This window comes from Carcharhinus amblyrhynchos, chromosome 23, assembly GCF_965287045.1.
Source record: "Carcharhinus amblyrhynchos chromosome 23, sCarAmb.v2.hapA, whole genome shotgun sequence".
In the NCBI taxonomy this organism is placed as follows: Eukaryota; Metazoa; Chordata; class Chondrichthyes; order Carcharhiniformes; family Carcharhinidae; genus Carcharhinus; species Carcharhinus amblyrhynchos.
This window is the reverse complement of record NC_137346.1, coordinates 6,835,856-6,937,705: the sequence shown is the minus strand read 5'-3', so window position 1 is coordinate 6,937,705 and position 101,850 is coordinate 6,835,856. Positions and strand designations below refer to the sequence as shown.

At 47.3% G+C, this 101,850-nt stretch overlaps 1 protein-coding gene across 1 annotated transcript; it reads left to right on the top strand.

Moving 5' to 3' along the window:
• Window positions 1-42,842: 42,842 nt before the first annotated feature.
• Window positions 42,843-88,208, top strand: ypel2a (yippee-like 2a). The gene is made up of 4 exons (XM_080210736.1): window positions 42,843-43,190; window positions 80,230-80,273; window positions 84,220-84,328; window positions 87,629-88,208. The coding sequence occupies exons 1-4, from the start codon at window positions 43,074-43,076 to the stop codon at window positions 87,716-87,718; spliced, it is 360 nt and encodes a 119-aa protein (XP_080066862.1). The 5' UTR covers window positions 42,843-43,073; the 3' UTR covers window positions 87,719-88,208.
• The last annotated feature ends 13,642 nt before the right edge of the window (window positions 88,209-101,850 follow it).

Genomic DNA, 101,850 nt, shown 5'->3' with positions numbered 1-101,850 from the left:
CCACCATCTTAAACACACAATCCCTTCCACCACTGGCACACATGGGCAGCAATGTGTACCTCAACAACTCAACTCCATAAACCAAAAGAGAAAACGCTGGAAAATCTCAGCAGGTCTGGCAGCATCTGTAAGGAGAGAAAAGAGCTGACGTTTCGAGTCCAGATGATACTTTGTCAAAGGTAAAAGGCACGGAGAGTGTGAGATATTTGTACTGCAGGGGGAGGGAATGAAAGATGAGTCATTGCCGCAGAAACCAGGGAAAAGGCTGCTAATGGCAGCCCACAGAGAGAATAAAGGATGTGAATGGCCAAACGGCAGAGTAGCTGTAAACTATGACAGATGAACATAAGAACATAAGAAATAGGAGCAGGAGTAGGCCATCTAGCCCTTCAAGCCCACCCCGCCATTCAATAAGATCATGGCTGATCTGAAGTGGATCAGTTCCACTTTCCTGCTTTCTCACCATAACCCTTAATTCCCCTGTCTATGAGAAACTTATCTACCTGTGTCTTAAATATATTTAGCGAGGCAGCCTCCACCACTTCAACGGGCACCGAATTCCAGAGATTCACCACCCTTTGAGTGAAGAAGTTCCTCCTCAACTCCGTTCTAAACTGACCCCCCCTTTATCCCCTTGAAGATTTGGGGGAGGGAGGGGAAATGGGACAGAGGTAGAATGTCGGAAGGGTAAGCGGTGCGGGGGGGGAGAAAAGGTAAGGGAAGGAGGATAAAGTCAGGGGAAGGAAAGAGTGGGGGGAATAAAAAATGAAAAAAGACAATAAAGAAATAAGAGGTAGAGAACGGTAAATTAATTTTTTAAGGACTAGAATAGCAGATACATGGGGGAACATCACCACCTCGAAGTTCCCTCCAAGCCACTCACCACCCTGACTTGGAAATATATCGCTGAGAGACCCACAGTATCTTTCAGTGTCACTGGGTCAAAAGAAAAAATTTTATTCATTTGTGGGACATGGGCCTCTCTAGCCAGCATTTATTACCCATCCCTAGTTGCCCTTGGAGGGTATTTGAGTGTCAACTACATTGCTGTAACATGAAGGCCAGGCAAGCAGATTTCCTTCCCTAAAGGGAGATTAGTGAACCAGATGGACTTTTCTTACAATCGACAATGATTTCATGGTTATCAGTAGGTTCTTAATTCCAGATTTTTTTTATTGAATTCAAATTCCACCATCTGCCCTGGCAGGATTTGAACCCAGGTCCCCAGAACAGAGTTTCTGGATTAAGTTTAGCGATAATATCACTAGGCCATCGCCTCTCCTGATGTGGAGATGCTGCCATTGGACTGGGGAGGAGGCACAGTAAGGAGTCTCACAAAGCCAGGTTAAAGTCCAACAGGTTTATTCGGAATCACAAACCTGAATCACTCATCTGATGAAGGAGCAGCGCTCTGAGAGCTTGTGATTCCAAATAAACCTGTTGGCTTTAGCCTGGTGTTGTGAAACTTCTAACCGTGCCTCCGCTGGAACTGGAAATCCTGGAGCTCCCTCCCTCACTGCACTGTGGGTGTACCTACACCACATGGAGAGCAGCAGTTCAAGACTGTGGTTCACCAGTACTGACCCTGCCAATGATGACCTCATCCCATGAAATGAGAAATAAATAGAAAAGCAAAAACAAACTCTGCAATTTCTGAAGACTGAGAGATCCATAGTAACCTTCAGCAAGTACATTCAAACCACATGCGGTCAGCAACAAATATAAACTTGTAAAAAAATGATAATTTGTGGTCTGTGGCTGTGTAGTGAACATAAAACATATAAAAATCTCAGCCATTCTAACTCTGAGTTTCGTAGAATCCCTACAGTGCAGAAGGAGGCCATTCAGCCCATCAATTCTCCAAAACAGCATCTTATCCAGGACCACCCTCCTGTCCTATCCCTGTAACCCCACATACTCATCTTGTTAATCCCCCCAACATGTACATCTTTGGAGTGTGGGAGGAAACCTACACAAACAGAGGGAGAACACGCAAACTCCTCACAGGCCGTGACTCAAGGTCGGAATTGAACCCGTGTCCCTGGAGCTGTGAGGCAGCGGTGCTAACCACTCGCCCACTGTGCCACTCGAGTTTGAGCTATCAGTGAGTGGTCTGGGCGATGTGCCCATCTCAGAGAGTGCTGCACTGATGGAGGTGCAGCTATGCCAATGAAACCTTAAACTGAGGCCCCTCCTTGCCTCTCGGGTCAAAGTTAAATCTCCCATGGCCGCTATTAGAAGAAGAACCAAAGTCCTGGCCGACACTGAGCCCTCATCCGATAAACGAGAACGGAGGATCCAGCCGTTGCAGTTGGCTGTGGCTGCCACCTTTCCCCCCGTTACAGCAGTGGTTATTTTTAATAATAGCTCACTTTGTGAACCACCCTGGGACCTCGAGTAGGGAGCGATTCTCCCCCAAAAAAAACTCTGTTTTCTCTGATTCTCCCAAAAAAAAACTGTGTAAAACACTGGAGAAATTCCCACTGGATTTTTAGTGGGATTTTCAAAATGAATCTCCCACAATCTGTGCATCGATGAGTGCAGTAAAGTTCAAGTATTAGTCACAAGTAAGGCTTACATTAACACTGCAATGAAATTCCCCAAGTTGCCACACTTTTGCACCTGTCTGGGTCAGTGTACCTAAGCAGCACATCTTTCAGACCATGGGAGGAAACCAGAGCACCCGGAGGAAACCCACCAAGACACAGGGAGAACGTGTAGACTCTACACAGACAATCACCCAAGCTAGGAATTGAACCCAGGTCCCTGGCGCTCCATCTCACTCCCGATCTCCTTGGGAGGGAGTGGGGTCTCGATGGCCACCCCCCCCCCCCCCCCCACCCCCACCCCCGGCTTCACTCCAGTGGGGTCAGGCTACCCTATAAGTGGGGAACTATTGTAAACCCCACTGGAATGAACCACTCCTGGCAGGTATGGGGATGAGGGGAGGGGATGGTGAGGGGAGGGGGAGGTGAGAGACGTCAGTCCTGGACCTGCTAACATCATGGTAAGTATCTGAAAATGTTGCTTTGCGTGATTTATACACCAGAAATCGGGGCGGAGCTGACAGCACCGTAAGTTCAGCGGCCAGAGACTCGCGGAGGCCATGGTGCCCAGCAGGGAGCCCTGCCAAACGGCCTCTGCCTTAGTCTCCCAGCCCACTGTGCTGCTAAAGCAGTGTAACCACCTGGGAGAATCAGTCCCCGTAATTTTGCCGCTGTATAGGGAGGGGTTATTTGTACCGGATGGTCCGGCTTTTGAATAGAATTCATAGCCAGATCCTGGCAATGGTCTTGGTTTGATGCCACAGGATCTGTGTATGTAGAAGAAAAATTAATGCACTTAACCTCAGATACAACCAGAAAGAATGCTTTCTATGGTGCATCTGTAAAAGTTGGTGAGAGTCGTAGCTGACATGTTAAATTTCCTTAGTCTTCTGAGAAAGCGTTGGTGGGCTTTCTTAACTATAGTGTCGGCATGGGGGGGACTGGGAAAAGTTGTTAATGATCTGGACACCTAAAAACTTGAAGCTCTCGACCCTTTCTATTCCATCCCCATTGATGTAGACAGGGGCATGTTCTTCTCTACGCTCCCTGAAATCAATGACAATCTCCTTTGTTTTGTTGATATCGAGGGAGAGATTGTTGTTGCCGCACCAGTTCACCAGATTCTCTACCTCATTCCTGTACTCTGTCTCGTCATTGTTTGTGATCTGACCCACTATGGTGATGTCGTCAGCAAACTTGAAAATCAAGTTGGAGGGAAATTTGGCCGCACAGTCGTAGGTGTATAAGGAGTATAGTGAGAACACAGCCTTGTAGGATGATCGTGGAGGAGGTGTTGTTGCCTACGCTTACTGATTGTGGTCTGTGAGTTAGGAAGTTCAGGATCCAGTCACAGAGGGAGGTGCCGAGGCCCAGGCCACGGAGTTTGGTGACGAGTTTTGTGGGAATAATAATGTTAAAGGCTGAGCTGTAAATAGGAGTCTCTCATGGGTGTCCTGGTTATCTAGGTGTTCCAGGTTTGAGTGCAGGGCCAGGGAGATGGCGTCTGCAGTGGACATGTTGCGGTGGTAGGCAAACTGTAGTGGATCCAGGTAGTCTGAGAGGCTGGAATTGATTTGTGCCAAGACTAACCTTTCGAAACACTTCATAATGATGGATGTCAGAACGACTGGCCGATAGTCATTAAGGCACATTGCTTGGCTTTTCTTAGATACCAGGCTGATGATTGTCTTCTTGAAGCAGATAGGGTCCTCAGATTGGTATAAAGAAAGGTTGAAGATGTCTGTGAATATCCCCGCCAGCTGATCCATGCAGGATCTGAGTCCGGGTACCCCATCCAGCCCAGTCGCTTTCTGTGGATTGACTTTCGAGAAAGCTGCTCTGAGGCCTGTGATGGTGACCTCAGATATGGATTCATCTGAGGCTTCCAGAACAGAGGGCACGCTCTCGCTGGCCTCTTGCTCAAAACAGGCATAGAATGCATTGAGCTCATCAGGGAGGGGTGCGGGGAGCAAGCAATTTTACATATCTTCATCTTGTGGCCTGTTAAGTCTTGCAGACTTTGTTATAGTCAGCAGCAGTTGGTGTGGCTAGCCTGGGTCTCTAGCTTGCTCCAGTGTTGTCTGTTGGCACTGACGGATCTTCTTAGATCTTATCTGGTTTTCTTGTATAGGTCAGGGTCGCCTGACTTGAATGCCCTAGAGCTGGACTTCAGCAAGCAGTGGATATCCCTGTTCGCGGCTGGGGTTGGGGAACACACGGGTTTGCTTCTTTGGCACACAGTCTTCTACACACTTGCTAATGAAGTCAGTACTGAAGTGACATACTCATTCAGGCTGGTCGCAGAGTTTTTAAATAATAACCAGTCCACTGACTCCAAGCAGTCCCGCAGGAGATCATCCAACCAACATTACACAACTTTCTTTGAGGGATTCTCCCACTCCAGTTTTTGTTTGTAAGCCGGGAGCAGAAGCACAGCCTTGTGGTCTGATTTACCAAAGTGTGGATGGGCGATAGAGCCGAAGGCATGTTTGATATTTGTGTAGCAGGGGTCTAGGATGTTTGCGCCTCTGGTGGAACAGGGGGTGTGTTGGTGGTATCTTGGTAGTTCGCTCTTGATCTTGGCCTGATTGAAGTCCGCGGTCACGATGACCAAGGCTTCGGGATGTTTCATCTCACCGCTACTCGTAGCGATGTATATTTTGTCCAGTGCGATCTTCATGCCTGTCTGGGATGGAATGTAAACCGCAGTCAGAATAACGGAAGTGAACTCCCGTGGAGGGTAGTAGGACGGGATTTTAGCATCAGGTCCAGGGAGCAGAAACTTGCCAGTGTTGCTACATTTACACATTATGAGGTGTTGATTAGGAAGCAGACCCCATCTCCCCTAGTCTTGCCTAAGGCTGCTGTACAGTCCATTTGATGGATTGAGAAACCCCCTGGTTGTAGGGCACAGTGAGGCAGGGGTGAGCCAAGTCTCCGTGAGACAGAGCACACAGCAATCCCTCAGCTCTCTTTGGAAAGTCAGCCAGGCTTTAAGTTCATCCAGCTTGTTTTCCAGAGACTGGACATTTGCAAGCAGTAAGCTGGGGAGTGGGACCTTGGGACCGCGTTGTTTCACTCTCACTGGAATGAGATCACCTCAAAACTCGAACAAACACAGGCCCAGTCTCCTCAATCTCTCCTCCTGTGTACGGTGGCACTGTGGTGAACGCTGCTGCCTCACAGCATCAAGGACCCGGATTCAATTCCAGTATCGGGTGATGGTCGGTGTGGAGTTGGCACGTTCTCTCCAGATGCTCCAGCTTCCTCCCACAGCCCAAAGATATGCTGATTAAATGGATTGGCCATGTTAATTGTGTGGGGTCATGATGATAGGATGGGGGTTGGGCCTGGCTAAGATGCTGTATTGGAGAGTCAGTGCAGACCTGATGGGCTGAAAGGCCTCCTTCTGATTTGTAGGGATTCTATTGCCATCGCACCACCGTGTCCCTCTGCATTTTTCACCCAAATTAAGCATTGTCAGCTGGGTCACAGCGACTATCGGTTGTGCACGGGTTGGAATCTGTATCAGGTTTTATGCTGGAGGTTTTATTCTGTTGGGTAAGCAGTGAAACACCAGGCGTCTCTGTCAGGCCAGGAGTAAGTGTGAGCTCCCCTGCAGTTAGATGTAAACACCACAACGTGGCAGTGGATCTGCTTCCTGACATCTCTCCTATTTTATTTAACCCTTTTCTGTACGTCCTTCAGAAAACAAACGTTTCATTTCAGATTTTATTAAAGCAAGTTTGCTATGAGTTTGCTCTGCAGAAACTTCAATTCTCCTTTATTGCAGAGCTGGACCTTTCTTTTCAAGCTTTTAGACAAAAAACGCTATCACTTCAGACACAAGACATCCTGCCGTCCTATCATCACGTACCTTCCCGAAACTCCTCCATTTCACGAACATTGTTCTGCCTTGTTTAAACAATTCCAAATTATAATAAGATGTTTGTGTTCTTCTTATCTCCACACCCTCCAATGTCCACCAATCCCAGAGACCCTCAGCCATATGGATACTGGGGAGGGGAACAGAGGGACCTTTCCAATGGAGGCGATGGCCTAGTGGTACTATCGCTAGACTATTAATCCAGATACTCATCTCATGTTCTGGGGACCTGGGTTCAAATCCCGCCATGGTAGATGGTGGAATTTGACTTCAATAAAAATATCTGGAATTAAGAATCTACTGATGACCATGAAACTGTTGTTGGAAAAACTCATCTGTTTCACTAATGCCCCTTTAGGGAAGGAAATCTGCTGTCCTTAGCTGGTCTGGCCTACATGGGACTCCAGAGCCACAGCAATGTGCAGTTGACTCTCGACTGAACAAGGGCACCTAGGAATGGGCAATAAATGCTGGCCAGCCAGCGATGCCCATGTCCCATGGATGAATAAAAACTAGCTCCATGAAAATGGCAGGACAGGTGTATGGGATACTTTCAGTTGGTTTGATTTGATTTCTTATTGTCACATGTATTAGTTTGCAGTGAAAAGTATTTTTTCTTGCGCTATGCAGACAAGGCATACTGTTCATAGAGAAGGAAATGAGAGAGTGCAGAATGTGGTGTTACAGTCATAGCTAGGGTGTAGAGAAAGATCAACTTAATGCAAGGTAAGTCCATTCAAAAATCTGACAGCAGCAGGGAAGAAGCTGTTCTTGAGTCGGTTGGTATGTGACCTCAGACTTTAGTATTTTTTTCCCGATGGAAGAAGGTGGAAGAGAGAATGTCCGGGATGTATGGGGTCTTTGATTATCCTGGCGGCTTTGCCAAGACAGTGGGAAGTGTGGACAGAGTCAGTGGATGGGAGACTGGTTTGCGAGACGGATTCCATTGTCCACCTCCTTGTGGAATGTGCCTTTGCAAAGAAGGTCTGGAAAGACATAAAGTGGTTCATCCTGAGTAACTCTGTGCCGTAGGTCTCTGTGCTATACGGACTGTTCCCAGAGACACACTCTGAGACAAACATCAGATGTTGCTGAAGGATCAGCAACTCGATGAAAGATTGTGATAACCTCCACGGTCCGCTCACTGATTGGCCTCCCTGTAGGAATAGGAGCTCTCTGGAGATTGGTAATTAGCTGACCAGGTGGAGCTTGTATACTGAGCCCTATATAAAGCAGGCCCCTGAGTGGGTCCATGTTTCCATTGTCCCAGTTTGGAGCTGTTGTGTAAACTATAGACTTGTGGTTTTTGCTTTACTTCATTTTGTGCAATAAAGCATCATTCCTTTACAGCTGGAGTTATAATAAAGACACCCTTTTGTTTAACCTGAAACATATTGGTTTTCCAGTACCAGGAGTTGTCCCCGACTGAGTGTTGCAGACTGGCACATTCCAAAGCCTAGGACTACATGCTGAGGGACGCACGAAGCATTGGGGCAGCTGTGCAGGGGGAAAATGAAGTGAGGGGAGGGGAAAATGGGCAAAATCACTAGGGTTATATATCTGACTTGTAATGAATATTGTAAATATTAACCATAATTGTTAATGTAGAGAGTATCTTTACACCAAGATTGGTGGAGTAGTGGATGAGGTGGAGGCTCTTGTAGGCTGCAGAGAGACATTGATAGGATGCAGAGCTGGGCCGAAAAGTGGCAGATGGAGTTTAACCCTGATAAGTGCAAGGTGATTAATTTTGGTAGGACAAACTTGATTGTGGATTACAGGGTCAACAGTGGGGTTCTGAAAGATGTGGAGGAAGAGAGAGATCTTGGGGTTCATATCCACAGATCTCTGAAGGTTGCCACTCAAGTGGATAGAGCCGTGAAGAAGGCTTATAGTGTGTTAGCGTTTGTTAACAGGGGGTTTGAGTTTAAGAGCCGTGGGGTTATGCTGCAACTATACCGGACCTTGGTGAGACCACATTTGGAATATTGTGTGCAGTTCTGGTCACCTCACTATAAGAAGGATGTGGAAGCATTGGAGAGAGCGCAGAGGAGATTCACCAGGATGCTGCCTGGTTTGGACGGTAGGTCTTATGAGGAAAGTTTGAGGGAGCTGGGGCTTTTCTCTTTAGAGCGGAGGAGGATGAGAGGTGACTTAATAGAGGTTTATAAGATGATGAGGGGGATAAATAGAGTGGACGTGCAGAGACTGTGTCCTCAGGTGGATGTGGCTGTTACTAGGGGGCATAACTTTAAGGTTCATGGTGGGAGATATAGGAGGGATGTCCAAGGTAGATTCTTCACTCAGAGAGTGGTTGGGGTGTGGAATGCACTGCCCACTGTGACAGTGGAGTCGGACGCTTTAGGAACTTTCAAGCGGTTATTGGATAGGCACATGGTACCAGGCACCAGAATGGTAGGGAGTGGGATAGCTTAATCTTGGTTTCAGACATAGCTCGGCACAACATCGAGGGCCGAAGGGCCTGTACTGTGCTGTACTGTTCTATGTTCTATGTCTATGTTAGTATTGGAGATGATGGATTTGAGTTGCAGATTATGAAATGTCAATTTTGCATGGTCACTGCATGCACATCATTACATTTTACGAATTAAAATATATTTTTGGAAATAAATCATTTTGTTTTCTGGCTGAGGTGCGGAGTGTGAAAACAGGGAACTAACTCCAGAACTGCATAAAACACTAGTTAGGCCATAGCTGGTGTGTTGTGTACTGTTGTGGTTACCATATTCCAGGAAGGATGGGATCACTTTACACAGAACCCAGAAGAGAGTTAGGAAGAGATTAGCAGAAATGGAGCGTTTTGGTTATGAGGAGAGATCAGACCATCGGGAGTTGTTTTCTCTGGAACCAAGGAGGCTGAGGGGGGATTTGATTGGATGGGCAGCCAATGCCAGCCTTGTCAGACATTCACATCCCATGAATTTTTTTAAAAATGCATAAAAGTATAGGATTCCTGGAAAGGAAGGAGCTATGCCCCCCATTCCCCCACCCAGCAGGGAAGTTATAAACCAGGGTTAATTTGATTTGATTTGATTTATTATTGTCACATGTATTAGCATACAGTGAAAAGTATTGTTTCTTGCACCATATAGACAAAGCATACCGTTCATAGAGAAGGAAACGAGACAGTCCAGAATGTAATGTTACAGTTGTACCTATGACTGTTACACTACATTCTGCACTCTATGCTTTCTCTATGAACAGTATGTCCTGTCTGTATAGCGCACAAGAAACCATACTTTTCACTATATGCTAATACACGTGACAATAATAATAAATCAAATCAAATCAAAAAGGGTGTAGAGAAAGATCAACTTAATGCGAGGTAGATCCATTCTAAAGTCTGATGGCAGCAGGGAAGAAGCTGTTAATTAGAGCGTTGTTAGAGAGTGGAGTGGTGAATAGAATTAGAAGGTATGCTGGGCACAGCTTGGAAGAAGTTGCCTCGTTCCGGCGCCATCTTAAATCTGAAGGAGTAATTAATGGTAGGATTAGAGAGGAGGGAAGAGGAGGAATGTTTTCACACAGAGGGAGGTGAGGGTCTGGAACTCTTTGCTTAAACATAAGAAGATAATAAGAATGTAAGAACTAGGAGCAGGAGTAGGCCATCTCGAGCCTGCTCCACCATTCAGTAAGATCATGGCTGATCTTTTCATGGACTCAGCCCCACTTACCCACCCGCTCACCATAACCCTTAATTCCGTTACTGTTCAAAATATACTGAAAGGGTGATCGAAGCAGAAACCTTCATCACATTTATAAAAAAATTCTTAAATAAGCATTGACAGGAACCACAAAATTGGGAGTGGTATTAGGCTGGATTACTCTTTCACAGCCAGCAGTGACACAATGGGCTGAATGGCCTCCTTATGTGCTCTAACTCCTCTTTGTTAATGGTTAACCTCTATTGTTTCGGTTCTGTCTGGATGCCTGAGCGGTCACCTTAGCTAAATCCAGGGACAGGGCCACCAGGAGGTCCACTGACCTGCCCACTTCCCACGCTGCAGGTGTTTCTTAGAATTACAAGGTGATCACAACACAGGAGGAGGCCATTTGGTCCATCGTGTCTGTGCTGGCTCTCTGCAAGAGAAACTCAGCCAATCCCACTCCCCCATTTCCCGGTAGCTCTGCAAAGTTTTTCTCCACCGAATTATCCGATTCCTGTTTGAAAGTCTCGATTGAACTGACACACGCTCAGGCAATGCAGTCCAGATTAGACCCACTCACTGTGTAAAAAGGATTCTTATCATGTCATAGTTGCTTCTTGTCAATCACCTTAAATCTATGTCCTCTGACTCTTGACCCCTCTACCTCTGGGATCAGTTTCTCTCCATCCAGAATTCTGATGATCTTGAGAATCTCTGTCAAACCTCCTTTTTTCTTCACTAGATACATCCATTGACTCCGTCTACACTTCCCGCTGCCTCAGAGAAACAGCCAGCATAATCAAGGACCCTACACACCTGACATAAGCTGAGATTTTCCAGTATTTTCTTGTCTCAGATTTCAGCATCCACAGAAATTTGCTTTTATCCGGGAATTCCAAAGATTCACAACACCTGAGCGAAGAGTTTTCTCCTCCCCTCAGTCCTAAAGGGCCCTCACCTTACACCCAGATCCGAGGCCCAATGTAGGAACTTCAACTCAAATAATCCAGGCTGAATCTTTAATGCCAGTAATGAGGGAGACCGGACTGTCTCTCAGGCGAAAGATTAAGAGCCTGGGTGCCCTGTTAGATGGATATAAAAGTTTGAACGATCATCCTTCTTTTTTTATTTCTTATTTGTGTCGCAAGTAGGCTTACGTTAACACTGCAATGAAGTTACTGTGAAAATCCCCTGGTTATCACACTCCGGAGCCTGTTCGGGTAACACTGAGGGGGAATGTAGCATGGCCAATGCACCCTAACCAGCATGTCTTTCAGAGTGTGGAGGGAAACTGGAGCACCCGGAGGAAACCCACGCAGACAACGTGCAGACTCTGCACAGACAGTGACCCAAGCTGGGATTCGAACCTGGGTCCTTGGTGCTGTGCGGCAGCAGTGTGAACCACCATGCTGCCCGTGGTCACCCTATTATAGAAAGGATATTATTAAACTCGAAAGAGTGCAGAAAAGACTTACTAGGATGCTATCGGGACTGATAGTTTGAGTTATAAGGAGAGGCTGGATAGACTTTTCCCTGGAGCGTAGGAGGTTTAGGGGGTGATCTTATAGAGCTGTATAAAATAATGAGGGGTATAGATCTGCTAGATAGTCAACATCTTTTTCCTAAGAGTCCAAAACTAGAAGGCACAGGTTTGAGGTGAGGGGAAGAGGTACAAAAAGGTCCAGACGGGCAATTTTTTCACTGAGGGTGGTGAGTGTCTGGAACAAGCTGCCAGAGGTAATAGTAGAGATTGGTACAATTTTACCTTTTAAAAAGAATTTAGACAGTTACGTGGGTAAGGTGGATCTAGAGGGATATGAACTGAACACAGGCAATTGGGACTAGTTTAGGGGTTAAAGAAGGGCCTGTGTCCATGCTGTAAACCTCTATATCTCTATTAGTTGAAGGAGAACAAGGGTGTTCCCAATGTCACAGCCAATATTTATTTCTCAATCAATATCACTAAAAGAGATTATCTGATTAATTACCTTGTTTAATTCACGTTGCATTTACTTGTGAAGCCAGACAGGATAAAGATAAAGTTGCCATAGTCCCAGATGGCCATAGGTTGATTTAACCTGAGGATCAGCACACCATGGTTGAGAAGGCAGGGTCTTCATGAATAACCTCAGCTGGGATGGGAATTGAACCCGCTCTGCATTATTAGCCAGCTGTCCAGCTAACTGAGCTAAACCAACCCCCGGAAAGGTTTAACCTGACACCCATGTGGTATCTTGGAAATCATAGAAGCCCTATAGGGCAAAAGGAGGCCACTTGGCCCATCAAGTCTACACCGACATTTTAACCACACCCTATCCCTATAATCCCCTAATCTACACACTAAGGGGCAATTTAGCGTGGCCAATCCACCTAACCCGCACATCTTTGGACTGCGGGAGGAAACTGGAGCACCTGGAGGAAACCCACGTAGACACGGGAGAGAACATGCAAACTCCACATAGACAGTGACCCAAGGCTGGAATTGAACTCAGGTCCCTAGCACTGTGAGGTAGCAATGCTAACCACTGCGCTACCGTGCCACCCATGGGCAACAACTAATTTTTAAGGAAAGACATGATTTAACACACATCTCTTCTGATCTCTGTCCATTTCGGAGAATTATAGAATCTGACAGTGCAGAAGGAGGCCATCTGGCCCATCAAAAGTTTGCTGTTGAACAGATTGACCTCAGAATGACAGGAAGGGGTGAAATGGAGGAACCTTGGAAAAGGGGGTCTGACCGGATGGTAAGTAGAGAGAAGATAGGTGATCAGGTTAGAGGAAAACTGCCAGCAGGGTCAAACCCCTCGAGCTGGTGATGGGAAAGGCCGAAGAACTATTGGGATTTTAACTCGGAATAACAGAAGGTGAGAATAACCTGATTTCTATGGCACTGAGGCATCAGCCTGGATTTTTGTGCTAAAATCTTTGGAGTAACTTCTTGGGCACATATATACGGGCAGCACGGTGGCAGAGTGCTTAGCGCTGCTGCCTCCCAGTGCCAGTGACCCGAATTCAACTCCCAGCTTGAGTCTGTGTGGAGTTTGCACGTTCTCCCTGTGTACGTGTGTGTTTCCTCCGGGTGCTCCGATTTCCTCCCACAGTCTGAAAGATGTGCAGGTTAGGTGGATTGGCCATGCTAAATTGCCCCTTAATGTCAGGGAGATTAGCTAAGGTAAATGCATGGGGTTACGGCGATAAAGCCTGGGTGGGATTCTGGTTGGTGCAGACTCGATGGGCCGAATGGCCTCCTTCTGCACTGCAGGATTCTATGATTCTCTGAAATGGACAGAGATCAGGAGAGACGTGAGTTAAATCACGCAGAGCACTCAGACTGGACTCTGAGTTCATGAAGGGAGACATGCGGATTGACTTTGCGAGCTGGTTTCAAGCTTCCCACAGGGAGATCGATAAGTGAGGGAACGCTGATCCAGAACTGATGACAGATGCAAGTTACAGGCGATATTTGAGAAGATAAACGATTGGAAAATGGATTGAAATTACAGTGAGCAGATCAGCACTTAATCAGAAAAGAGAGCAGCTCACAGAAAAATGATCCAAAATTAAACAACGTGGAATCGAGTGAGCAGATTAGATTGTTTACTGATTTGGACTTAAATAACAAAGAAGTCAAATAAAGGATTGCAATTAATTGTCTAAGGGGCGTTTGGAACATGACGAAGTTTCTGTGCTATCTGAAAGTTGAGCTAATGATAAGTCACAAAAGGCGATGGAGTATAATTTAATCAGTAATGTAAATTAGACCTTGAACAGTAAGGCTGGAGGTGACGGAGTTCAGTTGCTAAGCAAAGGGAGGCTAAATATTGGTCAGATGTAATTAAGGTTAATCCTGACGTTCCTGAACTGCACAGAAAGAGGGGAGTGATGGTCCAGCTGACACAGGAGCCTCGAGGAAGGCTGCTGCTCAGCATGGTGGCACAGTGGTGGGCAGCATGGTTGTGCAGTGGTACGCAGCACAGTGGCACAGTGGTAGGGTGGCACAATGGCACAGTGGTTAGCACTGCTGCCTCACAGTACCAGGGACCCAGGTTCAATTCCTGGCTTGGGTCACTGTTTGTGTGGAGTTTGCACATTCTCCCTGTGTCTGCGTGGGTTTGCTCCGGGTGCTCTGGTTTCCTCCCACAGTCAGAAAGACGTGCTGGCCATGCTAAATTCTCCCTCAGTGTACCCGAACAGGTGCCGGAGTGTGGTGACTAGGGGATTTTCACAGTAATTTCATTGCTACTTGTAATAAATAAAACTTAATTGTTGTCTGAATAAGGGGTTATATTTATGTAAATCCTTTCATTACCTCAGGACATTCCAACGTGCTTTATAGCCAATGAGGTGTTGCCTCTGTTGTCGTGTTGGAAATTTGCCAATTAATTTGCATACATCAACACCCTGTAGACTTCTCTTGTTCTTGGGTAATCCCTTGGGATCAGGGATGAGAGGTCTATAAAATAATGAAGGGCATAAGTAAGGTAGATAGTCAGCATTTTTCCCCAAAGCTAGGGGTGTCTAAAACTAGAGGGCATAGGTTTAAGGGGAAAGATACAAAAGTGTCCAGAGGGGCAATTTTTTCACACAGAGGGCGGTGAGTGTCTGGAATGAGCTGCCAGATGTAGTAGTAGTGACGGGTACAATTTTGTCTTTTAAAAAGCATTTAGACAGTTACATGGGTAAGATGGATATAGAGGGATATGGGCCAAATATGGGACTAGCTTAGTGGTAAAAACTGGTGCTATGGACAAGTTGGGCCGAAGGGCCTGTTTCCATGCTGTAAACCTCTATGATTCTATGGGCGGAATTTTACCGACATGTCTGCCCAAGGTTTGTACAATCCCACCTGAGGCCGATGGAAAATGTTGTTCCCCGAGCCTCATCTGCCCCCAGATCCGGGATGGGTGTGCCGGTAAAATTCTGGCCTATGACTCTGGTTTGATGGGATCTGAAGTGGCTGACGAATCCAGGATGTGCTCTACAGACTCTGCCACATGGTGCATGCAGAGCTGGGTGGATGGGTTGTTTGGAGGTCTTTGTGCTCCCTCAACCTCTCAACTCTTTCTCTGCAAGTTCCAGACAAAGTCTCTCGATGTGGTAGGTTCTAGTAGTCTCCAGTGTTGCAAAGGATAGGCCTGGCCACACTCCAAGTAGTTGGACCACCTGTCACTCGTGGAAATATTTATGCTGGGAAACACTTTTGAGCACAAGTGCCATAGGGCAGTGATCTGCACATAACGTCCTAGAGGCCCTACGGGGAAAGGAGTTGGTGGCTCCTGTCGGGTGGTTTCCTGATCAGACTATTACATTTGGCAGAATGCCTGATCACTGGAACGTTCAAACAAATACCAAGGCCTAGCTTGGCTGGTGGTAAGAAAGGCCCTCCCTGTCAGATCCTGCCTACACACCCCATCTGCACGTTACCCTTAAGGTGACTGTTGTCCACCTCCTTGTGGAATGTGCCTTTGCAAAGCAGACCTGGAGAGAATTGAGGTGTTAAGGTCCTGAGGGGGGTGTAAAAGTTTGAATGGCCATTAGTTGAAGAAAAGGGGTGTTTAATGTTTCATTTGAGAGGCAGTTCAGCCTCCCCCCCCCCCCTTAAGGTGTCAGGTTGTATTTTTTTGTGTGTTGAAAGTCCGAGACTGGGTTAGTTGTCTGACTGAGAGGCAGGAGTGTTACCCACCAACACACACAGCAAGAGGAGTCCAACCTGACGTAATTCTCTCCCTCTGGCACAGTGTTGCTGTTCCCACAATGCTCTTGTCAAATTCAGCCAAGAAGTCGCGACGAGTTGAAGAGGAACCATTTACTTGCAGAGGCTGGGAATCCTGCATTGAGTAACTCACCTCCTGACTCCCCAGAGCCGATTCACCATCTACAAGGCACAAGTCAGGAGTGCGATGGAATGCTCTCCACTTGCCTGGATGGGTGCAGTTCCAACAACACTCAAAACTCGACACCATCCAGGACAAAGCAGCTCCGCTTGATTGGCACCACATCCACCACCTTAAACATTGACTCCCTCCACCATGACACAGTGGCAGCAGTGTGTACCACCTACAAGATGCACAGCAGCAGCTCGCCAAGGCTCCTTGGACAGCATCTTCCAAACACACGGCCTCTACCAACTGGAAGGAAAAGGGCAGCAGACACCTGGGAACTCCACCGCTTGCAAGTCATATACTATCCTGACTGGGAAGTATATTGCATGTTTCTTCATTGCTGTTGAGTTAATATCCCAAGTTAACATTACTCTGGGATTCTGTTCACCACACCACCTGCTACAGTTCAAGGAAAACAACAACTTGCATTTATATAGCACCTTTAAAGTAGTCAGACATCACAAGGTGCTTCACAGGCATGTAATCAAATAAAATCTGGCATCAAACCACATGAGGAGATATTGGTCAGGGGATCAGCAGAAACTGCAAAAGGTCGCGAAGTTAGCCCAATCCATCGTGCAAACCAGCCTTCCTCTGTCTACACTTCTCGCTGCCTCGGGAAAAGCAACCAACATAATCAAGGACCACACACACCCCGGACATTCTCTCTTCCACCTTCTTCTGTCGGGAAAAAGATACAAAAGTCTGAGGTCACGTACCAACCAACTCAAGAACAGCTTCTTCCCTGCTGCTGTCAGACTTTTGAATGGACCTACCTTGCATTAAATGAAAGACATGGAAGTCTGAAGAGGTCCAGATACACCAATCATTAAAATGATGCGAATGGGTACAGGGAATAATAATGGAATGGTGGCTGTTACATCCAAGGACTGGTATACAGAAGTCACGCAAAAACTATGTAGATTCCTGATTTGATCACATTTGGAGTAATGTAGTTAGATTTGGGCATCATATCGTAACAGGGTTATATCAGCCTTGACTCATTGACTCGAAAATTAAATTATGAAGAGGGATTGAACAATCTAGGATTGTATTCCCTGGAATGTATACCTTCTGATGTTAATGGGTGCTTTGAGTTAGAATCCTATTTTACAGAAGGTGGTCATTCAGTCCATCAAGCATGCACCGACAACAATCCCACCCAGGCCCCATCCCTGTAACTCCATGCATTAACCCACTAGTCCCCCTGACACTAAGGGTCAATTTTACCACGGCCAATCAACCTAACCCGCACATCTTTGGACTGTGGGAGGAAATTGGAGCACTCGGAGGAAATCCATGCAGGCACGGGGAGAATGTGCAGACTCCCCACAGACAGTGACCCAAGCTAGGAATTAAACCTGGGTCCCTGGCACTGTGAGGCAGCAGTGATAACTACTGTGCCACTGTGCCGCCCAGTCTAAATTGGTTTTCAAGATATTAAGGCCAACTGATGGGACAGATAGAGAGGAACTGTTTCAGCTGGTTGGGGAAGGTTGGGCGAGGGGTAATAGTCTAATAATCAGAGCAAAATCTTTCACCAATTACATTGGGAAACATGTCAATGGGGATTTTCACAGTAACTTCATTGCAGTGTTAATGTAAGCCTACTTGCGATAATAAATAAATTTTAAACTTTAAATAATGTGAGACAGAAACAAAAAATGCTGGAAAATCTCAACAGGTCTGACAACATCTGTGGGAGAGAATAGAGCCAATGTTTTGAGTCAAAGAGGAAGATTTTTGTTGTAAAAGGTGCAATTGAGGTAGAGAAGCCAAGAGGTGAATTCCACAGCTTGGGGCCCAGGCAACCAAGAGCATCCACCAATGGTGGAGCCATTATCATTGGAAATGCACAAGATAACAGAATTAGAAGAGCACAGATATCCCAGGGTCAAGTCCAACATCAAGGTTGTGAATGGTCTGGTTCAGCCTCCGGCTGTTATCAGGCAGAGGGATGGAGTCAATGGACGCGGGTCTGTACCATGAACCTAGTACAATGGCTTCAGCTTTTGCAATGTTCAGTTGAGGGTAGTTTCTGCTCATCTAGTATTGGGTGTCAGACCAAAAAATCAGAGAGGTTTGAGCAAGATGATGATGACGTCGTGAATGTCGTGAGAGTATATAGAATCCATACAGTGCAGAAAGAGGCCATTCAGCCCACTCTGCACAGACTCTCTGACAGAACATCTTACCCATCCCCATTTCTGAAGTCACACATATCTATCCCACTAATCCCTCCTCATGTACACAGCTTTGGATACTAAGGGGCAATTTGGCATGGCTTAATCCACCTAACCTGCACATCTTTGGAATGTGGGAAGAAACTGGAGCACCCAGAGGAAACCCACACAGATATGAGGAAAATGTGCAAACTCTACACAGACCGAGGCAGGAATCGAACTTGGGCCCCTGGAGCTGCATGGCAGCAGTGCTAACTACTGTGCCACCGTACCGCCACACATTGAACCTAACCTTGTGCTTGTGTTTTCAAAGGCAATTTGGGAGGGACATCAGAAGCTTGCACAAGAAATTGAATTGTAAAGAAAGATAGCTCAGTGTGAAACACATTGAAAAGAAACCGGAATCCAGGGGGTTAGTCATGTAACTATTTAAAATTCTCCACTAATAGAGACCTTACAGCAAACAGCATCAGAGGTTACTGCCCTCTGGAGTGTTTATGGGGTAAAGGATTAATTTGTGCTCTGCCGCAGATGGAACAGATGGCAAGGGTTGTCCTAAATTGATCTGTTATTCCAATATAAATAAAAGTCGCTGACTAACACAAAATAGTGGCAGATGCAACTGTTCCGAGTTGGGGCTTTGCACCTTCAAGACTTCAAGATCAGGTTCGTCCCATTTGAACTGATGCTTCCAGAAGGCCAACTGCACCATCTGCCCATCCAGCCCCCTGCTATTTCTCAATCAGGCATTGCTCAAGGGACAGTATGACTATTGTCTTTAAACTCATTCTTCTAATAACAAAAAATAAAATTCATCAGCAGTAACGTAACGAGGAACTTCCTGCTGATCTCAAAGTAGCCATTTGCCCATGTTACTGTTAACAGTTACTCTTGAGACTGCAGCCACTTATCGGGAACTTGGAACAAACACAATAGTTTCTGACGTACTTTAACTGTACAGGAAGATTTTTCAAAACACACATGGCCTTGTACTGTTGCACTCTGGCTCTATCTCTATCCACCCTATCTCTGTAGCCTTCTCCAGCTTCACAGCCCACTGAGATCTTTGTGCTCCTCCAATACTGCTCTCTTGCACAACCCTCGGATTAATCACTCCACCATTGGCAGCCATGCCTTCAGCTGCATCGCCACTGAACTCTCAAATTCCCTCCCTGAGCATCTCTTGCTCTCTATCTTTGTCTCCTTTGTCCCTCCTTTTGGAGGGAGGCGATGGCCTAGCGGTATTATTCACTGGACTATTAATCCAGAAACTCAGCTAATGTTCTGGGAAGCTGGACCACGGCAAATGGTGGAATTTGAATTCAATTAAAAAAATCTGGAATTCGGAATTTGCTGATGGCCATGAAACTATTGTCGAAAAGACCCCATCTGGTTCACTACTGACCTTTAGGGAAGGAAATCTGCCTTCCTTTCGTGGACTGGCCTACACGTGAGTCCAGAGCCGTGGTTGACTCTCAACTGTCCTCAGGCAACTGAGGATGGGCAATTCTGTTCTTTCATCAAGTTTTTGGTTACCTGTCCTAATACCTCACTATCTGGCTCTTTGGTAAACGTTCCTGAGAAGCATCTTAGGAAAATTTCACAAAGCTAAAGACACAATGTAAATGCGAACTGTTGTTGCGGCCTTTGAAGAAAGGTTTGGATTTAAATTGTGCCTTACATCACATCTTAGAATGAATCTCATTGTATTTATTATTCTGAAATGTAGTCATTTCATCATCTGCCAGCTATTTGGGGATAAGAGATGTCCAATAACTCTGTTGTTTTGGAATGCCAATTGACAAAAGATTTGCATTTGTATAGCGCCAGCTACAACCACAATATGCCCCAAAGCACTACACAGCGAACAAAGTATATTGGAAGAACAGTATTGTTGAAATGAGGTGCAAATTCTAGCGTGGACACATGGGAGAGTTCTGTGCTCCTTAAAAGTGGCCTAGGATCATCAGTGATCAAACCATTGATATAGACATTTCCAAGGAGGGTAAGCAAGAACAGGCAGGATGTTTTGAGGAGGTGACTGAAATAATGGAGGCGGAATGTTATCTGTATGGACTTCCTGAAGGAATTTGATAAAATCCCTCGTCGGACTCTATTAAATAAAATTGAAGCTATTTGAGTTGAAGGTACATTGTTAACCTGTTTAAGAAATAGGCTGAGTGGTGGGAGGCAGACAGGAGGGATAATGGGCATATACTCTAATTGGAAAGGTATGAGTCATGGTGTCAAAAAACAAAGAAAAGTACAGCACAAGCCCTTCAGCCCTACAAGCCTGTGCCAATCATGATATCTGCCTAAACTAAAACTGTGCGCACTTACAAAGTCTGTATCCTCCCATTCCCATCTTACACACACACTCATCAAGATGCCCCTTAAATCGTACCTGCTCCCATCACCTCCCTGGGCAGCGCATTCCAGCCATTCTCCACCCTCTGTATAATAAACTTGCCTCACACATCTCCTCTAAACTTTTCCCCACACACCTTAAACCTATATCCCCTTCATGGAACTGTGTTGAAGTCTCAACTATTCACCATATCTATCAAGGAACTAGATGATGGGATTGAAAGCAACAGGCCCAAGTTTGTCAATGGCTTTCCTTCCCAAAGCTCTATGAATGGTATCTTTTGTCTGTATTTTTTGATTGATTTGATTTGATTTATCTTGTCACAACTACTGGGATATAGTGAAAAGTATTGTTTCTTGCACGCTACACAGACAAAGTAAAACATTCATAGAGTACATAGAGGATGGGGAAAGGAGAGGGTGCAGAGGGTGTAGAACATTATTAGAGAGTTTAAAAGAGAGTGCAGTTTGAGAAGCGTAGAACTTTTTAAAAAATTTGTTCTTGGAATTTGGGCAACACTGACTGGGCCAACATTTACTGCCCAACCCTAATTGCCCTTGAACTGATTGGCTTACTAGATCATTTCAGAGGGCATTTAAGAGTCAACCACATTACTGTAGCTCTGGAGTCACATGTTGGTCAGACCAGATAAGGAGAGCAGATTGCCTTCCACACAGGGCATTACTGAACCAGATGGGTTTTTCTCATAATAGACGATGTCTTCATGGTCATCAGTGGATTCTTAATTCCAGGTATTTTTACTGAATTCAAATTCCACCATCTGCCGTGGCCTGGTAGGTAGGGATATGATCGGCGCAAGTTGTGGGCCGAAGGACCTGTTTGTGCTGTAGTGTTCTATGGTTTATGAAAACATCCTCGAGTCACTCAGTCTTTCCTCATAAGACCTTCCCACCATACCAGGCAACACCCTGGTAAATCTCCTCTGCACCCTCTCCAATGCTATGCGTGGGATTGGGTGGGCAATATTCCTGTCGGAGAGTCGGTGCAGACTCGATGGGCCGAATGGCCTCTTCTGCACTGTAGGGATTCTATGAAAATGCAAGCTGTTGTTTAATTTTGTTTTGAAAAAATGGCTATTTTAATGGAAATCTAATGGCAGATGGAGTATAATGTTAGCAAGTGTGAGGTTATCCACTTTGGCAGAAATAATAGTAGGAGGAATTATTACTTAAAGGGCGAAAAGCTGCAGCATGCTACGGTGCAGAAGGACCTGGGGGTCCTTGTGCATGAGTTGCAAAAACCCAGTCTGCAGGTGATCAAGAAGGCGAATGGAATGCTGGCCTTTATAGCGAGGGGGATAGAATATAAAAGCAGGGAGGTCTTGCTGCAACTGTACAGGGTACTGGTGAGGCCGCAGCTGGAGTACTCTGTGCAGTTTTGGTCGACGCATTTGCGAAAGGATATATTGGCCTTGGAGAGAGTGCAGAGAAGGTTCACTAGGCTGATACCGGAGATGAGGGGGTTAGCCTATGAGGAGAGATTGAATAGACTGGGTCTGTACTCCTTGGAGTTTAGAAGGCTGAGGAGGGATCTTATAGAGATGTATAAGATAATGAAGGGGATAGATAGGGTAGAGGTAGAGAGATTCTTCCCACTTAGAAAGGATAGCAGAACTAGAGGGCACAGCCTCAAGCTAAGGCGGGGGGGGGGTCAGTTTAGAACAGAGTTGAGGAGGAACTTCTTCACTCAAAGGGTGGTGAGTCTCTGGAATTCTCTGCCCGTTGAAATGGTGGAGGCTGCCTCACTGAATATATTTAAGTCACGGGTAGATAGGTTTCTGATAGACAAGGGAAGTAAGGGTTATGGGGAGAAAGCGGGAAAGTGGAACTGATCCATTTCAGATCAGCCATGATCTTATTGAATGGCGGGGCAGGCTTGAGGGGCTAGATAGCCTACTCCTGCTCCTATTTCTTATGCTCTTAAATCTAAGTGCAGTGCAGCACTGTATCTGAGCTGGTGTTGTAGTTTTGGGTAGACAAGCCTGTATTTGCTGCCTGGTCTAGAATTTCCTGCTATTATCCCTGGCTCTCTTGGTCCAGCTCCAAGACTCAAGCTCTTACCTCCTGCCGCCCGCTGATTGGCCGCCGCAGCGCAACCTACCCTGGCCGGGCCCCCCCCGCCCCAAAACAGAGCGCGCTAGCTAGCCCGGCCCCGCCTCCCCACTCACCTCATCCCTGATTGGCTCGCGGCCCCGGGGGGGGCGGGCGCGGCGGCGACCAATGGCAGCCGCGTTGCTAGGAGAGCGGCCGGCTCGCCATTGGCGGAGCGGGTTGTCAATCAACCTTCCGCCCTCCGCCAGCAGGTTGGGATGCGCCGCCCTATATAAGGCGAAGGGGGCGGTGCTGTGAGATTCACAGCTGTTGCAATTCTTCAGCGTTAAGGTGGGGAAGGAGCAGAGAGAGAGAGATAGGAGAGAGAGATATCATTAAACTGATCTCAGAGGGAAAAAAAATGAGCAGACAGCCGTTTGGGGGAGAGCAAATTAATAGAAAGAAACAATAAGAGGAGTTATAATTTTATATTTTAAGGTAAGATTAAAAAAAGCTGCACTGACATTTGCTGAAAATGCAACATTTCCTATTGTGCGCCTTCTTTCTGTGTGTCCAGATTTTATTTTTGCAACAGGATGTTTTGCGGTTTGTTTATTTATTTTGATCTTTCAATGCAAAACCAGTTCCTGCAGTTTGCCACTGTGCAAAATAATAATGATGCCATGTGTGAGGATTCTTGTGTTTGCTATTTAAGGAGAGGGGTAAATAAAGGGGGCACTGATTCCCTGCTTGCTGCTGCTGCTGCTTTGGTGCATTTTGGAAGCACAACGTGCCTGCCTCGGTTTTTTTTTGTGTTGAGTGTTTTGGTTTTTTTTTGCTCTGAACTGATGCAGTTGTGGGGGGGGGGCGGTTTGGTTTTGAGGTTGAGCATTTTTTGGTTTTTAAAACAAAATGTTCTTCAAAGTGGTTTATATATATTTAAAAAAAGAGATGTATCTAAAATAAGACCTCTGCTTTTTTTAAAAGGCAAGTTAAATAATAAGACTTGGCAGGCGAGTCTGATTTAATAATGATTAGAGTCTTATCTCTTTTTTTTCTGTGTTGCAAGGATGATTTGTTGTTGCAGTGAGTGAGCGACCCTGGCGTTATTTTTTTTTTTGGTTTCACTGCCAACCTGTGCCCCAGTTTTAAATGGTTGATGCCCAGGGTTTGCTTACGCTCTCCCTCTGCTTTTCTGTGTCTAAGCTGTTTCGCAGGCCGGTTTATCCTCCTGTTTCTCAGCTCTTTTGTTCCCCTCACACATGCTCACACCAGATGCAACAGTCTTTTTAACCTCTTTCTCCCCCCAGCTCCTCCAACAACACCAAAAAAAATACTAACAGGAAACCCTTCAGGGGTGTTTCAGAAACAAAGGCATGAAAGCGACTCCCCGTCTGCATTGGTACTTTTCAATAGACATTTATTGATTGATGTTCATGCCTTCTGTAGATTTTTGTTACTAGCTACTGGACCTTTCCCTGCACCAATTGCAAAAAAAGATGTCTGTCTGTGTCTCTGTCTCAGTCTGTGTGTGTGTGTGTGTGTCTCTCTCCCCCTCTGTGTGTGTGTGTGTGTGTGTGTGTGTGTGTGTCTCTCTCTGTGTCTCTGTCTGTCAGTGTGTGTGCCTGTCTCTCTGTGTGCCTGTCTCTCTGTCCCTCTGTCTGTCAGTGTGTGTGTCTGTCTGTCTCTCTGTCCCTCTCTTTCTCTCCCTCTCTCTGTCAGTGTGTGTCTGTCTCTCTCTGTCCCTCTGTCGGTGTGTGTGTCTGTCTCTCCCTCCCTCTGTCTGTCAGTGTGTGTCTGTCTCTCCGTCCCTCTTTCTCTGTCTGTCAGTGTGTGTGTGTCTGTCTCTCTTTCCCTCTGTGTGTGTCTGTCTCTCTGTCCCTCTCTTTCTCTCTCTGACAGTGTGTGTGTCTCTCTCTCTGTCCCTCTGTCTGTCAGTGTGTGTGCCTGTCTCTCCCTCCCTCTGTCTGTCAGTGTGTGTGCCTGTCTCTCTGTCCCTCTGTCAGTGTGTGTCTGTCTCTCTGTCCCTCTGTCTGTCAGTGTGTGTCTGTCTCTCTGTCCCTCTGTCTGTCAGTGTGTGTGTCTGTCTCTCTGTCCCTCTGTCTGTCAGTGTGTGTGTCTGTCTCTCTGTCCCTCTGTCTGTCAGTGTGTGTGTGTGTGTGTCTCTCTGTCCCTCTGTCTGTCAGTGTGTGTGTGTGTCTGTCTCTGTCCCTCTCTTTCTCTCCCTCCCTCTGTCTGTCAGTGTGTGTGCCTGTCTCTCTGTCCCTCTGTCAGTGTGTGTCTGTCTCTCTGTCCCTCTGTCTGTCAGTGTGTGTCTGTCTCTCTGTCCCTCTGTCTGTCAGTGTGTGTCTGTCTCTCTGTCCCTCTGTCTGTCAGTGTGTGTGTCTGTCTCTGTCCCTCTCTTTCTCTCCCTCCCTCTGTCTGTCAGTGTGTGTGCCTGTCTCTCTGTCCCTCTGTCAGTGCGTGTGTCTGTCTCTCTGTCCCTCTGTCTGTCAGTGTGTGTCTGTCTCTCTGTCCCTCTGTCTGTCAGTGTGTGTGTCTGTCTCTCTGTCCCTCTGTCTGTCAGTGTGTGTGCCTGTCTCTGTCCCTCTGTCAGTGTGTGTGCCTGTCTCTCTGTCCCTCTGTCTGTCAGCGTGTGTGCCTGTCCCTCTGTCCCTCTGTCTGTCAGTGTGTGTGTCTGTCTCTCTGTCCCTCTGTCTGTCAGCGTGTGTCTGTCTCTCTGTCCCTCTGTCTGTCAGTGTGTGTGTCTGTCTCTCTGTCCCTCTGTCTGTCAGTGTGTGTCTGTCTCTCTGTCCCTCTGTCTGTCAGTGTGTGTGCCTGTCTCTCTGTCCCTCTGTCTGTCTCTCTGTCCCTCTGTCTGTCTCTCTGTCCCTCTGTCTGTCTCTCTGTCCCTCTGTCTGTCTCTCTGTCCCTCTGTCTGTCTCTCTGTCCCTCTGTCTGTCTCTCTGTCCCTCTGTCTGTCAGTGTGTGTGCCTGTCTCTCTGTCCCTCTGTCTGTCAGTGTGTCTGTCTCTCTGTCCCTCTGTCTGTCAGTGTGTGTGTCTGTCTCTCTGTCCCTCTGTCAGTGTGTGTGTCTGTCTCTCTGTCCCTCTGTCTGTCAGTGTGTGTGTCTGTCTCTCTGTCCCTCTGTCTGTCAGTGTGTGTGCCTGTCTCTGTCCCTCTGTCTGTCAGTGTGTGTGCCTGTCTCTCTGTCCCTCTGTCTGTCAGTGTGTGTGTCTGTCTCTCTGTCCCTCTGTCTGTCAGTGTGTGTGCCTGTCCCTCTGTCCCTCTGTCTGTCAGTGTGTGTCTGTCTCTCTGTCCCTCTGTCTGTCAGCGTGTGTCTGTCTCTCTGTCCCTCTGTCTGTCAGTGTGTGTGCCTGTCTCTGTCCCTCTGTCAGTGTGTGTGCCTGTCTCTCTGTCCCTCTGTCTGTCAGCGTGTGTGCCTGTCCCTCTGTCCCTCTGTCTGTCAGTGTGTGTGTCTGTCTCTCTGTCCCTCTGTCTGTCAGCGTGTGTCTGTCTCTCTGTCCCTCTGTCTGTCAGTGTGTGTCTGTCTCTCTGTCCCTCTGTCTGTCAGTGTGTGTGTCTGTCTCTCTGTCCCTCTCTTTCTCTCCCTCCCTCTGTCTGTCAGTGTGTGTCTGTCTCTCTGTCCCTCTGTCTGTCAGTGTGTGTCTGTCTCTCTGTCCCTCTGTCTGTCAGCGTGTGTGCCTGTCTCTCTGTCCCTCTGTCAGTGTGTGTGTCTGTCTCTCTGTCCCTCTGTCAGTGTGTGTGTCTGTCTCTCTGTCCCTCTGTCTGTCAGTGTGTGTGTCTGTCTCTCTGTCCCTCTGTCTGTCAGTGTGTGTGTCTGTCTCTCTGTCCCTCTGTCTGTCAGCGTGTGTGCCTGTCTCTCTGTCCCTCTGTCAGTGTGTGTGTCTGTCTCTCTGTCCCTCTGTCAGTGTGTGTGTCTGTCTCTCTGTCCCTCTGTCTGTCAGTGTGTGTGTCTGTCTCTCTGTCCCTCTGTCTGTCAGTGTGTGTGTCTGTCTCTCTGTCCCTCTGTCTGTCAGTGTGTGTGTCTGTCTCTCTGTCCCTCTGTCTGTCAGTGTGTGTGCCTGTCTCTCTGTCCCTCTGTCTGTCAGTGTGTGTGTCTGTCTCTCTGTCCCTCTGTCTGTCAGTGTGTGTGTCTGTCTCTCTGTCCCTCTGTCTGTCAGTGTGTGTGCCTGTCTCTGTCCCTCTGTCAGCGTGTGTGCCTGTCCCTCTGTCCCTCTGTCTGTCAGTGTGTGTGTCTGTCTCTCTGTCCCTCTGTCTGTCAGTGTGTGTCTGTCTCTCTGTCCCTCTGTCTGTCAGTGTGTGTGTCTGTCTCTCTGTCCCTCTGTCTGTCAGTGTGTGTGTCTGTCTCTCTGTCCCTCTGTCTGTCTCTCTGTCCCTCTGTCTGTCTCTCTGTCCCTCTGTCTGTCTCTCTGTCCCTCTGTCTGTCTCTCTGTCCCTCTGTCTGTCTCTCTGTCCCTCTGTCTGTCAGTGTGTGTGCCTGTCTCTCTGTCCCTCTGTCTGTCAGTGTGTCTGTCTCTCTGTCCCTCTGTCTGTCAGTGTGTGTGTCTGTCTCTCTGTCCCTCTGTCTGTCAGTGTGTGTGTCTGTCTCTCTGTCCCTCTGTCTGTCAGTGTGTGTGCCTGTCTCTCTGTCCCTCTGTCTCAATGTGTGTCTGTCTCTGTCCCTCTGTCTGTCAGTGTGTGTCTGACCCTCTGTCTGTCAGTGTGTGTGTCTGTCTCTGTCCCTCTCTTTCTCTCCCTCCCTCCGTCTGTCAGTGTGTGTGCCTGTCTCTCTGTCCGTCTGTCAGTGTGTGTGTGCCTGTCTCTCTGTCCGTCTGTCAGTGTGTGTGCCTGTCTCTCTGTCCCTCTGTCTGTCAGTGTGTGCCTGTCCCTCTGTCCCTCTGTCTGTCAGTGTGTGCCTGTCCCTCTGTCCCTCTGTCCCTCTGTCCCTCTGTCCCTCTGTCCCTCTGTCCCTCTGTCCCTCTGTCCCTCTGTCTGTCAGTGTGTGTGCCTGTCCCTCTGTCCCTCTGTCTGTCAGTGTGTGTGCCTGTCTCTCTGTCCCTCTGTCTGTCAGTGTGTGTGCCTGTCTCTCTGTCCCTCTGTCTGTCAGTGTGTGTGCCTGTCTCTCTGTCCCTCTGTCTGTCAGTGTGTGTGCCTGTCTCTCTGTCCCTCTGTCTGTCAGTGTGTGTGCCTGTCTCTCTGTCCCTCTGTCTGTCAGTGTGTGTGCCTGTCTCTCTGTCCCTCTGTCTGTCAGTGTGTGTGCCTGTCTCTCTGTCCCTCTGTCTGTCAGTGTGTGTGCCTGTCTCTCTGTCCCTCTGTCTGTCAGTGTGTGTGCCTGTCTCTCTGTCCCTCTGTCTGTCAGTGTGTGTGCCTGTCTCTCTGTCCCTCTGTCTGTCAGTGTGTGTGCCTGTCTCTCTGTCCCTCTGTCTGTCAGTGTGTGTGCCTGTCTCTCTGTCCCTCTGTCTGTCAGTGTGTGTGCCTGTCTCTCTGTCCCTCTGTCTGTCAGTGTGTGTGCCTGTCTCTCTGTCCCTCTGTCTGTCAGTGTGTGTGCCTGTCTCTCTGTCCCTCTGTCTGTCAGTGTGTGTGCCTGTCTCTCTGTCCCTCTGTCTGTCAGTGTGTGTGCCTGTCTCTCTGTCCCTCTGTCTGTCAGTGTGTGTGCCTGTCTCTCTGTCCCTCTGTCTGTCAGTGTGTGTGCCTGTCTCTCTGTCCCTCTGTCTGTCAGTGTGTGTGCCTGTCTCTCTGTCCCTCTGTCTGTCAGTGTGTGTGCCTGTCTCTCTGTCCCTCTCTTTCTCTCCCTCCCTCTGTCTGTCAGTGTGTGTGCCTGTCTCTCTGTCCCTCTCTTTCTCTCCCTCCCTCTGTCTGTCAGTGTGTGTGCCTGTCTCTCTGTCCCTCTCTTTCTCTCCCTCCCTCTGTCTGTCAGTGTGTGTGCCTGTCTCTCTGTCCCTCTCTTTCTCTCCCTCCCTCTGTCTGTCAGTGTGTGTGCCTGTCTCTCTGTCCCTCTCTTTCTCTCCCTCCCTCTGTCTGTCAGTGTGTGTGCCTGTCTCTCTGTCCCTCTCTTTCTCTCCCTCCCTCTGTCTGTCAGTGTGTGTGCCTGTCTCTCTGTCCCTCTCTTTCTCTCCCTCCCTCTGTCTGTCAGTGTGTGTGCCTGTCTCTCTGTCCCTCTCTTTCTCTCCCTCCCTCTGTCTGTCAGTGTGTGTGCCTGTCTCTCTGTCCCTCTGTCTGTCAGTGTGTGTGCCTGTCTCTCTGTCCCTCTGTCTGTCAGTGTGTGTGCCTGTCTCTCTGTCCCTCTGTCTGTCAGTGTGTGTGCCTGTCTCTCTGTCCCTCTGTCTGTCAGTGTGTGTGCCTGTCTCTGTCCCTCTCTTTCTCTCCCTCCCTCTGTCTGTCAGTGTGTGTGCCTGTCTCTCTGTCCCTCTCTTTCTCTCCCTCCCTCTGTCTGTCAGTGTGTGTGCCTGTCTCTGTCCCTCTCTTTCTCTCCCTCCCTCTGTCTGTCAGTGTGTGTGCCTGTCTCTCTGTCCCTCTCTTTCTCTCCCTCCCTCTGTCTGTCAGTGTGTGTGCCTGTCTCTCTGTCCGTCTGTCAGTGTGTGTGCCTGTCTCTCTGTCCGTCTGTCAGTGTGTGTGCCTGTCTCTCTGTCCGTCTGTCTCAGTGTGTGTGCCTGTCTCTCTGTCTCTCTGTCTGTCAGTGTCTCTCTGTCTCTCTGTCTCTCTGTCTCTCTGTCTCTCTGTCTCTCTGTCTCTCTGTCTCTCTGTCTCTCTGTCTCTCTGTCTGTCAGTGTGTGTGCCTGTCTCTCTGTCTGTCAGTGTGTGTGCCTGTCTCTCTGTCTGTCAGTGTGTGTGCCTGTCTCTCTGTCTGTCAGTGTGTGTGCCTGTCTCTCTGTCTGTCAGTGTGTGTGCCTGTCTCTCTGTCTGTCAGTGTGTGTGCCTGTCTCTCTGTCTGTCAGTGTGTGTGCCTGTCTCTCTGTCCCTCTCTTTCTCTCCCTCCCTCTGTCTGTCAGTGTGTGTGCCTGTCTCTCTGTCCCTCTCTTTCTCTCCCTCCCTCTGTCTGTCAGTGTGTGTGCCTGTCTCTCTGTCCCTCTGTCTGTCAGTGTGTCTGTCTCTCTGTCCCTCTGTCTGTCAGTGTGTGTGCCTGTCTCTCTGTCCCTCTCTGTCAGTGTGTGTGCCTGTCTCTGTCCCTCTCTTTCTCTCCCTCCCTCTGTCTGTCAGTGTGTGTGTCTGTCTCTGTCCCTCTCTTTCTCTCCCTCCCTCTGTCTGTCAGTGTGTGTGCCTGTCTCTCTGTCCCTCTGTCTGTCAGTGTGTGTGCCTGTCTCTCTGTCCCTCTGTCTGTCAGTGTGTGTGCCTGTCTCTCTGTCCCTCTGTCTGTCAGTGTGTGTGCCTGTCTCTCTGTCCCTCTGTCTGTCAGTGTGTGTGCCTGTCTCTCTGTCCCTCTGTCTGTCAGTGTGTGTGCCTGTCTCTCTGTCCCTCTGTCTGTCAGTGTGTGTGCCTGTCTCTGTCCCTCTGTCTGTCAGTGTGTGTCTGTCTCTCTGTCCCTCTGTCTGTCAGTGTGTGTGTCTGTCTCTGTCCCTCTCTTTCTCTCCCTCCCTCTGTCTGTCAGTGTGTGTCTGTCTCTGTCCCTCTCTTTCTCTCCCTCCCTCTGTCTGTCAGTGTGTGTGCCTGTCTCTCTGTCCCTCTCTTTCTCTCCCTCCCTCTGTCTGTCAGTGTGTGTCTGTCTCTCTGTCCCTCTGTCTGTCAGTGTGTGTGCCTGTCTCTGTCCCTCTCTTTCTCTCCCTCCCTCTGTCTGTCAGTGTGTGTGTCTGTCTCTGTCCCTCTCTTTCTCTCCCTCCCTCTGTCTGTCAGTGTGTGTGCCTGTCTCTCTGTCCCTCTGTCTGTCAGTGTGTGTGCCTGTCTCTCTGTCCCTCTGTCTGTCAGTGTGTGTGCCTGTCTCTCTGTCCCTCTGTCTGTCAGTGTGTGTCTGTCTCTGTCCCTCTCTTTCTCTCCCTCCCTCTGTCTGTCAGTGTGTGTGCCTGTCTCTGTCCCTCTGTCTGTCAGTGTGTGTGCCTGTCTCTGTCCCTCTGTCTGTCAGTGTGTGTGCCTGTCTCTCTGTCCCTCTGTCTGTCAGTGTGTGTGTCTGTCTCTCTGTCCCTCTGTCTGTCAGTGTGTGTCTCTCTGTCCCTCTGTCTGTCAGTGTGTGTGTCTGTCTCTCTGTCCCTCTGTCAGTGTGTGTGCCTGTCTCTCTGTCCCTCTGTCAGTGTGTGTGCCTGTCTCTCTGTCCCTCTGTCAGTGTGTGTGCCTGTCTCTCTGTCCCTCTGTCAGTGTGTGTGCCTGTCTCTCTGTCCCTCTGTCTGTCAGTGTGTGTGCCTGTCTCTCTGTCCCTCTGTCTGTCAGTGTGTGTGTCTGTCTCTGTCCCTCTGTCTGTCAGTGTGTGTGTCTGTCTCTCTGTCCCTCTGTCAGTGTGTGTGCCTGTCTCTCTGTCCCTCTGTCAGTGTGTGTGCCTGTCTCTCTGTCCCTCTGTCAGTGTGTGTGCCTGTCTCTCTGTCCCTCTGTCAGTGTGTGTGCCTGTCTCTCTGTCCCTCTGTCAGTGTGTGTGCCTGTCTCTCTGTCCCTCTGTCAGTGTGTGTGCCTGTCTCTCTGTCCCTCTGTCAGTGTGTGTGCCTGTCTCTCTGTCCCTCTGTCTGTCAGTGTGTGTGCCTGTCTCTCTGTCCCTCTGTCTGTCAGTGTGTGTGCCTGTCTCTCCGTCCCTCTGTCTGTCAGTGTGTGTGTCTGTCTCTGTCCCTCTCTTTCTCTCCCTCCCTCTGTCTGTCAGTGTGTCTGTCTCTGTCCCTCTCTTTCTCTCCCTCCCTCTGTCTGTCAGTGTGTGTGCCTGTCTCTCTGTCCCTCTCTTTCTCTCCCTCCCTCTGTCTGTCAGTGTGTGTCTGTCTCTCTGTCCCTCTGTCTGTCAGTGTGTGTGTCTGTCTCTCTGTCCCTCTGTCTGTCAGTGTGTGTGTCTGTCTCTCCGTCCCCCCCGTCTGTCAGTGTGTGTCTCTGTCTCTCCGCCTCTCTCTCTGTCAGTGTGTGTCTCTGTCTCTCCGCCTCTCTCTCTGTCAGTGTGTGTCTCTGTCTCTCCGTCTCTCTCTCTGTCAGTGTGTGTCTCTGTCTCTCCGTCTCTCTCTCTGTCAGTGTGTGTCTCTGTCTCTCCGTCTCTCTCTCTGTCAGTGTGTGTCTGTCTCTGTCCCTCTCTTTCTCTCCCTCCCTCTGTCTGTCAGTGTGTGTCTGTCTCTCTGTCCCTCTGTCTGTCAGTGTGTGTGTCTGTCTCTCCGTCTCTCTCTCTCTGTCAGTGTGTGTCTCTGTCTCTCCGTCTCTCTCTCTGTGTGTGTCTCTGTCTCTCCCTCTCTCTGTGTGTCTCTGTCTCTCCCTCTCTCTCTCTGTCAGTGTGTGCCTGTCTCTGTCCCTCTGTCTGTCAGTGTGTGTGCCTGTCTCTGTCCCTCTGTCTGTCAGTGTGTGTGCCTGTCTCTCTGTCCCTCTGTCTGTCAGTGTGTGTGTCTGTCTCTCTGTCCCTCTGTCTGTCAGTGTGTGTCTGTCTCTGTCCCTCTGTCTGTCAGTGTGTGTGTCTGTCTCTCTGTCCCTCTGTCAGTGTGTGTGCCTGTCTCTCTGTCCCTCTGTCAGTGTGTGTGCCTGTCTCTCTGTCCCTCTGTCAGTGTGTGTGCCTGTCTCTCTGTCCCTCTGTCAGTGTGTGTGCCTGTCTCTCTGTCCCTCTGTCAGTGTGTGTGCCTGTCTCTCTGTCCCTCTGTCAGTGTGTGTGCCTGTCTCTCTGTCCCTCTGTCTGTCAGTGTGTGTGCCTGTCTCTCTGTCCCTCTGTCTGTCAGTGTGTGTGTCTGTCTCTGTCCCTCTGTCTGTCAGTGTGTGTGTCTGTCTCTCTGTCCCTCTGTCAGTGTGTGTGCCTGTCTCTCTGTCCCTCTGTCAGTGTGTGTGCCTGTCTCTCTGTCCCTCTGTCAGTGTGTGCCTGTCTCTCTGTCCCTCTGTCAGTGTGTGTGCCTGTCTCTCTGTCCCTCTGTCAGTGTGTGTGCCTGTCTCTCTGTCCCTCTGTCAGTGTGTGTGCCTGTCTCTCTGTCCCTCTGTCTGTCAGTGTGTGTGCCTGTCTCTGTCCCTCTCTTTCTCTCCCTCCCTCTGTCTGTCAGTGTGTGTCTGTCTCTCTGTCCCTCTGTCTGTCAGTGTGTGTGTCTGTCTCTCTGTCCCTCTGTCTGTCAGTGTGTGTGTCTGTCTCTCCGTCCCCCCCGTCTGTCAGTGTGTGTCTCTGTCTCTCCGCCTCTCTCTCTGTCAGTGTGTGTCTCTGTCTCTCCGTCTCTCTCTCTGTCAGTGTGTGTCTCTGTCTCTCCGTCTCTCTCTCTGTCAGTGTGTGTCTCTGTCTCTCCGTCTCTCTCTCTGTCAGTGTGTGTGTCTGTCTCTGTCCCTCTCTTTCTCTCCCTCCCTCTGTCTGTCAGTGTGTGTCTGTCTCTCTGTCCCTCTGTCTGTCAGTGTGTGTGTCTGTCTCTCCGTCCCCCCCGTCTGTCAGTGTGTGTCTCTGTCTCTCCGTCTCTCTCTCTCTGTCAGTGTGTGTCTCTGTCTCTCCGTCTCTCTCTCTGTGTGTGTCTCTGTCTCTCCCTCTCTCTGTGTGTCTCTGTCTCTCCCTCTCTCTCTCTGTCAGTGTGTGTCTCTGTCTCTGTCTCTCTCTGTCTCTCTGTCTGTCAGTGTGTGTCTCTCTCTCTGTCCCTCTGTCTGTCAGTGTGTGTGTCTCTGTCGCTTTCTTTCTCTCCCCTGTCTGTCAGTGTGTGTCTGTCTCTCCGTCTCTCTCTCTGTCAGTGTGTGTCTGTCTCTCCCTCCCTCTCTCTGTCAGAGTGTGTCTGTCTCTCCGTCTCTCTCTCTCTGTCAGTGTGTGTCTCTGTCTCTCCGTCTCTCTCTCTCTGTCAGTGTGTGTCTCTGTCTCTCCGTCTCTCTCTCTCTGTCAGTGTGTGTCTTTGTCTCTCCCTCTCTCTCTGTGTGTGTCTCTGTCTCTGTCTCTCTCTCTCTGTCAGTGTGTGTCTCTGTCTCTCCCTCTCTCTCTCTGTCAGTGTGTGTCTCTCTCTGTCTCTCTGTCTGTCAGTGTGTGTCTCTCTCTCTGTCCCTCTGTCTGTCAGTGTGTGTCTCTGTCGCTTTCTTTCTCTCCCCTGTCTGTCAGTGTGTGTCTCTGTCTCTCCCTCTCTCTCTGTCAGTGTCTCTCTCTATCCCTCTGTCTGCCAGTGTGTCTGTCTCTCTTTCTCTCCCTCCCTCTCCCTCTGTGTGTCTCTGTCTCTCTCCCTCTGTGTCTGTGTCTCTCTCCCCCTCTGTCTGTGTCTCTCTCTCTCCCTCCCTCTGTCAGTCTGTCTGTCTCCCTCTCTCTCTCCCTCTGTCCGTCAGTGTCTCTGTCTGTGTCTGTCTCTCCCGCTCTCTCTCCCTCTCTGTCTGTCAGTGTGTCTCTGTGTCTGTTGCTATTGTGAAGATTGGTGGGGGGTGGTGGTGCAGGGACGGTTTATAAACGGTTGGGGTTTGTTTATTTGGGGGGTGAATTGTTGCATTAATTGGAATTTCTCCTTTTTAAAATGATGAACAAAGGCCGAATTGCGTTGCCCCGGGTTACCGCCCCCCCCCCCACGGTTGCCCCGGGTTACCGAACTGTCCGACATTTTTCTGCTGCAGGAGCGGGCTGCGCGTGACGTAATCGGGAGGTCACGTGGGCGCGGTGTTTACCAACAGAAGGGGCGGGGTCTGAGGCTGCCAATCACCCGGATGTCCGGCAGGCCCAGAGAGGCTTTGTGGGGGGTGGAGCAGCGTGAGCGTTGCTGCAATCCCCTCAGTAATCCTTTCAACCCATTATTTTAATTTCCCATTTTTATTTGTGTTCAGATGGGAAATGTGTCCTGGCCCTTCATAGGCTGAATTATTGTTAACTATCATAACCTACAGCTCTTTCAGAATCTGAGCTTGGCTGTATTGCAGCTGAAAAGGTTTAACTGTGGCAGGGACCAGGGCACTGACCCAGGGCAACTGGATGGGTGAATGGACATTCGTAGGCGAGGCTCGAGTATAGACTGTGACCTTGTTGCGATTCTTCACACACGGCAGTGCAGCCGTGGAACTCTAGTCCTGCCCCCTCAAGCTATTGAACCCAGCATGATGGGAGGGAATCAATTGCAAGTTTCAAAACAGATTGGTTTATTTTTTAGTTGCAAAATGGTTTTAAGAAATATAGAACTGAGGCAGAATCATGGGATTAATGTCAGTAGTGGTCCATTATAGCCTTGGTTCGAATGTGGACGAAACAGTTGAATATCTGAGGTGAGAGTGAGAGCATTTGACCAAGTGGGGCATCAAGGAGCTCTAGCAAAACTGGAGTTGCAGGGAATTGGGCGGCGGGGGGGAGGAAACCCTGTGCTGTTTGGATGTACCTGGGGTTGTGTCCTAGGCCAAACCATCTTCTGCTTCATCATTGACCTCCCTTCCATCATAAGATCAGAAGTGGGGCTGGCTGCACAATGTTCAACACCATTCATGAATCATTAAATACTGAAGCAGTCCAAATCCAAATGCAGTAAGACCTGGACAGCCTCCAGGCTTGAGCTGACATGTGGCAAGTAACATTGCACCAACAAGTGCCAGGCATTGGCCATCTCTAACACGAGAGAATCTAACAATCGCCCTCTTGATATTCAAGGGCTTTACCTTTTACAGAAACCCCCACTATCAACATCCAGGGGGGTTATGGACCAAGAACTGAACTGGATTATCCTTGTCCCCCTCCTTGCACTACAAGAGCAGATCAGAGACTAGATATTCTGTAATGAGTAGTTCACGTCCTGACTCCCAAAGCTTGTCCATGATATATGGATAGGATAGAGGTGGAGAGATTCTTCCTGCTCAGAAAGGACAGTAGGACTAGGGGACACAGCCTCAAGATAAAGGGGGGGTGGTTTAGAACGGAGTTGAGGAGGAACTTCTTCACTCAAAGGGTGGTGAATCTCTGGAATTCTCTGCCCATTGAAGTGGTGGAGGCTACCTCGCTAAATATTTTTAAGATGTGGGTTGATGGGTTTTTGATAAGCGAGGGGATTAAGGGTTATGGGGAGAGGGCGGGAATGTGGAACTGAGCCACGACAGATCAGCCATGATCTTATTGAATGGCGGGGCAGGCTCAAAGGGCTAGATGGCCCACTCCTGCTCCTATTTCTTATGTTCTTATGATCTACAAGGCACGCTTCAGGAATATGATAGAATATTGTCTACTTGCCTGAATGAGTGCAGCTCCAACACAAAACTCAACACCATCCAGGACAAAGCAGTCCACTTGATTGGCACCCCTTCCCCCTCCATTAAAACTGTAGCAGTAGTGAGTATCATCTAAAGATGCACTGCAGCAACTCAATAAGGTTCCTCATGCAGCTACTTCCAAACTCGTGACTGCTACCATCCAGAAGGACAAGAGCAGCAGATAATGGGAACACCACCAGCATGTTCTCCCTCCAAGTCATTCACCATCCTGACTTGGGAATATATTGTCGTTCCTTCACTGCTGGGTCAAAATCCTGGAACTCCCTCCCTAACAGCACTGTGGGTGTACCTACACAGACTGCAGCAGTTGAAGGCAGCTCACTGCCATCTTGAGGACAGCTAGAGTGGTCGATAAATGTTGGCCTAACCAGTGATGCCCACATTTTGTAAGTGAATAAAATAGATAAATAGACTGAATGGGCTGCACTAGGGCTGAGTAATTTTTTTCTGCTTGTTTGCCATCACTTCTGATGCTGCACTTCCTCCAAGTTTCTTTATCCTGCATTGATTATTTAAATTGGCAGAAAGATTGGCATTTATTGCCTTGAAAATATGATGGCACAAGTTCTCCTTGAACTGCTGCAGTCCATGACTTTGAGTAGGGATTTCCAAGGTACTGATTCAGCAATGGTGGTCAGGAGGGTTAGTGGCTTCCATGGAGAGGAACATGGTGTTTTGTGATATTTCTGTTTTTGCCCTTCTAGATGATAGGGGAGGTGAAGAAGAGAGGAGTTTCCGCAAGCTCAGTGCATGCTCACATGTAACAATCCTGAGATTCTTAAAACATGGAAGGAATTCATTCGATCTGTTGTCTGCAGCAGCTCATTGCTGTTCATCCCCTGCGCATCATCAGTTTCAGCCAATTATCCAATTACCTTTAAACATGCTAAACTCTCGGACAGTGCATTGTAGATCCTAGCCACTCGCTGCTTGAAACAATGACTCCTTGTGTCTCGTAGAATCCTTACAGTGCAGGAGGAGTCATTTGACCCATCGAATCTGCACAATCCCCACCCAGGCCTTATTCTCGTAACCCCACATATTAATCTTGCTAATCCGCCCCCCCCCCCCCCCCCCCCCCCCCCCGACACCAGGATCGGCCAATCAACCTAACCCGCGCATCTTTGGACTGTGGGAGGAAACCCACGCAGACACTAGGGAGAATGCGCAAACTCCACAGTCACTTGAGGCCAGAATTGAACTCATGTCCCTTGCCTAGATAGCAGTGCTAACCACTGTGCCACCTTGCCATCTCCATTACTCCTTTTGCCAAGATTGTGGGCTGCCCACACTTGTGACTGGAAATCCCAGTCATGATGTAGCGATGCCAGCGTTGGATTGGAGTAAACGCAGTAATTCCCACTCCCTAACAAAGGGGCAAACCCCAAAAGCTTGTGGCTTTTGCTACCAAATAAACCTGTTGGACTTTAACCTGGTGTTGAGATTCTTACTGTTAACCCCAGTCATTGCAGGAACAGGCCCTGAATTAATTAGTTGACAGATGCCTGGCCCTGGCTGGTAAGGAGCCAAGTCCCAGTCTGCCCAACTACACGTAGTCCGTTGGAAAAGGGCACTGGATTGCAAAATCCCACACAGTGGCACCACAGTGTAGGGGGCTGGTCTGTGATCCATACCTCAAGTGTGCTTTGCAAAGAGCTCCTCACCCTCCTCCCCCCACCCTGCCCCAACAATCTTGGTAATTGTACCGTCCTTCTGAAAGATAGTGAACTAGTCATGTTCACAACAATTCACTTTGCACTTACTCTTCCTGATTGTTTTTATTTCCAGATTTAACAAAAAATCAAATTCTTAGAGCTACTGTTGTGGGGGAGTGGTGGAAAATCAACTTTCTGGTGCTGGGTTGGTAGTCTAGGTTCTAGAGTATTAGTCCAATAACATAACCAATGGCCCAGTTTAGTAAGAGGTCTGTCAACACCAGGCTAAAGTCTGACTCTGGCCTTTAACCTGGTGTTGAGACCCCCTTACTGCGCTTGCCCCAGTCCAACGCCAGCATCTCCACGTCCAGGTCAGTAATCCAGCAATATAGGACCAGATGGAGGCAATTTCCAATTGACCTCCAGCCACCCCAGCCTTTTTGGAGGGGCTGGGGGTGAGATGCTCAGGAGGGAGATGGTGGGGGAGAAAGAGCATTCCAGCTTTCTACTGAATTTGTCCCTCCCCTGCCTTTGGTCAAAAAATTCCAAAGGTTCAGAAAAGAAAATGCTGGAATGTGCCTTTCACTGAGGTTGTGTACACAGTCACTGATTCACGACATTAAATGGCAAGCACCCAGGGAAGCGCTCATAAATGCAACTCATCATTAAAATATCATGACATACCCTGCACTGAAGATATAATGCAGCAGCTTTAGTGTTTGTTACACTGGTATCGTGATCTCAATGTAGCCCAGCCACAGTTATGTAGAGCTGGTATAGTGTGCACATTGCACAATTTCTGGTTGCCCCAACTAGGTTTTATGGTGAATGGAAGTATCTTTTTTGTTGTCACTGCAATGCAGGGAATCACAGTAGCAAGTTTGCACACAGATAATAGAATAGAATTCCCACAGTGCAGGAGGAGGCCATTTGGCCCATCATGCCTAAACTGACAACAATCGCATCCAGCCTTTATCCCCAAAACCTTAGATTTATCCCCCAAGAGGCAATTTAGCATAGCCAATCCATGCAACTGGCAAATCTTTGGACTGTGGGAGGAAACAGGAGTACCCAGAGAACCCAGCAGATGCATAGGGAACATGTAAACTCCAGTGTCCCAAGGTTGGACTTGAACTGGATCCCAGGTGCTGTGCTAAACACTGCTGCCCATTTTTTTCCTGAGGTGCTAGGCATGACATCCAGGGAGAACTTGTCTGGCTATTTTCAAAATAGCACCTTTACATCCCAAGAGAGGTGGCTTCAGTTTAATATCAAAGCCAAACGTCAGTGCCTCTGACACTTTGGCACTCTCCCAGTACTGTACTAAGAATGTTGGGCTGGCTTTGGGTCTTCAAGTCTCTGGAGTGAGACTTGAACCCGCAACTTTCTGTTTTGGAGCCAAACCTAGCCCAGACTGCCACTTAACTCTTGCACTCTCTGCCACTACACGGAACCTGTATTTCACACATACGCTTATTCAGTAACACCCTCTGCTCCCACAGCATTGCATTTATTTACCAAAAGATTACAACAGAGCCCCAAAAATATGCATCATGTGACAGCAAAGTCTGAAAGTAACAACCACAAGGCTGTTGCATCTTTACAAAGAGCAAGTTTCCACTCATGCCCATATCTGGCTTATAGAATGATAGCACTTTCAACACAGCAGGAAGCCATTTGGCACATTGTGTGGGTGCTGTTAACTCTTCAGATGGAATTTGTCTATTCCATGTCCTTTCCCTGGTTCCTTATTGAATTAATAGGATTTTAATTTTTTTAAAAGCTTAATTTTTTAGGATGGTGATCCTGCAGTACATCAAAGTAGAAACCGCCAGCTTCAACATCTACCCACACTCAAATCACCAGAGAATCCCTACAGTACAGGAGGAGACCATTTGGCCCAATGAGTCTGTGCCAACCACAATCCTACCCAGGCCCTATTCCCATAACCCTCATTTACCTTGCTAATCCCCTTGACACTAGGGTCAATTCAGCATGGCCAATCGACCTAACCCCCACATCTTTGGAGTGTGGGAGGAAATCCACACAGACACGGAGAAAGTGCAAACTCCACACAGTGACCTAAAGCTGGAATCGAACTTGCGTCTGTGGCACTGAGGCAACAATGCTAATCACTGTGTCACCATCTTTAAAGGAAAGATGCCCTCTTCAAAAGGAAAAAAGTAATTTTAATGTGTTATGTTCCAAAGCCAGTAGCAGTGCTGAATTGTTAGCTAAATTTCTCCGGGAAATCAAAGTTCAGCTCTTGGGATTTGATTTGAGATCTGTTTGGCTTCAGTATTTTAAGCTTTAAAAGTTGGTGTTTTTTTAAAAAATATTGGTAAGACGGAGTCCTGTGTTTCAGAGAATTAATTGAGAGTCATGGCAATGAAAAAGACAATCTTTTAAAATGTCCCACAGGGAGTATTCTCCCACTAAGATTTAATTAGCTGTTAGCCTTATCTCAGCTGGTAGCAATCTCACTCGAGTCAGGGGGTCATGATTTCAGGCTCTCCCCTCCAGAGACGGGAGCGCATTATCTCAGCAAGCACTGGGGGTGCTGTGTTGTTGCAGGTGCTTTCTTTTCAGCTGAGACCCTGCCTGCTGCCTCAGGAGGATGTAAAGGATCCCTTGGCACTGTGCTGAAGAGCAGGGGAATTCTTTCTGGTGATCTGGCCAGTGTTTCTCCCTTGAGCAATATCAAGTGTAACCTTTTGTTTAAGCATCATGTTGGGTAGATTTGCTGAATGTCTACTGTTTTAATAGGGAGGGGATTAGAAATCCACTTCATTGCCCCTTCCTCGTTCAGTTCAAATCACATTATTTTACTGGCTGGGTGGTTATAGGGCAGGGCACAGTATTTTAGAGAGCTGGGACTTAAAACCATATCCCAGCTTTTCTTCAATCTCTGCCTTGCTGAGTTGAACAGTTCTGGTGCAGCAAGATCAGTTTCTTCTGCCTTGTTAGGTCCAAGGATCAGGAATAATGCAATGCATTACCAACACCTCCTGGCCAGTTGCAATGTTCCTTGTAGTGGCTGCAGAAGTGGTCAGTTCACTACTGTCCCCTAAGTTAGGGAGGGTAAAAAGGCCCAGAGAAACAAAGGGAAGGAGGCAGGTACAGTAACAGCAGGTTTGTTGGAAATCTACCCTAATTAATCTTAAGGGAACACAGTCACTGCAAAGGGAAGAGGTTGAACAGTTTAGGGCTATACTCAAGTTAGAATGAGGGGAGATCAAATTGAGGTATACATGACAATAAAAGAAATGGATAAAGTAGAGGTGGAGCAGATGCTTCCTCTTGTGGGGCATTCTAAGGCAAGAGGTCACAATCTTTGGATAAGGGGTAGCAAACTTAAAACAGTTGAGGAGAAACTACTTCTCCCAAAGGGGTGTGAATCTGTGGAATTTGCTACCCCAAGTGTGGTGGATGCTGGGACAGAGTAAACTTGAGGAGTTAGACAGATTTTTAATCGATGGGTTGAAAGATAATGGGGAGAAGGCAGGAAAATGGGGTTGAGGAACATATCAGCCACGATCGAATGGCAGAGTGGACTCAATGGGCCTAATGGTCTAATCTTGCTCCTATATCTTATGAACTGGTGATAAGATCAACTGGAGGTGTTGCAAATCACAAGTGATGTGGTTTGTGCAATTTTCCACCATTTTGCAGCTAAACCAATGGGGCCAGGAGGAGTGTGATTAATTGGATAGCTCCATCAAAGGGGCAGAATGGGTCAGATGGTTTCTTTGTGCTGTGAAACTCTAGGAGTCAGTAGTCATGGGACATCCTGCCCCAAGATCAATGCCTGAACAAGAACATTCCTACCTTTCTTCCCACTGCTTCCCACCCCAAATCTCCTGGATGGATGGGAAAAGCTGGGAATGTTTTCCTGAAAGGAGGCTACCTGGTCAAGGTCATGATGGTTTTGGGCAGAGTAGGTGATGAGAAACTGCTCCCATTGGTGGGAGGGTTGAGAATCAGAGCACCAATTTAATCACCACATGACAACCTTTTGGTAAATTACAAAGCAGGTGGTTAGGTTCTGGAATGCATTGTGGGCAGATTAGAATGTGGCTTTCAACCAGAAATTGGATAATTATCTGGAGAAAAGAATTGCCAGGTGAAAGGAACACAGTGGATGAGCGGGGCTAGCTGAGTTCCTCATAGGAACTTGAAAGGCATGATGGGCTGAAGGCCTCCTGTGCTGTAAGCATTCTGATTTTATTCCTAGGTGGTCCTAGTTTTCAGTCCACACAAGTCTTTTCATCTCAATTAATCCAATGTCAGCCACTTTCTCTCATCCTGTGACACAATCCTACTGCCCCTTCTCCAACTTTGAATCTTTTCAAAACATTAATTCTACGTGATGTTATTAAGATCAGCATTTACTGCCCAGGAGATGGTGAGCCACCTTCTTGGCAATTGTTAGGCTATTTCAGAGGGAAGCAAAGGAGCAATAAAGAGAGATCTGAAGCCACATATAGGCCAGATAAGGCAAGGTTTCCTTCCCTAAGATTTTAGAGTACCAGATGGATTTTCACAACTTGGTATTTTAATGGTTGTTACACTGACACTGGTTTTTTAATTCCAAATTAGGGACAGCATGGTGACACCATCACCAGGGACCCAGGTTTGATTCCAGCTCTGGGTGACTGTGGAATTTGCATGTTCTCCCTGCATTTGTGTGTTTCCTCTGGGTGCTCAGGTTTCCTCCCACAGTCCAAAGCTATGCAGGTTAGATGGATTGGCCATGGTAAATATGGAGATAGGACAGGAGAGTGGGCCTGGGTAAGGATGATCTTTCAGAGTTGGTCAGACTCGATGAGCCAGACAACCTGGCATCCTTCTGTGCTATAGGGAAGCTATTGTTTGCTGCCCTGGTTCTTCTGGGTGGGGGACTTCTTATACAAGGAGTCACGAGACTGAGATATTTTCTCACTTGAAACATCAGATTCCTAAGAGGGTTTGACCAGGAGATATTGAGAAACCGATTTCCCTGGCTGGAGAGTCCATTAACCCAGGGTCAAGATAAGGAGCCAACTATGTGGACTGAGATGAGGAGAAAAATCCTCACTCAAAAAGGATAACGAATTTTTGGAATTCTCTACTCCCCAGAAGACTGGTCAGTCAATGAATCTATTAAGGTTGAGGGCATTTGATTTTTGGATACTGTGTGGAAATTTAGGGATACAGGTGTCAAACAGACATTGAGGCTGCAGGCCTGTCATGATCTTATTGAATGGTGAAGCAAGCTTGAGGGGCTGAATGGCCTACTCCTATTATGTTCTTGCACTATGGGCACTGTGTGGTTTTTACAGCACTAACAAATGATTCTTTCTATGCCAGGTTGGTTGAACTAGACACCAGTCCCTTTGGCCACCCTAGTCGTCTTTCCGAGGCCAGTGGCCCTGCCCCCTCCCCTCCCCCTGCCCTGGTGCCCAGCAGTGTGTGGAACCCTGCCACACCACCCGCTTGCCACACCACGGCCTTCACCTGCGTGTTCCAGTGTTTTCCGTGTGAACCAACCTGTCTCAGTGCCTCGTGGAGCAGCCCGGAGTTTGCGCTGCGTCCGGTGGCCCCCATGGTGAAGATGACAAGATCGAAGACATTCCAGGCTTATCTGCCCACCTGCCACAGGACATACAGCTGCATCCACTGCCGGGCCCACCTCGCAAACCACGATGAGCTCATCTCAAAGGTACTGACCTAATTGAATCTCTTAAAAATGTTGTGGTGGGGTGTCCATCTTATGAGTAATGGAAGAATTATGTGGACTCAATTCTTTGTAGAATGTTCTTGAGCAGAAAGCAGGCTTAAACTCCAGCAGACACCTTGCCACAGAATATTATTTCAAGGCTTTTGAATGTCAGTTGGTGTACAATGTGATATGGTGCTGAGTCAAGCAGCAGTTCCCAAGGTGACAAGTCATAGACGCATCTGGGCATGTCCATAGAAAACTTTACAGTGCAGAAGGAGGTCATTTGGCCCAATGAGCCTGCACTAACAACAATCCCATCCAGGCCCTGTCCTGATAACTCCAAGCATCTACCCTACCCTGAAACACAACTTTGGACTATGGGAGGAAACCCACTCAGACATGGGGAGAATGTGCAGCCTCCACACAGTGACCCAAGGCTGGAATTAAACCTGTGTCCCTGGTGCTGAGGCAGCAGTGCTAACCACTGTGTGCTGCCTGGTGCTCTACAAAGAGGTCATCCAATTTGTGTTGAGTCTTCCCAATGTAGAGGCCACATTGGGAGCAGTGGATATGGTAGGCTAAATTGGCAAAGGTGTGAGTGAAACGTTGCTCCGTGCCTATTCCTCCTCCTCATTCCCATGATGCATGCATGTGGACTTGAACCATTTTATTAACCAAATGGAAAGATGAAGAGCAGAGTGCACCTGTATATTTTGATTAGTATTTGTGTTCTTTGTTACTGAACAGTGGGTGATGTCAGTTGCGTACAGTTACCTGTACCGTGCGAGTATTGCAAGATGTTTGACACTGGAATGTGTGGATAGATTAGTGTTGGGTTAGGGGTGGAAATAAATCCTTAATTTTAGGATTAACTTTGCTTCTACCTATTTCTTGGAATTTCCATTGGATTGGACAGGGGTCATTTCAGTAGGCCATTCCTCGTAGATGTAGTGGACTTCAATTCTAAAGTGAACAGAATTTTGGAAACTCTGGCAGTGGAGGAGTTTGAGATGATTCTGAAGAATTTGAAAGAGGCAAACTATCTCCTCTTGGTGCAGAGATTCCAGAACAAAGGTGGCTTGACCTTAATATTAAAAGCAGGCCATTCAGAAAACACTGCATCAAACAAATCTGGATCTCTCTAGGAGACTAGTTTGAAAATTGGTTTTGATAGTGTTTTTTTGTTAATGTGGGTTTTAACAGATGTGGAACCAAGCTGGGTAGATGGAATTAAGATGCATACCAGACATGATCTAACTGGCAGAACAGGATTGAAGGGCTGAATGGCCTCTCCCTGTTCCCGCGGTACTAGCCAGACTGCAGAGCATTGCTGTGTCATGCAGAGGTTTTAAGTGTTAAATTACTGCACTCAACGTCAGGGCAGGTGTTAATCTCCAAGGGCGGATATAAGAGCAGGCGGGCTGGTGGTGGTTGGCGAAAGTAACTTGGTGACCCTTGTCTGACCTTTTTCTGTAGGTTGCTCCTGCAGTTCTGATGGTGTGTGAGTGAGAGGCATCCCAGGGGGGAAAGAAAATAGCCCAGCAGTGAAACGAAGCCAGATGGGCAGTCAGAGCAGGAACCAGCATTAGAGCTGGAGAACCTGATACTGGATTTCCCCGCTTGGAGAGAGAGTTCCTGACTCCAGTGTACAGTTCGGAAGCATTTACTCAGTGGAGTGGGGGTGACATTATCTATCACAGGTTTTTTGAGCGAATGTGGGTGATGAGAGCCAATGACTTTGATATGAGCCCTAAATCTGGGGATAAACAGAGAACCCTGACAGTGCAGAAGGCCACCATTTGGCCCATTGAGCCTGCACCAGCCGCAATCCCACCCAGGCTCTATTCTCATAACCCCACATATTTACTCTGCTAATCCCCTGACAGTAGGGTCAACTTTAGCATGGCCAGTCAACCTAACCTGCATGTCTTTGGACTGTGGGAGGAAGCTAGAGCATCTGTAGGAAACCCATGCTGACAGTGACCCAAGCTGGGAATCAAACTGGGTCCCTGACATTGTGGGATCTGTGTTTAAGGATTCCCTCCCTAAACATCTTGCTCTTTTGTGCTGTTTAAAATCTACCTCTTTGACCCAGCTTTTGGCCAGCTAACCAAGTGAGAAGCAATTGGGATATGTTTTTTAATATTGTTCATCCTCCAGTGAAGTGCTTTGGGACTTATTAAAAGATGCAGTGTTTTAGTGAGCAGCTCTCTTCACATTGAGTGACTTGATGATGAGCTGAAGTCTGACCCCCCCAAAAAACCAAAGCCTCAGTGCAGTACTGTAAGAGTGCTGCATTGTCAGACATGCTGTCTCTCTGGGATGAGGTGTTTGGGCTTGTCTTGCCTGCTGTCTTGGGTGGATGTGAAGGACCCTGTGGGACTTGTATGAAGATAAGCAGGAGAGTTATCTCTGCTGTCCTGTCCAGTGTTTATCCCTGATCTGGTTTAAAAGCAAATTATGGTGTGTGCTGGAAAATCTCAGCAGGTCTGGCAGCATCTGAAGCATTTAGATTTTTTGACAAAGGGTCATTTGGACTTGCAATGTCAGCTCTTTTCTCATCTTGCAGATGCTGCCAGACCTGCTGAGATTTTCCAGTATTTTCTGTTTTGGTTGCCAATCATCTGGTCATTATTAGTTTCTGTATGGGAGCTTGCTGTGCACAAATTGGCTGCCACCTCGCCTACATTACAATAGGGACTGCAACTCAATGCTTCATTTAACCATAAAGTGCTTTGGGACATCTGGTGATTTTGGAAAGTCACTTCATAAAAACAAGTCTCCTCTTTCTGTATAAATACAGGTAATATAAAGACAGTGTTGTAAGCACGTCATCGGTAGCCCGGTGTGTGATCAGAAGGGATGTGCTTCACAAAGGACTTGTTCCATACTTGCTGCTTGCCTCCACTTGGCAGTGCCGTTTTGGTTAATGGTAGCTCTGCTCCTGGTTTGAAGGTTGTGGGTTCAATCCTTGTCTTGGGCCTTGAGCACTAGGCTGTTAAAGCAATAAACTCTAGGTGACCTGATAAATGGCCTCCTTCTGCACTGGAGGAATTTGATGATTCCAGTACCTATACTGCGGGGTCTGCAGCAGTTTGAGAAGATGGCTCACCATGCTCTCCTTGAGGGCAACCAGTGATGGGCAGTAAATGCTGGTCTAACCCACATCCTGTAAATAAAACACAATGGCTAGGTGCATTGGCTGTGTTAAATTCTCCCTCAGTGTACCGAACAGGTGCCGAGTGTGGCGACTAGGGAATTTTCACATAAATTCATTGCAGTGTTAATGTGAGCCTACATGTGACTCTAAATTATTATTAATGGTGACAAGGCTGAGAGACTGGGGAGGTGTTGCACTGTTGGAAGTGCTGCCTCTCAGGTGAGACACTAAACAGTGCTGACATCATGACTTCTGTCAATGAAACTGGTCAATGTTTGTCCCTTAACCAACATCACTCTTTTTTAAAAAAAAATCAGCTATTTGTTATCCCATTGAAGGTTAGAGCTTGTGTGCAAATTGGCTGCAGAGTTTCCTCTGCTGAAACAATGGATAATGTTTTGAAAGCACCTCATTGATAGTAAAGTGCTTTGGGACATGCTCAGGTCATGAACAATGCTATGGAAATGCAGGCTTTCCTTTTAAAAGGTAAGGAATTGGATTAGGATCTGTTCAGGCTCCTGAAACCTGCCCTGCTGTCCAGTAAGGTAATAGCTGATCAGTTACCACCTGATCACCACAACTCAAATTCCATCAATCTCAAGTCTTGAATATATTCAGCAATTGAGCATTTGCAGCTCTCTGGGGTGCAGAATTTCAAAGATTCATGACCCTTTTTGAGTGAAGAAATTTCTCATTGCTATTTCTAAGTCACAGACGTCTTATTCCAAGTCTGTGCCTGTTCAGACTCTCCAGCCAGCGGAGAAATAGCCTCTTTCCTCTCTGTTGTTCTTGCGCAGGCACTTGTACAGCTGGGAATTGTCTCCTTCCCTCCCACTCCTGCCAGCATCTGGCACTTGAGGAAACCCAATAAAGAGCTCCCCTACTTCTCCTCTATATACACACACACACACACACACACACACACACACACACACACACACACACACACACACACACACACACACACACCCCCCGCAATGCAAACCTATTAACTACCAAGGAGGATACCTGAGGCTAGAAGGGAGACTGCTGGTATTAAAGTGGGAGGGGGGTCTGTTTGAATGTCATTCATGTCCTGATTGTTGGAAGTGGTGTAGTTCAGCAGCAGTTTTGTCGTTCCATCCCCCGCCGCCCCTCCCTCCCCCCCCCCCCCCCCCATCCCTCCCAAGCTAAGCTTCAGTGCAGGAAACTAAAGACCCACTTTGTCTGGTGAGAAGAAGGAGCCTTTGTGTCAGGGTTGAGCACGTAGTCCTTCCCCGCAGCTGCTGACTGTTCAAACACACTTTACAAACTGAACTTTGAGCTGGTACCAACTATTTATACAACCCCCCTCCCTCCCTCCCTCCCTCTCCATGTCTGAGGAGCTGTGCCCCTGTGATCACTGTTTAAATAGTTTCTTTGGACATGATTTAGAATGGCCAGCCTCTGTACACGTGCTTCCATCTCTCGGGGCTTGCGTATGTTTGATGGATGTGAATTACTTGCTGTTTTTGTGTGTGATGTGTCATCCTGGGAACTTGTACATAATTTTCAATCTGCTGTTATTTCTGCATTAATTTTGCATTAATATGAATTAGTGGATAATTTAATTGAAACAACATTGAATCAAAAACTTTGTGGGGGAGTTTGGGGTGTCTTGAACCAAGAAATGGTGCTAAAATGTGTAACACTCATAAATCAGAACTTTCAGACTAGTTTTTGGTTCTAACTCCTTTTTAAACTTGAGCTTACAGGAGCAGACAAGGGGCTGAGTGGCTTAACCCAGATCCTAATTTGTATGTTTTTCTGGAGGTGCTCAAATGGGCACCTGCAGCTTTACCACTCTGTTGTTGATTTGATGCAATTTTCATGGAGCAGTATCTGTAGGGTCCTCGCATCAACTCCTACTGAAGATGTGCAGTGCCCCAGCTGGCTCAAGGGCCAAGGGCTCTCAGATCCCACCATTATGGAGGAGGTCCAGCAAAAGGAGCAGGTAACCTGCACCACACATGGGTGGCAGTGGTTAGTACTGTTGACTTTATAGTGCCAGGGACCCAGATTTGATTTCTGGCTGGGGTCACTGTCTGTGGAGTCTGCACATTCTACCCATGTCTGCATGGGTTTCCTCTGGGTGCTCCAGTTTCCTCCCACAGTCTGAAAGATGTGCTGGTTAGGGTGCATTGGCCATGCTAAATTCTCCCTCTGTACCCGAACAGGCACAGGAATGTGGCAACTAGGGAATTTTCACAGTAACTTCATTGCAGTGTTAATGTAAGCCTACTTGTGACACCAGTAAATAACTTTATATATTGGGGGAGGTGAGGGGGGCAAAATGCCAACTTGCCTTCCTGTACCTCATTTTAGCAGCGCTGCCTGGCTTCTCCCAGTCCTTATACAGACCCAGGAGGATTTCTGGCAAAATATCAAAGCTCTGCTAGTCTTCTGGTGACTCCGACTTTTTTAATAACTTCTCGGGTAAGACCTCTGGAATTTCAGGGATAAATGTTGAAGTCTGTCCAAGAGTGCTGCAGAAAGCTTCTTGGTATGACCTCTGTCGTTCCACCAGCAATGACCCTGAAATGGTGATTATCTGTCTGCCCCTGAAAGCAGAGCTTGAAATTGGCATTAATGCCAGGTTAACTCCCAAACAGCTGGCTCCTGACTCAACTTTTTCACCAAGTTGATGTTTCCTACCTCTTTTCCCACCCCCAACCTATAAAGAAAGTCAAACTGATGTGATACGAGACTTCATCTTGATCACTTCAAGCTGTTTAGTGCCGAATGCATCCAGGTGGAAATAAAGCTGGAACTTCTAACCTTGTCCCTAATTTTATTTTTCTTTTAAATTGTGCATTGCAATTCTGTGATTTTAAACTTAAACTTCTTGGACATAACCTGGCAATTAACCCAAGTGACTGGAGTCCAAAGATGTGTGGGTTAGTTTGATTGGCCATGCTAAATTGCCCCTTAGTGTGTCCCAGGATGTGTAGGTTAGCTGGATAAGTGTGTGGAGTTACAGGGACAGGGCCTAGGTGGGGCTGTTGGTGCAGACTTGATGGGCTGAATGGCCTCCTGCACTGTGTAATGATTCTGAGGGCCAGCAATTTCAAGGGTTTAGGGAATGACTGGTCCTAAGGTTGGGGTTGTAGGGGGGAAACTGCAGCAGAATTTTTTACACCATGCTGCTCAAATCCTCTGCCTGAACAGGGAGGGAGTTACCCTCCCCTTCCCCAACCCTCATTGTTATGCCTCCACAGTGGGCAGATCTGAGATTAAAATTTTAATACTGAGTTATTGGGCTTAACACAAAAGGCTTCAGGGTCTATTGTGGTTAAAGAACAAAGGATTGAACAGAATCTAGCATTGCAAAAAAAAAACCCCTTGACTTAAAATTGCCAACAACATGTGCCTGAACTTGCTTGGAAAACAATGGGCTGTTTACAATACACATTGCCATTACTGTGCAAACCCCTCTGGGCAGAATGAGGATGAGTGAAAATAAATAATTATTCTTATTCTTGAATATGAAATGTGAATGTTTACATTTTTCTTTCTGACTTTAAAATCCAATCATTATTTCTCATTCATCCACTGATTTAACTCATTCACTTTTATTTTCATTGCAAAGGGAAGGTTATGGGGAAAGGAGATTTGATAAAACAGTTCAGAATCGGGTAGGATCTGAACAAATTAGACAGCCAATTGGCAGCAGGAATGAGAACCAGAGGATTAAAGCAAACTACTGCAGATGCTGGAATCTCAAATCAAAAGAGAAAATGCTGGAAAATCTCAGCAGGTCTGGCAGCATCTGTAAGGAGAGAAGAGCTGATTTTCGAGTCCTGATGACCCTTTAGCAAAGCAAATGCTGCCAGACCTGAGATTTTCTGGTATTTACTCTGGTTTGAGAACTGGAGGATGCTGAAGATAAACAGCAGAAGAACCAATTGTGCCAAGAGGATAAAACTGCTTTATGCAGCAAGTGGTTAGGATCTGCCTGTGAATGTGAGGGAGGCAGCTCCAATCGTGGCTTGGATAAGCTATTGAAGGGCTATGGGGAAGGAGAAGGGGAGTGGGACTAGCTGTGTTGCTACTGCAGAAGCAAGCTCAAACAGAATCGTAGAATGGGGCCATCCAGCCTGTGCTGACTCTGCAAGATACCTGGTTCTACTCCCATGTCTCTTGCCCATTGCTGTTCTTGTCAGAAAATGACCCAATAGCCATGGTTGAATCTGCCACCAGTACACTGTCAAGACAATTCATTCCAGGCACTAACCACTCTGGGCTGAATGCTTCTTTCTGTTCTGTAACCAGATTCTATTCTATTTTGAAATCTCATTGGTTAAGGGAATGTACCATTGGTCCATTATTCAGAGACATTTGTTTCCTTTTGTCAGTTGAAGTATACAGAAGATTGTCTGATTAACTGGATAATCTGTAGGGTGGCACATGGTTAGCACTGCTGCCTCTCAGCACCAGGGACCTGGGTTCGATTCCCAGCTTAGGTCACTCTGTGCAGAGAATGCATGTCTTCCCAATGTCTGTGTGCATTTTACTCCAGATGCTCCAGTTTCTTAGTCTGAAAGATGTGCTGGTTAGGCACACTGGCCACACTAAGTTCTCCCTCAATGTACCTGAACAGATGCCAGAGTGTGGTGACTGGGAAATTTCACAGTAACTTCATTGCAGTGGTAATGAAAGTCTACTTGTGACTAATAAATCAACTTTAACTTTAGATGTCCATCTCCAGGCCACTGTTAATTTCAGGTTTACTTGCTACTTGTATCCCATTCCAATCTTCATTTTATTATCCTTCCTGAGGGGCTCAATACCCTTAAATGTTCTCCTTGCTGTTTGCATTTCCTCCTTCACCTTCCTGCTGTCTTGAGATCAAAGCATCTCCTACTCTTTACCATCTTCCCCCAAAACAGTGCTGCTCTTCACATCTGTCAGCTTCCTACCCTCATCTTCAGGCTTTTAAATCCCTGAACTGGGTGTTGGATGGATACACTGCTAAAATAGGGGAGGGAACGAGGGAAATACCCCCACTAGTGGGGGTAATCGGGAACAAGGAGAATTGAGGTTAGCTGGTTAATTTGGGAGTGAAATCAGCAACGACATCACCAAAATGGTTGTGGGGATTTGGTATTCTGCTCTTCAAAGGCAGGGGGTTAGTTTTCAGATCTGAGATTTGTTTTTTGTTGGGTAGGGGATATGAAGCCTGAGTGGTTAAATAGTTTAAAGTTTATTTTAGTGTCACAAGTAGGTTTATATTAACACTGCAGTGAAGTTACTGTGAAAATCCCTGAGTTGCCACACTCTGCCTGTTTGGGTACACTGAGGGAGAACTTGGCATGGCCAGTGCACCTAACTACACATTTGGGACTGTGGGATGAAACCCATGCAGGCACAGGGAGAACATGCAGACTCTGCACAGATAGTGACCCAAGCTGGGAATTGAACCCAGGTGCCTGGTGTTGAGGCAGCAGTGCTAACCGCTGTGCCACTGTAACCATGAGCTAGCTGAATAGTATAACAAGATAGAGGGGCTGAATCACCTACTCCTGTTCCTAAGTGTCTCAATTTACCTCTTCTCAAACCTGGTAATGTCCCAGCTTTTATGAACAGATCTTCCCCTCTGTGTGGATTTGAATCTTAAGTCCTTGAAAGCAGCTGTCTTGGCAGTTTCAAAAGCTATTTTGAAGACAGTCCCACACTTCTGTCACTCCTCAGAATGGCCTTCTCTGCCACAACCATTCAGCCCATTGTTTGCTGTGTGGGCTCTCTGCAACCTGCATGTGCTCAACTCCTGCATTATTTCCTTGTGGCCCTGCAGAATGGTTTTTTCCATCTTCAGATAATTATCCATTTGAAAGCTAAAATTCAGTTACCTCAATGAAGTGCTGAAATCATTGCTCCAGGAGACGGGCAGTTAATTTGCCCACAGGCTTGCAAAAAATTATACAAATCTGTTTTGAGTGTCTAGATAACCATTGTGCTGGAGGACTCCCCCTTTTCTCTTTGACATCCACCTGAGAGTGGTCGACACCTGTGTAATGTCCCCCTTTGACCCTGGAGCATCAACCTAGATAAGGCTTTCCCAAGTCCCTGGAATGAGACTTGAACACACAACCTTCTGATTCGGGCAAGTGTGCTCCTCCACCCCCCACCCACCCACCCCACCACAAGCCACATATTTGGCAAGTTTTACTAAATCCTCTTGTCAATTTTTTGCATTCAGTGATTAAAATTAAAGGAAAAAACTATAAATAAACCTTTCTGATCCAGAATAACTAGCTCGCAATAAGGCCTGTTGTTGCTGTCACATTCTCTGACTGGGGGGGGGTGGTCTGAGTTTAGAGGATTTTACCAGTTTAATACACCCAGCTTCTTGAGAAATGGTGCACACAGATACACACACTGGCTATCCAGTATGCTGGTGTTTGTGACTCCTGATCTCTTGCTCTATTAATAACTCAATAACAGCAGAGCAATGACATACTGAGTATCAGCTGGTATTTGGCCCTTTCCTCTATTTGTATCACTCACTCTGGTTTACTTCAGTTGCCTCCAGCAACGTCTCCCATCTTTATAAATTAAAGTATTTGTCTTGTTTCACTAACCTCCTGCTGACACCATAGAATCCCTACAGTGCAGAAGGAGGCCATTCAGCCCATCAAGCCTGCACTGGCTTAGCCAGGCTTAGCCTGCAACCTCATGCATTTACCCCATTAATCCCGTAACCTGTATATCTTGGGATGCTTAAGAGATAATTTACCATGACCAATCCACCGAACCGGCACATCCTTGGAGTGTGGAATGAAACTGCAGCACCCACAAGATTTGTACAATTTCTACAATGCAGAAGGAGGCTATTCAGCCCATCAAGCCTGCACCAACTCTCTAAAAGAGCATCTTACTCACGCCCATTCTCCTCCTCTTCTCTCTCTCTCCCCCCCCCCCCCCCCCCCCCCCCCCCCAAAACCTTTCCTATCCCCATAACCTCACATTTACCTTGTTACTCCTCCCTAACCTGCACATCTTTGGAGTGTGGGAGGAAACCAGAGCACCTGGAGCAAACCCACGCAGACACAGGGAGAATATGCAAAGTCACTCAAGGTCAGAATTGAACCTGGGCCCCTGGGGCTGACAGGCAGCAGTGTCAACTGCTGTGTCATTTTGCTCCTGACTCATAAACAGGAGTAGACCATTCAGCCCTTCAAGTCTGCTCTGCCCTGCCATTTAAGGTCACGATTGTTCTAACACTCACTCCATCCCCTTACCTCCCATAACCCCTACTGATTTTAAAAAAAAACTATTAATATCAGTCTTGAAAATATTCAAGGACTCAACCTCCACTGCTTTGGGGGGGTAAAGAATTCCAAAGACGACTCACTCAGGAATTCTTCCTCAAATCCATCTTAAATGAACGCCCTTATTCTGTGACAATGCCCTCTGGTCCTACACTGTCCCATGAGTGGAAACAACACAATCCCTACAATGCAGAAGGAGGCCATTTGGCCCATAGAATCTGTACCAATCACAATCCCTCCCAGGCCCTATCCCCATAACCCCACTTATTTACCCTGCTAGCCCCTGACACTAAGGGGCAATTTAGTCTGGCCAATCAACCTAACCCACACATAGAATCCTACAGTGCAGAAAGGGGACATTTGGCCCATCGAGTCTGCACTGACCACAATCCCACCCAGGCCATAACCCCATGCATTTACTGTAGCTGGTCCCCCTGAGACTAAGGTGCAATTTGGTATGGCCAATCCACCTAACCTGCACGTTTTTAGACTAGGAGGAAACCTACACAAACTCTACACAGACAGTCACCCAGGCCCCTGTTAGCCACTGTGCCACCCTGCATCCCCTCAACATTTACCCTGTCTAACCCCTTAAGAATCTTGCATATTTCAATCCTATTACCTCTTATTCTTCAAACTCCAAGGAGTACAGACCCAACCTGTTTAATTGAAGTAAATGTCCTCTGTCCTGCCTCCAATGATGCTCTTCCCTTGCAGTAACACTTGTATACTCCAGCCCCCTTGAAATAATGTTGATGTGTGGTAGGTATTATAGTTTTGGCACTGGACTCCGTAATGCAGAGTCAGACAGCCTTCAGTTTTGTTCCATCATTGCTGCAGCATCTTTACATTTCTTGAATATTTCTTGGGTAGTATTGCTGTTTCCTTCCAGAGAATAGCAAGAGTCCAGCCTTTTACTGGGGGAAGGGGAGTAGTGATTTTTTTTTCCCCATTGTGCCTTATAGAACTCCCTCCCTCAATTTCCAACTTTTTGCCCCTTTTAAAATCTGCTTCTTTGACTGAGCTTTTGGTCACCTTTCTTTTGCCTTAATCACTGAACCGCACAGGAGGAGGCTTCTTGGCCCATCACATCTCTGGTACACCTTTCAAAGGGCAATCTGGGTAGTCCTTCTCCCTGGTGTTTGCCGATATCCCTGCAGTTTTTGCTTCAAGTATTTTGCTTAGTTCCCTTTTCAGAGGGAATCCTGTTTGTGGCACCCTATTGAGCAATGCCTTTCACATTGACACTTTAATAAAATTTTCCCTCCTGTTGTTGACTCCAGTCCTTTTGCTAATCACCTTTTAAATTTGGTTATTGATCATTCATGTCTGATTCTGTTTGATCGCTCCTATAAAGTACCTTGGGAAGTTTTATTACATCTTTGGGTATTAAATAAGTGCAAGTTCTTTTTGGAATTTTATCTTCCTGCACTGTGCACAGTGTTCTTGACTTCTGGAGTTGGGATTGCAATTGCTTTCTGGATAATTGGAATTCTAAACCAAACAGCAACCCCCTTTTTGATTCAGTGTGCACAGGGGCAAATAACTAAAATTATCTACTGTCTTTTCACACTCAGTCCAGGCTGAATGAGTGAAAGCTTCTCTTGTCTTGGGCTTCTGTGCAGAACGAGAATGTGTTGTCGCAAGGGCTACAGAACATGTGCTTCTGATTTGACACAGATTGAGGGTGAAATGGAAACATTCAGAGTGGGAGAGATGCATATTAACAGCTGAGGATAGCCAGAAGATGCAGCTGGCCAGATTTACTGTCATAGCCATGTATGAATCTACAGATGTACACAATTAGCAAGTGTACTCCCCAAAATAGGCTATTCAGCCCAACATGTTCATGCTGGCACTAATGCATAGCAGGAATCTCCTCCCACTCTATTTCATCTCAGCCAATCAACATATCTGCCCATTCCATTCTTTTTCCCCTTCACTTTATCTAACTTTCTCTCACTGCATTTCAATAAAAATTACAGCCAAGGAGAAGGAAAGTGAACAAAAAAGGTTTACTGGGATGTGGCCTGGTGTAGAGGGTATTGGCTGAGAGGAGAAATTGAATACACTGGGATTGTTCTCCCTGGAAAGACAGGCTGAGGGGCAACCTGATAATTTATAAAATTGAGGGGTATGGATAGGGTGAATTGTTGGAAGCTTTTTCCCAGGGCAGAAAAGACAGTTATGAGGGGGCACAAGTTCAGGATAAGGGGGGGGGAAGATTCAGTGGAGATGTGCAGAGGAAGATTTTGGGGGTGGTGGAGACCTGGAATGCACTGCCAAGTGAGGTGTTTGAGGCAGATGTGTTATCCATACTTAAGACTTGCTTTGATAGGCTTCTAAACAGGGAATAGAGGGGTATAAGCAGTTGGTATAGCTAGGGCTAGTTCCTGTACTGTACTTTCTTTGTCAGTAGTTCCCAGGGCTCTGAGGGTTCCATACAGCAGAGGCACAGGTCCTGTGCTGTTAGTGCGCACTATCGGTAAGCATCTGTAGCCTCAGGTCTTATTCCTGTGATGCACCCCCAGGGGGTTGCTGGAGACTGGGATCGTTTTGGAAAATGAGATGCAATTGTGCTTTTGACGTTTTGCCTTTTACTTGCTGACCCTGAGCATTCCACCTGCTCCTCGCTGCTGTCCTTCTACCCAGCAACACTGAAGTGTCACACACAGCCTGGGCACTGTTATACAAACAAACACCAGTCAGCTACAGAGACTTCTTTTTAAAGAGAGTGAAAGGTATTGTTAGTGAAAAGAAAGGACACTTGTTCTTTTGTATACTGCATCTCACTCTCAGGTGGAGTAATTTAGCCTTTATTTCTACTGTGCCTAAACTGAACTGTATACAAATCTTGGACAATAACCAGTTCTGCTACAACAGCTGTATGTAAATCTGATGTTGTACAGTGAATCCCAGCCCCCATCATAAATGCAACACACCACAAGGCAAGAGTGGCCCAGTGAGTGAAGCAGAGCTCCCTCAGTGTGACTAGAATCTGAGCCTGGACTCAAGTTCTACCGGGGGCTTTGAACCTACAACCTTCCAACTCGAAAGAACAGAGTACAGCACAGGAATAGGCCCTTCAGCCCTCTGAGCATGTGCCAATCACCATGCCCTAACTAAGCTCAAAAAAACCTTTCGCCCTTGGTCTGTATTCCCCTCTTCCTCCCTATTCATGCACCTGTCCAGATGCCTTTTTAAATGTTATTAATGTGCTTCCTTCCCCCTACCACCTCTGACAGCGTGTCCCAGGCACCCACCACTCTCCATGAAAAACATTGTCTGCACTGCTCCCTTAAACTTTGCCTCTTGAACCTCTGCCTCCTTGTAACTGAAGTTTGTTTTATTAGTGTCACCAGTAGACTTACATTAACACTGCAATGAAGTTACTGTGAAAATTCCTCTAGTTGTCACACTCGGCGCCTGTTCGGGTATGCTGAGGGAGAATTTAGCACAGCCAATGCACCTAACCAGCACATCCTTCAGACTGTAGAAAGAAACCCATGCAGACTGCACAGACTGATCCAAGCCAGGAATCAAACCTGGGTCCCTAGTGCTATGAGACAGCAGTGCTAGCCACTTTGCACCCTATTGACACTTGAGAAAGAGCGCTCCCCACTGAGCCACAGCTGACACTTCACACCACAGCACTTTCCTGCAGCAGAGCTTTCAACCTCCATGGAGTTACCACTGTGCACCCTGGTGTGAGTATTTCTCCTTAAACCTGAGTCAGCTGAAGATGACACTTGATGACTCAGTAGGTGCGTTGTGAATTCAGCCAGGGCAGTTTCCCCGGGCAGTTCAGTGGTCAGTCGTCATGGCCATTCAGCCCATCAGCTCTACAGTATAATCCAGTCAGTCCCAGTCCTGCAGTGCTCACTGGCAGCTTTGCCCATGAGGAAGGGGTTGCTCTTGTACAGTGAACGGATTCATCTGTGACCTGTGCTCACTGCTCCTTAACGCCACATCATTACTTGATGTACCAACTTAGGGATTTTCACAGTAACTTCATTGCAGTGTTAATGTAAGCCTTACTTGCGCCTAATAAATAAACTTTAAACTTGCCTAACTTCATCCCAACTCTTAAATTCCAAGGAAAACTGCACCTTGATCAATTTGGCTGACTCTGATCAATTTATTTATTTGTATGTGGATTTGTTAGTTGGGATTTGAAGGTTTTGCTTTGTGTGGTTGGTCATTGATCTCTGTAATCCAGTTTGTTTGAGAGGCTGGGATGAGCAGTGCCAATCCCTGTCCATTGACCCAGTTAATCGTGTCTAAGTGGATAATTCATGCTCCCAGTGAGTTGTGGGGCATGGCCAGCTTTCACGCTCTGATTGAGCTGAATACACTAGTCAGTCCTTTGTGCCCTTCTAGGCAGTGTCCTCTCGTTCACCTCAGTAAGCTGGGCATCTGAGGACTTAATCCTGACATGCAACAATTTGCATTCATTTAGCACCACCTTCATGCCAAGGTGCTTTGCTGGAATGGTGGTGTCAATACCCAGCCACAGAAGGAGATGAGGGCAAGTAGCCAAAAGCTTGGGCAAAGAACTGGATGTTATGTAGTGCTTTGACAGCAGAGAGAAAGGCAGAGTGGTTTAGGGAGGGAAGCTTCAGTTCCAAGCAGCTGAAACCACAGCCACCAATACAGGAGCGATTAGAATCAAGGATGCACAGGAGGCCAGACTTGGAGGAATGTGGAGATGTTGGGGCTGGAGGAGGTGATGGAGACGGAGAGGGTGAAGACAGTGGAGAATAGGAATCCAAGATGAGAATTTAAAAATTGATGTGTTGCCTCTATGGCAGTGAGCACATAGATTAGAGGTGAATGGGATTTGGAATAAGTTAGGGGAGATAGTGATGTACTGGTAATGTCACAATATTGGGAACCCACAGTTAACCCCCTGGGGCATGGGTTCAAGTCCCACCATGCCAGTTGGTGGCAACTAATAAATTGAAAACCCATCTGTTTCACTAATGTCCTTTCATAGAACCACTATAGTGCAGAAAGAGGCCATTCAGCTCATCGAGTCTCCACTGATTCCAGAGGATCCCACCCAGGCCCTTTCTCATAACCCCATTTCTCATTACCCCACTAATCCCCTAACCTACATATCTTGGGCAATTTAGCATAGCCAATCCACCTAACCTGCATGTCTTTGGAGTGTGGGAGGAAACTGGAGCACCCAAAGGAAACCCACACAGACACAGGGAGAATGTTCAGTCTCTATACAAAACTGACCCAAAGTTGGAATTGAACCTGGGTTCCCTGGTGCTGTGAGGCAGTAGCACTAATCATTCTGCCACTGTGCTGCCCTTTAGCCAGTCTGGCCTACATACGATTCCAGCTGCACTGCAATGTGGCTGACACTTGCCCCCTGAAGTGGCCTGGCAAACACTCAGTTCAATGGTAATTTATGGATGGGCAACAGGTGATGAGTTTAGAAAGGGCCCAGTGTAAAGGAAGGAGACCTTTTATCAACCCCCACTAAGAACAATCACTGGGTGGATTTTGACTTTGTGCTTAGTGAGAAATGGCAGCCTGTTTCCAATGAAACAATAGTTTTCACTGTATACTAATACATATGACAGATCAAATTTAGTGATCATTAACCAGACTTGCATATTGAAACAGGAGGAGGCCATTCACCCCATCAGTTATATCAGGACTGACCTTTTTCTACCTGCCTTTGCCTCCGTAGCCTTCAATTGTAATTCCTGTGGCTGGTTGGAGAGCTGTGCATGACCCAAACTACAGCCACCAGCGTATGTACTGAGACTGTCTGCACATGTGCAGGAAGTGCTACTCTTAGTGTTGTGCCACAAACAAATGGCCAACTCCTGACATCGCCTCCAAATAAAAAAAAAAATCCCATCAAGTACTTGATGGTATTTTTGTTCTTCTTGACTTTGGTCAAACACTTTCTTGTCTGTTTTACACTAGCTCAGAAAATCAGATGCTACCTTGTTGACTTGGGTGGAATGGTGTTCATTTTCAAATCTTGGTACTTTTTGAGTAAAGTTTATTTATTAGTCACAAATAAAGCCTACATTAACACTGCAGTGAAGTTACTGTGAAAATCCCCTAATGGCCACATTCCAGTGCCTGTTTGGGTACACAAGGAGAATTTAGCATGACCAATGTACCTGACCAGCGCATCTTTCAGACTGTGGGAGGAAACTGGAGTACCTACCGGAGTGTGCAGACGCCATACAGACAGTCACCCAAGCCGGGAATCGAACCTGGGTCCCTGGCACTGAGAGGCAGCAGTGCTAACTATTGTGGGGAGGAAAGGAGGAATTTCACAATAAAAGCCTAGGCACCTTCTCGCAGAAATAAGAGAACATAAGAAATAAATAGGAGCAGGAGTAGGCCATCTAGCCCTTCGAGTCTGCCCCACCATTCAATAAGATCATGGCTGATCTGTCGTGGCTCAGTTCCACATTCCTGCCCTCTCCCCATAACCCTTAATCCCCTCTCTTATCAAAAACCCATCAACCCGCGTCTTAAAAATATTTAGCGAGGCAGCCTCCACCAGGAGGGAGAAAACACTCACTCCCCTGCCCCCAACTCCAAATACTTACCTGGTGCTGAGAGTGATCTTTGCCCCTGCCTGGAGGACATTTTAAAGTAACAATCTGACCCCACCCCCCCCCCCCCCACCCCTTGGGCAACGATTATAAACTGGTGGAACTTTGTTCTAGCGCTTTAATAAAAGCATTACAACCCCTCGATTAGATTAATGTTCTCTAATTGTTCTCAGATATCCACAATCTCAATGTAATGATCTCTCTTTCTGTAGTTCAGATAAACCACTTAACTAACTGGATAGGTCAAAAGACGAAGAGTTCATAGACTCATACAGAAGGAGGCTGTTTGACTCATGGGGTCTGCACCAACCACAATCCTACCCAGGCCCCTTCCCCATTCATCTACGCTAGCTAGTTTCTCCTCTTCCCTCCACGTGCGCCCCCCCCCCCCTAAAAGACAATTGTTTACCATGGTCAGTCCACCCAACTTGCATATCTTTGGACTGTGCGAGGAAACTGAAGCACGCAGATGGAACCCACACAGACATGGAGAGAACGTGCAGAGTCCACACAAACAGTGACCCAAGCCAGGAATCAAACCTGGGTCCCGGGCACTGAGGCAGCAGTGCTAACCACTGTGCCACTGTACTGCCCCAGTTATCCAGACTCAGTGTTCTCTCTCCACAGGTAGTGTTAGGCTTGCTGAGATTTTCCAGCTTTTTCTGCTTCCACCAGCCGCAGTAATTTGCTTGTACCTTGGATCAGAAGATTATTCGCACCAAACAGGCGTGCGCACACAAATTGTTGTATTAAAGCAGCCGCATTATTGTGAATTGGTTATTGGTGTGAATGATTCAATTACTCCTCAATGTAGTACTGAGCCTCACACTATGAGCCCTGGCAAGGCCCAATCCCATCTCTGCTCAGTTAGCTAACCCCATCTGGTGTGAGCTTTTCTAATACATTCATTCTCGCTGCTTCTGGCAAAGCTAACATTGCCCACCCTCTTCCTGCCCTGAGATCAGAGAATAGTAGTGTGGTTTCAGGACAGTAGGAGGTCATTTCTGATAATTGAATCCCAAGCCAGATGGTGAAGAATGAAACCAGATGCATGGCCTTTCCTTTGAAAAGTTATTTACAGAATGCAGCATCACGTATGTCTGCCTCTCACCCACTGCCAACCATGTCCCACCAGCCCCTCTTTCTATGTTCTGTCAAATGAATGGTAAACCAATAAGATATGCTAATGAACAAAGGGGCAAAAAAGGGGACAAAACTTTAAAGGAAGTGTATCTAGTTAAATTAAGCAGCATTCCCAGGGCAGTCCAGCCAAAAGAGAAACTGCTGGAAAGTCTCAGCAGGTCTGGCAGCGTCCGTGAGGAGAGAAAAGAGCTGATGTTTCGAGTCCAGGCGACCCTTTGTCAAAGCTCCAGGCCCCGGGGTGCCCACTGGTCAGGGAAGGCCTCAAGAATACTGACAGACACTGCATGTTCCCTCTCCAGCGACACCTGGACGTCAACCCAGGCGTAGAATAGGGGTAGACAAGTTGGGACTTGGGACTGATAACTCCCTCCATTCTCTCTCTCTCTCTCTCTCTCTGGAGCAGACCCAAGAGGAGGTCGGAATCCCTTCCTGGGTATCCACCAAACAAATGCAGCCAAACAAATTGAAAAGATGCCCATTTCAACCAATTGAAAGCCCCTTGGCAGGCACAGTAACAGAACAGAATTTTAGACGAACCATATCAAACTAAACCAAAATGTCATTCGGTGGGGTGGGGGGGGGTCCAATGATGCAGTCTCTCTTTTTCAGTAAAATAGACTGATTAATCAAATTAACAAATTGAATCTCTTTTGAGCTCAAGCTATAACAGCTGGGTAAATTGAAGTCATAAAGAGACAATAACGAAAGGCAAAAACCTGAAAGGAAACTTATTAAATCACATTTAAATTTTGGGGACCAGTTTCAGCTTCATTAAACCATGCCCTGAACCTGTGCGTTTTAAATGAAATGAATAATTCAGTACATGTCAGTACAGATGTTTGGAAGAGCAGTTCAACTGATTCCCCTCCCCCTCGTCTTTTCTCCACAGCTCTGCAATTTCTTCCACTTCAGATGATTATCCAATTCTTCTTTGAAAGCCACGTGCAGATTCCCCCTGCTCCACAATCTCGGGAGATCCTAACCACTCGCTGCGTCTTTCTTTAAAGAAACTTCTCCTCTTGCACCCTCTGGTTTTTCCCATTGTTGCGATGTACCACTGTGACAGCCAGTTTGTGCACAGCAAGCTCGCGCAGACGGCAGTGCGGGTGCGGCTACCCGAGGACCTGGTTGGGGATTAAGTATTTAGACTGGGACTAACTCGCCTGTTGTTCTTTCAAATAGTGCTGTGGGATCTTTCTGTGCACTGGAACAGGCAGAAGGGGTTTCAGTTTATGGTCTCATCTGGAAAATGCCACCACCGACAGTGCAGCACTCCCTCTGTCCTGCACTGAGGCATCGGCCTGGATTTTTCCAGAAAGTTCTTGGACACACATACGCTTGCGACTCCCAGATGAGAATTCTACAAACTGACCCTCCGTGGTTTTGAATGGCTCTGTCTAAATCTCCCTTCTCCCGCTTGGCTGCTGGGGGGGAGAAATCTCTGTCCCTCTCCCAGCTTTACAGAGTTTAGTTTCAAAGCTTGGCACAGTGAGGTGGGTTAACCTCTCAACTTTGGGGTTAAGAGATCCAGCAAATCGACTGCTCGAGCACCTCACAAGCATTGTGCAAACCTGTTCCCCACGTACACCCTGCAGATTACAGCTCACACCTTTAACATAGTAAAACGCACAAATACACTTCAAGGGGAAGCTATTAAGGAAAACCCACATCAGGTGATATTAGAATAAAAATATCTTTGGTGGAGGAAGAGAGCGAGAGAGGCTCGGGGCGGGGGTGGGGAGTGAATTCCAGGCAGCTGAAGGCAGAGCTGCCAGTCCTGAGGCAACAAAAAGCGGAAACCCTCCGACAGGAGCTGCTGACAGAAGGAAAAGTTAATCTGACTTGAAAGCCTTTGAGTGACGATGAAAGAGCCAGAGGGGAAATGTGGGGGAGGTGTTTTTACACAGTGAGTTGTTACAAACTAGTACAGGCTCCCGAAAGGGTGGTGGCAGCAGGTTCATTATACCTTACAACAACAAAGGGAAGAATATGTTTGAAGGAGAAAACATTGCAGGGCTGTGGGGATGGAGCAGGGGGAATGGGACTCATTGAATACCCTGCATTGAACCATAGAGTCCCTACAGTGCAGAAGGAGGCCATGAGCCCATCAGGTCTGCATTGACCACAAACCCACCCAGGCCCTGTCCCCTTAACCTCAGACATTTACCTTAGCTAGCCCCCCGACACCCAGGGATGACTTAGCATGAGTAATCCACCTAACCCGCACATTTTTGGACTGTGGATGGAAAGTGGAGCAGCTGGAGGAAACCCACGCAGACATGGGGAGAACATGCAAACTCCACACAGACAGTGACCCAAGCCAGGATTCGAATCCAGGTCCCTGGTGCTGTGAGGCAGCCATGCACAGGTGCAGTTGGCTGAATGGACTCCTGTATTTTGTATCAGCAGTTCCCAAGCAATATACTGTGGACACCAGTGTACCATGAAGACACCCCCCGGCCCCCACCCAAGTGCGCTGCAAAGAAAGATTCAAAATTCATGCAATTAAATTAAAACTAATCTCTATTTTTTAGCTCTGCGGTCGAGGTCTCCAAGAACCTCGAGCCCCAGGAATGTGTACAGGCTGGGATGTGTGGATTAGATTATTTACGTTGGTCAGGCCCATGTGTCTTGACCAACAGGACTTGAAGATAAAGGTCCCACACGCACAAAAAGCAGAAACTCACAAGAGTGCAAAAACCCTAGGAGAAGTGAGAGAGAGGCTTAAAAAAAATACAGGGGAGAGGATAGGGAGAAGTTAAAAACAAACAAGGGAAGAAGACAGAGAACATAGGAGGTGTGCATAAAAAAATTATAATAGAGGTGCACCATGACACATAAAAGGATGGGAACCTCTGCTTTATGTTATTCTCTTGAGTATTGTGGTCAACACTGAAGAATTTAAGATGGGCTGGAGGGGTTGATTTGTTGCTGCGGATTTATTGAGGGACTGCATTGTAATAGATCAGCATCTCAGCAGTGGCCCATCATCAATCCATGTCATACTGAATTCCTAAAAGCGTTACTCGATGCAAGATCGCAGTGCCAGCATCTGGCCCGCCCCTATCCACCCACGAGGGGAGTGATCTAAACTGCAGCCCTCAGCTTTTAACTAAAAACCAAACCCTCCACCCCCTGCATACTTCATGCGTTCTGCCACGACCAGTTTAGGCAGGGCGGCACCTCGTTAACGTGACAGTGCGCTAAGGGATGAGGATGTGATAATTTGACACAGATCACAGTGCGGCAATGCTCACATGAGCCTCTCCTCCGTCACAATCCGTCTGACCAGGGATAAAATCACTCTCTGAGCGCAGAATGAAACCTCCCTCTCTGGTAATCTCCCCTTGATGTGTGTCATATCGAGTTACCAATATCCAGGATCAGTCTGCAGCCTCTGTGGATTGAAGAACGATTATACCAGACCCACGGCTGCGGAAAACATGGGAAAAGAATCCTTGGGAACCCTACAGTGCAGAAGGAGGCTATTCGGCCCGTCGAGTCTGCACCGACCACAATCCCAACCAGGTCCTATCCCCGTAACCCCACATATTTACCCTGCTAATCCCCTCTGATACTGAGGGTCAATTTCGCCAATCAACCTAACCCGCACATCTTCCGGACTGTGGGAGGAAACAGGAGAACCTGCAGGAAACCCACGCAGACACGAGGAGAACGTGCAAACTCCACACAGACAGTAACCCAAGACCCGGAATTGAACCCAGATCCCTGGTGCTGTGAGGCAGCAGTGCTAACCACTGGGCCACCATGCCAAATTGTTGGGCAGTGAAAGAAAATGCCTTTGGAAAAGGTTTTATTTTGAACACCTTGCTTGCTGATTCTAAAAATATTGCACATGGGGAAATAAGCTGGGTTTGAGTGACGATCCATCAGGGGAGGCGACAGTCTCGGGGTATTACTGCTGGACTATTAATCCAGAAACTCAGCTAACATTCTGTGGAGTTCCCGCTCAGAAAGGATAGTAGGACTAGGGGGCACAGCCTCAAGATAAAGGGGGGGCGGTTTAGAACGGAGTTGAGGAGGAACTTCTTCACTCAAAGGGAGGTGAATCTCTGGAATTCTCTGCCCGTTGAAGTGGTGGAGGCTGCCTCGCTAAATATTTTTAAGACGCGGGTTGATGGGTTTTTGATAAGAGAGGGGATTAAGGGTTATGGGGAGAGGGCGGGAATGTGGAACTGAGCCAAGACAGATCAGCCATGATCTTATTGAATGGCGGGGCAGGCTCGAAGGGCTAGTTGGCCTACTCCTGCTCCTATTTCTTATGTTCTTATGTTATGCCTGCTGCAGTTTTTCGCCACGTAAGTAATAGTCCTTCCTACCATTCTTCCTACCAAAGTGGACCACCTCACACTTGCCAACATTAAATTCCATTTGCCATTTCCTGGCCCATTCGCCCAGCCTATCTAGATCCTTCTGCAGACTCTCCACACCCTCCGCACAATTTGCCGTTCCCCCAATCTTGGTGTCATCAGCAAATTTCGACACTCTACACTCGGTTCCCTCCTCCAGTTCATCTATGTAAATGGTAAAAAGCTGAGGCCCCAGCACCGACCCCTGGGGCACTCCACTAGTCACCATCCGCCAATCCGAATAGCACCCGTTGATCCCCACTCTCTGCCTCCTATTTGACAACCAATCCTCTATCCACGCTAACACCCTACCCCCAACTCCATGTCCCTCGACCTTGTGCAATAACCTCTTGTGAGGTACTTTGTCAAACGCCTTCTGAAAATCTAGAAAGACCACATCCACCAAAATTTATATTTAGATTTATGTTCGAATCCCGCCATGGCAGATGGTGGAATTTGAATTCAATAAAAAATGATCTGTAATTAAGAATCTACTGATGACCCTGAAAATGTTGCCAATTGTTGGAAAGACCCATCTGGTTCACTAATGCCCTTTAGGGAAGGAAATCTGCCATCCTTACCCGATCTGGCCTACATGTGACTCCAGAGCCACAGCAATGTGGTTGACTCTCAACTGACCACCGAGAGCAACTAGGGATGGGCAGTAAATGTGGCCAGCCAGCAACGCCCATGTCCCACAAATGAATAAAAATAATGAAGAGGCTATTCACTTTCCAACTGGTGACGGAAGGGCTGGTAGTTAGATGGATATAGCAGGTGACCAATGGCAAGAGTGTCGGAGCAGAGTGTTTGGAGGTTATGTGATGAAACCTCCAGGAATATGTCCCATCAGAGGTGGGAACTCCAGTGTCATAGCTAGGGTGTCAGTTTTTGTATCATCTGGGGAACTCCATCAGTAGACTTAGAAAATAATCACCAAATGCATAAACTACTGCCCTATGCAACTGAAGATTATGTTCAGTTGCAAAGGGCAGCAGGAAGACAGCGTTTGGAGTACAGTGTACAGCATACCCTTTTTTAAAGGGAGAATGTCAATGCATTGAACCAGTTGAGAGAAGGTCCACTAAACTAATACCTGGAATGGGTGGCTTGTCTTATGAGGAAAGGCTGGACAGGCTAAGCTTGTGTCTGCTGGAGTTTAGAAGAATAAGAAGGCGACTTGATTGAAAGGTATAAAACCTGAGGGGTTTTGACAGGTTGGATGTGCTGAGGCTGTTTCCTCTTGTGGAAGAATCTAGAACGGGGATCTGTTTAAAATGCCTGTTTAAAATGTTTTTCTCTGAGGTTCTTGAATCTCTGAAACTCTCTTCCTGCAAAAAGTGTTGGGGGTGGGGTGCAGAGTTTTTGAATGTTTTTAAGGCAGAGGTGAATAGATTCTTGGTAGACGCCGAGGTGATAGGTTATCATGGGTAGGTGGGATGCAGAATTGAAGTTAAAATCATGGTGGCACAGTGGTTAGCACTGCTGCCTCACAGCGCCAGGGACTTGGGTCCGAGTCTCAGCTTGGGCCGCTGTCTGTGTGGAGTCTGCAAGTTCTCCCCGTGTCTGCGTGGGTTTCCTCCAGCTGTTCTGGTTTCTCTCACAGTCCGAAAGACGTGCTGGTTAGGTTCACTAACCATGCTAAATTCTCCCTCAGTGTACCCGAACAGGCACTGGAGTGTGGTGATTAGGGGATTTTCACAATAACTTCATTGCAGTGTTAATGTAAGCCTCCTTGTGACTACTAAATAAAATTTAAACTTAGGGAAGGCAATGGTCTAGTGGTATTATCACTAGGCTAGTAATCCAGAAACTCAGCTAATGTTTAGGGGCGGCACGGTAGCCCAGTGGTTAGCACTGCTGTTTCACAGCTCCAGGAACCTGGGTTCAATTCCCGCTTGGGTCACTGTCTGTGTGTGGAGTTTGCACATTCTCCTCGTGTCTGCGTGGGTTTCTTCCGGGTGCTCCAGTTTCCTCCCACAGTCCAAAGATGTGTGGGTTAGGTTGACTGGCCATGCTAAAAATTGCTCTTAGTATCCCGAGGTGTGTAGGTTAGAGGGATTAGTGGGTAAATATGTAGGGGTGTGTGGCCTGGGTGGCATTGTGGTCGGTGCAGACTCGATGGGCCAAATGGCCTCTTTCTGCGCTGTAGGGATCCTATGATTCTATGACTTACTAAATTGCAGAACAGGCTCGAAGAACCGAATGGTCTCCCCAGCTCCTTGTTCATATGGTCGTAAAAAAGACACCTTCTCCACTGCATGGTTCGAAGGGAAGGTGACCCATCTCCAGCTGCTTGAGGAATGAACAGTAGATGCTGGTCTTTGTGGCAATGATCCCACTAGCAGTTTATCAGACCAGTAGGTAACATAACATGTTCTCCCTGGATCAACGTGGATTTCCTCGGGGTACTCCAGTTTCCTCCCACACTCCAAAGATGTGTGGATTAAGTGGATTGGCTGTGTTAAATATGTGGGGTTACAGGAATAGGGTGGGGATTGGGCCTGGGTAAGATGTTCTTTCAGAAAGGCTGATGGCCTCTTTCTGCTTTGTAGGGATTCTATTGCCACAACACCACCATGTCCCTCTGCATTTTTAAAGTTTAAAATTTATTTATCAGTCAACTGTAGGCTTACATTAACAGTGCAATGAAGTTACTGTGAAAATCCCCTAGTCTCCACATTCCGGCGCCTGTTTGGGTACACTGAGGAGAATTTAGCACAGCCAATGCACCTAAACAGCACGTATTTCAGATTGTGGGAGGAAAGAGGAGCACCTGGAGGAAACCCACGCTGACAGAGACCCAAGCTGGGAATCAAACCTGGATCCCTGGCGCTGTGAGGCATCAGTGCTAACCACTGTGCCAACGTGCTGACCCATTAGTGAATCAGATGGGTTTTTATGACAACCAACGATGGTTATCATTAGGCTTTTAATTCCATATTTTTTATTGAATTCAAATGCCACCATCTATCCTGGTGGGATTTGAACCCAGGTCCCTAGATCTTGACCCTGGGTTTTTTGGATTACCAGTCCAGTGACAATGCCATTATACTACTGCCTCACCCATGTGATGTCGTGAGATGGTGAGAGGTGCTCTATAATTGCAAGTCACTTTTTTATATCAGGTTTGTGAGTATTGGCATCTCTGTCAGTCCCATCAGTAACTCAGTAAAGTCTGTTTGTGTTTGTGACAGAGTTAGCCGGTTAGCACAGGTGGTTAGAACGTGAAGCTAATAATGCCAAGGATGCAGCGTTCAATCCCCGTACTGGCAAAGTGCCATTACCCACTCTTCTACAATCCTGGCTCCTGTTAAGTGGGCAGTACGGTGGCATAGTGATTAGCATGGCTGCCTCACAGTGCCAGGGATCCAAGTTTGATTCCAGCCTCAGGTCACTGTCTGTGTGGAGGTTGCACATTCTTCCCATGTCTGTGTGGGTTTCCTCCAGGTGCTCTGGTTTCTTCCCACAGTCCAAAGATGTGTAGGATAGGCGGATTGGCCATGGCAAATAGCCCCTTAGTGTCCCATGATGTGTAGCTTAGGGGGATTAGTTAGGCAAATATGTGAGGTTATGGGGATGTTATGGAAAGTTGGTGCAGACTCAATGGGCCAAATGGCCTCTTTGTGCACAGTAGGGATTCTATGATTCTCCGATCATTGCAGCGTTGCCCAGAGAGCATTGATGCAGTTTGTGGAGCTGTTGTTTTTTGTTCTCTATCACTAGTCCCTGGTTGTTTGAGCCAGTGCCTCAGCCTTGGCAGAAATGCATCATTGAAATACCTCTGGGACTTGGTCAGCAATTGGTCAGTTATTTTTGCATAGTCCAGCAATGAGAGCCTGTCAAATTTCGCTGGAACATAGGATTGTGACTGGCCATCCTTGTGCTAGCTATCTCTCTGCTCCCTGTGGAACCTGGCTCACACAATATGACAGACAAGTGGCCCTCATCCCAGCATCCTGTACCCAATTATGCCAGAGATTTTGCTGATCGATTGATGTCTCCAACTACTTAATAGGTATTGTAGTAGCCACCCCTGCCCCTTCAGGAATTCTTGTGTCTGTCTTATCTCTGTAGCTTGTTGCAAAGTGTTATTCTGCATTTAGAACATGTTGTTGCAGAGAACGACTGTGATTTTCTCTGCATGTGAGGTGGTTTAGGGAAGCTTTTCCCAAAGTTGGAGGCACCAATACCTACTATGAGTAGGAACTTTAGTAGGCTATTTTAGCCTTTCCCACAATGTGTTTGAACCTCTCGGTTGCTATAAAGGAGACATAAGTCCTGCTTCTTCACAAAATACCTTTATTTCTTTGATCCAACTCCACACACAATTCTCCACCAACAACCTAGTGCCACCTGTAGCCCCTTTATATATACCAGTGACTTCTATTGAATAATTGACATCAAATTAGGACTTAACTGGAAAGTCTGTTAACCCATTCCTAACACTGTGGACGAGCTTGAATTAAGATTATTCCAGTCAGTTCTAGGCGATCCACCTGTGCCAAATCATTTAATCATCTTAAGCACCTCTGTTAGATCATTCCTTAATCTTCTGTTTGGGGAAGAATTGCCAAGTAGTTATTTATGGGATTTATTGTGGTCCTGAGGAACTCACCATAGCAAGCTATAGAGGAGAGATTTCAATCTAAGCCTGCTGTAAGTAAGGTATTGACAGAGTTGATTAACACTGGTGTTCGAACTGAGGGTGGCACAGTGGTGAGCACTGCTGACTAACAGCACCAAAGACCCGGATTCAATTGTGGCCTTGGGTCACTGTCTGTGTAGAATTTGCACTTCTCCCCATGTCTGCGTGGGTTTCCTCCGGGTGCTCCAGTTTTCTCCCACAGTCCAAAGATGTGTGGGTTGGGTGGATTGGCTGTGCTAAATTACCCTTTATATCAGGGAGATTAGCAATAAGGCCTGGGTGGGATTGTTGTTGGTGCAGGATCAATGGGCTGAATGGCCTCCTTCTGCACTGCAGTGATTCTATGATTCTAATTGCCCTTAGAAGGTTGTGGTGAGCAGCCGTCTTAAAACACTGCAGTCCATGTGGTGTAGGTACATCCACAGAGCTGTTAGGGAGGGAGTTCCAGGATTTTGCGCATGAAATAAAGGAATAAGAACATAAGAAATATGAATTATATTTAATTTTTATATTCATAAATTATGAAATGTAAAAACATAAGAGTAAATTCTAGAGGAGATGCAGGAACAAAGAGACTAGGGATATATCACCAGAGAAGGACAGGCTGGCTGAGAAAGTGGTTACAGAGGTGTACAAGATCTTGGACTTATGAACAGAGGCACAGAGTAACAAAGCAAGGAAGTTAGAACTTAAGAATGAGGGGCAGGAGTAGGCTATCTGGCCCCTCGACCCTGCTCTGCCATTCAATAAGATCATGGCTGATCTTTTCATGGACTCAGCTCCACTTATCCGCCACTCACCATAACCCTTAATTCCTTAATCTATCTATCCTTGCCTTAAAAACATTCAATGAGGGAGCCTCAACTGCTTCACTGGGCAGGGAATTCCACAGATTCACAACTCTTTGTGTGAAGAAGTTCCTTCTCAACTCAGTCCTAAATCTGCTCCCCCTTATTTTGAGGCCATGCCCCCTAGTTCTAGTTTCACCCGCCAGTGAAAACAACCTCCCTGCTTCTATTTTGTCTATTCCTTTCAAAACTTTATACGTTTCTATAAGATCTCCCTTCAGCCCCACCCTACTCAGTCTCTCCTCATAAGCCAACCCTCTTCACTCCAGAATCAACCTAGTGAATCTCCTCTGCACCCCCTCCAGGACCAGTATATCTTTTCTCTAAGGAAAATAAAACTGTACGCAATACTCCAGGTGTGGCCCCACCCGCACCCTATACAACTGCAGCATAACCTCCCTAGAAGTTATAACGAAGCTTTATAAAACACTAGTTCAGCCTCAACTGGAGTATTGTGTCCAATTCTGGGCAGCACGTGAAGGATGTGAATGCATTAAGAAAGGGAGTAGAAAAGGTTTATAAGATTGGTTCCAGCGATGAGGGATTTTGGTCAGGTGGATTGATCCAAGAAGCTGGGGCTGTTTTCCTCAGAGAAAAGAGGATTGTGGGGAGATTTGATGGAGGTTTTCAAAAGCATGTGGTGTCTGGACAGAGGAGATGGAGAGAAAAAGTTCCCCTCGGCGGAAGGGCCGTGAGTCAGAGGGCACCATCTTGACACGAATGACAAAAGAACCTAAGGCGACAAGAGGGGAATCATTTTAATGCAGCCAGTGATTAGGATTTGGAATGCACTGCCCGAGACTCTACTAGATTCAGTCAAGGCCTTGATAAAGGATCGGATAATCACCAGAAGCGAAAAGTGCGGCAGGACTATGAGGAAAAGGTGGGAAAGTGGAATTGGCTGAGTTGCTCTTGCAGAGAGCCAGCACAGGTTTAATGGGCCAAAAGGCCCCCTCCTGGAATGTGAACCATTCCCTGTTTCTAAGAGGAGACATTTCCTCACTTAGCGCTTTGCGAATCTCTCTAACCCAAGGATTATGGAAGCTCAACTGCTGAGAATATTCAAGATGTGGAGATGCCAGCGTTGGATTGGGGTAAACACAATAAGAAGTCTCACAACACCAGGTTAAAGGCTCGTGGCTTTTGCTACCAAATAAGCCTGTTGGACTTTAACCTGGTATTGTGAGACTTCTGACTGAGAATATTCAAGTCGGAGATGGACAGATTGGTAGAAGATTAAATTGTCACACGTGGCCCGGTGGTTAGCACTGCTGCCTCACAGCGCCAGGGACCTGGCGATTCTGACCTTGGGTGTCCATGTGGAGTTTGCACATTCTCTGCGTGGGTTTCCTCCAGGTGCTCCGGTTTCCTCCCACAGTCCAAAAATGCACAAGTTAGGTGGATTGGCCGAGCTAAATTGTGTCAAGGGGATTAGCAGGGTAAATGTGTGGGGATAGGACCTGGGTGTGATTGCGGTCAGTGCAGGCTCAATGGGCCGAATGGCCTCTTCCTGCCCTGTAGGGATTCTACGTTGCTACGATCTTAATGAGCGGCTGGACAGGCTCGAGGGGATGTGTGGCTTTTTCTGGCTGTTACATCTTGTGCTTTTCTACTTCTTTCTCTCTCCGTAACTTCTTGATATTCGGTGGCGGGGGGTGGTTTCTCTTTTTTTCATAAAATGAAGTGTGCGGTGAGCAGGAGCGGGGACGTGGGACGTGGAATGGGTGTGCCACGGAGATTAAAGTAAAAGTTCTTGCTGGTTACGGAGAGTTCAGAACGTACAACGTGCGCTCACTGCTGACAGCTGGAGTTTGTTTGGGGGGAGCAGCTGTGGGCTGACTCTGCTACTGCACTGCAGTATTCCACTGCGCTGCCAGAGAGAGCAAGAGAGGGAGAGAGAGAGAGTTGGCACTGAACACAATAGTTTTTAATAGTCCTGGAAAGCTGGCCAACATTCCCCCAATGTCACAGTCAACGCAGAGACCATCCTCCCCTCAGCGTGGCTTCACTTTCTGCTCCGAACCCCCTGTTTTAAATGATATATATGTTGAAATATTATTTAAATTCAACAATGAGATACGAAGTACGATCAGTTACTTAAGAAAAACTGAGCCCTAGGAACCAGCAGCTACACCTACCACAACAGATTAGGGTGGCACAGTGGTTAAGTTAGCACTGCTGCCTTACGGTGCCAGGGACCCGGATTTGATTCCCGGCCTCGGGTCACTGTCTGTGCAGAGACTGCACGTTCTCCCTGTGTCTGCGTGGGGTTTCCTCCGGGTGCTCCGAGTAGACACCAGCTTTCAATCGCAGCTATTTTCTCCAATGAAGTAACTGAATTCAGCCGCTGGCTGCGGTGGGATTCGAACTTGCGTCCCCCAAGCATTGGCAAGGGCCCCTGTGTTAGTAGTCCAGTGACGTAACCATGACACCACTGCCTCCTTTCAGCGTGTGGATCTGAGACGCTACGTTGGAATGCAAGGAATATTTCTGTCGTTCCGAGGATATGCGCCTTTGAATGTACAACAAAGTAATGGGCCATTCGTCCCATCTGGTCTATGCTGGTGTTTACTCTGCACGAGTGTCCCATCACCCTGACCAGGCATGTCCTTTCTCCCTCATGTGTTTATGCCTCCCCTTATAAGTGGATCTATACTATTTGTCCAAAGTGGCCTTTGTGGTAGCAAGTGCCACATGAAGTGTGCAGTTATCCAATATTTTCCATCGCCTGCCTTCTTTAAACAGCTCCTTCTGTGAGAGACGCTGTTCCAGCCTTTCACAGAAATAGCATCAGTGTCTGAGGCATTCGCTGTAAAAACAAGCAGGATAGTGGAAAATGCTGCTGGGTGGAACGGACCTGCTGTAACCAGAGATTGCCAGAGTGAGGGGAACTGGTGTTTTTTTTCTAAAAGACTTGTGAATGAATCGTGTCAGAAAAAAAGTGTGCAATGTTTGTTTTTCTTTTTAAGGATACAGGCCCCTCTTTCTTCACCGGGTTTCTCAGTGTGACGGAGTAGAGGGCAGGCAGGCAGCCACCACCACTGGCGCTGTGAGATGGGGAGTGTGTAATCCAGCCATTGCCTCACCTTCCTTACAATGGACTTTGTCTAAAACCTGTCCCCCCTCCCCCACCATCCCAAGTCTCAGTAGGTTATCCAGACTCACTCACCCAGAACCGTTCGTGCTTCCACCCAGTCCAGTAACGCCTCAGTTTGAACATTCTCACCCTTGCTTTCAAATCCCTTTGTGGCCTCATCCCTCCCTCCCTATCCCTGCAACCTCCTCGAGCTCTCCGAGATATCCATGCCTCTGGAGCATCCCCGATTTTAGTCGTTCAGGGGACCGTGCCTTCAGTCGCCTGTGTCTCAAGCTCTGGAATTCCCTCCCAGAACCTTTCCATCTCTCTTTCTGTGGATGGGTGGAGTGGGCAAACCGTCCAAAACACGGTAGACTTTAGCGGGATCTGAAGACCCCACCAAGTAGCAGTGGAGGGGTCTTTTTCCGGTTGGAGGTCTGTGACTAGTGGTGTTCCGCAGGGCTCTGTACTGGGACCTCTGCTGTTTGTGATATATATAAATGATTTGGAAGAAGATGTAGCTGGTATGATCAGTAAGTTTGCAGATGACACAAAGAATGCAGGACTTGCAAACAGTGATGAACATTGCCAGAGAATACAGCAGAATATAGATAGGCTGGAAAATTGGGTGGAGAAATGGCAGATGGAATTTAATCTGGATAAATGCGAAGTAATGCATTTTGGTAGATCTAATGTAGGGGGGGAGCTATACAATAAATGGCAGGACCATCAGGAGTATAGACGCACAGAGGAACCTGGGGGTGCAAGTCTACAGATCCCTAAAGGTGGCAGCACAGGTGGAGAGGGTGGTGAAGAAGGCATATGGCATGCTTGCCTTTATTGGACAGGACATAAAGTATAAAAGTTGGCATATGATGTTGCAGCTATATAGAACATTGGTTAGGTCACATTTGGAATACTGTGTCCAGTTCTGGTTGCCACACTACCAGAAGGACGTGGAGGCATTGGGGAGGATACAGAAAAGGTTTACCAGGATGTTACCTGGTATGGAGGGTCTTAGCTATGAGGAGAGATTGGGTAAACTGGGGTTGTTCTCCCTGGAAAGATGGAGGATGAGGGGTGACCTAATAGAGGTGTATAAAATTATGAAGGGCATAGATAGAGCGAACAGTGAGAAGCTTTTTCCCAGGTCGGAGATGACAAACACAAGAGGTCATAAGTTCAAGGTGAGGGGGGCAAGGTTCAACACAGATGTCAGGGGGATGTATTTTACTCAGAGGGTGGTGGGGGCCTGGAATGCACTGCCAAGCAAGGTGGTTGAGGCAGACACGCTGGGATTGTTTAAGACTTAGCCACATGAACAGACTGGGAATAGAGGGATGCAAATAAATGGTCTAGTTGGGCTCATGAGCGGTGCAGGCTTGGAGGGCCGACGGCCCTGTTTCTTGTGCCATACTGTTCTTTGTTCAGTATCAGGATTTATCCATAACTCGCCTGAACAGCTCCTGGAATGTTTTACTATGTTAAAGGCATTTATATAAATTCAACAGATGCAAGAGACATGAACAATTTTTTATTCATTTATGGAACTTTGGCCTCACTGGCTAGGCCAGCATTTACTGCCCATCTCTAGTTGTCCTCGAGAAGATGGTGGTGAGCTGCCTTCTTGAATCCCTGAGATGTAGATACACCCACAGTGCTGTTAGGAAGGGAGTTCCTGGATTTTGACCCAGTGACAGTGAAGGAATGGCTGATATATTTCCAAGTCAGGATGGCGAGTGGCTTGGAGGGGAACTTGCAGGTGATGGTGTTTTCATGTAACAGCTGCCCCTGTCCTCAGTGAGTGGTCACTGATTTGGAAAATACTGTCATAGAATCCCTCTAGTGCAGAGGGAGGCCATTTGGCCCATCGAGTCTACACCGACCACAAGCCCACCCAGGCCCTATCCTTATAGCCCCAAATATTTACCCTGCCAATCCCCTGACACTAGGGTCAATTTACCATAGCCAATCAACCTAACCCGCACATCTTTGAGTGTGGGAGGAAACCAGAGCACCCGGTGGAAACCCACGCAGACACAGGGAGCCTTAGTGCCGTGCATACACTGTGCATTGATGGATGGAATGGATGTTTAAGGTGGTGGGTGGGATGCCCCAGTCAAGTTGCCTGCCTTCTGCTGAACCTTACAGTTCATTCCTGCCTGCACTCTCTGCATTCGAGAATGACTTACAGTTCTTCTGTAAAGAGTTCTCAAGATATCCCAAAACACCTTACGGCCAGTGAAGTTGTTTTTGAGCTGCAGTGACTGTTGTTGAAGGATCTTGCTGTTGACAATTTGGATCCTGGGTCCAAGAGGTTTTAGCATGTTGGAGGGAGCTGGGGTTTGCATTTATAAGGATGTGCTGGCCTTAGAAAGGGTCCAGAGGAGGTTCACAAGAATGATCCCTGGAATGAAGAGCTTGTCGTATGAGGAACAGTTGAGCACTCTGGGTCTGTACTCGTTGGAGTTTAGAAGGATGAAGGAGGATCTTATTGAAACTTACAGGATACTGCGAGGCCTGGATAGCATAGAGGTGGAGAAGATGTTTCCATGAGTAGGAAAAACTAGAACTAGAGGGCACAACCTCAGGCTAAAGGGACGATCCTTTAAGACAGAGATGAGGAGGAATTTCTTCAGCCAGCGAGTGGTGAATCTGTGGAACTCTATGCCACAGAAGGCTGTGGAGGCCGGGTTATTGAGTGTCTTTAAGACAGAGATAGATAGGTTCTTGATTAATAAGGATCAGGGGTTATGGGGAAAAGACAGGAGGACAGGGATGAGAAAAATATCAGCCATGATTGAGTCTGCTCCGCCATTCAATGGACCGAATGGCCTAATTCTGCTCCTATGTCTTATGGTCTTATCACTGCTCTTCCGCAACCCCTCCCCCAACCCAACCCCCTTTTGCTGTCAGTAAGCGGTGGGTGAGGTTGAGGATTTGAGAGGATGCGTAGCTCCGTGTACCCGAACAGGCACCGGAGTGACTAGGGGATTTTCACAGTAACTTCACTGCAGTGTTAATGTAAGCCTACTTGTGACACTAATAGATAAACTTTAACTTCAAACTTTTGCTCCTGGATTGTTCTCACCCACTCCCAGCCTGGTCCCAGAATCACACAGCAGAGAAGGAGAGCATTTGGCCCATCACATCTGTGCTAGCTCATTGAAAGAGTGACACACTTAGTCACTCTGCTCCTTCCCCATAACTCTGCAACTTTCCCCCTTCAAATGTATATCCAGTTCCATTTTGAAAGCTGCAATTGGATCTGCCTCCACTGCCCTTTCACTCGGAGCATTCCAGGCAGTAGCAAGTTGCTGACAATTTTTTAATCTAATCATTAAATATACAAGCAGTAAAAGATATCGACTGTTGATTAATCCATTTAATGTAAACATTTCTATATAAGTGGTGTGTTGCAATGATACAATCCATCCAAAATGGATCTTATCAAAGTATATAATTGAGAAAGATATTACAAAACTGCAGCTATGATATGTAATGAATCCAGCTTTATCCCTGTCACTGGGCACTCTTCTGTATTAAATAGAACAAAAAAACAAAGAAAATTACAGAACAGGAACAGGCCCTTCGGCCCTCCAAGCCTGCACCGACCATGCTGTCCAACTGAACTAAAGCCCACCCCCCCCACCTTCTGGGGACCATATCCCTCTGTTCTCATCCTGTTCATGTATTTGTCAAGACGCCCCTTAAAATTCACTATCGTATCCGCTTCCACTACCTCCCCCGACAGCGAGTTCCAGGCACCCACCTCCCTCTATGTAAAAAAAAAACTTGCCTTGTACATGTCCTTTAAACCTTGCCCCTTGCACCTTAAACCTATGCCCCTTAGTAATTCACTCTTCTGACCATCCACCGTGTCCATGCCTCTCATAATCTTGTAGACTTCTATCAGGTTGCCCCTCAACCTCTGTCATTCCAGTGAGAACAAACCAAGTTTCTCCAACCCTCTTCTCGTAGCTAAGCAACCAGGATTGGAATTGTGAGGCAGGCTGAATGGGTCATTCGGATTTTCTCTGCCTGTCAGGATTTCACATTGGGAAGGTCACGAGGAATCCGTGCAGACAAGCGCTGGGGAAGCGTGTGCAGCGATGCTGCTGGGATTATAAACTCTCGCCTTCCTCCTCTTAACAGCAGAAGGAAGCAAAGTATCTCCAGTGGGGATGGGACCAACTCAAAGCTTCCTCCATGGTGGGAGGGCTGGGTGCTGAGCAATGGACATGGGTCAGCCAAGCAGTTTGTGGCTGTCTGTGAATTGTGAGCTCAGTTAGCTGGGAGTACACAGAGCCAACCCACACCGCAATGTTCTGCACATTCCTCCTTTCCCAAGCTGTGTCTCATTGGGTCACACTCTTTCTGCTCTGGCAGCAGCTCCAAGGATTTGAGTCCCCATCATAGAGTCATAGAGGTTAACAGCATGGAAACAGGCCCTTTGGCCCAATTTGTCCATGCCACCCCCTCTTTTTTAACCACTACTCTAGTCCCAATTGCCTGCATTTGATCCATACCCCTCTATACCCATCTTACCCATGTAACTGTCTAAAATTGTTCCTGCCTGTACTACTACCTCTGGCTGCTCATTGCAGACACTCACCACCCTCTGTGTGAAGAAATTGCCCCTTTGGACCCTTTTGTATCTCTCCCCTCTCATAAACCTATGCCCTCTATTTTTCGACTCCCTCACCTTTGCGAAAAGATGTTGACGACCTACCCTATCTATACCCCTCTATTAGACCTCAATAAGAGCACCCCTAGGTCTCCTACACTCCAGGGAAAAGAGTCCCAGTGTATCCAGCCTCTCCTTTTAACTCAAACCATGAAGTCCCGGTACCATCCTAATAAATCTCTTCTGTACCCCATCCAGCAAGCTGAGTCCATAATTCACACTGACATCCCTGGTGCTGTACTGAGGGAGTGCTGCACTGTTGTTTGGCTAAGAGGTTAAACCAAGCCTTTGTCTTTATCAGTTGGCACAGTAAGAAGTCTAACAACACCAGGTTAAAGTCCAACAGGTTTATTTGGTATCAGTCATCAGGTGAATGAAAATATATGTCAAGATGTGTGATCTTCTTGGAGTTCCTCCCCACTTTGAGCCGGTGGTTTGAGGTGTCAGTGGTCGCCATTATGTGGAGATGCCAGCGTTGGACTGGGGTGGGCACAGTAAAAAGTCTCACACCACCGGGTTAAAGTCCAACAGGTTTATTTGGTATCACAAACTTTCAAAGCACCGCTCCTTCACAAACTCACCCGATGAAGGAGCAACATTCCATAAGAACATAAGAAATAGGAGCAGGAGTAGGCCATCTAGCCCCTCGAGCCTGCCCCGCCATTCAATAAGATCATGGCTGATCTGTCGTGGCTCAGTTCCGCATTCCTGCCCTCTCCCCATAACCCTTAATCCCCTTGCCTATCAAAAACCTATCAACCCGCATCTTAAAAAGGTTATGTTCTTAAGTCCGAACATAAGTCCGAAAGCTCATGTTATCAAATAGACCTGTTGGACTTTAACCCAGCGTTGTGAGACTTCTTACCGTGCCCACCCCAGTCCAAGGCCGGCATCTCCACCACATGTTTATTGGTCAGGTGTATAAGATCCTGCCGTGTTATTTTGACAAAGAGCGAGGGTATCCTCGCCAATATTTTATCCCAAATACAGATGACCACATTGTATATGGCAGTTTGCTGCTATAAATTGACTTCTGCCTTTGACTACACTAAACCAGTGGCCCTGATTTAAAAGTGCTTTGTTGGTCATAGCGTGCTTTACGATGTCCTGCCACTGTGAGAGATGCTGTATAATTGCACATTCCTTCTTTAATGGTCTTACTCAATATCTTTTGTGTTTGTATAAAGTTTGGCATTGATTTATTTTCTCGTTTCCTTTTCAGTCTTTTCAAGGGAGCCAAGGTAGAGCTTACCTGTTCAACTCAGTGTGAGTATCAGAGGACAAAGCCAGATCAAATCACTCCTTTGTTCCTCCACCAGCCCAACCATTTAAAAAAGCACCTACTGTTCCCCACCCTCCATTCTCCCCTTCACTAACCTGGCTCTGAAATATCAGCAAGGTTTCTTCCTCCTGCTTATGCTGCTTGTTAACCACTTTTTGTATGCATGGATTACACTTGAAAAGTACCTAATTGTCTGCAAAGGGGCATAAACGGCGCTACAGAAATGCAAGCCCTTTCTGAAGTTGAAATTGGTCCTTTCACCAGCTTGGCCTTGTACTGTTCCGATGCCCAGTACACTGACAATGACAGATTCTTATCTTATGGAGAGGTAAAGTCGCCACAGTTCCAGATGACCATAGTTTGATGGTGATTTAATCCGAGGATCACCACACCTCAGACAAGGTTGAGAAAGCTTCATGAATGACCTCAGCCGGTATGGGAATTGAACCCGTGCCTTTGGCGTCCACTCTGCATCACTAACCAGCGGTTCAGCCAATTGAGCTAAACCAACTCGTAACTCAATACTGTCCCCTCGGCTTTGTATTATCTTGTGTCTCTCACACTTTGCTGTGGCTTGGATTACTGGATTTATTGGAAATCCAGGGGTGGATTATTCTCAGTAAGAAGTCTCACAACACCAGGTTAGAGTCCAACCAGTTTATTTGATAGTAATCTTACAAGCTTTCGGAAACAGTGTTCCTTCGTCAGGTGTGTGGAAGGGAACGTGGTATTGTGAGACTTGTTACTGCGTTTACCCCAGTCCAACGCCGGCATCTCTACATCATTGGATTATTCTCCTCGGACTTCAGGCTGAACATCATAGCCAGTCTGTCATGTATGCTCACTCAGTTCCAGTTACTTGACATTTGGACAGTTAAAAGTGAGGGGTGGGATGTTTAGGGGGGATTTAAGTTAAAGTTTTTTTTACCCAGAGGGTGGTGACAGAGTGGAATGCGCTGCCTGGGAGGGGGGTGGAGGTGGGACGCCTCACAAGGAATCTGGATGAGTACTTGGCACGCCACAGTCAAAGCCACAGGCCAAGTGCTGGCAAGTGAGATTAGGTGGACAGGTCAGGGCCTTTCATGCGTCAGTGTGGACTCGAGGGGCCGAAGGGCCTCTTCTGCACTGTAGTGTTCTGTGATATGACCAGAGAGTGAGAGCTCTGGCCAATGTCCTCTTTCCCCAAACTCAAGCCAGTTCTCGGACCTGTACAGCTAGCCCAGGAGCCATCAACTAACAGCAAAGACTGGGATTAAATCTGTGGAAGTTGACATGCAACTTGGGTTAGAGGAAGTCGAGTGAGAGGTGTCCCAGATGGAGAATGGATCAGATGGGTTGAATGGAATGTGTCTGCATTGTACAGTGAATATAACCTGGACATTGTTAGTCCATTTTTTACACTCACTATTGAGATGTCACTGGTAAGGCCAGCATTTAGCTGCTGCCTTGAGCCGCTGCAGTCCATGTGTTGTAGGTGCGCCCATAGTGCTGTTAGGGAGGAATTTTAACCCAGTGAAAATGAGGAATCTCCAGATACATTTCTGAGTCAGGATGGTGAGTGAATTGCAGGATGTGGTGTTCCCACGTATCTGCTGCCCTTGTCCAGGGAAGTAGAGGTCATGGGTTTGGAAGGTGCAGTCGAAGGAGCCTTGATGAGTTGCTGCACTGCATCTTGTAGATGCTACACAAGGCCGCCTCTGTGTGTCGGTGGTGGAAGGAGTGAATGTTTAAGATTACGAAGCGGGCGGCCTTGGCCAGTAGCTGGGTTTTGTGAGTCAATAATACCCAGTGGGTGTGTTTGTGTACAGCTGGTGGTGGGAGTGGGGTGCGGTTGGGGAGAGCACCTTCTGAAGAAACATTTTCTGTTTTTATTTCAGATGGCGAAAGGGGGGGGGATTGAGGGGTGATGGTAATTTCACTGGACTCATGATCGACAGGCCCAGGCTCATGCTCTGCAGACATGGGTTCACATCCCACCGTTCAAATTCAGTTCATGAAATCTGGAAAAATAAAGCTCATCGTAGCAGATAGGAGCAGGCGGAGGCCATTTGGCCCTTCAAGCCTGCTCCACCATTCATCTCAGTAACGGTAACCATGAAACCATTGTTGATTACCATAAGAACCAATCTGGTTTTTGATGTCCTTTAGGGAAGGAAATCTGCTGTCCTTACTCGGTCTGGCCTGCATGTGACTTCAGAGCCACAGGAATGTGGTTGACTCTCAACTGCCCTCTGAAGTGGCCTAGCAAGCCACTGAGTTCAAGGGCAATTAGGGTAACAAATGCTGACCTTGCCAGTGACACCTACATCACATGAAAGAATAATTTTAAAAATCCAGCAACTGCAGTATTTTCCTTTTATTACACACCTCTCTCTGTTAGTTTCTCTGTCCACTTTCTCTCTTTTTTTTGCTTTTTCCTTCTCTTTCGTTTTCTATTTCCCTCTCTCTGGTTCTTTTCCCTCTTCCCACCCCCATACACATAGTGCTGCCAGGGAGCAGGAACCTGAGCTGACCCTCTTGTTCTTTTCCTCCTCGGAGCTCCCATGTACCACTCAGCACAAACCAGAGACAGACTGAAGCTGTGATCTCCTGCTCCGAATAGTGGCAAGGTGGCACTGTGGTTAGCCCTGCTAAGCTTGGGTCACTGTTTGTGTGGAGTTTGCACATTCTCCTCATGTCTGCATGGGTTTCCTCCGGGTGCTCCAGTTTCCTCCCACAGTTCGAACGACGTGCTGGTTAGGTGCATTGGCCGTGCTAAATTGTCCCTCAGTGGACCCGAACAGGTGCTGGAGTGTGGCTACCAGAGGATTTTCACAGTAACTTCATTGCACTGTTAATGTAAGCCTATTTGTGACACTAATAAATAAACTTAAACTGCTCACTGCCTCCACTTGCCTCAGGGGCCAGTTAGAGGTTCCATCGCCTTTTGTTGTTAACTGTTGCTCGCTGTCTACATACTGCTTGGTTTATAAAAGTTTAGATTGTTATCTTTTCTCTGACTCCTCCCCTCCTGTATAGTCTGAACCATTTTGAGCTTTCTTATCATTTCCGCAGAGTCCACCCATGACTGCCATGTAGGAACAAGAGTAGACCATTCAGCTCCTTGAGGCTATGCCTGCAGTTAATCAGACAGACAACTCGCATTATTTATATACTGCCTTTAACAATATTTCCTACGGTGACCACACTTCAAAAACATTTCATAGAATTTTTTCATAGAATCCCGACAGTGCAGAAGGGGGTCACTTGGCCCATCGAGTCTGCACCCAGACTCCCACCCAGCCCCTATCCCCATAACCCCACCCATTTATCGTACTAACCCCCTGACACTGAGATGCAATTTAACATGGCCAATCAACCTAACTCACACATCATTGCAAGTGCGGGAGGAAACTGGAGCATTTGGCAGAAACCCATGCAGACATGGGGAGAATGTGCAAACTCCACACAAACAGTGACTTGAGCTGGAAATTGGACCGGTCCCTGACCCTGTGAAGCAGCAGTGCTAACCACTGTGCTACTGTGCCACCCTGTATTTGTGGGGAGTCTCGAAATATGTGTTTTTTTTATCTCTACAGAAGGAAAGTCGATAAAAGTAAAGTTTATTTATTAGTGTCACAAGTAGGCTTACATTAACACTGCAATGAAGTTACTGTGAAAATTCCCTAGTCTCCACACTCTGGCGGGTACACTGAGGGAGAATTCAGCATGTCTTTGGACTTTGGACAATATTAACCTGCAAGAAAGGGATACTTTGCCTTGTGTTATTGCAGCGATCACTTCAAAGGGATTTGAACTCAGAATCTCCTGTTTATTAGACTGTAAAGTGTTCTGGGAGGTTTTGAGGCAGTAAAGGGGTGCTTTGCAAATGCAAGTTCTGTCTTCCTTTTCCCCGTTGAAGTACTGACTTTTTCTAAAATCTCCTTGCAGAGTTAATGTGGGCTGTGGACCAGCAGAAGAGCGTGTTTTACTCACTGGCCTGCACGCAGTGGCTGATATTTACTGTGAAAACTGCAAAACCACACTGGGCTGGAAATATGTAAGTTGGTGGCATGTGTATTTCCATGCGTTTGATTATCTGTACAGAGGGGGTGTGGCGTTGTGATACTGCCACTGGATTAGTAACCCTGAGACCTCGGCCAGTGCTCTGGAGATGTAGGCTCGAATCCCACCACGGCAGCCATTGGAATTCAATAACAAATTGAAACAAAATGAGCAGCACAGTGGCATAGTGGTTAGCACTGCTGCCTCACAGCACCGGGGACCCGGGTTCAGTTCCGGGCTTGGGTCACTGTCTGGGTGGAGTTTGTACGTTCTCCCCGTGTCTGTGTGAGTTTCCTCCGGGTGCTCCAGATTTCTCCCAACACTCCAAAGATCTGCAGGTTATGTACATTGTGTCCCAGGATGCATAAGTTAGAGGGATTAGTGGGGTAAATATGTGAGGTTACGGGAATAGGGCCTGGGTGGGATTGTTGTCAGTGCAGACTCAATGGACCGAATAGCCTCTTTCTGCACTGTAGGATTCTGTGATTCTAACAAATCTGGAATATAAAACTAGTCTCAATGATGGTGACCATGAAACTACCATCAATTGTCATAAGCACTCATTTGATTCCAAAGGGAAGGAAATTTGCCATCTTTACCTGGTCTGGCCTGCACGAGGCTCCAGACCCACAGCAAGGTGGTTGACTCTTAATTGCCCTCTGAAATGGCCTAGCAAGCCACTCAGTTCAAGGGCAATTAGGGATGGGCAACAAGAAAAGTCTGTGGGTCTTTGTGTTGTGTGGTTTTTTTTAAGTTCATTTGTGGGACCTGGGTGTTGCTGGCTGGCCAGCATTTATTGCCCATCCCTTGTTGCCCTTGTTCAGAGGTTAGTTGAGAGTCAACCACGTTGCTGGAGTCACATGTAGGCCAGACCGGGTAAGGACTGCAGATTTCCTTCCCTAAAGGACATTAGTGAACCAGATAGATTTTTCCGACAATCGACAATTGTTTCATGGTCATCAGTAGATTCTTAATTCCAGATTTTTTTTTTATTAAATTCAAATTTTATCACCTGCTGTGGCAGGATTTGAACACAGATCCCCAGAACATTGACTGAGTTTTCTGGATTAATAGTCTAGAGATAATATCACTCGGCCATCGCCTCCCCCGGTGTCTCCTTGTGTATGTTTCCTTGTGTCTGTATTTGCTTGTACATGTATGTCTGTGTAAGTGACCTAAAGTTTGTTTGATAATGCCTCTGCTAATGGCCTGAGGACATCTTATAACATTTAAAAGCACCAGACAAATGCAGGTTGTTGTTGTATGCAATCTTAACCACTCTCTCCCCCCACTTCCCCCAACCCCTCCAACTCCCACCCCCCCAACTCCCAACATACAAAATGACGCAGATATACAGTTTTATATTTGTCCTCCCTTCCGGTACTCCAATCTCCCTCAGGGCAGACTCGGTTAGATTTGAGCTAGAATCACACGCGAAACTGTTCTAGCTCTCAAACAGCAAGTTAATGTAGAAATCACCAGTCGTGATCTAACTTATCTCATCATCTTAAAGATCTATTCATAATGATACAGGACAAACACTCTACATTTTCCTACACCAGTAGATTCCCATGCTTCAATGGAAATAACTTACTCAGCGACCTAGATTCTTACCTTCCGAGTCCAGGCAATAACCTGTCCTGGCAGTTGTTTAAAAACCTGATTATTAATGTCTGTGCTTTCCCCTGACAACCTGAGGGAAAAAAATTATTCTAAACAATGTCCACTGAATACCCAAGACTAAGGGCATCCCAGCACACTGGCTGTGAGGTGTTTTATCAATGTTTTTAAGTCTTTTTAAGAATTATATTCAATGTCTCCCTGATCATTATTTGAGCCGCCACCTTTTGTCTTTTTTTAAAATTAAATTTGTGCAAAGACATTTTTGCTTTGAATCCAACACAATAATAGTTACTTTCTCCCCACTGGCTCTCGGTGGGAGTGAACGGGAGGAATATTCCTGACATTTGACCGTATCACTGTCTGGCTTCAATTCCACTCACTCAGTATCAATCAAGAATCCAGTCTGGGTTCTGTTGGCCTGAGAAGGATCGAGATTGATCTTGTTCAATGTATCTGCAGCCATGGCCAGCTGTGGCAGATTTGCCTATGCCTCTCACTGTCCTGTATCTCCTCCATCCCTAACATTACCCTTTTCCACACATACCTCAGCCCATCTGCTGTTCAAAACCTCATCACTGCTTCCTGTCACACACCCCCATACGCCCCATGCACACATCCCATGCACACCCCCACACGTGCACATACACACACACCCCACATACCTCACTCACACACTACGCACACCCCATGCACATGCACATACAGACACACACACAGATACGCACACACAGACAAACACACACACACATACCCTGCGTGTGCGCATGCGCGCACACACACACCCCCTGTGCACACACACATAGACATACAAGCACAGACACAATACATACATTTGCACAGGCATACACAGACGCACACACATGCACCCTGAACACACACAGACACAACATAACCTGCACATGTACATGTAGAGACATAAGAACATAAGAAATAGGAGCAGGAGTAGGCCATCTAGCCCTTCGAGCCTGCCCTGCCATTCAATAAGATCATGGCTGATCTGTCGTGGCTCAGTTCCACATTCCCGCCCTCTCCCCATAACCCTTAATCCCCTCTCTTATCAAGAACCCATCAACCCGCTTCTTAAAAATATTTAGCGAGGCAGCCTCCACCACTTCAACGGGCAGAGAATTCCAGAGATTCACCACCCTTTGAGTGAAGAAGTTCCTCCTCAACTCCGTTCTAAACCGCACCCCCTTTATCTTGAGGCTGTGCCCCCTAGTCCTACTGTCTTTTTTGAGCGGGAAGAGTCTCTCCACCTCTATCCTATCCATCCCATTCATCATCTTATACGTCTCAATGAGATCTCCCCTCATTCTTCTAAACTCTTAACGAGTACAAGCCTAGTTTATTCAGCCTCTCCTCATAGCTCAATCCCCTCAACTCCGGTTGAGACACACACACACACACACACACACACACACACACACACACACTCCGCACACAGACACACAGCTTTTGACTTCCCTCCTCTGCACCCCTGTATCCGGACACTCTTTAAAACCTACGTCTTCGATCTACGTTTTAGGCACCAATCCCACTCGTGGAATCAGGTTTTGTTTGGTAGCACACCTGTGAGGTGCCTTGGGTCACCCAGGCTATGTTAAAAGGTGCTGCATAAATGCAAGTTGTTGTTGTTGTGGCCGTTGAACTCAGTGCTGCTATTTGTCCACAGGAGCACGCCTTCGAGAGCAGTCAGAAATACAAAGAAGGAAAGTACATTATAGAACTGGCTCATATGATTAAGGACAATGGCTGGGAGTGAAGGCGAGGTCCTGCTGGAGCTGTTTGCTGGGCCCTTCATCCTGGAACAGGAGAAGTAACTGAAGGCTTTGGTTGTACATGTTGTGGGAGGAGCGGAGCTGCCCGGCTCCATCTCTCAGCCACCCGCCCGCCTCTGCATTTCTCTTATTATCGTTATCCTCTCCTTGTCTTTTTGTTTTGCCTCCTGTGGTCGACCATCTCTTGGCTCTTCCTCTCTGTCGTCGCCGCGGCTGATCCGACTGCACCAAAGCTCGAGGATAATCAACTTTGCTTTTCCTTAAGTTAACTCGAAGAGTGCGTTTTAGTGACAATTCGCTTAAGAGTAGCATCGTTTGGGAATGTGGGGAGGTGAAAGGGCAAAACCGCGTTTAGTTTAAAGAAGAAACAGCAGGTGGAGAATTCAGAGCTGAGGCCGTGCTCAGTGTCGGTGGCCCGAGCTTCGACATGTCCGTCTGTCTCTGCCCCGTCCGGTCAGCTGGCGGACCGACCCCCCCCCCATTTGCCCATAGGCTGACGGGAGCCAAAAGGCCATTTTTGCTCCCCAAGCGTGTAAGGTGCCGAGGGTGTGCTTGCCCCTTCATTGGAGGAAGAATGTTAGCGTCTGTCCACCCTGTCCGCGTTGAGCCAGCACCTACCCAGCCCTCGGTACTCATCGACCCTGGTGCTGCCCCCTCACATTGGCCGCCGAGAGTTTGATTCATGTTGAACTGGGGGGGGGCGGGTAGGATGTGAGAGGGGCTGCTCCCCCCTCCACACACACCCCAGCTGCTGGTGGGCCGCCTTTGACGGCCGCTGGCTGTCTCATAGTCATCCCATTCCCCTTTAAGGACATCACTAATGGGCCAATCCAACCAAGAAGCTGCCAAAACCAACATCCCCTGACACCTAAGCAACGGGACGCCTTCCCCAGTGAAATCAGGATTGCACTTGCGGTTTCTACAAGACCCTCTGTACCCTGCAGGGCCTGCTGGTCAGGCAAGGCAACTCCTGGACGTGAGGCTCAACTCCTACTCCCCGCCGTCCTAATTTTAACCTGTCATTTCAATCAGATCCCTTCAAACAATGGTGACGTAAGGTTGAAGGATCAGTGTCTGTAACTGGGTCAGTCTTTGAAAGACAGTGATGGATCTGCACTGATCACAGCTAAGCTATGAGGGAGACTTGGCCAGTGCTTCTGTTAGTGCATGAGAGACAGAGAGAGTGAGTGTGGATGAACTGATGCCCCCCCCCCCCCCCCCCTCCCCACCTCTTTGGGTGCCACACTGGTGCAGGAGGGTGGGGCAGCTGAGCAGGAAGTAAAATACCGCTCAAGGTCTGTGTAACAGGAGCGTGGGCAAAGCCTCCTAGCCAGGGATTGCCAGCTGGAGGGGAAACCGCAGAGCACGGCACCTAACCAAAATGCTTAAAACTCCAAAAGTTGCCAAACAGCAAGGGGGAGGGAATAACTGTATAGGTGGCAGCTGCATGGATGATAACGGTGGAAACTGGTTCCTGCTGCTGGCTTAGTGGGTCCACCCATTACTCAGTCATTCTCAGTAACAGTCTCTGGGGATATTGGGAACACTGGGTTACACCAGTCTGAGTAAAATACCATGAGAATTGTCGCATACTGTTGGATCTCAAAGCAGTGTTGGCCTGAACAAAATAAAGTCATTTAAGGCTCAGGTTAGACCCTGTTTAATAGATGGCATTCAGTTTGGGGCACTGCGTCTCAGGAGAAACAGACAGACCTTGGAGGAGGTGCAGCACAGATTCATTGGCTGGATACAAGTTAAATTATCACGATAGACTAGAGCTGCATTCCCCCGAGATTAAGGAGTGATCTAATTTAGATACTAAAGTGATTGAAGGAGTGGACAGGCGTGATAGAAACCATGTGCTTTAGTGAGGGAAGTTTAGGACAAGGGGGCAGAAGTTTAAAATTAGAGCTAGGCTCTTCAGGGATGATGTTCGGAGAGACCTCTCTATGCAAAAGGAAATCTGGAACTCTGCCAATACGCTGCCAGGGCTAGTTGATAATTTCAGAACCGAGATGGATAGATTTTCTTTGTATTAAGGGTTGTGGAACCAAGGTGGACAAATGGAGTTTAAAGTACGAATTAACCATCATTGAATAATAGAATAAGTCCCAGAAGCTAAATGGCTTCCTACTGTTGCTGTTTTTCCCAATGACCTACATACGGGACTGACAGTAACAAGACATCACATTTTCCATTGGACCTCATACCCAGGATGGGATGGGGGGGAGTTCCAAACCTTGGGCTGGAACCTGTTGTAAGTCAGGTAAACATTGGGGAATTATCCTGCCTCAGTTCAGCAGCAGGGCTCCCCCCCCCCCCCCCCCCAATCCCCCGAGTAATTGTAATCAATGGGTAGGTTCCTACAGGCCATGACAAAGAGCCCCTGTGTGAGATTTATGGTCGAGTGACACTTCAGCTTTCTCCACTTCTCCATTTTGTAGTGATGTCAAGACCATTGCAACTGTGTATAATGCACGGCTAGACTGTAACCAAACGTAGGCTGGGTAACACTGCTGAAATCCATGGCAGCGGCAAGCAGACCTCTGGGCTTTCATGTGTCGACAGTACATCCGGTCAAATGAATCTGTCCAAATATTGACCAAAGCACCTCTCTGTTTACACACTGTTACATGAGCCAGGTAACAAGTCTAGCCATAATTGTCAGCTGTGTTGTCACCAGACTGCTTATTCATTGAGAAAGACGCCCCACCCCCACCCCCACCCCCACCCCCACCCCCCAAGCGTTAGTGCTGTGGATAATCTGAAGTGATCACCCAGCCTGACCACCCTTTATGTTTGGGCTTTGACTTTAAAGTTCCATCCAAACACAAAGTTCCATCCATCCAAATTTGGAAGGACAGATCGTCCTGTCTGGCTGTTCATTCTGCGGGACCTTTCCAATTCTTCCACTGGTCAGAATGTGAAGCTGTCACATGGATTCCATTAATATCCAAGGTGACAGCACTGCTGCCCAGGGCTCCCACGGCAGTGTTGGTCAGCCAAAGAGCCCCATTGTTTGCCACTTGAGGGGAGGGTCTACAGTGAATAAGGTCCGCAAGCCAAAGACCAAACACGACAGTGTGGCCCTCAACGCAGTTGGTGTACATGTTTGTAAGGGAGAGGGGTAACAGAACTTTGTGCGTTGCGTGTCAGTGGCTATATCAGGAACACAGTGGTTGACTTGTTATCTTGCCTTGTTTTCTACCATGCATGAAAAAAATCAATGTCCAAAGCAACTCCACTGAACCTCTACGATGGGTGGCCTGTTGTACATCCATAAGCCCATTGGCTCAAGCAGCCAATTAGCCGTTGTGTTGTCGCAGCCAAAGCTAGCTTATGATTGGATGCCGCTTTGATCTGAAGTATTCTAACCATGGCTCCCATTGGCTACCAGAACCGATTCCCTGACATAGTCACATTGCCTGATGCGATTGGCTGGAGGATGTACACTCTGCTAGATCATCTCCTTAAGTGATAATGTGCTGTCCCCTATTTAAACAAGAAATTGGTAATATATACAGAACTTGTCTTATATTGTGTACTCTTGTAAATATTCATATTTAAAAGAATTTTTTATAATATATATATTCAGCGATGACTGACCCATATCTTCGACTCAGTACTTTCTTTTCCCTGTTATGTATTAAGTTCATGTTGAAGGATTTTTTTTCCATTTTGAGGTATTAGTTTGTCAATGGAGAGATGCAACAATTCTTGTGTGGGGTGAAGCTACACTGACCTGAGTTGGCAAATCCCTAAGAGTAACAGCTCCCCTCCAGGGTTCATATTGGGTCATTGATTCTGCCCTTTGGCCAGGGTGATTTCTTTCTCTCGTTCAAGGGTGGTGAGCGTCACTGGCTAGACCAACATTCATTGCCCATCCCTAATTACCCTCGAGAAAGGTGGTAGTGAACTGACATCTTGGACCGATGCAGTCCATGTAATGTAGGTACACCCCCAGTCCCGTAAGGGAGGGAGCTCCAGGATTTTGACCCAAAATACCTGGAATCAATCTTGTGAACCTTCTCTGAACTGCCTCCAGTGCCACCACATCCTTCCTCAAGTAAGCAGACCAAAACTGGATACAATACTCCTGGTATAGTCTCACCAATGCCGTATACAATTGTAACAGCACTTCTTTATGGGTGGCACAATGCTTAGCACTGCTGCCACATAGTTCCAAGGACCTGGGCTTGATTCCCAGCTTGGGTCACTGTCTGTGTGGAGTTTGCACGTTTTCCCGGTGTTTGCGTGGGTTTCCTCTGGATGATCCGGTTTCTTCCCACAGTCAAAGATGTGCCGTTTAGGTGAATTGGCCATGCTAAATTGCCCCTTTGTGTCTGGGATGTATATGTTAGAGGGATTAGCACGATTAGTATGTGGGGTTTCGGGGATAGGACCTGGGAGACATTGTTGTCGTTGCAGACTCGATGGGCCGAATGGCCTCCTTCTGCACTGTAGGGATTCTATGATTCTATGAATATCAGTGAAGGAATGGTGACATATTTCCATGTCAGGACGGTGAGTGGCTTGGAGGGGAACTTGCCGTATTTTGATGGTTCTCCCATGTGCCCGCTGCCCCTTGTCCTTCCAAGTGGTGGGGGTCATGGGTTTGAAATCGTCACAGTTGCCTCTTGTTGCCAATTTTAGGTGACAGGAAAAAGCTTTTTCTAGCGGTGGGTGGAAGGAATCTGGAAGGTGGTGGAAACAGATTCAGTCCAGGCTCTTTGGGTCATTGCCTGAAGAGGGAAGTCTTTCAGGGCCACAGGGGGAAGTGGGGGGAGTGGCATTAGGTGAGTTGCTCTCGCAGAGAGTCTGCACAGACACAGTGGGCCAAATGGCCTCCTTTAGTGCTGTAACCAACCTATAATTCATTTAACAATTACATTTCTAACAGGAGCCAGTCCAGCCCCAGAGGCTGGCTGGAGGAGGCTTAGCCCTTTGGTTTCACCCATCGCTTTAGCTCTGCCACGTCACAGATCATAGATTCCTACAGTGCAAAAGAAGGCCATTTGGCCCATCAAGCCTGCACCAACCACAATCCCACCCCGGCCCTATCCACATAACCCCATGCATTCACCCTACTAATTCCCTTGACACTAAAGGACAATTTAGCATGGCCAATCCAGCTAACCTGCACATCTTTGGACTGTAGGAAGAAACTCATGCAGACACGGGGAGAACGTGCAAACTCCAAACAGACAGTGACCCAAGCTGGCAATCGAACTCGTGTCCCTGGCAATGTGAGGCCGCAGTGCTAATCACTGTGCCAACCCACAGGCCAGTATGGGTCAGGCTACAGGCAGGCTGGAGCCTCCGTCTTTTTTCTTCCGTGAGGCTCTGTCACTGTGGAGACTGGCTGCCCTCCCTGACCTGCGCTCAGGAAGGGTGGGGAGGATGGAATGATGTCTATTTCACTTGACACCAGCTTCCTGTTCCTCGGGATCTTCCTGTGCTGTTCGGGTAGGCTAGAGTCAGCAGTCAGCGACAAACCAGAGTCCTGCAGACACTGCACCTCACACGTAAATACATCATCTGCATGAATCTCACTGGAATAGTTCACAGGACAGAGCTTGACACACTGAAATGAGACAAGAAAGGGGAAATTCTGCATTTCAGGAACCTCTGGACGTTAAGATACACATTGATGATTCATGGTTATAAAATAACTCAAAACACGAGAGACAGGAACACAGATTGCAAAAGAGGTGCAACAAGTTTCTTTTTGGATGATGTTTAATATAAGCCTTCTTCATCACTGACCCTCACCCACCCTCAAATAAAAAGACCAATTCACCTAATTGGAGTGCATTAGTGGGGAGTCCATTAATCCCCATGACTGGGAGTCGCAGAGAGCGAGTGATGAGGATGGAGACCTCTGGCTGCCTTTAATTTTCGATCCAAACTTATCCTTCAAAAAGGGGCTGGTTGCATTTTGCTAGGCTCGGGACAGGGTAGAGTAAACCTGGGACCTGCCTGGCATTTAGTTGTATTCTTGACCGAAATCTACTTTCAAAGGCGCATTATCTTTAATCTGCTAACACCTGATGTAAACAAAGTCCATTCAGGATTATTCAGTGTAGCAGCAAGTTTGTCATGACCCTTTATTCAGCAGCACATTACTGAACAGTTCAAATGACCTTGGGCCGTGCATAGCCATGTGGAATAGACAGGAGGACCTCCAGTTGTATGGCAGTTCCTAATCTGGAAACCTTTGCCACAAAGGATCCAGTGCTCTGACCCATCTGTCTCACCACATGCTGTGAATCATACAGGAGGAGTCCATTCGGCCCATACTGCCTGTGCGGACATTGAGGGCAACCCAGTTGGTCACCTGCTCTTTCCCCCAGATTCCTGCAGCATTCTCCTTTTGAAGTTTATTTATTAGTCACAAGTAAAGCTTACACTAACACTATAATGAAGTTACTGTGAAATTCCCCTAGTTGCCACATTTCGGTGCCTGCTCGGGTCAGTGCACCTAACCATTTTAAGCATGACTCCAATTTCCCTTCAAAACGTGACATTGAATCTGTTTCACCCCAAAACATTCCAAGTTATGGCAACTCGCTGTGTAGAGAAAAATAATCAAACTCTGACTCTTTTGCCTTTAATTTTCAATCTGTGTCCTCTGGTTACTGACATACCGGCCAGGGGAAATGGAGTAAGAAAGGAAATATCAAAAACATCATAATTTTTAACACCTCCATTCAATCTCTCCTCAACCTTTTCTTTAAACAATCCCAGCTTCTGCTTAGCTGAAATTCCTTAACCTGGCATACATCTGGTAAAGATTCTGCCCTGTAGTGTATGGAAAATTGCAATATGCATTTTGCCCAGATGATGCTACCATACATGTTTGTACCAACAGAGAGAGTCTTTCAGGAAGAAATGAAAAAGAATCCATGTATAACAGGTGGTGCAGTTCCAAATATCTCTGGCTAAATAACTACTTCTGTCTCAGGACTGCACCTCATCCAAACATTTTTAAAAGCTCGACGATGAAGTCATGGTTGTTGGGAACTGGACTGCTCAGTGGCCTGCACTTCATCCTTTGGAAACTCATTCTCAAGCAGCCCATGCTGAGGTTGTACGTCTGTCCCTTCTTTCAGCTGGCTGTTAAGGATCCTACATGAAATGCGTAGGATGCATGTAACCAACTCAGTCAAGTTTAGACGATGGTCTTTTTATTTGGCGGGGGGGTGGTGAGGGTCAGTGATGAAGAACGCTTATATTAAACATCATCTGAAAAGAAATTCATTGCACCTCTTTTGCCCCCCGCCCATCTATGTTACTGTCTCTCCTTGTGTTTTGAGTTATTTTGTAACCATGAATCATCAGCATGTGTCTTAACATGTAGAGGTTCCTGAAATGCAGAATTTCCCCTTTCTTTCTTGTCTTGGTTCCATTTGTCAAGCTCTGTCCTGTGAACTATTCCAGTGAAATTCACGCAGGTGATGTATTTATGTGTGAGGTGCGGTGTCTGCAGGGCTCTAGTTTGTTGTTGAGTGCTGACTCTAACCTACTTGAACAGCACAGGAAGAACCCGAGGAACAGGAAGCTGGTGTCAATTGAAATGGACATCCATCCATCCTCCCCACCCCTCCTGGAGCTATTTTTCACCAGCATCTCTCCCTTCCTGCCTCCAAAAAAACTATAAGGGCCCTCCTGTTCATAATTTGCACAACTAGTTTTATAATAAAGGCTGGTGCACCAGTGGCATTTTTCCTGGTTGGTGACCTACAGAGGGCAGCACGATGGCCCAGTGGTTAGCACTGCTGCCTCACAGCACCAGGTACCCTGGTTCAATTCCAGCCTCGGCTAACTGTGTTTGTATGTGTGTGTGTGTGTGTGTGTGTGTGTGTGTGGAGTTTGCATGTTCTCTTCATCTTCTCCAGGTGCTCCGGTTTCCTAAGATGCGTAGGTTAGGTTGATTGGCCATGCTAAATTGACCCTAGTGTCAGGGGATTAGCAGGGTAAATATGTGGGTTTGCGGATAGTGACCGAAGCAGACTCGATGGGCTGAGTGGTCTCCTTCTGCAATGTCAGGATTCGATAATTTGTCGGAGCAGTGAATCCCCTATCTCAGCATTGTCGAGGGGAGAGATTACCACCTTCCCAGGAGGAGGCAGGGATAGTGTGAGGTTAGTCATCGTAGGCCAATTTATTGCACCTCACAATGCAGAAGAGGACATGCAAAGGCCCTGGAAACCTTGGTTACCCCCCAGTTCTCTCTGATCTGTGCACACAAGCTCTATCCCTATAAACCTTGCTCATTTCTCTTTTGCAAGCATTTCTCCAATTCCCTTTTTGAAAGCTCCTATTGAATCTGCTTCTGACACCATATCATGATGTGGAGATTCCGGCGTTGGACTGGGGTAAGCACAGTAAGAAGTCCCACAAAACCAGATTTTCAAGTCCAACAGGTTTATTTGGGATCACGAGCTTTCGGAACATTGCTCCTTGAAGGAGGAGCGCTCCGAGAGCTCGTGATTCCAAATAAACATGTTGGACTTTAAACTGGTATTGCAAGACTTCTTACGGCACTGTATCAGACACTGCATTTCAGATTGCGAGCACTCATGCATAAAATAAATACTCTTCCCTGCACCCAGTTCTTTTGCCGATCATTTAAAGCTGCGTCACCCCCTTCCCCAGCTCTCCTGTTGGCTCTGACCCCAGCTGGCTGCCATTCCCAGGGTACGAGCAATCCCGTGGTGCTTCACCCTGATCTCCAGTCAATCGTGGGTGCAGTGAGAGAGAGAGGCTGTTCGACCATAGGGTGCATCACGCCCAGATCCCACCCTCGCTCAAAAACTCCACACGCCGCAGCAGAATGCAACGATGGAGATCAGGAACTCTGATGTTTTCCCAGGACACCGAGGCGATTACATGAGACTCTTCAGCAGCCAGAGTGAGGTGGGTCAGTTAATCTTGCAGGCCAGGGATTGAGGGACCACATCATAGAATCATAGAACCCTACAGTGCAGAAAGAGGCCCTTCGGCCATCGAGTCTGCATCGAACACAATCACACCCAGGCCCTACCCCCATATCCCTACGTATTATACCCACTAATCCCTCTAACCTACACATCCCTGGACACTGAGGGGCAATTTCTTAGCATAGCCAATCAACCTGACCCACACATCTTTGGACTGTGGGAGGAAACCCACGCAGACACGAGGAGAATGTGCAAACTCCACACAGACAGTGAGCCAAGCCGGGAGAATCGAACCCAGGACCCTGGAGCTGTGAAGCAGCAGTGCTAACCACTGTGCTACCGTGCCACATCTTTTTTTTTTACAAATGAGTTGTTGATGTGGGACAGCTGAAAAAATAAATTGTTAAATTATGGGAACAGATTGCACAGACTAGACTGGAATTCCCTTGAGTGTGGAAGATTAAAGGATGATCTCATTGATATGATTAAGATGATTAAAAGATTTGACAGATACAAACTACTTCCTCTGGTGAGTCCCAAACCAGGCAACATTACCTTCAAGTTATAGCTGGGTTATTCCGGGATAATGTTGGGAAGCACTTCTTCACACAAAGGCCAGTGGGAATCTGGGACCATCTGCCGAAAAAAGCTGGGATTCGATTGAAAATTTCCAAACCAAGGTAGATTTTTGTTAGGCAGGATCTGTTACTAGTTACAGAACCAAGGAGGGTCGATGGAGTTAAGATATTGGGCAGGACTTTTCTGCCCTTCTCCCAGTCCAGCTGATGGTACACCTCCGCCACGGGTTTCCTGAAATCATCGGATGGATTGAATGGAAAATCCCATTGATGGTGGCGAAACTTAGAAGATTCTGCTATTGGCCAACTCCAGGTCTCCTTCTGTCCACCGTCAAGAAACGTGCCACGGGGGCAAGAGAATCCGCAAACCAATCAACCACGATCTAACTGAATATCAGAACAGACTAAAGGGGCTGAATGGCCTCCTTTGCAGGATTCGCTGGTCTCTATTTTTATTGTGTTACAACTTGAGGAAGTTTTCTGCCAAAAGATTCAAGTCTCTCACCAGTGGAAAAACTAACCATTTCCCCCTCACCCACTCTGCACCTCTCCAGAGCTCAGTGGAACGCACTGAGACAGCTGGGTTCAGACCAGCCCCTTGGTTTGACCGGCGTGGAGGGGGGAGGCCTCGGAGTGTTTCCCACTGGGACATGGGAGGTCCTGGGGTTCCAGTGGTCAACAGATGGGCAGCAGCAGATGATCACTGCCTCACCTCTCCACAGCAGGACACGCCTTCCCGGTTAGGCCACTGTTTGTGTAGGACTGCACCAGAATCACCTTCGCCGTATGTGTTTGTGTGTGGTCTAGTATTTCGGAAAACCCAAGGATAAACACCACATGAAAAAAGTAAAGTTTATTTATTGGTCACAAGTAGGCTGACATTAACACTGCAATGAAGTTACTGTGAAATTCTTCTAGCCGCCACACTCTGGGGCCTATTCGGGTTCACTGACGGGAGTATTTAGCATGGCCCGTTTATTTAACCAGCACATCTTTTGACTGTGGAAGGAAATTGGAACACCTGCAGGAAATCCATGCAGACAACGTGCAAACTCCACAGACAGTGACCCAAGTCAGGAATTAAACCAGGGTCCCTGGCACTGTAAGGCAGCAGTGCTAACCACAGTTCCACCGTGCCACGCGGAAGTCTACTGTAGACTCTATGAGGCTCTGTGTTAACAGCAGGCTTAGAATCCTTACAGTACAAAAAGAGGCCATTTGGCCCATTGAGTCTGCACTGACCATAATCCCACCCAGGCCCTACCCCCATACCCCTACATATTTACCCACTAATCCCTCTAATCCATACATCTCAGGACGCTAAGGGCAATTTTAACATGGCCAATCAACCTAACCCGCACGTTTTTGGACTGTGGGAGGAAACGGGAGCACCCAGAGGAAACCCACACAGACTCAAGGAGAATGTGCAAACTCTACACAGACAGTGACCCAAGCTGGGAATCGAACCCAAGTCCCTGGAGCTGTGAAGCAGCAGTGCTAACCACTGTGCTACCCTGCTGCCCTTTTTTTTGGCTTAAAGCACTGGATCTTCATTTGGGAGTTGGGAGCAGGTTGGGGAGATGTACAGAACGGAGAGTCCCAGTGAGTGGAGGTAGGGGAGATGTACAACATGGAATTGAAGAGGAATCTCGAGACATGGTCCTCTGAAATGAATAAAGAAATGTGCTCATAAACAGCTTCGAATGAACCACAAATTGGGCTGAAGGGCCTGTTCAAGTTGGGCCGAAGGGCCTGTTTCCACGCTGTAGATCTCTATGACTCTATAACCCAAAGGTGGACCCACTATTCGGTGGCATGTCTGCCCATTGATTTGGTTGCGATGCTTTGCCATCCAGTTCTGCTTCTTTTTCATTCATTCATGGGACACGGGCGTCACTGGCTGGCCAGAATTTATTACCCATCCCTAGTTGCCCTTGAGAAGGTGGTGGTGAGCTGCCTTCTTGAATCACTGCAGTCTATGTGGTGTGGGTTAACCCACAATGCCTTCAGGGTGGGAATTCCAGGATTTTAACCCAGCGAATGCAAAGGAACAGCGATATATTTCCAAGTCAGGATGGAGGGGAGGGGAACTTACAAGTAGTGGCGTTCCCTGGTATCTGCCGCCATTGTCCTTCAAGGTGGAAGCGGTCTTTCGTTCGGAAGGTACAGTCTAAGGATCTTTGCTGCTACTGAGCGTCGATGGTGGAGGGATTAAATGTTTGTAGATGTGATGCCATCTATTCATACTGTGTGACTGCCACTGGTCAAATGATCTTGATACTCAGTCCGCTGGCGAAGGTCCAGACCCAGGCTTTCTAATGGGAGACCAGTGATTACTGTCTGAGGCCAAGGACTGTCAGGTTACCTCCAAGCTGAAATGCCTGGTGATGGCAAATCAAAGCCAGAGCCCCCCTCCCCATGACATGGCGATGGGTTTCTCTGTGTGTCATTGCACCCAATTAATCTAAGAGGAAAGCTGATAGGCCCAGTTACAAACCTCGCTCCGAACCCAATAGCCCCGTTCTCTCTGGGAGCTTCCGGCACCGTGAGATTCTCTTGTTGTCAGGCTAAGCCCTTGCTGCCCAGCTATTAGCTGAAGTGATAAAAATACAAAGGAACCTTTGGGGGAGCTGGCCATTCTAAAACTCACTGCACCTTTGCTGGGAAGATTGGAATATCTTGTGCTGAAAACATTATTGTGTTTAAACCACCCTGAAATAGCCTTCATACATAATGTAATTCAGTGTACGTCTTAGAAATGGACCAGCGTGTTTGCCCACTAAGGCATCAGGAAGCTATCTAGAATTTACAGGACAGAACCAGGCCAACTGTTCTATGCTACACAGGGGCTTCCTTCTACCATCATCTCACCTGATCTATATATCCTTCTATTACTTTTTCCCTCATATATCTTTTGAGCATCCCCTCAGAAACATCTACGCCAGCCTTAGGTCACTGTCTGTGTGAAGTTTGCATGTTCTACCCGTGTCTGCTTGGGTTTCCACTGGGTGCTCCAGTTTTCTCCCACAGTCAAAAGATGTGCGAGTTAGGGTGATTGGCCAGGCTAAATGTCCCCTTAGTGTCCCAGGATGTGTCTGTTAGAGGGATTTCAGTTTGGAGGTAACACAACCTGAGAGTCCTTGGCCTCAGACACTAAACACTGGTCTCCCATTAGAAAGCCTGGGTCTGGATTTTTGCCAGATTTTTGACTGAGCATCAAGATCATTTGACCAGTGGCCGTCGCACAGCGTGGGTAAATATGTATGGATAAATATGTGGGGTTTCGGGGATAGGGCCTGAGTGGGATTGTTGTCGGTGCAGACTTCATGGGCCAACTGGGCTCCTTCAGCGCTGTAGGGATTCTATGATTCTGTTCTATCTCCCCATTCACCACTATGATAGTGGGTTTCTCCTGAATTCTCTTGGATTTATTAGTGATTTACTCATACTCTTGGCTTCCTCGTTTTAGACTTGCTCACCTGTGGAAGGATCTTCTCTAGATTCACCCTAACAAAGCTCTTTCAGACCTCCACTCTTTTCTAGAGTAAACAGCTCCAGCCTATTCAGTTGTTCCTGACCTCTCAGTCCTGGTGTCACCTTTGTGAATCTTCTTTCTTCAATGCCTCTGCACCCTTTTTCAGAATATGGAGGCCGGTATAATGTCCCAAACAAGCTTAACGACAGGTGAAATCAAAGTCTAAAATGCTGGAAAAATTCAGCCAGTCCGCAAGTATCTGCGGAGAGAGAAACAGAGTTCGCCCAATTTGTCTTTGACTCGGAACACAAAGAGTAACTGATGTGCTTTGATGCATTATGCCACATTCAACAAACAAAATAAAATGTCTGATGACCAAGGGTCCTGTACCACAGGTAGAAAGGAGAAAAAGACCACTTCTAACATTGGGTGACACAGTGCCACAGTGGTTAGAACTCCTGCCTCACAGTGCCAGGGATCTGCGGTTGATTCCTGGCTTGGGTCACTGTCTGTGCTCAGTTTGCATATTCTCCTTGTGTCTGCATGGGTTTCCTCTCATAGTCTCAAAAACATGCTGGTTAGTTGCATTGGCTGGGCTAAATTCTCCCTCAGTGTACACTGTACATCCTTAGTATCCAGGGATGCGCAGGTTAGAGGGGTTAGTGGGTATAATATGTAGGGATATGGGGGTAGGGCCTGGGTGGGATTGTGTTTGGTGCAGACTTGATGGGCCGAAGGGCCTCTTTCTGCACTGTAGAGTTCTATGATCTGTGAATCCAAATAGGTGCCAGAGTGTGGTGGAATTTTCACTGTAACTTCATTGCAGTGTTAATGTAACCCTACTTGTGACACCAATAAATTAATTTTCTGAAAGATTTATTGGGAAATTAAGACCTCAGCAAGGGTTTTATTAACGGAATCAACCGACAGTCTTTGACAGATTGACGATGTGGGATAATTTTTTACTCGCTGGATACTGTGCTCGGGTTTCGATAGCAAACTCTTCCAATGTCTGTGGAAAAATCAATGTGAAGAGCCATAAATAGCTCCCAGGCATCGGATGTCAATGCCATTCTCCGCAGTGTCAGTTGTGTCCTGCAGCCAAGTTATTCCAACCCTCA

Coding starts and splice junctions, on each gene's coding strand:
- ypel2a (XM_080210736.1), top strand. CDS start 43,074: ATGGTGAAGATGACAAGATCGAAGACATTCCAGGCTTATCTGCCCACC. Junction 43,191..80,229: donor ACGATGAGCTCATCTCAAAG/GTACTGACCTAA, acceptor TTTCCTTTTCAG/TCTTTTCAAGGGAGCCAAGG. Junction 84,329..87,628: donor CCACACTGGGCTGGAAATAT/GTAAGTTGGTGG, acceptor ATTTGTCCACAG/GAGCACGCCTTCGAGAGCAG.